The sequence below is a fragment of the Portunus trituberculatus genome, chromosome 48 (genome assembly GCF_017591435.1).
Source record: "Portunus trituberculatus isolate SZX2019 chromosome 48, ASM1759143v1, whole genome shotgun sequence".
NCBI lineage: Eukaryota > Metazoa > Arthropoda > Malacostraca > Decapoda > Portunidae > Portunus > Portunus trituberculatus.
Window position 1 is genome coordinate 27094919 of NC_059302.1, and position 137500 is coordinate 27232418.

The window sequence follows — 137500 nt, forward strand, 5'->3', positions numbered from 1 at the left end:
TTTATTTTAGTTTGTTAATTACATCACTACTTATGTATGTTTTTATTTCATTCTTACCCTTGTTCACTTTTTTTTCTCAACTCATTCATTTAATTTGTAAGTTATTGAATAAGATCCATATTTCACTCATTGTTCTTGTTCGTTTGTTTTGTTTGTCTCACCAGCAACAATGATCAAATGTTCCTTGTTCTTCTTTGTTCTTGTTATTGTTTCCTTTGTTTCTGTTCTTATGTGTTTCTTCTTGTTCTTATTTCCGTTTTACTCGTTCTTGTTCTTTTTATCGTTTTATTTTGTTTGTGCTGCTTCTTTGTCCTTGTTCTTATTGTTTTCTTAAGTTGTTGTTCTTCGTTTGTTCTTGTTCTTTGCTCCTGTCCTTATTTTCGTTTTGCTGGTCTTTGTCCTTATTGTCGTTTTGTTTGTTCTTGTACTTATTCTTCTTTTAGTTCTTGTTTTTCGTTTTTCTCTTGTTTTTTATTTGCTTTTGTGCTTATTGTTTTTTTTTTCTTGTTTATCTTTGTTCTTCTTGTTGTTATTGTCGTTTATGCCTTCATTCCTGTTATTACATCACTTGCCTTCGCACATTTCTATTCTCAACTTTATCATCTTAAATATTCAGTTCATTCATTCCTTTATTTCGTTGACTGTTTAATTATTTGGCTCTTTCCTGATTTATCTTTGTTTTTATCCCAGTTCGTTAAATATATCACTGAGCTTTATTAACTTTCTCCTACCACCTTTTATTTCTTCCTTTAGTTCATTCATTATTGTCTGCTCTTATCTACTTCATTTACTTTTTTTTTTTTGGTTCCTGGTTCTTTTTTTTATTAATTCACTTATTATTCCTTTATTTGTATTTACGTACTTTTTTTTTTTTTGTCTTATTTGTTTATACCTATCTACTTCATCTTCCGCTTACTGCTTTCCTTTTTCTTTCTTTTTTTCACTTTTTTCCGTATTTTCTATCGTTTCTTATCATTCTACGTATCACTTACCCACCACTAATCAGCCCCTACATCTGTACCTACCTACCTACATGATCTTCCGCATGTTTTCCTAAATTTTCCTCTTTTTTCCCTTATCAATCACCTACTTATCGGTCAACCTTCACCCTTCAGCCCGTCCACATTTGTCTCCACTCACGTGTCTACCCTTCTATGGTGAGACGGAGAGAGCAGCGTGGCGGGGGCATGGGAAGAGAACAGGTGCTAGTTGGTGATATGAAGATCCTCGAGTGTAGTGTTTTCAAGTCAAGGCGCCGCTGCTACTCGTTCGTACTGGTTAGGATCACGTTTCCCAGTTCTGTTTAAGTGTCAATGTGTATTCTACGTATTTATATTATTTTATCTTATATTATTTATTTTATTTTTATGTTTGACTTGGTTAGGTTGGGTTAGGATAGGTTTGGTGTGGTATATACTTCACTCTTCAGTTTAGGGTCACGTTTCCCTGTTCTGTTTAAGTCTCAGTGTGTATTTAACGTATTTTTTTAGTGTTTGACTAAATTAGGTTAGGTTTAGTTTGGTTGTGTTGGGTTGGGTTAGGTTGAATTTGGTATATATTTCACTCTTCAGGTTAGGATCACGTTTCCCAGTTCTGTTTAAGTCTCAATGTGTATAAATAGAAAGAGCTAAGACTCGCTGTGGAATGAGGACTAGAGGACAGTAAAGGGATTAAAAACTCACTAAGAGAATGGGAAAAGGCATCTAAGGGCAAGGAAAGGCCAACATTTAGTACTGGATCAGAAGCTACGTAGAACAGAATGGGAGGCAGAAAAAGGATTAAATTACCGCTAGCAGGATGAGGAAAGCAATTAGTGAGTTTGAAGGATCGGAAAGGGAATTGAAGACTGTCTAGAGAGATTACGGGTTAAAATCACGAGGGAGAGAAGAGTGAGGAGATACATGGGAAGATATTAAGTAGAAAGGATTTGACGGGGGAAAAATAGCACAAATTATTAGAAGATTAGGAGGAAGGTCATGAGAAGATATTTTGCCGAGAATGTTTTGGAGGATTTGAAAATTTACAAAGGGGATAAATTACAAGAAGGTTAGAAGGAGGAAGATCAGAAGATATTTTGCTTAGAACGTTTTGGAGGAGCTGAAAGTTTACAACGGCACGAATTACTAGAAGATTAGAAGGAAAATCGTTAGAAGGTATTTTGCTTAGAATGTTTTTTTTGAAAGTCTAGAAAGGATACAAATCACTAAAAAAGAAGAGGAAGAGAAGCAAGAGGAGGAGGAGGAGGAGGAAGAAGAAGGAGGAGGAGGAACCTATTGACCCCGTACGTCGAAGTTCATCCTACTCCCACCATTGACCAGAGAATAGACACGCTCGACATCATTGTCCGCCTCGTGTTCCCTTGCAGGTTATGAGGCTCTATTCTGAAACACTACTGCGTCCCACCACCGTTATTTTCAGAAGGATTTAATTGAGTTGACACTGGTTTTTAAGTGAGTTTTGATGGTTATAGTGACAGATTAACAAGACTTTTACATTGTTAATAGGAGAAACGCTTGAGAACCCGGCTGATCATCGCTGTAAGCTCTGAAAATATGTGTAGTGAAGGAGCAGAGAGTTGATGTGGTGGCGGGCGCTGTGGCTGTCCCCTCGAGATCGGAAGGCGCGTGAATGTACTCTGTGAAAGTTGACGGGAGAAGGAGAGACAGAGAGGGAAAGAAGCAGACATACAGACAGACAGATAGATAAGCAGATAGATTGATTGATAGGTAGAGGATGGATAGATGAATAGATAGATAAAAGAGCTAGTGTAGACAAGAAGCAAGAGGATAGGAAAAACAAGAAGAGCAAAAAATGTAAATCGTTAGAAAGATTATAGATTACGACACACACACACACACACACACACACACACACACACACACACACACACACACACACACACACACACACACACACACACACACACACACACACACACACACACACACACACACACACACACACACACACACACACACAGAGAGAGAGAGAGAAGGTTTAATAGTTGATGTAATATTATTCGTTTTTCGATAATCGACTTTCGGGGAAGAGAGAGAGAGAGAGAGAGAGAGAGAGAGAGAGAGAGAGAGAGACTAAACTAAATAAAAGACAAAAAACAGTCAGACATCGAATCAAGCAGACAAACAAGATGAATAGTTAATTAAAGAAGCAGTTTCGTCAAAGTTAGCCAGCTTGATTCCTGAGACCGTCTTGCCACTCGTCCTTTGCAGCAGTTCACGTCATAGGAAGGAAATAAAAACTTGAAGCTGGAATAAAAACAGACACGAAATTCCCTCTCCAGCATTTTTTTCTTTACTAACTAAATCCTCTTCGTTTTTCCGTTTTTTTTTTTTTCTTTTCTGTATATAATTCTAGATCGAGACCTGTTTTTTTGTGCGTCAAGAAAGTCTGGAGCTGCCTGACGCCCTCTTGAGTATGGAAACGTTGGTAGGTATTCTTTATTTCGTGTTTTGTTTTTCTTTCATGTGTTGTTTGTCACGTTAACCTTCTGACAACCCAACTTTCATTTCACGTAAAGTTCAACCCCATTTCATCATTACTTTCATCTCTATCCTAATTTCATGCATACTGTCTATCCCCATCCTTATTTTCTTTTTCTATTTTCTATTTACATATGTATATTTTTCTTTCGATATTGTTTGTCACGTTGTTTTTTATACCATGTGGGCTTTTCACGGGAATTTATGGGCTAAAGGGGATACTTTTTGGGGTACCTCCTATCTCAAAGCCCACCCGCTAGGAAACCGTTGCCCTGAGTGAGGAAGCCCAACCTACACTCGGACCGTGGACAGGATTCGAACCCGTGCGCTTGGAGACCCCTCGGACCCCAAAGCATGCATGGTTCCACTGTATCTGACAACCAAACTTTCATTTCAGCCAAACTTGTCTCCCTCCCCTCCTCATTACTTTCATCCCTCTCCTAATTCCACTCACACTGTATCTACCCTGCCTTGTATATTTTGTAACTTAACCGTAGCTCTTTTGACAGATATCCTTTAAAATAGTGTTTAATCATCTAAACTTTATCCTCTATCCTCCTCATTACACCCATCCCTTCCTAATTTCACTCCTACTGTATATTTCCAGCCTTATTTGTATTTATTGTAACTTTTTTTGTAACTTTTGACAGATATCCTTTAAGATAGTATAGTATAAATCACCCAAACTTTATTTTCTACCCTCCTGATTACACCTATCCCTTCGTAATTTCACTCATACTGTATGTTTCCAGCGTTTTTTGTGTTTCTTGTAACTTTTTTGTAATTCTTTTGACATGTCCTTTTACATAAGCGTAGTATAATCCTTTAGTCATTTATGCTAACTCCTTAACGCCCTCGTCCTTCATGTATTTCTAATCGTAATCGTATTTTTGTGTCAAGATAACCCAACCTAACCAAAATACCGCGTTTCAAACATATCTTTAGTGCAATCTAACGTTATTTTTTTGCTAGCTTCCTATTGTTCTTTTCTTTGTTTGTTTGTCTGTTTATATTCCCATTCATCCTATATAACTTAACCTCTTCAATACTAGGACACATTTTTACCTTGAGATTTATATACAATTCGACCAGTTTATTGACATTAAGAAGGGTGTATGGAGGGCAGAAGATTAAAGGCCACAGTCTTCATTGTTTTAATCCCCCACCTAAGTTTCTGAAGCTGTATAAGTATCACCAATTAGAGAGCAGAATGAATATGGAAGCACGTCATGATACTGAAGGGGCCAGTAGAACCTAACTTAACCTCCTAACAGTATTCTTCGATAGTTTCCTCTTGTTTTGTTTTCATATATATTTGTTTGCTTGCGTATTTGTTTTAGATTCACTTACGCTCATCTTTTGTGTCTAGATAACTGTACCTGGCTGGACCATCGCCATTCAGACACTCTTAATATTCCTCGTTGAGTTTGTATCGTTTTCTTTTCTGGGTATTTTTAGAACCTTATACATGTCCTTTGTGAGGGATTAGCTAACCCACCCGCCGCTATGCTTAGAGAAGGGAATAACGGAGAAAACCAAGAAAAATATAAGAAAAATTACTGAAAGAAAAAGGAAAGAAAGAATCTAAAGGCAGAATTGTAAGTGTGTTTTATATTTTCTTGTCATTTCTTTTATCGCTTGAGTATTTTAAATCTTCAAGGTCTTTTCTTATTTTTCTGTAATTCTCTCTCTCTCTCTCTCTCTCTCTCTCTCTCTCTCTCTCTCTCTCTCTCTCTCTCTCTCTCTCTCTCTTCTCTCTTCTCTCTCCCTCTCCCCCCTTCCTCTTCCCCTCTCTCTCCTTCCTCTCGCTCTTCAGACAAACGCCCTTTCAAGTCCATACTCTTCGCAGAACTCTAAGTATATACCGCTGTTGTATTTTTTCTCATCTATTTTAACTCCAATGCAACCTAACCTACCCCAACCATAACCCTACGTACAGACAGATACTTGAGCTCCCCTTCAGTCCCAGTGGCATTCATCGATATCGTATAAGTCTCTCACACTCCCGTCTCTTTCTTTTTAGCTCCAGACGTGGGTTTTGTATCATGCTAAGCCGCTCAGTCCCTCCCGTCCCGGAGATGAAAGCAAATACAGGGTGTTTGTGTTTTTATTTTCCGTTCTTTTGCTCGTATTTTCAAACACTTGTGTCCTTTACCTCCACTATTTCAAAAGGCTTTATTTAAATTTACACGAGTTTTTATTTTTAGGTGTTTTTTTATGGATATTACGTAAAGGCAGAGTGACATGATTTCTACATTATAAACCCGAGAAACACTCTTGAAAACCTCGCTAATCATCTCTGTGGCCCTTGAAAATAGTCATGGTGAAAGAGCGAGGCTTTTCTAAATACGGGCCTTTGTCTATACGGTTTAAGTCTCAGGGCATTGTTCAGTGAAGTGGTGTTGTGTTGTGTTGTGTTGTGTTGTTTGTTGTTGTGTAAATGATGTGAGGTTTCCTGTAAATTGCCGCTTTAGTCTGATGCTTCTATTCGTAAACAATTTCCTTATCAGCAGCACTGTTTTCAGAGGCGATCGGTGGTAAGGCGTGTTTTCATACGGTTTTTCCTCGACTGAATGATAACGCGAAATTCTTGTAAAATCATCATGAAAATCATATAAAAAAAACATCCTTAATAAACTCACCAGACACATGAAAACTAAAGACACATTAAAAACACCCTTAACCCCTTCAGTACCGGGACACATTTTTACCTTAAGATTTGTGTACGACTAGACCATTTTATTGACATTAGGAAGGTTGTATGGAGGTTAGAAGATTAATGGCAACAGTCTTCACTATTTTAATCCCCGACATAAGTTTCTGAAGCTGTATAAAACCATTAAAAAATAGTAAGCAGATTGAATATGGAAACGCGTCACGGTATACTCAAAGGGTTAAAACATTTCTATCACCTTGAAATGTAGTCCTAAACGCTTCATTATCCCACACTTCGCTGCTTTTTTTTTTTTTTCAAATGGTCAAGGATGTTATAAATCTTGATCTTATGAATAATTTCCCCTGTTGACACTGCAGACTCCTTGTCAAACTACCACCAGAACCATCAAGAAAAACCACTGGAATATAGATAACTCCCGCTAGAGAATGTTAAACTCAAGATAAGACAAAGAAAGGTTTAGAAATAAGATCGTGAATAGTATTGACTCTCTCTCTCTCTCTCTCTCTCTCTCTCTCTCTCTCTCTCTCTCTCTCTCTCGTGGTTGACTCTGTGGTGTAGAAGCGCTTAAAAAATAGCAGCTCGTGTTTGAAGGTTAAAAATGCATTCCTAGCTGGTCTGACTCTCCCTATCTGTTCTACTCGTATCTGCACACACACACACACACACACACACACACACACACACACTTTCACCACCACAACAGGTATCTACATACTATTAATTCATGTATTTTTGTAGACACAGAGCAATGTATGTATTTTGTTTTATTCATATCCCAGGTAGCGCACACACACACACACACACACACACACACACACACACACACACACACACACACACACACACACACACACACACACACACTGGATGCTGTAGCTAGGGCAAGGGACCGCAGTAATCAATATACGTACGTAGTGTTGTAGGAAGTGGCGGTGGTGGTGGTGGCGGTGGTGGTGGTGGCGGTGGTGATAGTAGTAATGGTCTAATATTCATCACTATCACTACCACTGACATCACCTGCATTACTCTCATTACTACAGTCATTACAAAAACAGTTTATTTCCACCAAACTTTCTCTCTCTCTCTCTCTCTCTCTCTCTCTCTCTCTCTCTCTCTCTCTCTCTCTCTCTCTCTCTCTCTTTGTATGAGTGATTGGTGATAGAGAGACGATGTTTCCACCTTTTACTGTGATTGGTGATTGATTGATTGATAGACTGATTGTGCTGCTGCCCCCCAAAAAAACATCAATCAGTCAGTCAGTCAGTCAGTTAGTCAGTCAGTCAGTCATTTAGTTAGTTAATTCGCTACACTAATTGGCTGTGAATGTTTTATCTATAAATTTACGAAAGGAGAAAAGTAAAACCTCGTCTAAGTTTGTGTTTATTGGGATATTAATAGTATTGGTGCTCTCTCTCTCTCTCTCTCTCTCTCTCTCTCTCTCTCTCTCTCTCTCTCTCTCTCTCTCTCTCTCTTCTAGTCTTCCCAATATATATGGGGTTTGGTTTGTTGTTGTTGTTGTTGTTGTTGTTGTTGTTGTTGTTGTTGTTGTTCTTCTTCTTCTTTTCTACTTCTTCTTTTACTCCTTCTTCTTCACCTCCTCCTCCTCCTCCTCCTCCTCCTCCTCCTCCTCCTCCTCCTCCTCCTCCTCCTCCTCCTCCTCCTCCTCGTGCTTTTAACCTGCTAAAGGACACTGGACAGTAACAACACACGCAGTAAGAGGCGAAGGCACTTTAATTAAGCCACCGACTAGTCCAGCTTGACGGTTCTCGGTGGCTGTTTACTGTTCCACCTCCACCACTCATTGTCCCTATCTGGCTGACTGACGTGCCTTCGTTATAATAGTGATGTTGGTTAGTTTTCCTTCTCTCTTTTACTGTATTTCCCCGCCCCCCTCAGGGTATAGTTTAGTGTTCTTCAACCTTTTTCTAAGTCCGTCCACCTTTTTGAGCGTCAAGGAAGATTATAAAAGAGATGCATGAATATTTATAAATTTTCCCTACTTTAAGACTGAAAACCTATAAAAAACAGTATTGGATCTCTATTTGAAACTGTAGCTATTCGATCCTAAACAGTCGTTGTATAGTACGAAACGTATTATAACAAAATGCCACATCTCAAACACTATCAGGCCCGTGTTCCATCGGAATGTAATATATTATTATTATGTATAAGTCGTAATGCTTTGATTAATGACAATAGAAGAGGACCCAAAGCGTCAAGTTTTCAGCGTTCGCCTGCTGGTTTGATTCAGAATGTGGTCAGCATCGTCTCGCGGTACAGAGCAGTCGTCTCTAAACACTGTATTGCGATTTATCTATTGATTCACCATGCTTTTGCTCCTTCATTATTTTTCTCTTCTTATTCTAGCATGATTTTCTTTGTAGTTGCTTGAGTTTATGCGACTAACATCAATATATAGACTAAAATATAGTCGCCTGGTGTACCAAGCTCTTTAATTTCTAGAGACTTTAATACAGCACAAAACCTTAACACACATTTCACCTTGTCTCTGCAGAGGTTAATGATTCATAAGGAAAGTGTACAGAAATATGTGCTCGGTTTTTTTCATGAGAAAATAGAAAAATTTGCGGCAGAAACCGAAATAGCTTGAGGGTGCTGCAGTGCTTTCATCACCGTATTCCTAAATTGTGTCTCGCCATAGCCTAAAGATGGTATGTATGCCTTTACTTTGCTTACCTTGCTGGGTTCTGACAAATTCTATCTCTGAGTTTCCGTCGCAGATTAGTATACTTGGAAATATTTATGTTACTTTGTGTCATAAAACAATTACTCTTAGTCCTAGGACACCATTGTTGTTCCGAGTTGTTTCGAATCTCAGGTGTTCTAGAAAGTGGTTGTTCGAGCGTGATTCTGGAACCTGAACTGGAAGTGCGCGTGCGCGGTTAGTTCTTCATAGCCAATGAAAAATTAAGGGGAAAATATCAGCCAATCAAATGGCTTTCTATCTGTAAGTGAAGGTTGACTGTCCGCCATGACGCAGCTCTCGATCACACTTCCTCCATGTCCGGGCTGTGAAGGTGTTCACTCACTTATTTGAAGGTATACTGGCATTTGACGGAGTATCAACAGCCTTTTAAATCGCACAATGTTATTACAAGTGCTGTGAAGTGTCTCAAGTGTCAGTCGGAGTGCAGTTTTCGTGAAGAACAAGATGTTTGGCTGTACATGGAAAATTTCTGGGTTGGACACGCAAAGCAGCAGCGATACTGCTCTAACAGGGTAAGCCAATCGAAGTTCAAGTTAAGCTAGACTAGGCTGGGTTAGAGAGAGAGAGAGAGAGAGAGAGAGAGAGAGAGAGAGAGAGAGAGAATTGAGGAGGAGACTTTTCAATGGGAATTTTTCCATTTTACGTAAAAAATACGCATTTCCGACGCATTTCATGTATCCCACTCAAAACCCCCATTCCCACCTGTACCCAAGCTTGTGGAGGGGGGAGTATGGGCAGAAACTAGAATTTTACCCCCAACCCATCCCAGCTAAGTCTCTCCACCTCATTCACCACCTCACACTTTATGGCGCCACTACATCTCCTGAGCCTTAGTGCCTGCATACTGTCCACCTCCACGTAATGCATCGAGCAGTCCCACCACCCCCCACACGCCGCTGGCACCGTACAAAGAACACTATATATATCCTTTCGACTCGTAAAACACCCACACCACTTCACCGCGAGTCCCCAGGTTGGCAGTACAATATTAAGAGTCTTTCCCTGCACTTCTTGAGATCCGATGAAAACTGGATGGGGAAATTTTTCAGTAAAACGCTCCCGCTGCTTTACTGAGCCTCTCCAAGTTGACGGGTATAAAATTACAGTCCTTTGCAGTCCTTCCCGGGGTCTGATGAAAATTGCAAGAAAATTTCACTTTATTCTAAGTTCCTGAGTGTGTGTGTGTGTGTGTGTGTGTGTGTGTGTGTGTGTGTGTGTGTATGCTGTAGGAGGAGCTGGAAAAACGACGAGGTGGGAGTGTGGCACAGTGAAGGGAAGGAAGGAAGGACGGAGGGATGTACTCAGTGGTTTCTTTACAGGACATGTGAACTGTTAGTGTGCCAGGCTGTAGTAATCTTTCAACGGTGACGGAGGGCTGCAAATAATTCCAAGCTACGTGAAAGGGGAAGGAACAAAGATAGAGTACAGTACTTACTTAGGAGGACAAAGTAAAGTGAAGAAAGCAAGGAGACAAGAATGAATTAAAAGGCGTCTCAGGAATGTTAGAGAGAGAGAGAGAGAGAGAGATTGGGGAAGGAGAGAGAAAGACGGTGTTTGTGGAGGAGTTAAGTGGACATCTTAAAACTCCCTTGAGAAGCTGAAATATATCGTTGCCTGGAGGACGGCTCTCTCTCTCTCTCTCTCTCTCTCTCTCTCTCTCTCTCTCTCTCTCTCTCTCTCTCTCTCTCTCTCTCTCTCTCTCTCGCTCGCGCGCGCGTGCGTTTGCCTTGGAGCTAAGCCAGGCAGGCAGACCAGTGGACCCAGCCAAAGAAATAAGCCAGTATACTAGACCAAAGAACTGGGCTATTGTACATCAGGAAACTAAGCCACCATACAAAAGCAGGGAAGTAAGCCAGAGTGCCAGACCAAACAAAGCCAGTCGGTGAACTAAGGAAGTGTACCTAGCAAGAGAATAAAACTAGATAAGCCACAAAGATAAGCCAGGATTCAAAACCGGGCAATTGAACACCAAAAAAATAAATAAATAAGTTAGAGACAAAACAACAACAAACTAGACTGTGAAAAAGAAGAATAAGCGAAGAGATCAAATTAGTGAAATCAAGCCCCTAAAAGTAAGCCAGGAAGCAAAAGCCAGTTAAGCCATTAAATACGCCAGAAAACTGAGGAAAAAAGTAAGTCAGGATAACTCAAGCCAACCAAGATAAGACAACGACTTAAACTAATGTCTGTCTGTCTGTCTCTGTGTCTGCGTCTCTATCTCTGCCTTCGTCTGTTTGTCTCGATCTGTCTTTTGTCTCTATCTGTCTTTATCTTTGTTTTCGTCTGTCTCTATCTCTGTCTTTATCTCTGTCTCTACCTCTGTCCCTGTTTTTGTTTCTTTTCGTCTCTGTCTCTCTATCTTTCTATCTCTGTCTGTCACTGTCACTGTCTCTCTCTCTGTCTTTGTCTCTGTCTCTGTCTCCGTCTGTCTGTCACTGTCTCTGTCTATCTGTCTCCGTTTCTGTAAGTCTATCTCTATCTGTCTCTGTCTCCATCTCTATCTCTGCTTTTCTCTGCCTCTGTCTATCTTTGTCTGTATCTCTATAATCTTCCCTCTCTCGCTCTGTCTCTGCCTGTCTCCATCTTTCTTCGTCTTTTCTCTACTTACGTCTGTCTCTCTCTCTCTCTCTCTGTCTCTGTCTCTATTTCTGTCTCCGTCTGTGTTACTACTGGCGGTGAAGTGACAGTGTGCAGGTAACGCAATGAAGGTGGCGTGCGGAGCGTGGGTACAGTGGTGGGAGACGTGCAGTGGTGTTAAGGAGTGGCAGTGTTTGGGCGACAGGTGGCCCCTCAGGAAATGGAGTGTTGAATTGTGGGGTAAATGGACTGTGTTGAATTCTCGAGTGGAGTAGGAGCAGTAGAAGGTGTTTGTTATTATGGTGGTGGTGGTGGTGGTGGTGGTGGTGGTGGTACTGTTGTTGTTGTTGTTGTTGAATATTACTTTGCGTTTGTGTGTGTATGTATGTTTGTTTTATGTTTTTTTGTTTTTTTGTTAGATATTTGTTCATGTTTTATTTCTCGCTATGTACGTAAAAGTGTCTCGTTGCTTTTTAGAATGCACGGCTGTTCTTAATTGTTCTTGTTGCTGAATGTTGCTTCCCTCCTTTTTTCCTTTTTTTTTTTTTTTTGTAATTTCCTTTTCTTTTTCTCATTTTTGTATATTAAATTTTCATGTGTAAGTTATTCCTTATTCTTATTATTGTGTTGTGTTGAATTGCCTCAGTGTTAAATTTCAGACGTGATGAACAACTGTAGTGGTGGTGGAGTAGACGGAAGAGGGAAGAAGAGAAAGACACGAATGCAGAGAGAGAGAGAGAGAGAGAGAGAGAGAGAGAGAGAGAGAGAGACAGACAGACAGACAGACAGACAGACAGAGAGAGACAGACAGAATGAGAGAGACAGACACAGACACAAACAGAGAGAGAAAGAGAACAGGGTCATTGAGCGAGACGGGAGGAGAAGGGCAGGGAGGAAGGAGAGGAGTGGCGTGAAGAGAAGGCGACATTGTGACTAGTAAGGAAGACGGAGGGTGGCGGGAGGACTGGAGAAGCTGCTGCAAGGGTGGATGAAAGCCTTGTATGTGAGTGGGAGTGGGGGTGTTGCGGGAGGGAGGCGTGTGTGGCGTGGCGTGGGCGGCAAGGCGGGGGCGGAGCATCAGGAAGTGGGACAAGAGTAGCGAGCCAGCCTCTGTTGGGGGGAACGGTATGGGGAGGTGGGGATATTGGGGGTTTAAGGGGAGTGGGAGGGGAGGAAACTTGAAGGGGAGCAACCATGGAGTCACCGCCGCCACTTCTAGTCTTCCTCCTCCTCCTCCTCCTCCTCCTCCTCCTCCTCCTCCTCCTCCTCCTCTTGGTTCATGGTGCCTCTGGTCTAGTCGGCACTGGTTTCTGAGTCACTTCCTGAATCATTCGCTCGTCTGATAATGTATTATCTCTCTCTCTCTCTCTCTCTCTCTCTCTCTCTCTCTCTCTCTCTCTCTCTCTCTGACTAATTCACTCACAATCGAGAGGACCGGGTTCGAGTCCCGGTAAGCGGCGAGGCAAATGGGCAAGCCTCTTAATGTGTGGCCCCTGTTCACCTAGCAGTAAATAGGTACTGGATGTAACTCGAGGGGTTGTGGCCTCGCTTTCCCGGTGTGTTGTGTGTGATGTGGTCTCAGTCCTACCCGAAGATCGGTCTATGAGCTCTGAGCTCGCTCCGTAATAGGGACTGGCTGGGTGACCAGCAGACGACCGAGGTGAATTCTCCTTCTCGTTGTTGTTGTTGTTGTTGTTGCTGTTATCGTTGTCGTCGTTTGGTCCTCTTCCTCCTCCTCTTCTCTTTCCTCCTCCTCCTCCTCCTCCTCCTCCTTTTTATCTCCATCCTCCTCCTCCTCCTCCTCCTCCTCCTCCTCCTCTGTTCATAAACAGTTATTGACCATTGCCAAAATATCACTACAGAAATCCGATCTCTCTCTCTCTCTCTCTCTCTCTCTCTCTCTCTCTCTCTCTCTCTCTCTCTCTCTCTCTCTCTCTCTCTCTCTCTCTCTCTCTCTCTCTCTCTCTCTCTCTCTCAGCTTTACACTCCCACTGTGACCGTCATTTGAAGCGACTTTTTTTTCTTTCTTTTTTTTTTTTTACCACCAGCTAGAAGTGATCAGAAGAAAACGGGAGGAAATCGAAAAGAGTGGAGGGGAAAATGAGAAAGAGAGAGAGAGAGAGAGAGAGATATCAGGAAAGACTTTTAAAGGAAGGGTAAGGAGTAAGAAATAGAGGAAAGGAATCGAGTGACGTAGAGAAGCGTTCAAAGTAAGATTAAATTCAGTAAGATTAATTCAGTCCCTCCTTGTGTATCGGTTACCAGAGCGTAGACAGTCTCAGGAAAAAAATAAATAAAAGAAAAGAAAAAAAAAGTAATGCTCTTAACCTCGACCTGAACGAAAGAAGAGGTAAATAAAAAAAAGATAGATAGACGTAAAAAAGATAAAATAAAAAAAAAGATGAGTGTTCTTCATCTCAACCTGAACGAAAGAAGGTGAAAAAAAGATAAACAAGAGACGTAAAATAAGATAAATAAAATGAAAAATAAAGAAAAATAGTGCTTTTCATCTCAACCTGAACGAAAGAAGAGGAGGGGTGGAAAAAAAAAAGTTATAAATAAAGAGACGTAATCGAAATGCAAAACCAATTAATTTCTCGAAGCTCCGTGAATGAAAGGGATCGAACGGCCAAAGAAAACGGAGATGGGGAAAGTTAGAGGGTTGAGTTGAGAAAGAAGAAGAAGAAAGAGGTGATGAAATACTGTGTTGTGATGGGAGTGTTCGTGAGCGAGGGATTCACGTTCTTTGCTCAAAATTTCCTTGCGTTGCTACAAGTAAAGATGTGTAGAGGAAATAATAATGATGCGATAAAGAGCATGACGATTCTCTCTCTCTCTCTCTCTCTCTCTCTCTCTCTCTCTCTCTCTCTCTCTCTCTCTCTCTCTCTCTCTCTCTCTCTCTCTCTCTCTCTCTCTCTCTCTCTCTCTCTCTCATCTTGAAACCTCGCCGACTTTCGTTTATTTATTTATTTTTTTTTTCATCTGCCTAACACACTGACGTATTCCTGTTAGTAAGAGATAATACGTAACATTTAGTAATAAAGTCTCCTTAACCTCTTCAGTACCATGACATGTTCCCACACTTATTCTGCTCACTACATGACGATTTTTATACACTCTCAGAAACCTTTTGCGGGGGCGGGGAATCAAAAACAGTGAAGATTATGGTTATTAATGTTCTGATCACCGTAGACCCTAAATAAAACTGTCTAATCACACCCAAAGCTCGTGGTAAAAATGTGTCCCAGTATTGAAGGGGTTAATGTTCATGTTCTTAAACACTTTGCTCTCATCAGGGTTATTCTTCAAGGACCATTGACATCACTAGTCGTTCATCATAAGTGTTTCTTCCCACAGACCGTGTTGAATCACTAGAGCCGCAGAAACATACACATGCAGGATCTCCCCTCACTTCCCCCAGTCCTCAGTTATTTCTGCTACAGCTTGTTAAAAGGAAACATAATGGCACTAGAGAGAGAGAGAGAGAGAGAGAGAGAGAGAGAGAGAGAGAGATTAGTTTTGGTTAGGTTTTAAGATAGGATGTACTCATAATACACCTTTAACCTGTACAATGACCAAGATTGAACGTAATTAATGCACAAATGAGAGAGAGAGAGAGAGAGAGAGAGAGAGAAGATAGTAGCCGAGATGGGAGTTATTTCTATACTACAACTGGTTGGAAGGAAACATTTTGGCACTGGAGTGAAAAGAAAAGAGAGAGAGAGAGAGAGAGAGAGAGAGAAAGGTATAGAGAAAATGGGAGATTGTAGTCGAGATGGGACACAGAAAACGACTGAGCCTCCTATACGTTCTTTGTCACACGGTCGAACTCATTAGGTAAAGTACCTGTACATACTATGCTTACCTTCTGCCTCCCCACCCCACCACCACGCCCTCCCATTAGCCCCCTGCCTCCTTCCCCTACTACCCATCTCCCCATCCCAGCCCTCACCCTCACTACTCCATCCCGCCTCCCAGCCCAGCCCGCCTCACCTCTTCTCTTTACTCAGGTGCTGCGTGTGGCTTGGGAAGAGGGAACATTGTGGTGGAGTGAAGAGTGTGTTGGTTGTCATGCTTCAAATTTCTATTTTTGTTCGGGCTACTTGCGTCGTTTTAGTGTAGTTTTCTCTCTCTCTCTCTCTCTCTCTCTCTCTCTCTCTCTCTCTCTCTCTCTCTCTCTCTCTCTCTCTCTCTCTCTCTCTCTCTCTCTCTCTCTCTCTCTCTCTCTCTCTCTCTCTCTCTCTCTCTCTCTCTCTCTCTCTCTCTCTCTCTCTCTCTCTCTCTCTCTCTCTCTCTCTCTCTCTCTCTCTCTCTCTCTCTCTCTCTCTTTATTTAAACTTTACAGCGTCACGAAGTATACATAAAAAGTCACAATGCCACGCAGTACATAGAAATGGTTGGTATGTTCGTGTATTGTCTATGCATACTTGCGCTTGGCTTAAAGAACCACTTTTTCTCGTGGCTCTATTTAAAAGCCTGCTTTGCGACAGTTTACACCAGCAGTGGCGTAGGAGTGTCCTCTCCACTTGTGAGCCGCCACTTTAACACGCTGTGTTGACATCTCACGCACTGAGGGCACTGTCGCGGTGAATATGTTCCAAAGGCGCGAGACTCTCGACACAAAGGTTCTCTGGTGTTGGCTGGCGCGTGACCTGGGCACCTTGACCTGCTCGAGGCTGGAGAACACCGTTCTCGTGTCTCTCACAGCATCTCGAGGGGGGAGCCTCAGCCTTGCCAGGTGCTCCAGGGGGTCCAGCGGCGCTGCCTGTGTGGGTGGCTGGAGGTTGTCGTCTTGTAACAGCCGCAGAACACGCCGCTCCACCCTCTCAAGTCTCTGCAGGTGTGTGGCTGCGCTGGACATCCAAGTCAGTGCCCTGTACTCCATGTAAGGCCTGACCTGTGCCTTGTAGAGTAGCTGTATCCCACGCTTGTCTAGGTGTCAAGCTACTCTACGCAGGGCAGAGACATGTAGGGAGGCTTGGTGGGCGACGTGTTTCAGGTGGCGGCTAAAGCATAGCCCTCGGTCCAAGTCTACTCCAAGAACTCGTATGTGTTCCTGGAGCGGGAGGGTGACAGTACCAAACGTTACTCTTCCTTCAACAACCTGTGAGGCTACCAGGGACCGAGAGACCACCATTGATTGAGTCTTCTCAGGGGCAAATCGTACCTGCCAGCGCTCCCCCCACTCTTGTATCACGCGCAGCTTCTGATTGACTTCAGCAACTGCTCGCTGGCTGTCTTGGCGGCGATAGGAGCAGGAGTGCAGTCATCGGCGTACGCTGTGATTGCTGGCAGGCTCCTGAGAAGATCATCGATGTAGAGGTTCTGAAGAACCGGTCCCAGTACGGAGCCCTGAGGAACTGAGGCCTCCACCGGGGAGTCTCTGGACTGCTGCCCGTTTATGACGACATAGAGGGTACGACCTTGGAGGTAATCGCCCAACAACATCAGAAGAGTTCCCTGGATGCCTTTGGCACGGAGCTTTTCCAGCAAGCCCCCGTGCCACACCCGGTCAAAGGCACCCGCGATGTCTAGGGCGACGACAAGAGTGTCCAGGCCATTGTCCAGGGAGTCCTGCCAGTCCCTGGAGATGAGCATAAGTAGGTCTGACGCAGAGCGGCCAGACCTAAATCCAAATTGCTGGTTGGAGAGAAGGGCGTTTTCTTCGAGGTGGTGATTGATGTCCTCCACCACTATTCTCTCGAAGATCTTACCCACAGCTGACAGGAGAGAGATTGGTCTGTAGTTGGCAGGATCTGACCTGGAGCTCTCTTTGTGGACAGGTACTACGCAAGCTTCCTTCCATATGGAGGGCCAGGTGTTTTCCCTGATACAGGCCATGAATACTTGTGAGAGTGATCCCGCCAGCTCAGAAGCACAGTGGCGAAGAACTTGTGGGCTCACGTCATCAGGTCCAGTGGCCTTCCTGACGTCCACAGCCCTCAGAAGGTGTTCCACCCTCTCCTGTGTCACCTCCACTGTCGTGACGGTTTGGGCACATTCCTGTGCCAGGAGTGGTGGAGGTCTGGTAGGGTCAGCAACAGTCATTTTTGCAAAGAAAAGATTGGCCATCATCTCAGCCTTTTCCTTGGTGCTGGTCGCTGTGGTGCCGTCCTGTTTTGTGAGGGGTGGGATGGTCTCCTGGTGGCTTATGCCTTGTCTCTCCTTTACAAGGGCTCACCTGGTCTTGCTACCCACCCCGGGCCCACACAGTTTGGAGCAGGAGGTGGCCTCATCCCGCGCCACGCCCACGTCAGCTCGGGTCAGGATGGTGTGGTGGTCGGAGCTGCCCACCTGATCCAGCTGACAGCACGAGACTGTACACTCGCCCAAATCAGTGATGACGGGGTCGAGAGTTCCTCCTCTCTCATGGGTGGGGAAGGTGACGTGGTCTGTCAGTCCCTGCACCGTGAGGAGGTTTTCATAGGCGGCTCCTTCCACTTAATGATTTAAGTCGCCCACGATCAGGACGTGTCTGCAGTTGTGTCGTGTCAGCAGGTCGTCCAGGTGCTCCGTCAGGAAGTCGAGAAGGGCGGAACCTTGCCTTGGGGGGCGGTACGTGGCACATAGGAAGATTGCAGAGCTGTCTGCCAGCACAACTCTCAGAAACAGTGCCTCCGTTGCGGGCGGTGTCACTATGTCAAGTGTCTGGGCCTGCACTCCTCCTTTAAACATACTGCCACTCCTCCTCCTTGTCTTCCTTGGCGGTCCCTCCTGATCCAGTGGGTGTATCCGGCAATCTTGCCAAAGGTTGGCTCTACCTCACTGTTTAACCAGGTTTCCGTTGCCACTGCGATGTTCACGCGATGCCTCAGGACAAAGCTGTGGGTCAGGTCACCTATGTTGGTGCGGAGACCACGCACGTTGGCAGATAGAACTGTCAACTGGTGACGAGACCTCGGCGTCTCAGTCATTCTAGCTGAGTTGTTGGTTGCAGAGGCTTCCCTGGTGGGCGAGATTGGGCGACCACTGCCACCCGGCGACGGTTGTTGCTGCTGCTACTGTTGTCTCTCTCCTGGTTGCTGGTTGGGGCTGTGGGTTCGCTGTCGTTAGAGGTAGAGATGGTGTTGACAGTGGGGGTGGCTCTGTCGTTGTCAACGTCGTTACTGTCACTGCTGCTTGTGCCTTCTTCACGGGCTGAATCGGTGGCTCGGCCGTTGCTCACGCCATTACCGTCACTGCTGCTTATACCTTCTTCAGGGGGTGAAGAAGGAGTGCAAGCAACAAGTTTGTTAAGCTTGAGTGGCTTCCCTGATGACCACCAGTTTCGCCAAGAGGGGGAGTGAAAGCTCACTTTTTCCCAGTCTGTCTATTTTACTGGGCAGTGCGCTCGTCGCCCGGTTGCTGGTCTGTGGGTTTTCCTCTCGTTCGTCTGCCGTCTCAAGCGTTTCTATCAGGCTCAAGGTTTCTACTAGAGCTATTTTTGATGCAGTAGCAGCTTCGTGTTCTCTCTGTATCTTTATAGCTCAGTTTTACAGCTTGAGCTTCTCTCCGGAGCTGCACACTTTGCCTGGCAAGCTCCTCTTTGCTGGAGGAATGGATGAGGTACTGAATTTTTTCTTCTTCAATCTCTTGCGTCCCTTCCTCCTGCACGTCATTCTGCGTGTCAGTCTCGTCCTCAACTCCGGGCTCCTCTATGGCCTCACTACTGGGCAGCTGGACGTCTGCGTCAGTAGACGTGATAGCCGCGTAGGTGACAGGCCGAGAGAAACCTCGTGCTCGCCTTAATTCCGCTGTGTTGAGGCAGCAGAACACGGCGTCTGAGAAGCACGACACACCGTGTTGGGACAGTCCTCCCCAGTGCAGGGCGTTACAGGTTTTTCCCGCATGGAGTAGCTGCATATACAACAGTATCTGGCACTAGGATGGCCGGCGTGCCCTGCCCAAGCAATTTTACTGTGTGTGGGGATGGAGGTTACCATGTGCTTGTGAGGGAAGAGATATAGTCAGGCCAGAGCAGGGGGTTTTAGCGCCAAAAAGTTTAGTCCTATGAGAGCGAGAGTTGGGTCGGTGGGTGGCTGGTGGGGAGCGGGAGCCCTCTTGCCTCAAGTTGCCTGAAAGGTAGATGGTTTACCCGCCGCACCGTTGCTATGGAGACCGTGACGTCAGAGATACATAGTGCGCATGCGCAAAAAATGGTCAGAGATTCGAAGCGGGTGTTTGGAACTGATCAAATAGCTTCTTAAGTCTTAAGTCCAAAATAATAATCTACCCCTAGCCACTGATGTCACAATGTTCACAATGTACACGGTACATTCACCCACTTGTGTGTCACAGAAGAGCGTTGAAAGATTCCTTGATGTCCAGAAATCCCGTAAAGTTAGCGGAGCTTAGCTTTATTCTCTCTCTCTCTCTCTCTCTCTCTCTCTCTCTCTCTCTCTCTCTCTCTCTCTCTCTCACATGTAGTGGAGAAGTAAGACTGCGCTGGATATATAAAGATCAAGTCGAATATAAAGTTGAATAAATAAGTAAATAAAACAAACACGTCAACAATGACAAGGTAAAGATTCATAGCTTCGCATATATTTCCTTCTTGTTTGAGTTCCTTGCGGCATTTTAGTATTTTTTTTTATTATGTAGTAGAGAAGTAAGATTGAGCTGGATATATAAAGGCAGACGGAATGAAGATAAAGTTGAATATAAAGTAAAATAAATCAAAAGAAAACTGTGGCACGGTGAAAAAAAAAATCATGTTTTTTTTGTATATTTTTTTTCTCTTCATATGGACAGAGAATGAAAATAGAGTGAAAGATAAAGTAAAGTTAGATCAGATTAAATAAAGCACATTCGTAACCATTTATCCACAGAAAAGTATACGTCTTCCTTTTCTTTTCGTTTTCTTCTTCGTCTCTGTATCCGTTTTCTTCTTCCTCTTCTTTTTTTCATTTTTTTTTCATTTTCGTCTTCTTCTTCTTCTTGTTCTTGTTCTTCTTCTTCTTCTTCTTCTTCTTGTTCTTCTTCTTCTTCTGTTTCGTCACCGTCTTCTTCGTCCCCGTCTCCTCCTTTTTTCCTCTTCTTCTTTTTCGTCTTTTTCATCATCTTTTTCTTCTTTTTCGTCTTTTTCATCATCTTTTTCTTCTTTTTCGTCTTTTTCATCATCTTCTCCTTCTCCTTCTCCTCCTCCTCCTCCTCCTCCTCCTCCTCCTCCTCCTCCTCCTCCTCCTCCTCCTCCTCCTCCTCCTCCTCCTCACGCAGCAGTATAGGGTGGGTGAGTAAGACGGCCTGCTGAGTGACCTGGGTGGGGCGTGAGAGACTGATAAAGCTGGTGCAGGCTGAGCTGGTGGCAGGTGGAGGGTCCTTGTCTCCGTTCCCGCCTGCTGCTGCCGCGCCTCACCCTTTCTCATGTGATTGTCAACATTTTTCCTTCTTTGCCAGTCTATTTAAAGGTCCCACTTTCTTGTTATCGTGTTTGTTGAGACTATTTTCCCATGCAGATTTTGTAAGTTTTTTTTTTTTCCACATGTACTGATTTTCCCTTTTCTCTCTTTCTCTCTCTTTTCGTTTCGTTCTCTTTTTTTTTTTTTCTTGTACCAGCGTGTTTAGCCCATAAATTCCCGTGTAAAGCCCACATGATAAAAAAAAATAATAAAACTAGATCTGCCAACGCTGTTATACTGAAGATCGAGAGGGGACACAGAAACATTCAAGGTCCTGGATGGCGACTACGACAATGACTGCACTCAGGGGATATTCCAGATGATGGACACTGACACCAGGAGCATCCATCTCCAAGATCTTAAGAAACATTCCAGGCTGGACATCAAGAAGTACAGTTTTAACTTTAGGGTGGTGAATAACTGGAAGTCGTCCTGATTGGGTGGTGAATGCCAACGATGTTATAGAATTCGGAAAGAAACTTGATAAATTGTGGAAAAAACAAAGGCCATAAGTTTTGTTATAAAACACAAATCGTATCTACCACCACCACCACCACCACCACCCATGGCCACAGTTCACGAAAAATCACGTGGCCTTACAACTGGAGTCAGAGAATATCGTTTATGAGTATCTGTGAGAAATCACATCTTCCTTTTTGCCATCCATCTTACTTTCTTTCCACATTTTTTCCATTCCTTTCTTTATTTTTTTTCGTCTTTCCTTCGTTTTTCCTCTCTCCTTCCTCTCTTTCTTCTTTCTTTCCTACATTATTTCCTTCCTTTATTAATTTGTCTTTGTATCTCGAGAAATCAGACTTCCTAGCTTTCTCCTATTTCAAACCCGCAGGAGCTTTCTTTTATTTATTTATTTGTTTTACTTTTTTTTCGAAGGAGAAAACTTGGAGCAACTCAAGAGGTAAAATGTTCTCGTATAGGTTTTATAATGGTCTTTTTTTTGTGCGTGTGTGTGTGCGTGCGTGTGCTTGTGCGTGTGTATTGATAACATTTTCGATGATGTGGTTCTATCCTCGTATGACATTGTAGGAATATATGTTTAGGAATACCGTGGGTAATGATTCCATGCTGTATCTTGTTACCTGTAGGCGTAGGATATAGTTCACTGAGACGTATTCCTGTTCCCCACGCTACTGTATCCTGTTCCCCACGTTACCTTAAAAAAGACAAAAGAACATAATATAGATTGAGAGAAGCCATCAGATCTACAGTACACTCCTCTCACCCTTATTCTGTCCAACTCTCTAATACAAGAATTAACCAGTACTCTCTGCCTGCTTCTGTATTTCCATCTTCCTGCGTCTTGACTTCTCCATAAATTTACCTGTCCGGAGTGTTGGGTGTGGCTGAGTGGCCTTGCAAGTGGTGGAATGTAAGTAGCTAAGCATGTTACTGTTGTGTAGGTCATGCCAACTTTACTTTTCTACTCGTGCTGTGTTTACGCATACCATTCAACTGAGTGTTTCCATGCATCCGTTTTACAGTGCTGCGTTTTGTTGTATAAATGTAATATCGGTGCTGTGAGTTTTTTGTATCATGTGTGTTGTTTCATCCAGTGTGTGTTGCATTTCATTACGTATAGCATGTAGGGATCGATTGATTGATTGAAGAGAGACAGGATGTGTTTGAATTGATGGATTGAAGAGAGACAGGATGTGCAGGAATAAGACCAAGTAGTGCCAAGGACAGAGATGAAACACTTAAAAGTTGGTTGGACTGGAAATTTGTAACAGTGATGCATATTATTATTATATATTGTTATTATTAGTAGTAGTAGTATTATCATTATTATTATTATTATTATTATTATTATTATTATTATCATCATTATTATCATTATTATTATAATTATTATTATTATCATCATTATTATCATTATTATTATTATAATTATTATTATTATTAATGTTAATATTATTATTAGTAGTAGTATTATCTTTATCATTTATTATTAGTAGTAGTAGTAGTAGTAGTAGTAGAAGTAGCAGTATAGTAGTAGTAGTAAAAGTATCGTCATTATTGTTATTACTACTGCTGCTATTGCTGCTGCTGTACTACTACTACTGGTGGTGGTGGTGGTGGTGGTTATATTCGGAGATCTTAAGGTTGAATCATATTCTGCACGGAACTATTCCCTCTTACAAGTATTTTTTGTTTTTTCTCCCGGCAAAGTTCTAAACTTTAGGTAATGGTGTGATTAACCCTCCCACTGCGAATAACAGCATGAAAACTGTAAGTTCATTTAAATAAGCCATAACTTTATCTTGCAAAAATTAACTCTAGGTTCTGAATAGTCTGAATCACTCAATCAGATTGTTACGCGTCACCCTCGAAATTTTACTTTCAGACCATTACATAAGAGAAGGGAATCCATAGGAGTTGATTATTAATACAGGTCTAGGTTGTAACTTTAAGCCTATCGACGACGCAGATCCTGTGAACTGCATGGCCGTTGGGACGTGGGAAACATTCAAGTGTTATGTTGGAGCAAATGGCGTATTAGCATTGGGAGGTTACCGATAAGGCCTGTTACCAGACTGCGATAAGCCCTTTTTCCATACCAGGAAGCTGTTGGCGAGGGATATATAAGTGTCTCCACAATAATATACTCGTCAATAAACTCTCCGTAAGACCATCTCGCGTCCTCGCCAGCACTCCTCAGGGATGGCGCTGTCCTTCTTGCCGTGGATGGTGCTGGGCTGCCTCGCCATCACCCACCCCTGCTCAGCCTTCCTCCCCACCAGCCTCAATTTTACTGACCCCGATCTGACGTCCCTCTTCTGTCCTGATCAGATGGTCGGACAAACCACGGACCACAAGGTATTATGGCCTGAAGTGTGCTGGTAACCTCGGTCCGTATGCTTGAACCTGAACACTTCGGGCTCTCAGAGGGAATGTTTTCAAAGGCCACAGACATTATTCGGGTTCTCATGAGGTTTTTTTTTTTATTTAATGTGTTTTTTTTCATATTTATGGTACGGAATATTTATTGGACTATCGATAGAAGTATGAAAATGCTCTTGAAATCCCTACAAAACAAGACAAGAGACTGTTAAAGTAATTGAAATAAATGCGCCACTAACACCATGACACTCAAAGCAGTCGTCACTCCTCACTCGGAAGCAGAAGCAAAGAAACAGGCATAGCCGTCTACTTTTCCACGTAGCACCTACATCAAAAAATAATAATGATAAAATAAATATAAGGCTGAACCATAATATAACCAGTAAAGAAGGCTGAACCATGATATAACCAATGAACTGACGCTTGAGGAAAGGAGCTGCTCTGTTCGTTCCATAAATTCATAAAGAAAATTTTTGTCAACAGTGAAACATTAATACAGATCCCGAGGCGCAGCGGGACCAAAGAAAACGAGGAAGAATGAAACAGCCCCAGGGTTGCCACTAATGACACGAGCCTAGCTGATATTTTAAAGACCCTCGCTACTCAAGAATTGTTAAAAGAAATGCGGGTTTGTTTGAAGGGGCTTTATAATATTGGGGGGTTTATACATTTATTTATACTTACTTCAATGAAGATTTTTTTGTTTGCGAACGATTCGAAGTTTAGAATAGACCTTTAAGCGTATTTTCATTAGACTTTTTGTTAATGTTAAGTCGAGTTACTATCGAACAAAAATATCTTAAGTCACTAAATATTCGTTGGTGTCAGTCATGCACTTGAGTAGAAATAAGTTGTGTGTGTGTGTGTGTGTGTGTGTGTGTGTGTGTGTGTGTGAGATTAATTAATACGTATTACTGGCTATCTTTTTCTTTCACGTTCTCTTTTGTTTTCTCCTATCTATGACTTGCCTTTTTTTCTGGGATAGTATTTATGGATAGGACTGACGGGGAAACGGGACGGGGCGGGACGAGGGAGATATGACGGTGGGACGTGACGGGACTATATTTATTTACATATAGATCCTTTCCTTATCACCTTTCCCTCCCTCACCACCACCACCACCCCCAGGCCATCACCCGGGAGGCGCTGCGGCGGGAGGTTCGTCGTTTCTTCCTGGACGTCACTCCTGCCAATGCTTCTCTCACCATCCCCGAAGACGCCTCCCTCTCAGAGATGTTTCGTACAGTCTACGGCTCCTCCGCGTCACCAGCTCGCTTCATCAAGGTATTCGGGGAGGCGAGAGACGATTATTAACATCTGAAGTCTGATAGTAGTATTTATTGATAAGAAATGGGGAATGTGTTAATCATGCAGGAAAAACGTGAAGAAAAGGTTTGTTTTCACTAGTTTTATTTTCACATGTATATAACGTTGATTCTCTCTCTCTCTCTCTCTCTCTCTCTCTCTCTCTCTCTCTCTCTCTCTCTTCAAGGCTGTGAATGACATCGCGTGGAGTAACGCCATGACGGAGGCGGGGAGTCAGACAAAGTTCCAGGCTGCGTACCACATGGACGGGGAGCGCCTGGTGGAGGGCCACACGCTCCTGCAGGGCCGCTACCAGCAGCTCATCAGGACCATCACTGTGGACAGGACCTACGACTTCTCCAGGGAATTGCTTGGCACATCCCTCAATGGCATCCAGGTGAGAAGGGGAAAGTGGATGAATACATGGCTCATAAAATTTGTGTATGTAAGAATAGTAGGTACTGCATGTTTTGGGGTTTTATAGTATTTAGAAAATTAATGTTTATAGCCTACCTAACAGAATCCTTTTCTTTTCATAGTCTAGACTTCGTGACGTATATCATAACTAACGAATAGTATGATAATGAATATTTTGTATATATAAATGTAGGGGTCATTAGTTTAACATAATGCACCATTGGGGTAACTTGCTCCCGTTGAAGATCGCGGCGCATAGCGTGCTTCTTTTGTATAGGTAGGCGGACCATAACTGCAAGTGACTGTGCGACCATAGTGCTACCATACTATCTCGAGCACTCTACGCTACCAATATGAACGCACAGCATCCATACCAGTAGCAGTCACGTGGTATCGCTTCTATCCGCGCTACCCTTACCAGACCCCTTCTATACAGCTAAGTTCATACTAAGGGTTAGGGAAGGCATGCGATAAATACCTATATCTTCAACCAGCTCGCGGCGGCAGTCACGACTCGCTAGCCATCGAAAGTGTTTTGAACGGTAGCACCCTTCTTTTTTTTCTGTCATGCCAATTTATTTATTTATTTATTTATTATTATTATTATTATTATTATTATTATTATTATTATTATTATTATTATTATTATTATTATTATTATTATTATTATTATTATTATTTTTACGCTGCGAAGGGGGAGCCGGGAATCAAGACAAGCGGGCGGGACGGATTCTTTAAGAGAGTGCCAAATCGAATAATAATACCATATATTATTTTTCGTTCCCCATGATACTTATTATTGGCTTTGGCATAACCGGGTGTGTATTTTTTTTTTTTAAATCTCTCCATCTGAGCTTTCCCCTGCATCGATATCTTGTATGGAGATTCGATTACATTTCGGAACGTTGGTGTGAGCTAATGAATCGTTGTATGCAGCAGCACAAAGTGGGAGTGGAAACCTTACATGCAGATAGATGCTAGTTCTCCTTCACCATCGTCACTTTTACATCTATTGCCTATTTCGCAGGACTTTTATTCCCAGTCGACGTGGATTGAACTAGGACGAAATTCCATACTGGAGGGTTTGGGGTTGCCTGGAGCTGACATCGGGGAGGTGGCTGGGCCCGGCGACGCCACTTGCACCGACTGTGCCTCCGCCTCGGTGAGCCCCGCTACCGCTGCCACTGCCTGCTGTGTGAATGGTGCCCACCTTGCTGTGGAATTAGTTGACTGAAGGAATCTAGACCTATACAAGCCTAGCCCTCAGATAGAAGCTCTAATATTATCACTTATCTCGAGAAACTGAAATTTAAAAATCATTTTCTTCCTTTAGTGTTTGTTTATTGGAAGAACTAGTGGCAATTATCAAAATAACATTAAACCACAAATTCCAAATATTTTATTTCGTGTTAAAACTTTTTTTTTCTACTCACTATACTCACTATAAAAGTCAGAAGTGTAATAATTATTAACCCAAACCTAACATACTAGCCCTGAGGTAGCATAGGTAGCATAGTCCAAGTATGTTTTGTCATTGAATGAAGTGCTTTGCAGGAGAGGCACTACTGTACTTCACTATAATATTTCAGAGAGTTAAGGATGTTTATTTCCCATTATCTGAGTCTGTGAAAAGGTTACTGAATAAATTTTCATCAATATTTATTCATAATTAGATCATTTTAAAGACAAATTTCTGTGGACACCTCAGCCTGGCACCAAGTGTTGTCTGTATTTGAGCAAAGAGGTTGTAACTTTTACTTGAACTATATTGTGAAAGCCTTCCCTATTATGTAGTTAAGACTGAAGTACAGCTGATGCTTTGACTTGCATGGCCATTCCTGCACACTTGTTTTAACCTCAACATTGTTTTGTTCTCTTTGAAGGGTGCATGCACTGGCAATGTCATTCCGACGGGCCGGCTGAGCAGCGGCTACTATGAGTACACTGCTGTGGGAGCTGATGACTTCATTGTGCCAAAACCTGATGGTGCTGGTGAGTACCTTCAGCTTGGCTCTGCTTCATTCCTACTTAACACAAGAATTCAGTTAACTAGCCATTCTATTTCCAAACTAAACAGTCTTATATACTTGTAATCTTAGCTTGTAAAGAAAATTTTCATAAGAAATCACTAAATTTACAAAGTGATTATTAGGTTACATGTTTGAAGTTCCATCTACAAGTTACGAGTGGCATGGAGTTGGATTATATTTTGCATATTTAAAGGTGCAATTATTAAATTGCTCAAAAATAGTACCATATCAGTATTTACGGCAACATGGTACATATTACACAGGAAATGAGAATGTCTAGGAATGTAGTGTGTGTGAAGAAATTTTTATGCCATTCTATGATTTTTTTCAAGGAAAATGTAGTCACGGCGGACCACAAGATGCATCAGCAGCAAAGGCAGCTGTAGGGGGGATAAACAAGGAGTCCACCTCCCCATGCTTCTCACCCCACCACCACCTCCACCAGCAGGCTGTGGACCTCGCAATTTCAGTGAGTTCCCCAGAAACCTTCGCTGATTAACACTTGTGATTTGAAGGGATCAGCTTGATGAGTAAAGACTTTGGTCATTGACTTGGTGTTGTTTCTAGCTCATAGAATATTATGTAAAAATATTTTACTCTACAACAAAAGATATGCAAGTCATTTGATTGCATTTTGAGTGGAGTGATGGTTATGGAGGAATAACTACTGTGATGGAGTGCCTTGTGTTCCCTCCCTAGGCCAGTGAGCACTATATTGGAGTGTTGCGAGATGCCATCGGGACTGACCACTTCACCAATTTGTTGAACCTATACCAAGGCTCAGCCCTTTCCATTGTGATCGACACAACAGGATCCATGCAAGATGAAATAGACACAGTGAAAGAGGAAGCAAAGCTCATAGTACAAAAATCTCATCCAGAACTTTATATTTTTGTACCATATGGGGATCCAGGTAAGCAATAAAAGTGGTTAAAGAGGGATAGCTTTGAAAAGATGCATCTTTGACCAGGCAAAGCAGATGTGGAATAATGTACTGTACATGTTGATCTATTATGGATTTGTACTGAAATCTTGTGCAATCTCCATTTTCCATGCAATAATTGTGACGGCATATCCTCCATTGTAGAATATGGGCCAGTCACAAAAACCTCTGATGCCGAGGAGTTCCTTGCTGTGCTGGACACTGTTAAAGCCAGTGGTGGATGCTGCTGCATGCAGGAGAAGTTCTGGCATGGTCTTCAGCTGTCACTCATCAACACTCCTGACTACTCTACCATCTTCTGCTTCACTGATGCAGGAGCTAATGATGCCGAGCTGATGGATGGTGTGTTGGCTCTTGTGACAGCTAAGCACTGCAAGGTGAGCAAGATTACAATTGTCATTCCTTTATTTCCTGATTATAAGAGTTAAGTGAGATTTTAATCTAAAAATTAATGATTTTCATTCCATGGCTAACTTCAGAAGTTTTGGTGTATGCACAGTTGTCATTGAAGTATTCCAGTCACTTCCATCTATATCAAACTTTAAATTGAGACTCATGCAATGAAAGTGATTTATCTGAACCATCAATCACAAAGAAGAGCAGTTATATGGATATGATTTGAAATTGCTAGTAATGTTCAGGTTAGCTTCAGCTTAATGTTATTTTTCTTTCAGGTGAATATAATCTACAGTTACAACAACAGACAAGACAGCTGCCCTGACTATGTTACCTCCGGCACAGAAGAGCTCAAGTATCTTGCTACCATCTCTGGTGGTCTCTTTATCGAACTTGAAGAGTTTGATGCTGGTGACATTGATGGAATTATGCAGGAGGGTGTGGATGAAAATAAGGTATATTGAGATAATTGTGACTTTTTTCAACTAGTTTTCTTTAGGAACTCTGTGTCAGAGAAAAGATTTAATAAAAGAAGTCATGTGGACAATAAAAAAAGCACTCATTATAGTAGTAAATTGGTTTACTGCACTCGGAATGGACTAGAAATTACAAACGTGAAAAGAACTTCTATAGTAAAAGGTTATTAATGCTGGAATTCTTGTGGTAATGAAATTGATTTTGTGACAGCCTTAATAATCTTTTCTATCTAACATTTGATCAACTTTGACAGGCAGGGCTTGTCAAAAGAGATAATGTGAAGGCACACCATGAATTCAGCTTCCCTGTTGATGACTCCATCAGTGATTTTGACTTTGTCATATTTGGTGCCATCACAAAAGCCAGTGTTACTGATTCTGTAGGTAAGTATGATGATGCATATTTGTTAAGTTACATCAGTTGCCATGAATAGATAAAAATATACATATATGCAGGCATGAAGTTACATTTGTAGAATATTAATACTTGAGAAGTTAAAATGCAAATCCATTTGCTCCCAGTATCAACTAATGGGAATGAAAAACCTGATTACTACCTGCTTCCTCTTTTCTAAGAATGATTTCATTAATAGAAATTGAATTGCAGGAACTTACATTGATCTTATGGATAAGGACACCCTGGCTGTCACTGATGGAGTGGAGATCATCTCGCACACATCAAAGCTCAAGGCAATCAAGTTTACAAAACCAATTCTTGGTGATTGGTTCTTTGAGGTGAGGAAATACTCCTAAGATGCATCTTTGTGTGGTGCATTGTTTTGTTTCCTTTCATTTCTTATCATATGGGACTTTAGATGAGCATGGCATTTTCCATGTGAAAAAATTCTTATTTAAAGCTAACTATGTTTGATAAAAAAGAAAAGCCAGTATTGAATACTTGTATTAGAAATAGTAATTTGAATTCATTACTGGCATTAACTTCTTTTATAATTCAGAAGTGTTACTCTCTATTAGTTTTAGTCATAGGGCTGCCATGGTACAGTGGAACCATGTGTGCTTTGGGTTCCAAGGGATCTCCAAGCGCACGGGTTCAAATCCTGTCCACGTTCCGAGTGTAGGTTGGGCTTCCTCACTCGGGGCAACGGTTTCCTAGCGGATAGGCTTTGAGATAGGAGGTACCCAAAAAAGTATCCCCTTTAGCCCATAAATTCCCGTGAAAACTCCCACATGGTATAAATAAAAAAAAATAAAAAAAATTTAAAGATGCTTCTAAGGTTGTTAGGCAAGAATTTACTATTTACAATTATAATGATGAGGGAAAGATCAATTAGCTGAGTAATAAGTCTTGGGAGTCCTGCTTAAGGAATTACTGGATGGAAATGAGGACTCGGAAACAGTAGATTATGAAGCTATTTCAGTATTAATCAGCACATTTATTCTGGTGGTGTCACAGGCAGACGGGCCTGAGTACAGTGTATCAGTGAGTGCGTCCTCCACACTTGGCCTCCTGTCTGAGTTTGCTGAGCTGGACCTCACTCCTCCAAGACCCGGCTATGTGGTGGTGCGTGGCCAGCCCTTGTCAAGTGAGTCGTGTGAAGTTATAAAGATTGCAAGATTGTGGCAGTGACAATGTATACTACTTTATTTGGTCATTTATACAGTAAAAGTAAAGAAGCTTGGTTTAGATTGGACTTGGAGTGTATATTAATAAAAACTAGTTACAAGTTGTATTTACTTATTTCCACATAGTAAGGCCAACATATCAAAAGTAAAGAAATCAATAATTGCAGTGTACCATATTGTTGTATCACACTTTGGCTATTGTTCTATTAATAGCACATATTTTGTCACATCTTAATGTGTTATATTTTTAGTTAATTTAATCAATTTATTAATTATTTATTGATTATTCTCTATTTATTTTTTTTTTTTTTTTTTTCTTTTGTCAGTAAATAGTTTTTTATCAATTTTGTTGCATTTAGGGCATCTTGGTGAAAATTTGGGCATGATTTTATTGAGGATGGTAAAATGCTATTGTTGTTTTAGATATGAAGTATTATGTGGAAGTGACTCTCTTTGGCTACCTGGAAAGTCATGTTAACAGCGTAACATCAATGAAGTTTATCGACACAGTAAGTAATATTGTCCCATATTTAGTCTCTGTTTGAATACTTGTTGGATAGTAAAGAAGATCAAGTATGTTCTGTACAAAGCATGTATTTGTCTTGATTATTCAAAATTGTTATAAAAGTTGTTTTGTATCTCTCTCTCTCTCTCTCTCTCTCTCTCTCTCTCTCTCTCTCTCTCTCTCTCTCTCTCTCTCTCTCTCTCTCTCTCTCTCTCTCTCTCTCTCTCTCTCTCTCTCTGCATGTGTGTTGGTTGTTTTGGGATTATTATGTGTATTTTTCCTTAGGCTGGTAATGAGCTTTCCAGTGTTCCCTATAATGGAATAGTGGATGAGCATTTCTTCATCTTGTCTGAGGATCTTCCTGTTGGTTCCTTCTACATCCAGATTGAAGGCTTCCTTGAATCAGGTGATTAAACTATCTCGTTGTGGGAGACCTCTTTATTCATATCTTATGAGTACACTTTATATAGTTTTTATTCAATTTTAGTTTCTTTTATTTTGCACCTACTTTAATTTTTTCTTCTATTTACCAGTGTACTTCAAATTGATTATACATTTTTTTTAGAATCCTTTTTTTATTGCTCGGTTGTAATGCAAGCATATGTTACCTTTATCCATCCTTTTTCATATGTTCCTGCTTAGTTAAAATACAGTCCATTCTGTAGCCCCACAGATGACAGTCTTACTTTCTTTTACCATAAACAAATCTAGGCATCTCTGCAAGCCATATACTCAACAAGTCGTCCTCTCGCATCTTTTGAAATGCCTTTGTTAAGTATTATATGAAATCTATTTCTCAGGAAGTCCCTTCATTCGCCTGTATTCCACCATGGCACAGCCAGTGGAGTGCCTCATTGAGCTTGTAGTGGCAGACTCTGTGCTGTCCACCACTCCAGGCCATTCTACAAAGGCCACTTTTAGAGTACACAATTATGGACCTAAAGCAGAATTCCAGTATGCTGCCATTGATGAAGAAAAGTTCATTCATGACTGGAGCCCTCACAAGTAAGTTCATAAAGCTGGTTATAGTATTTGAGGATAACATTTGTTGCCAAAGTACATAAAAATTATAAGATTTCCATGCATTTGATATCAGAAACACTGAAATCTTTGTGTTAACATTTTCTCATCAGATCAACTATTTCCTCCATGGGTTTTGTTGATGTGGAAGTAGAGTTCAAGGTGCCATCATCAGCCTCACCAGGCACCACCAGCACCATCACCTTCACAGCTAGCTCCCTCCTCACTGAGCACAACATCAATACCTACATCACATACTACATTGTTCTTGATGAGGTACTGACACTTAAGTTTATTTTATGAAGAAAAGGTGATACAAGGTTATGTACTCGTATGTAATTAATCTGGGCAGCTTCCTACTAAACTAAAAAAGGATGATGTCTGAGGTCATTCTTTGCATTTGTGTCATTGAAGAACAGGTATTTCATGTAGATAATTCACTTCAACCTATCATTCATAAGATGGTTGTATCACTGAAGTCCAACTGCATCAGGTAGTTTTGAGGTAGGCTAGGATAGGTTGCCTAGTCTAACTAGGATTAACATGCCTTATCCTAATCCAGCCTGTTTTTGATCAAATACAGAATAACCTTACCAATTCCAGAAGTAGCTGATGTTCTTTATCTTCATGTGATCCAGCTTACTTTTTAAAATACTTCCTATGTACATGAAAAATAAAATTAACCTGAACCTCACTTCCCAGCATGAGGATGATGTGCCTCCAACCTGTGTGAGCACTGATGTTCCTGATTGTGCTGGCTATGACTCTGAAGATCTGTGCTCTGCGAAGTCTTGGCTTGTGGAGGCAACATTGCAAGATGATGATTCTGGTGTGTAATTTTTGCATACATATGATTCTTGTAAAGCACTATTGTGAAACTGTAGCTTCCAACCAAAGTCACCCTATGAGTAGATCCATAGCTTACAAGATTAGCATTGGTCGTGTATTCACCTAGTTGTAATTTTACAGGGCCTGGGTATCATACTCGTGTGGCCCCATCTCCATATCTACACACATCCAACTTTCCTTTAAAACTATGCACACTCCTCGCTGACACCACCTCCTCACTCAAACTATTCCACACCTCCACACATCTCTGTGGGAAACTATATTTCTTCACATCCTTCAAGCATATTCCCTTGGCTATCTTTTTACTATGCGATCTCGTAGTTCTATTTAAATTTTCCTCTCAACATCATTTGTTCATTATCCACTTCATCCAATCCATTCAACAGTTTATAAACATGTATTAAATCTCCTCTTTCTCTTCTTTGTTCCAAGGTAAGCAAATTAATTTCTTTTAATCTCTCCTCATAGGTCATTTCTGCCAATTCCGGTACCATTTTTGTTGCCATTCTCTGCAATCTCTCCAACTTCCTTATATGCTTCTTTTTATAAGGGGACCAAACCACTCCAGCATATTCCAATCTTGGTCTAATTACCATACTAATTAATTTCTTCATCATAATAATGAAAGGCTAATCCAATATTTTTATCAAATTATATGTTTCTCCAAACATCTTATCAATATGAGCCTCAAACTGCCCATGGTCTTGTATTATCACTCCCAAATCCTTTTCCTTTTCCACCTTTTTCAACACTACTTCTTCACCCATCTTATATGACCCTCTTGGCCGTCTTCCACTCTTCCCCATCTCCATCACATGACTTTTGCTCAGATTAAATTCCATTTGCCACCTCTTGCTCCACTCCCAAATCTTATCCAGATCTGCCTGTAAAATTTCACAATCTTCTTCACTCTTCACACACCTACACAACTTTGCATCATCCGCAAACAAATTAATATAACTGTTTACTCCTCTGGCATATCATTAATATAGACAAGGAAAAGTATTGGTGCCAGCACTGAACCTTGTGGGACTCCACTCTCCACCACCAACCAGTCCGACTTTGCATCCCTTATTACCGTTCTCATCTCCCTCCATCTCAAGTAGTTTTCCATCCACTTTAACACTTTTCCTTTCAGTCCTCCATAAATCTCTAATTTCCATAGCAGTCTCATGTGAGTACCTTGTCAAAAGCTTTTTTAAATCCAAATATACACAGTCCATCCATCCCTCTCTCTTGTATTTTGTCAACCACTCTTGAATAAAAGCTCAGTAGATTTGTTACACATGACCTCCCTTTCCTAAAGCCAAATTGATGATCCGATAATAACTTATGATCCTCCAGGAACCGTATCCAATATTTCTTTATCACCCTCTCACAAATCTTACCGACCACACTTGTTAGAGACACAGGTCTATAGTTAAGAGGCTCTTCCTTACTGCCTCCCTTATAAATGGGCACCACTTCAGCTCTTTTCCACTCTACTGGTACTTCCCTGTTTCTAATGAGCACCTTATAATATCATATAATGGATCAATCAATTCTTCTCTACATTCCTTCAATAATTTTCCTGAAACTTCATCTGGTCCCATCGCTTTATCATCTTTAAGTTCCTCCAACATTTTATATAACTCCTTTTTAGGTATCTTAATGTCATCCATGTGCACATTTCCTTGTACATTCTGAGGCTTTACAAACATTGTTTCTTTAGTAAATACTTGTTGAAACCTATTATTTAGCAATTCCGCTATATTCTTAGGGTCATCTACTATCCCTTGCTCTCCTTTTAATCTTTCAATGGACTCTCTCTTTTTAAGTTTACCATTTATGAACCTGTAAAACAATTTTGGATGTTCCTTACTCTTGTCTACAATATCTTTTTCAAATTTTCTTTCTTCCTCCTCCTTACCCTCACATACTCATTTCTTGCCACTCTATAATTCTCCTTATTTAGTATATTCCTGCTCTTTTCCATCTTTTCCAAGCCACATCTCTCTTTTCCTTAGCCTTAACACAAGTTGCATTAAACCAATCCTTTCTTCCTTCCTCTCTCGGTTTATACTTTGGTACAAATTTCATAACTCCTTCTTTATAATATTTCATAAAAATCTCATATTTTTTTGCACTTCTCTGATTTGTAACATCTCCTCCCAATCTAATTTTCTGAAATAATTTTTCAAACTTTCTGTGTCCATCTTTCTATAATTCAATCTACCACTCCTGTATGTCTCATCTCTCCTTCGCTGTGTTGTTGCTATCTGCATTTCCATAACCACATGATCACTCTTTCCCAAAGGACATATTATATATCTCCACATAGGTACACTTCTCTTGTTAACACCAAATCCAGTCTAGCCGGTTCATCATCTCCTCTATATCTAGTATTTTCCTTCACCCTCTGTTCCATCATATTTTCCATCATTAGATTAAGAAATCTCTCTCCCATGCTTCCTCTCCAACACCACTTACTAGATTTTCCCAATCCACCTCCTTACAATTAAAATCTCCTACTAGTATCACCTTTCTTTTTCCAGATAATACACTTTCCAAACTCTGTAAAGTATCCTTGATCATATTGTCGTATTCCTTAATGTCCAAGAATTTGTTTTAGGAGGTACATAGGTCACCATGATTATTAATTCTTTTCCATCACTTTTTATCCTTATGCTTATCACTTCTGCGTTGTTCTTCCCATACCAAACCTTATCCACATTTATCTTTCTTCGTCATAATCATAACTCCTCCTCCACCTTTACTCTCTATCCTTTCTCCATATATTATATTTATTATCCAAATTTACCTTTGTTTTTTCATTTAATTTTGTCTCAGTCAAACACACTATATCAGGCTTCTCCACCATCATATAGTCTTGCAATTCCAATCTACTTGACAGTATCCCATCTATATTAGTATACATTACGGTCCACCCACTGCTCCCTCTAGGGGCAGTGGGTGGACCACCGTGTGTGTGTGTGTGTGTGTGTAATTCACCTTGGTCGTCTGCTGGTCACCCAGCCAGTCTTCCCCATTACGGTGTGTGTGTGGGGGGGGCTCACCTACACTTGTCTGTTGGTCAGCCAGGTAATCATTCCCCAAAAGAAAAAGCTCAGAGCTCATACTGACCAGTCTTCAGGTAAAAATTAGACAAGCAACACATCACACACTGAGACAGTAAGGCCACAATTCCTTGGGTTACATCCCATAACCTACTTGCAGTTAGGTCAACAGGGTTACACATTAAGAGGCTCACCTATTTGCCTTGCCACACCTGGGACTCACACCTGAGCCTTCTTGGTTGTGAGCCAAATGTGCTAACCACACCCCCATGCATGCGTGTACTATTCACCAAGGCATGATCATAAGCAGACCTACAACCACCAGCCATTACCTTCTCAGTGTAAGCTCAGAGCTCATTATTATTGATCTTCAGGTAAGACTGTGACCTCACACTCCATACACCCCATTCCTCTGGTCAGGGGAGACAATAACTTCCCTGCTTATTGGTCGAAAAATCCTATAGGTGACCAGCCTCTAGTGCAATTCTAATCTATCACAGCCAACACAGACTCTGCCTCTTTACCACTGACCCACGAGGCAGTGTCATGTGTGTGTTTGTGAGAGAGAGAGAGAGAGAGAATACAGATTTTTAATGCCTTGCAAGTAACATTCTTCAACTCCTGCAGGACTTCTCCAGATATACTCTCAGCCTGATGGGGATCTGACTTTGGATGGGTTCTCAACGGGTACCACACATCCAGTGACGGCCACCTTCAATGGCAGCTGCTGCCTCCGAGCCATGAATATTGTGGGCGTTGATGTGAGAGGAAATCTTGGCTACTGTCGCTATGATCTTGGACCCCTAAAAGGTACAGCTTCTGATTCAAGGAGTTGGTGTAGACTAAATAGTGTTGTTTTTCATTATTTTTTTAATGTTTTATAAAGATGTTATAAGTAAAACAAACCATATTCTCATCAGCATGTTGGAAGCAAAAGTCATCATGTCATTACCTGAATGCTCACATTTCATTGTTATTATCAGTTTTGGGCACCAATAACCCAAGAGGTGTGGTCATTTGAATGGTCCAGTAACAATGAAAGTATTTCCTATAATTTTCCTCTGTAAAAAACTACCTGCAAAAGTATCATTACTTTAATATGAACATTTTTTTTTACCACTTTAATTTTATTGGTGTCTTCTTTTGTATAAACAAAACATTGCATCCCTCTATTACTGAACTTCTTGAGTAGGTTCAGTAGTGGAGATTGTGGCGGAGGCTGTAGGAGAGAGCTGGGTGTACCTCAGGTGGAACATCAGTGATGTTCGGGATGACCTAGACAGATATTCCATCCTGATTGATGAAGATTATTCTGACACTGTAAGTATATGACTCCTGTTTGAGACTTATTTGTCTATTTATTTTCATTGCTTAACATTTGGTTTTAATGTCGTAAATTTTGAAATATTTGGTTCAGGTAATGTAACTCGCATTATAGTTAATACTGTATTGTGGTGCCCTCACCTGGAATGTTGAATGCTACAGCCTGATTTAAACTCCAATCTTGCATATTAAAGGTTTAAGTAAACAATCTTGTTGAAAAAAGCATTTAACATTCCAACAGATAACTTTTCATCTGTGAATTATTTATTTTTTCAGTCTCGCTGTCCAAATCTTGTATGCTACAAGAATGTGACATACCTGGAGTCTTGTATGCTGCACACTTTCACCCTCACAGCTCACTACAAGAGTGTTGATGGTGTGGTGACAACTGGAGCCCCAAAGAAGACAGATGCCACTACATCAGGCCCAGGTAAGGCAGTAATTCATTGTTGGACACTGTTTCTGAATGTCTTCACACTGCTAACCAATTAGATTCTGGTGAAAATTACAAATATGAGCTACATTTTCATTGTAATGGTCCCAAAGGGTAAGAGGAATTGAAGTACACATTTTAGTTACAAGCAGAAGCTGAAGACCTAATTAATGTTTTATACTTACAATGTATTATACATTTTGTTTAGCTCCTCTACCACCCACCAATCCCTCCATTGACTACACTAGTGACACCACAACCAGCCTCTCTTGGACACCTCCAAGTAATCGTGCTTGCCTCGACCACTACCAGGTGAGTGCTACTTCTCTCTTTCTTAATTGTTGTAATTTTATGCTTATTATTGTTGACATAGTTTTTATTGTTATTATTATTATTATTATTATTATTATTATTATTATTATTGTTATTATTATTATTATTATTATTATTATTGTTATTATTATTACTATTACTAATTAGATGTCACCCACTATCCTTCTATGCAGGTATGCTTCAAGATGTATGGGACAACATTGAATATGTGTAAGAGTAGTAGTAATAGCAGCATAGTTCTGGATGGACTGGAGCCATGTGCCATCTACCACATTAACATCACTTCTGTCTCTGTTTCTGGTCAACTCAGTGAGGATTCCCTTCTCTTTGACACCAACACAGATGATGCAGGTACCTTTTCTCTTCCTTTGTGTTCATGAATGTATATCCAAGATGTCATGATAGCATAGATTCAGGAATACTGGATGTAGTTCTTATTATTAAAGTCTGGTGTTGTTCCTGCAGCACCTGGTGCACCCAGAAACCTGAGAGTGAACAATCAAACAGAGTACATGGTTTCCTTGGCTTGGGATAACCCGCGTGACCGAGCCAGCTGTGTGGACAAGTGAGTGCTTCAAAATTTGTTGGAATAATTAGATGGAATATTGTTATAACTAACGACTTCCAGACCACTATCTTCATCAGAGCATTTCACACATTATCCTTCATTTTACAGATGGAGAATTTCATACCTTAAACACGAAGTCAAATACCAGGAGGTGAAGCTTGTGGCTGACAATTTTGCAACAGTCTCTGATCTTGAGGCCTGCTCTGAGTACACCTTCTTTGTATCTGCTGTTTCTCCAGGAGGATTTCAAGGTGGTACAAAGACTACAAAAGCTATGATGGAGGAAATAGGTGAGTGTAAACTTCATCTGGCTATGACTCTATTGACACAATATTTGTTTTAAATTATTGTAAATTCTATTCAGGAGACTTACATAAATCCTGGACCTGACAGAGCCAACAGCAGTGACATCGGTGAAGGCCACAGCACTGAATGCCAGCAGTGTGGAGGTGGTTTGGGTTCCTGCAATCAAGGAGGAATGTGTCCACCACTACCTTGTTTGTGTCACTCACCTCACCAGCTTAGTGCAGGAGTGTCACAATGATACAGATCTCCAACGGACCTTCACAGTAAGTCTTAATGAGTTACGCGAGACTGTAGGTAGATGATATGTTGTTGTGTGATACTGAAATCTTTTTCTTCCAGTGGCAGTATGTTCTCTTTATTTCTTATTGATGGTTCTGAAGGGTAGCTTTGTTTCCATCTTGGTACTGTGTGTCACTTGCAGGGCCTAGAGGCATGTGTGGATTATGAAGTGACAGTGACTCCAGTGTCTCCCTCGAGTGTTCTTGGCAGCCTTACCTATGATATCGCCAGAACTGTTGACTTTCGTGAGTTTTCTCAACAGTATTTAAGTTAGAATGGCACTAAATATACTGAGCATAGCTTTGTATGTTGGGCACAGTTATTGCAATTATATCTGATTGATATCCTCAGGTCCCAGTCCCCCCACCAGTCTTCAGGTGACAGACATCACTTCCAGTACAGCACATATTACATTTAGTCCACCATTAGAACATCCACTTTGTGTTGTAGAGTATGACTTTGAGGTGCAGGAAATGAAAAGTATAAAATCCATTAAGGTGAGTTGATTATAATCTTGTTATTTTTCTAAATTACTATTTCTTTAGATGTGTTCTTATTTGGGATTGATTTAGTTTTAACATTCTAATGATTACATCAGCTATGCTTTTTTTTTTTTTTTTTTTTTTTTTTCCTTTTTTTTTTTTAGAAAAGTAGAAAGCCATACTGTTCCATAACATTTTAATTACCTTTTAAGTATCTTTTGTCTGGTGATAAGCTATTGTGTATCAATATTGTCTAGTCCATGTCTCCCTTCATTATTTTGCTCTTGATATTATCTTGTCTACTTCAGCTCTTTCTCATTTGTGTTACATGACATCCATGTACAGTAAGTTCTGCCCCATCATTTCTTTGAGCAATCATAGTATACTATGTACTGATGGTACTTGTGTTTCTTTGCAGGTTATTTCTCCCAGTGTTTATCTGCAGGAGACATTGTCAGGTTTGAATGCCTGCACTGACCACGAAGTTCGGATCTCTGCTGTTACTCCCTCTGGACTTGAAAGCGAAAAGGCAAATGTTAACTTCACAACAAGTGAGGACACTCCTTCAGCTCCTCGAGCCCTCACCCACATCACAGTCACTGTGGACCAGATTGAGCTGCATTGGTTTGCACCTCTGGTAATTGTCATTTATTTAGCTTCACCAAAAGGTACTCAGTGTCATCATGAAGATACAAACAGCAGTTTGCTACTTTCCTTTTTACAAGTACTGCCTGTCTTGCCCTGCAGACCAATCGCCTGTGTGTTGATATGTACAAAGTGTCTTGGACCAGCGGCAGTGACAGTGGCAACACAGACTACACCCCTTCAGGTTACCCACCAGAGGTGAAGGTAGGTCCTTGAGAAGTGCTATTCACTTTGTCTTTTGAAGTTTTATTGATTGTTCTATAGATAAAGCACTTTTCCCCTTTGTCACATATTTTTCCCCCTGCAGATGACAGTGAGTGGACTGGAAACCTGCACATCATACACATTCACTGTTGTACCAGTGACACCTTTGGGAGATGAGGGATCCTCTGTCACATACACTGTCTCTACCAGCTGTTAGGAGTTGGGAAAATTGGACTCTGACTGACCCAGGAACTAAAGTCTAAGTTGAACTGCCTTTTTTATTTTGTTTTCTGTTGACATTATAAAAAATCTAATTCCAACTAAAAATTTTATTTTAGTTGCAGTTTAAAATGATACCAAGCAGAAGTTGATCACGGTTTATAGTGATTTTGTGAAAAATTTTGAAGTGTAAAAAAACACTTCAAGATATTCACTCCTAAAGATTTTTCATAATTTCATCTTTGTTTTGCTATTTGTATTCATCTGATTGACATGAAATTTTCACACATGAATGTGTATACAATAGTGACTTCCTGGACCATGATAAGATGATAGCGCATCAGATTCCTGCTTCTCTAGATAATGTTATTGACTCATACATGAGAGTTGGGAAGGCGCCATCAGTAGTGTCATGGTAATCTGTTGTTTTACTACTGAACTGGACACTCTGAGTCATTATTAGTGTGTTGAAGTGAGATGGTGATAAGTGAAATATTTATTACTCATCTAGTCCAGTTTTATACCTCTGTCTCAACATATCTTTCGTGATAATGTTATTGTGAGAGTTATGTGATGTGTAGTTGTGATGATGAAGGTTGTGAGAAAAATTGTTTGAAAAGATAGTAGTAGTCTTATGATACAGAGCAGTGTTATTTACTAATTTTTGCAAGGGAGCCACTTCGGTAAAACAAATTCATTGAGAGGGCTGCAGTCTCGAATATCTGTTGCCTATTTTCAAACATACAATAGCAAATCTCCAAGAGTAACGAAAGCTTGAACTCAACTGATTCAGCAAGACCACCGACACCGAGGGCTAGACGTCTCATCAGTTTCCCGCAGTGGACATGTACAATTTCTGTACGATTAGGATAGGGATGTTAGAATATTATCTCTTACTGTGACTTCGTCTTCCATCTCACCTCATGAAAATATGTATCTTACTTGAAAAATTATTATTTTACTATTTATTTTTGTTTTTTATTCATTTATTCATTTTTCGAGAGCCACAAATTGAGTCATCACGAGCCACCAGGGGCTTGCAAGCTGCACAATGAATACCGCTGATATAGAGAGATGGTTTAGAAGTGTGCAGTGAGGCATGGAGTGAAGGGAGTGTCTTGGAGGGGGAGATAACACAGGTGATGGAGGGGAGAGGGGAGGCAAGGATTCAAGGTCCAGCAGTTTCCCAATGATATCTTTGTTTGTTTGTTTCTTTTGCCTTCTTTTCTTGAAGTTTCTGATTTTAATCCACGTCAATTTATGCTTGTAAGGACGTTATTTCTGATGCCTAGCCACATACTGTGTAGGGCATGAGTCAGGCTATGACACAAATGCACAAGACATTTAAAAATGGGTTCCTGGTGGGAAGGGTATTTAATTATAAAAAAATAATGTTTCAGAGAGACAAATGTAATCTCAATTTTAAATCCCCCCCAAAAGTAGATAAATAAATCCTGCACCAAGTTGGAATTTTTTTTTCAGTCTTGGTGGGGCGGGGGGAATTCATGTAAGTCGGACATTCACATTTGTCGGATGTACCTTTCCCCCTAGGAGTCCGAGTTAGCGAGGGTCAAGAGTATTAACAATTTTTTTTGTATTTAGGATGAAATTGCATGTATGAAACTAATGACATATATGCATTGAGCTGTACTGTCTGTAACAAATGCATGCTTGATAATTAAGAAAAATCTTGTTGATCCCAATAAGACAAAGAATTGTTTTTTTACATTTTACTTTGGAAAGTTTTCCTGGCAAAAGATAAATGACTTTTTTTTAACCCGTACAGCATTTTGGTATTTTGTCATTTTCTTCCCACCCCAGCTTTGTAAGATTTAAAGATTTCTTTTTTGCATAAATCTGCCTAAAACAATGAAAATTAAGAAAAGTAATGTCAGTGCTTTGGGATTTCTATTGAGTTGGAAAGTAAAATGGTCTTGATCTTCTCTTGTCATATTTAGCACAAATTTATGTATGTTTCTAGAGAGTAAATCATTTTGAGCTTTTTGATAGTTCATCTCAATGTACTGTTCAGTTGCCCACATGAGTGTTCGTTCACACAATTAGTTTATAAATGGTTTATAATTGTTGACTTCATGATATGTTTTTCGCATTATTACAAACAATATATGATGCTTTTGTTTCACATTGTCGTCATGAATCTATTATTTACAAATAATATTTGTTTTTTACCTGTACCTGAAGATTATTTTTTTCCCACATGATTATAAGTGCTTCACCCAGAAGGATGGCTGGGGAAGCTTGTCAGTTATGGCAGTAAGTTAAATATGTTGAGTGGTCAGTATTTTTAAAGGATCAGTATACTAGAACACCACCACACAAATCACCCTTGACACACTCGAGTGACAGGAAAATTATACATTAAATACGTACAACATACGTATCTGATGCTGTACTGGTTGAAGAAAAGAAGTCAAACAAATAATGCTGAAAAAAACCTTATTATACAGTGTAATACAAAAGTATGTTTTCTATAGTAGGTTAAGTATATGTCAGTATCAACACTAATATGTATGGGCTGCCAGAACACCGTTTAATATGCATTCATCGTTATTCATCAATAGAAACTTCGCCATAAGCTAATACAATACGTACATGCCACATAAATGTTTTCATAGACAGTGCAGGCATTCATTATTCGTCATTCATCTATGTGAAGAAGTTCAAGCCACTGCTGTATTTCCAGTACTTATCCATTACAATATGTCTTCACTTTTTGTAAAAAGTAATATTGATACTGAGTGGCTCAGGTCACTTTCATGACAGATAGATGGTACACTATTGCTTACAGGATCACACAAGTATTAGTGACGTTGGGGCAGGGTTTGTTCATAGTAGCTACAGTATTTCTCTAAATGATATGAGAGCAGCTGAGATAGACCAGCAGAAAACTCATGGAGTTGGATAATTATAGTTGCTTTTGAAGAGAAATTTTGATTGCTGTCTCCATATATGTAATTATTAATAACCTTATCACAGAACATATTTTTATATATGTCAGTGTCCCATCTCAAATATTATATAAAAGTTAAAACACAAAACTTTTAAGATCTTTGAAAAAAGTTTTGTTTCCAGACATAAACTGTAGTTTCATTGAGCTGTTACTCAGCTTGAAAAGAAATAATTTGCATGCTTGGAAATTCCTTCCAATAGAAAAGGGCTTGAAAGAAATCATAATAATGTGATTTTAGTGCCCCTTTCACATGAAGACACTGGAGACCAGCACCTATGTCAGAATGTCCCCAGTGTGAAAGGATCAGGCAGCTTCAGGCAGTTAGTGACCAATGCCGATTCATGGTATCCCTTCTCTTTCTTGTCAGACAAAAGAATTAAATCAAATGAGGAGCTTCTCTTATTTTTTACTGGAGAGGTAAAAGAGGAAATTGAAAATAGCACAAATTACATAGCTTACTATAGTAGAAAAAACAACTGTACACACACTCAACTAGCATTACTTTCTAGCTTTGTCAGCTTGCTAGCTTTATTACAACTTTGGACATTTGGTGATTTAGGCCAAACTAAATATGTTTTGGACAGTTGCTTGAAAATAAGTCAAAACTGAAATATTTCACCTAAAAAGACCTACCTGGGAACTTTAATCCACTCATGAAATCTCCCATTTGAAACAGTGCCCAACAATGAGTGACAGTAAGAGCCAGTGTTGGACACATGTTGTGAGAGGACACAGCAACTGTAGTGGCATCACATGAAAGGTTCTATTGAAAGTTACTGAAGGTAACTGGTGCCAGTCACCAATGTCTTCATGTGAAGCAGTCCTTAGTTTTGTGATAAAGGAATGACAGGTTGAGTTACGGACTATTGGACAAGTACAGTACTATATGATAATGAGAAAAAATATTTTGTTTATAGATGACAAATACTACATCATAGATAAATGGGGAAGTAGAAAATATGCATCACTCAGCTTGACAGGTTATGCAAGAAAAGAATGTCCATTATGTAATGTATTTTGAAATAATGAGAAGTGGATCTAAAGAATAGCCATGCACAAGTCTCTACCAACCAAGAGTGATAAGGTGTAGTGTGGACAGTGATGCAAGGTGTACCATGATAGTGCTGAGTTATGAAATGCTGCAACAGGTGCTTGAATTTCACCAGTTTAGCCCCTTCAGTATCATGACACATTTTCTTATTCTACATAGTATCTGGCAATTTTATACAGCCTCAAAAACTTATGTAGGGATGAGAATAGTCAAGACTGTGGCCATTAATCTTCTGACTGCCATAGATCCTCCCTAATGTAAATAAAATGGTCTAATTGCACACAAATCTCAAGGTATAAATATATCCTAGTATTGAAGGGGTTAAGTGCACATATTTATATCCATGAAGATGGCACCATATCAGAGAGAGAGAGTGCAAAATATTTAAGAAACAATAATAATGTTTTTTAAAGATTTTGTCTATGATGATGTTATTAAGAGATTTTAGTGTTGTCCTCTTAAACCATAGGCACTTAATAGATAAATGATAAAGAGGACGAATACTCCAGAATTTAAATATCTAGAATATAATGTACAAATGTGAAGTGGTTTGGCTGTTTTCTTTTTTTCTGGGCAAGGGTAACAAATATGACACAAAAAGATCCATTTAAGATGTCAATCCAAGAGAGAATTGTTCAATAAGAATTATTCAAAATTACAAAGTATCTTGAAACTTTCCCCTTGAAAGAATTTAGTTCATAGGCAGGAGGAAGTATAGAATCGGTTTCAGAGTTTACAAGCTAACAGGATGAAGGATTAAGAATACTGGTGGACTCTTCCATTAGGGAGATTGATAGAATAGAGCTGAGAGAGAATAGAAAGTCTTGTGCAGTGAGTGTGCAAGAGGAGGCTTGCATAGATTGGTAGGAAAGTAGATTACAGATCATAGAAGGGATGGAAGGAGGTTTTAAAGTACTGGATCACAAAGCCTAAGAATACTACATAGGCATGAAGGCATGCATGAGAGGGAATGAAGTAGAACTTTGTTAAAGATGATTGTCAAGATATGATTACATCAATGCTGAATTAAGCGCTGTAGTTATCTGATTGGAATAAAAAACTCAAAATAGTGTCACTAAGCAATAAGTGTCACAGTTGTTGTTGTTGTTGTAAGGGATGAAATATATTATAAAAAAAAACTATTGTAAACTGTTGCATTCCCAAAGCAAAAACATCAAGAAGTTGGTATCACTAATAACTTTGATTATATGCATGGTGGCACGTGCCACTGAAACATTATCAGTGCGCTGTAGCATTTTTTGACAAGACAGATAAGAACTACACCTGACACATGTCAAGTCCAGGTAATATTTCCCAGCCTCTGCAGCTGTTCCCTCTAAGGGACTGTGAGTTACAAGTTCAGGTCACAAGCAGTGCTATATACATATTCAGAATTGGCATTAGCCAGACTGAATCAACCTCATTGTACTAAAAACCACTGACTTGAGTCTATCAAGGTATGTGTGCTTTAAACTTTTAAAGTCTGGAAATCTTCAGAAAATCTTAATTGATTGTACAGAATTTTCTCATAGGATCCATGTTGACTTGATTTATTCTGCTTATTGTATTTGAAGTCATTGCATATTCTTAAAATAAATTAGTTCCTGCAATTTTTATGTTCCTTATCAGTAAAAATTAACTATTGTGTGACTGTCATTATTGCTCAGAGATATTCATCAATATAGTGTAAAGAATTATGTTTGTGTATCAAATGAGTTTCTTTAAGAAAACAGTTATTTCAACAGACAACAGTAATTCCAGATACTTTAATTTTGAAAGAACAAAAGTGTTAGTTGTAAAATAGGTAAAGCAGGATATAAAAAACTTATTACTTTTGTAAGTGGAGAGAATTAATTGGCAGAAAATAAATGCACAAGAATTTCTTCAAGGAAGAATTTTAATTTTTGTGAAGTATTGATTTCTGTGAAGTGTTCCTGGAAAGAACAGCATATCAGAGATATAGGAAATGATAAAGATACATACATAAGACAGTTGGCCTCATTCACATCTTATAAAACCAAGATGAAGTGTTGCACCAAGCCTAGATCAGCAGCAGTCTACCGTCAGGCATTTGGTATGTACATTTGTATTGCCTTCTGTTTTTCCTTTTGTCTGCTGTTTTGTTTCATGTACTCTGCTTGAAGCAAAGACTACAAATGAAAGGCTTGCTCTTTCCCCCCCCCCCCTCTCTCTCTCTCTCTCTCTCTCTCTCTCTCTCTCTCTCTCTCTCTCTCTCTCTCTCTCTCTCTCTCTCTCTCTCTCTCTCTCTTATGATGTTAAACTCCTTTATACTTTACACACTTCTCTAGGAGGATTTAAAAAGCATCACTTTACTGCCACCCACTAACTGGCTTTATTTTCCTTGTTTTTGTACTAAGAAAAACATCCGTCACTTAATGCAATAACTCTGTCAGTAGCACTGTCATCCATGAATCAGGTTGCCATCATGGTGCATTGCACTTATCATACATCTGTACATTTATATACTCATTGAGGAACCATTGTTATCAAATATCCTTGTCTCACTCCCTACAGTAATCACAAAATGTTTCTGTTCACTGGAAGAGATTTACTGGCATCCTCATAGATCAACCTGATTCCCTTCAATAATCTATTCTCTAAATCCAGATCCATCCCACAGCATCATCTTGTTGATCCCCATAATATGCCATAAGAGCAGTAAACACACTTGTTTTCTAGATGCTTATCAATAACTGTTTTCACAGTGAAAGTATGATCTACACATTCTTTACTCTTTATTATATTCAAACTTTCATTCTGAAGTCTCCTATGTATCTTATTAGCACACTGAATATGTTAGATTTTTTTTTTACTGACAAAATTATGTGTCTACATTTCATCTATTTTTTGTGTAAGGATCTGTATAGAGGAGAAAAGTTTATGAAAATTATGGAACATCTTAAAAGATTGTCAGATATTGCATAATATTCTATCACAAATCAGGAACACTTTCTGATACCATTATTGAAATGTCCTTTTTGAACTGTCTGCGTATTAAGCAAATTTGAATGTAATTTGTTATTTTTGTTTATTTAGTTTATGTATTTTTATTTTTGTTTTATTATTTTTTTTTTTTCACTTTTGGTTTTATTTTCCGGCTTACTGAGTATAAATATTATTTAACTTTTCTTTCACTATTCATCCTAGTTATCATTTTGCAGGGAAAATGAGTCTGTCATTGGTGGCTGTGTTTGTGCTAGCAGCAATATTGCAGCCAACCAGTGCATTCCTTCCAACCAGTCTTAACTACTCTGATCCAAAGTTGGAAGCCCTTTTCTGCCCAGAGCAGATGACTGGAATTACTTGGGACCATAAGGTGAGAAGACTTTGTACCAGTTCATGAAATCTTTGATAAGATCATAATTTTGCATTTATTTTGTTTTTACTACCACATCGTGTACAAATTATAGACTGGAGTGAAGCTTGGCTCTTTTTTTTTTCCTGCTTCAGGCCATCACGAGGGAGGCACTGAGACGGGAAGTCCGCCGCTTTCTCCTGGAGACTGTCTCAACCACCAATCAAACATTAACAATTCCTGAGGATGCCTCTCTTGTTGAGATCTTCAGTGCATATTATGGTCCCAATGCATCGCCTGTCCGCTTCATCAAGGTATTTGCTGAGCTTTTCTTACAGAGTTTATCATCATAGTGATCCTGCTCCTTCAACCATGTGGGATGAATAATTTTAGAGATATAGTTATCATCCCTAAAGTACAGCTAGAAGTTAGAATTGATTTGACTACAGCTTGCCAGACTTATAATGATGATGTATGTCAAGGAACAGGATGTTGTAGGTCAGCAACAATCATTTATGCCACCTACTGTGTCTCATAGTCTATTTGTATTATATCAGGGATTCTTGCATTCAAATCTGATGTTATTTGAACTAGCAGTTTTAACATGGATATACATTAGGATAGCTTCCTAATATGAACTGTGTTTAAATGTATCTATCTGTAATTAGATAATTGATTGATGTAACAATTGTTCTTGAAAATTCCCTTTAGAGATAGTTCTCAAGAGATTTCTCATTTGTTTTTGTCTTTCCATTACATTGTTATTGTCTTCTTATTTCTCCACATTTTTTTCACTATACTTGCTCTCTCTTTTAACTGCATCTGACATGCCCATTATATGCCTTCATTGTTATCAACTTTGTACTTTTCATTGGTGTGTGTGTGTGTGTGTGTGTGTGTGTGTGTGTGTGTGTGTGTGTGTGTGTTGTGTGTGTGTATTTACCTAATTGTATTTACCTAATTGTAACATACGGGAAAAGAGCTATGCTCGTACTGTTCCGTCTCCATATCTACTAATGTCCAGCTTTTTCTTAAAATCATGAATATTCCTTGCGTTGACCACTTCCACGTCTAAACTATTCCATGCTTCCACCCTTCTATGAGGAAAGCTATATTTTTCACATCTCTCCTATAAGTGGCCATTTTAGTTTTTTCCCATGCCCTCTCGACATTCTTTCATTCCACATACACAGATCTTCCCTATCCATTTTTCCATGCCAATCATCACTCTGTATATTGCTATCAGGTCTCCCTTTCTCTTCTGTTTTCCAGGGTCGGAAGTTGCATTCTGTTCAGTCTGTCTTCATAAGTCAAATCTCTTAAGTCAGGCACCATTTTTGTTGCAGCCCTCTGTACTTTCTCTAGTTTCCTTATGTGTTTCTTTAAGTTCGAGCCCACTGTATTGTTGCATATTCAAGCCTCGGTCTTATCATTGCAGTAATTATTTTCTTCATCATTTCTTCATCTAAATATACGAACGCCACTCTTATGTTCCTCAATAAGTTCAATACTTCTCCAATTATTTTGTTTATATGTCTCTCTGGCGATAGGTCATTGGTAATTGTCACCCCAAGGTCTTTTTCTTCATGACTGGTTTTATGTCTTCATTTCCTATCTTGTACATACTCCTGATTCTTCTTTCACTCTTGCCAAACTCTAATTTCTTGCATTTTGTCGTGTTGAACTCCATTTGCCATGTACAGCTCCATTTCCATATTCTGTCCAAGTCTTCCTGGAGTAGTTCGCAATCTTTGTCACATCTCACTTTTCTTAACAATTTTGCATCGCCTGCAAATAGGCTCACATAACTGGACACCCCATCCACCATGTCATTTATGTAGACCGCAAACATTACTGGTGCCAACACTGATCCCTGTGGAACTCCACTCTCCACCAAGCCCCATTCTGATGGTCTGTCCTTAATTATTGTTCTCATTTCTCTTCCTACCAAAAGTCTTCCATCCATTTTAGTAAACTGCCATGCACTCCTCCTACCATTTCAAGTTTCCAGATCAGTCTCCGGTGTGGTACCTTATCAAAGGCCTTTTTTAAATCCAGATATATTCCATCAGCCCAACCATCTCTTTCCTGTATTACATCTATCACCCTCGAATAGTAACATATCAGGTTTGTCGTGCATGAACGCCCTTTTCTAAAACCAAATTGACACTCACAAAGTATGTCATTTTTCTCCAAGAAGTCTGTCCATCTATTCTTCACCACCCTCTCACACATCTTAGCTACCACACTTGTAAGTGACACTGGTCTATAGTTCAATGGGTCTCTCTTGTTACCTGATTTATAAATTGGGACAATGTTAGCTCTTTTCCAGTCTTGGGGCACTACACCTTCCCTTAATGAGGCATCAATTACTTCACAAACTTTTTCTGCCAGTTGCTCCCTGCATTCTCTTAAAATCCATCCTGATACCCCATCAGGTCCCACAGCTTTTCTCACTTCTAAACTCCCCATCATATTCTTGATCTCCTCCACAGTTACTTGAAACTCCTTCATAATCCCTTTCTGTTCCATTACCAGTGGTTTGTCAAAAGCAGTCTCCTTTGTGAATACCTTCCGAAAGCATCCATTCATAGCCTCTGCCATTTCCTGGGATCCTCACTGCATACTCCATTTACTTCTAAACTTTCAATACTTTCTCTATTTTTGATGTTGTTGTTCACATGTCTGTAAAAAAGCCTTGGTTGGTCTTTACATTTATCAATTATATCCTTTTCTTGTTTCTTTCTTTCTTCTCTTCTAATCAACACATATTCATTTCTTGCTCTTTTGTAACTTTCCCACTGCTTAATCCGTCTTTTCCTTCTCCACCTCTTCCATGCATCCTCTTTTCTTGTTCTAGCCTTTTCACATCATGTGTGTGTGTGTGTGTGTGTGTGTATTTACCTAATTTACCTAATTGTAACATACGGGAAAAGAGTGTGTGTGTGTGTGTGTGTGTGTGTGTGTGTGTGTGTGTGTGTGTGTGTGTGTGTGTGTGTGTGTGTGTGTGTGTGTTATCCTTCCAACCATTCTGTTCTACATCTATAACCTTTACTTGATGCACCAGATCTATTATGCACACTTCAATTACACAGGCTGTGAACAGTATAACTTGGAGTAATGCCATGACTGAAGCTGCAGGACACTTAAGATTCCAAACAGCTTACCACATGGATGGGGAGAGTCTGTTGGAGGGCCACATGCTCCTTCAGGGACGTTACCATGAGCTTGTGAGCACCATTAGTGTGGATGAAGCCTACACCTTTGCTAGGCAACTCTTGGGCACATCTCTAAATAGCATTCAGGTGAGAATGTGGTCTGAAAATGTGCTAAATACTAATGTAATGATTCTCTCTGTCCATTTCATGGATATTGATAACATAATGGAATATTGGGCATTTGTTTGATGTTTTCCTGCATTTTTTCACTCACTTTTCTCTTACATGAGGCTCATCTTTCCTTCTTATGTACAACAGGACTTTTATTCTCAAACAACTTGGGTGGAACTGGGACGGGATGGAGTCCTGGAGGGGTTGGGGTTGCCAGGGTCTGACCTGGGGGAGGTAGCAGGCCCAAGTGACCCCACATGTACAGACTGTGCCTCTACAACAGTAAGATGTGCTCCTACATTTTAAGAATCACATGGTTCATTATACACTTAGAAATGACACAGATGTATGTTTTCTTGAGATTATTTGTAAAGTTATAAAAGAATTTACCAATTTAAGAAATTAAAACTAGATGCATGTTTTTAATGTGGAATTGCCTGCTCTAATAGGGAGAATGCAGGGACAATGTGATTCCAGGAAGTCTGCTGTCAAGTGGCTACTATGAATATGATACATTTGGTGCTGCAGAATTTATTGTTCGCAAGCCAAAAGATGCTGGTAAGGAACATCAGTTTTGGATATTTTTACTGAATCTTTTTAAGAAAAGCTTTAGCTAACAGCAACAAAAATAACGAAGAGAACTTCATTAAAGGTACCAAAACCTGAGATAGACAGTAAAGCCAGGCCCAAAATGACTTGGAAACCTCTTGAAAGAGCTCAAGTCATAAGCAGGAAGAAATATAGAAGCAGGTAAAAGGTTTCATTGTTTACCACATTGAAAGACTGAGTATACTTGTGGGTTCTTGCTTAAGGGAGGTGGAGAGAATAGGAATGTGTACTATGCTGCACTGGACTCATGAAGACGTCAGGTATAAAGTCATATTTTCCTGGTCTGACCATCAAACATTTCCTGTTTCCAAGTTCTTAGGAATATTTGCCACTTTTAAGAGGATTTGTTTACACACAAATAGTAGCTAATTGTCATTTTATCTCTGAAATTGGATTACATATTACTATTATTAATTAATATAATAAAAAAAAATTCTTGTTAAATATGGTACCAGTTAGTCATGGATAAAATATTAAAGAATACTTATCTTTATATTGATAATGATATGGTAACTGAAGGCATTAAATATTTCACCAGGCAAATGTAGCCATGGAAGTGTAATGGACTCCTCTGTGACCAAGGCAGCTACAGGAGGCATCAACAAAGAAACTTCCTCACCCTGTTTTTCTCCCCACCATCACCTCCACCAGCAGGCTGTGGAAGCTGCTATTTCAGTGAGCTCCTTATACAATGTCAGGACTTGTCATTATAGCATAATGATGAAATTAAAGTTATAACTCCATGTATCTTATTGGCTAGATCTGTTAGTTGCACCAATTTCCTAAAAAAAAATATCTTATGATTCTTTGTACTCCTATTGGCTGACACTTAATACACCAAGGTATTTATAGATTTATTTAAGAATGACTTTTTTTAGATTTCTAGTATGAATATATAAAGAGAAACAAATTTATCATACTAGTAATTAATCTTGAAACTGATTTATGGGTATAATAATAAAAAGCCTTTTTGTTGTTGGATATGTAATTTGTACTTCTGAGTTTTTTTCAAAATGTATGGAGAAAATTGTTGGAGGTTCTAGTACAAAAAGATATACCTTGTTACTTTTTCAGGCCAGTGAGTTGTATCTGGCTCATCTACGAGACTCTGTTGGTGATGAACACTTCCGGAATCTGTTGGACCTCTACCCGGGATCAGCGCTTTCCATCATCATTGACACCACAGGCTCCATGACGTATGAGATCGCAGCAGTGAAGGAACAGTCGCGGCTCATTGTGGAAAAAACTCATCCTGAGCTTTACATCTTGGTGCCTTATGCTGACCCAAGTAAGGAATGCTGGTATCTCAAACTGATAAACTTTATTTAATCATATAAGGAAGTGTTCTACCTGAGTAGGACTACTGTCACTATTGTTTTCATGTGCAGTACTGTTTACAATTAAGAAAAGACTAGTGAAGGTGGATCTTTTCTATCACAAGGTGTGTTCTTCGTTTTCCAGGTTATGGGCCAGTCACAGAAACCTCAAACTCTGAAGAGTTTCTAGAGGAGCTAGACAAGCTTGAGGCATTTGGAGGATGCTGTTGTTTGGAGGAAAAGTTTTGGCATGGGCTTCAGTTGGCTCTTGCTTACACTCCAGATTACTCCAATATATACTGCTTCACAGATGCAGGGGCCAATGATGCTGAACTGATGGAGAGTGTCCTTGCTGTGGCAATATCAAAGCATTGTAAAGTAAGTAGCTTTTTTTCCATAGATAGCAATATAATGCAATATTTTTATAGGGAATGAAAGAAAGACTCCAAATTGGAGATGATGTGTGTTGAATAGTGTAGTGCAAAGGTGGAGTTCATTGATGCATCTTAAAGAGAAGTGTAATAAAAGTTCTTTTTAAATAGGTAGATGACTGAATTTATATTAAATATGCAGAGAAGTAAGTATTTGAATTCTAGTAATAGATGAAACAAAACTGATGTTTTGACTTTGATGTTACTCTTTTTCTTGATTTTCAGGTGACAATAATCCATAGCAACAATGAGAGAAGCAAAGCCAGTGATTGTGTTGGATATGAAGTTTCAGGAGTGGAGGAGTACAAGCAGCTGGCAATTCTTACAGGAGGAACTTTTGTTGAAATTGACAAGTTTGATGTGGATGATGTTTTGGGCATCATGAATGAAGGAGTTCAGGAAAATGAAGTAAGAAAAAACAAAGTATGGGTGTGTTCAAGTAAAGGGAGTTATAGTAGTGCAAGGTATTTTAAGAAAGGATTGCAATTTTTGTAACTTGTTTTCCTTAGCACTCTTTCCTATATGACTGTTTTTTTTATGCTATACTCAAGATTAAAATTCATGTATTTCATGATATGTAAATGCAGACTTATTTTGTGTTGTGGACACCAGGTAACGCTTCGTGTGCTGGACAAAGTAGTGGGAAGACATAACCTCAGTTTTCCCGTGGATGACTCCATCAGTTTGTTTGGAGTGGTCCTTAGTGGAAATCTTCAGCATGCCGTCCTCAGCCATTCTGCAGGTCTGTATTTTTTATGGAAAACACATACATACAGCTGCACACACATACTCATTTAACATCATATCCATTCATTTATTTAAAAAAAACATTTTAAAGTCAAGATGATGAAGTAAAAATTCTTGGTAGGAATGAATTGTTAAAGGTTTATAAGGTTAAGCAAATCTTTGAAATTTTATTAGATACAGTTATAACTTGATATTCACTGAACACTGAAATCACACTACTTCTTGGTCAGATGCCATTTGTAGCATCTCTCTAATGTGAAAGGCTGTAGCTTTGCCATGAGTCATGTTCATGTTTGGAACTATGGCAATGGATTAGTGTTTGAATCATCATGTAACTCATTCTTTGAAAGATCCCACTCCAACATAGTACTGTATTCAAGCATGTACTTCTAAAGTGGAAAATTGGAATTTATAAAAATTATGAAAGTTCGCTGTAGGTTTGCTATTCCTCAATTTCAACTTTCCGTATTTCATCTCATAATTCTGGAAAATTATGTTTGATAAATTAATTGCATCTTTACATTACTTTATGTAGAGGCATACCAGTGCAGTTGTGACTACCAAATTTTTGCTGCTTTATATAATGTTATGTTCTTGATCTGCAGGTGTTGCATATGACCTAATGGACCACGAGATGCTGGAGGGAAGTGAGCGGGTGGAGGTGGTTTCTTTCACAACTTCCTTTAAGTCAATCAGATTCATCAACCAGTCTGTAGGTGAATGGACTCTTAAGGTAAGACATGTTTGCTTTGTTACTTTTTTTTTCTTTGCTAATGATCTCACTCTCTTTCTCATGGTTTGAACACTTTGAAATATTTATTAATTTTCAGGAGAATATGTACACTGTATTTTGTTATATCAATCAGTATCAATCTTCACATTCCTATATTTACTGTTGTATTTTTCAACTTTATATCACTCCTACACAAATACTACTGGATACATTCTCTCTCTCTCTCTCTCTCTCTCTCTCTCTCTCTCTCTCTCTCTCTCTCTCTCTCTCTCTCTCTCTCTCTCTCTCCCACCATATATATATATATATATATATATATATATATATATATATATCCATTAATAAAAGGATGATGGGAAACTCACATTAGGTAAAACAAAAAGTTTAGCACTGACTGTGAATCCTGTATTTCCACAGCTAGATGGAGGGTCGTCAGAGTTCACAGTTGCTATCACTGCCATCTCCAGTCTTTCCTTTCTGGCTGAGTTCTGTGAATTAGAGTTATCTCCTCCTCGGCCAGGGTATAGAGTTGTTCTGGGCTATCCCATCTCGGGTAAGTACTTTTCACCCTTTTCTGTACCTATGAGTTTTCATGAACTTGATGTATTCATTTCATCACTTCAGCATTAAATTAATTTGTTTTTATTGTGCCTCAATGTTCATTAGAATATATTGATATAGGAATTTTGTCTCATGGATGAGCCTCTTATGCTTCTCAATTTGAGTCATCATTATTTATCACTGCTTGTCCCTCTATCTTGTTTTTAAGTGTTTCTACAACAATATATGTACTGTATTGTGTCCTCCTGAATCCAAGTAATCTTTCTGTTCAGCATTGCAGTATTACATAGAGGTGACACTCATTGGATATGTGGAGACACAAGTACAGTCAGTCAGTGGACTCACCTTTATCACAGAGGTTAGTTTTATATATATATATATATATATATATATATATATATATATATATATATATATATATATATATATATATATATATATATATATATATATATATAGCTATCTATCTCTTTATCTATCTATCTATCTATCTATCTACATATATATATATATATATATATATATATATATATATATATATATATATATATATATATATATATATACATATATATATATATACACACACACAGTGAAGACTCAATACTCAAACTTAATTCATTTCAAATGGCTATTCGAGTATCAAAAAGTTCAACTATTGATACCTACAAATCAGGTAATTCGTTCTAATCTCAACAAAACCTCAAGTTTATAAAAATTTCAATGTAATTTTTTTTTATAATTTTGATTTGTACATACCATAAGTGAAGACTGGTGATGGATAACTTAGAAGAGGAGAGGAGAAGGGTGAGGAGGAGGAGGGAAGTTGTCGGAGGACCAGTCACTATCCATGAAAATATCTTTGTAACTTTTCTGGTGTGAATCCTGTGAACCCACTAGTGGAGGGCTATCGCACATTAACATTTGCACTTTCACTAGATTCCTTATTTTCACCATTAATAAGCCTCTTTGGTGCCATTATAAGTTTATAAATGAAAAAACTATCGACAAAACGCAGAAGAATGTTATTTCAAGACTGCGGCAGGACTAAGGATGCACACTGGTATCTGGTATACAGGATTACCGGTATTGCCGGTAAAACAGTTTCAGAATGGGACAATGGTGGTGGTGGGATGGGAGAAGACAGTGCTTTGTTTACAACCATGTGTGCAACCATTCGATTACCAGATATTTTCTCATCCAGCAAGCCTTTGGTGTTAATATAAGTTTATAAGTTAAAAACTACAGACAGAATGCATGAGAAAGTTATTCTGAAGACTGCGGCAGCACAACTGGCGGAAGAGGGAAGGAGAAGTCAGGGAGCCTTTGTTTTACAATCTTGTGTGTGGACGTTTGACTATCAGGTATTCTTCTAAGTTTTAAATTGAATCTTTGCGTTCGAATAATGAAAAGTTTGACTATTAAGATGTGCGACTATTGAGTCTCCACTGTGTGTGTATGTATATATATATATATATATATATATAGAGAGAGAGAGAGAGAGAGAGAGAGAGAGAGAGAGAGAGAGAGAGAATTCTAAAACTATTCCTGTGATTTGTATGTAGACAAACTGAGAGGATTCAAATTTGAAGAAAATTGCAACATGAAGTTTATATTTTGTGTGAACCAACTGCTTTCATTGTTCTTATTGTTCCTTTCTGTCCAGGAAGGTGAAATTAAGTCTCAAACAAAATACCACGGCCCTGTGGATGATCACTTCTATGTCTTGTCTGAGCCTTTCCCATCTGACCCATTTTACATACAGGTGGATGGAGTTCTCCACTCAGGTATGTACATCAGTCAATACAGTGCCTGGAGTAAATCTGAATTATGAAGATTTTTTTATTTATATATAAATGTTTGGACATACTTTTGATCTTTCAAAAATTAGCATCCAAAAGTAATGTGATTATTTTTTCTCATTAAATGATTTTGCCACTGACTACATTTTTTCTATGTCCTGAAGAAGATTCAATAATGACTGAGGTTTTACCACAGGTCAGGCTTTTAGTCGTATCTTCCCAACAATGGTGACATCAGTTCAATGTTCAGTGGAGTTGGTGGTGGACAAATCTGTAATGGCAGCACAAGCAGGACACGAAGCCACAGCCTACTTCATAGTGGAGAATTTTGGTCCAGATGCAACTTTTGATCTCTTTGCTACAGATGAGGAAAAATTTGTTTCACATTGGATTCCCAAGAAGTAAGTAAAGTTTTGCCCAATGTTATTTGTGTCCAGACACATACCTTGTCAACTGAAGTTAAGATGGCTTGTCATTTAAATTTTTATGTTATACTGAAGTAAATATAAATATACCAATGTAACTAGCTAATTTTGATACACTTATTTAATATAGTACTTCATATCTAGTATAAACTTTTACTTAGATATCTACAAGTATCAAGAAGTAGGCATTCTATCAGTGAGGAGGAAAGGTGGGAATGTACAGGGTAAAGGAAAGATGTTACGATTCATAAAGAAAGGACTACAGAAAGTAACTTTTAAAATCATCACTCAAAAAAGATTTAAATTAAAAATCCAGGCATGTCAAATGAAACAAGAATGATCAAAGAGGAAGAATAAAGAAGCACAAGACAAATTAGCATCTCTCTCTCTCTCTCTCTCTCTCTCTCTCTCTCTCTCTCTCTCTCTCTCTCTCTCTCTCTCTCTCTCTCTCTCTCTCTCTCTCTCTCTCTCTCTCTCTCTCTCTCTCTCTCTCTCTCTCTCTCTCTGTAGCATGCATGCTTTTAAAGTGTGTAGTTACAGTGACATTAACCACTAGTTCTGATGGTTTGTATTCTTTGCAGGTCATCCATTCCTCACATGGGTTCCATCAATGTCACTGTGGTGTACAGGGTGCCAGAAACTGCAGTGCCTGGCCACGTGAGCACCGCAACATTGACAGCCAAATCAAGACTCCACGAGTACAACGTGAACTCAGCCATCTCTCACTTTTATGTTCTTCCTGATGTAGGTTTTTCAGACACTTCCATTTATTAGATATAAATTTACCTAGGTTAATATGACATGCATAACGTTTAATGTTGAGTTACATATATTGGAATATGAATATCTTGGTTGGTAAGATAGTAAAATTAATTTCAAAGTAGACCTAACTGAAGTAGAATTGCCAGATGTACTCATACATGTCTCTTACTCATTATGATTTCTTGAGTAATTAAATGATGAATACTTGGTTGTGCTGCAACCACTGATACTCTGTTATGAGAAGATCATATCTGTGTAGTTCTTCACAGAAAGACAATTAATTTTAAATACTTTGAATGAAAAGTTGGGTTAGGCTAAGACTCCCAGTTATCCTGTTATTTTGATTTTGTTTATTGTTCTTTTTAGAATAGACACCTATTGTCTTCAGTTTCCCTTCATATGTTCTATGGAAATATAATCACTCACAAATGATTATTGGTACTCTAGGTAATAGATGAAAATCCACCAACGTGCATCAGCAATGATGTGACAAACTGTGAAGGCTACAATACAGCAGAGTCTTGTGCTGGAGGTTGGTGGTCAGCCAAGGCCACTCTTCAGGACAATGAACTGGGTGTGTAAGAATTCTCTCATATCAAGTGATATGATCATTATCTTGCTGGGGATGTTATCAAGACTAACTTTTTTCTTGAATTTATATATTAGTGAATTATATGTTTCCCATTTTTTGTCAGTAATAATATCCAGTAAATATTCCTTAGAGACATCACTAAAATTGTTACCCATAATTGTCCACAAAAAGCTGATAGGATTAAAAATTTCTTCAACACAGGTATGGATAAAATCTACTCCCGTCCAGCAGACAACCTTACTGTGGATAGTTTTTCTGAGGGCTCAACATATCCTATTAATGCCACATTTACCACTTCTTGTTGTGTGCGGAAAGCGGAGGTGATTGGTCGTGACAGGCTGGGCAATACTGGGAAGTGTGAATGGGATCTCGGTAGTTTCACTGGTAAGGAATGCCATTATTATCCGTTTTAATCTTTTTATTTATTTATTTATTTTTTTTTTTTTTTTATTCAATTTTTATTTTATTCATTTATTCTGTTATTTTCACTTCCATTTTTTTTTTTTTTTTTTTTTTTTTTTTTTTTTTTCCATATGGGCTTTTCACAGGAATTTACAGGTTAAAGGAGGCATCCTTTCTGAAAGCCTACCTGTTAGGGAACCGTTACTTTGATTAAGGAAGCGCTACCTTGGAGACCCTTCGGCCCCCTAAGCACGCATGATTCCACTGTACCACAGTGGCCTAATTAGTGATTTTATGTTTTCCAAGTGCCATATTCAAAATATTTTACACTCGACCCTCGTTTATCTGGACAATATCCAGAAGATGATTTAATAATTTGAATCTGGACAGCCAACAAATGAATTCAAATAATGCACATCTTACGCACTTCCAGAAACGGCCAGTAGATGGCAACACTACTGCAGCAGGTGGTTATTAACAAGTCCGGCTGATGTTAGTGAACACTGCATATTGTCACTTGTAGTATCAGTGAACAAGTTTGTGCATTTTCAGTATCTTAGAACTCTTAATTATGTCTCCCAAGGGTGTTAAGCATAAGTGAGTGGCCCTAGCTATGACTTAAAAGCTGGAATTAATAAGAAAATTAAAGAAAGGAGTTGCGAGTGTCTGTGAGGAGTATGGTGTGGCCAAGTAAACAACATCGGACATTGTAAATCAAAAGATAAGCTGGTAGAATATTCTGCCAAATACTTTGTGGATGCATCATCAAGTAAAAGCAGTAAAGGTGCACCAAAGGAAAATGTAAGGAGTAGAAAAGATGCTGCATTAGATGCTGCCATTATGAAGCGGTATGTACAGTAGCTAGAAAGCTGACACAGAAATTTATGTTGAGGATTCCAGGAGGACCAATGTGTGGCCGTAGCAATTCTGCAATCTACACAGACTTTTAATGCTACTATGCTGAGGACTTTTTCATTATTTTGACCAGTGCCTGCATCATTTAGTTCAGAAAAACAAGTGTCAAGTAATTAATTCTCTTTCATCCTTTCTCAATAACTTTGAGCAGGTCTACTGCTGGAGTTTGTGGTGGAGTCCGTGGGAGAGAGCTGGGTGTACCTGAGGTGGAATGTTAGTGAAGTTCGAGATGACTTTGATAGATACTCTATTCTGATTGATGAAGATTACACAGACAGTGTAAGTCTATGTTTTAATGTTTGTAAGCATGTACGTGTACATTTTGTCTTTCTTCAGTCAAACAATGTTTTGAGGGCTCAGGAATATTCTTAAAGGGAACACTAATTTCCCATGGATATTCCATATCTACAGATGTGTCTGTTACCTAAACCGTATTATCCATGGGATTTCGGTAACAAATAACCTGTGCTTAAGGAAAATCCATGGGAAATTATTGCCCTGCTTTAAGAGCACTCCTGGCCCCTCAAACACTGTTTGCCTGAAAAAAAAAACTTACGTACATGCTTACAAACACTGATGGGTTGCCTTTCATCATTCTCTTTGTTACTTGAATGATTTTGTGGTTGGTAATAATCCATGTTAAAGTGAAATGAAAATAAACACCGTGGTTAACAAGCAATGACTGTATATTCAATGTTTCAGTCACGCTGCTCCAGCCTTGTGTGCTACAGAAATGTGACGTATGTGGAGCCATGTACTTTGCACACCTTCACCCTCACACCTCACTACAAGAGTAGCGATGGAGCAGAAACGCAAGGTTCCCCGCAGTACACTGATGCCGTCACACTGGGTCCTGGTGAGCTAGCATGTTTTTGGTTAAATGATCAAACACAAGTTATTCTTAAATTGCTACATATTTAACAGTGCTAGATCTTTAGGTGGCAGGAAAAATTTAAGTGTTCATTTTGCTATTATATGAAGGCTGAGCCTTATCAGATTAATGTTTTATGCTTATAATGTATTATGCATTTTGTTTAGCTCCTCTACCACCCACCAATCCCTGCATTGACTACACTAGCGACACCACAACCAGCCTCTCTTGGACACCCCCCAGTAATCGTGCTTGCCTCGACCACTACCAAGTGAGTGCTGCCTTGGCAATATGCATTGGAGATAGTCCCACTAATCTATTAACTACCTTATTAACTGATCAGCATTTTTGCTCACTTTGTAAGATATTAATAGATTAAATATCTTCCAGTAAATATAACTAGCCTTCTACTAATTTGAAGTTCTTTGATATAATTCATTAAGGTTTTTTTCTTATTTGTTGTATGTGCATATCCAACAATCAGGTAGGTACACAATTGGCTGCATGATTGTCACATGTACATCTTCTCGCATGCCATAAAGTTTTAGAAAGCTTGGTGTCAAGGCTACAGTATCATAAAATTTCAGCCATGCTACCAAACCAAAGGCAAGTTCATGTTATTGAAGTTGGTTATTAATATCAGCTTCTATTAGACACCATCTGATAGCCAGTATGGCTTTTGTCAAGACCATTCTACTGGTGATCTGGCTTTCCTTACTGAGTCTTGGTCATCGTCTTTTAGAGATTTCACTTAAATTTTTGCTGTCCCATTAGACATATCAAAAGCTTTTGATAGAGTCTGGCTCAAAGCTTTGATCTCAAAACTGCTCTCCTACAGTTTCTATCCTTCGCTCTGCAACTTTATCTCATATTTCCTTTCCGACCATTCTGTTGTAGCTGAGGTAGACAGCCACTGTTCTCCTAAATCTATAAACAGTGGTGTCCCTCAGGGTTTTGTCCTGTCACCCACTCTTTCTATTATTCATGAATGATCTTAACTAAACTTCTTGCCCTATCCACTCACTCCTACGTTGATGATACCACTCTACATGTTTCCACATCTTTTCAGAGGCGACCAACACTTCAAGAAGTCAATAGATCATGCAGGAATGCCACAGAGTGCCTGACTTCTGATCTTTCTAAGATTTCTGATTGGGGCAAAGGAAAATTAGTAGTGTTCAATGTCTCAAAAACTCAATTCCGCCATATATCAACTCAACAAACTTCCGGACAACTATCTCCTCTTCTTCAGTGACACTCAGCTTTCCCCATTTTCTACATTGAATATCCTCGGTCTGTCCTTTACTCATAATCTAAACTGGAAACTTCACATCTCATCTTGCTAAAACAGCTTCTATGAAGCTAGGCGTTCTGAGGCGTCTCCACCAAGTTTTCTCGCCGCTCCACCTACTAACTCTGTACAAGGGCCTTATCCATCCTTGTATAGAGTACTCTCCATATGTTTGGGGGAGGGGAGGGATTCCACTCAGTTTTATTAGATGGGATGGAATCAAAATCTTTTCGTCTCATCAACTCCACTCCTCTAACTGACTCTCTTCAGCCTCTTTCTCACCACCAGAATGTTGCATCTCTTGCTATCTTTTATAACTATTTTCATGCTAACTTCTCTACTGATTTCGTTAACTGTATGCCTCCCCTCCTTTTGCAGCCTCGCTGCACAAGGCTTTCTTCCTCCTCTCAACCCTATTCAGTCCAACTCTCTAATACAAGAGTTAACCAGTACTCTCATCATCCATAACTTTCTCTGATAAACTCTGGAACTCTTTGCCTGTTTCTGTATTTCCATTTTCCTATGACTTGACTTTTTAAGAGGGAGGTTTCAAGATGTTTGTCCCTCACTTCTGGATAACTCTTATGATCTTTAAGGGAACTGGCAACCCAGTGGGCCTTTTTTTTCCCTATTTTTTGTTGCCCTTGGCCAGTTTCCTCTCCTGCATAAAAAATAAAATAAAATAAAACTTTTCAGTTAGTGATATCCACCTTTGGTAATAATTGACCTTTAACTGTGATCTATATTATTAATGTTATATCATCATCTTATTTTGCAGGTGTGCTTCAAGAGGTTTGCTTCAGCAGAGAAGTGGTGTGAGAGTAGTACTAATAACAGCATTGCTCTAAAGAGGCTGCAGCCGTGCACTCTTTACCATATAAACATCACTTCGGTCTCCATTTCTAGCCAGCTTAGTGAAGATGCCCTTCTCTTTGACACAAACACTGATGATGCAGGTATGGTCTCTTTTTCTGTATGTGTATCACCTATTGCCAAGACATCAGGTAAGAAATCGAGAATACAAGCTCAAGTGACTGGTAATAAATTTATTTGGTATTTCAGTGTGATTTTTATTTATTTATTTTTTTATAGGTAATGGAATTCAGATCAAACATAGAAAGAAAATTGATAGGATTATACAGATTTAATAAAAAAAGGAATATATTCCTATATTTCATGCCAATCTGTGAAAAATTGCACTGAACATGCTATACCTTAAATGAAGTGGTTGATATGCCAAAACTAGTGCTTTATACAGTACATGCTTCACAGACAAAATGGAAATGTTTGAGATCAATTATGCTTAAATGAAATAGTCAAACCAGTCAACAGAAGGAATCATATCTTGGTATATAATCTCAATGTTATTAACATTTCAGGATAACTGGTAGTTGAGCATAATGCCTTCCCATCCAATGTGCAAAACTTGTCCAATTAGAATATATAATATGAAATGTTTTAGATTTTTCATCATCTTAATTGCATTGTACATTACATAATTTCACTGCCCTTCTACTATGATTCAAAATACATTTGTATGTGTATGTATGGTTTAGATATCTGCAGTTATGATTAGCATTTAGATTTTGGACATTACGAGTATAGTTGCGTGCAGTGACTAGAGATGTGGAGGCTAATGTCAAGTATTGCTCCCACAGCTCCTGGTGCACCACAGAACCTGAAGATAAATAATCAGACAGAACATTGGGTGTCATTGTCTTGGGATAATCCACTTGAGAGGGCCACCTGTGTGGACAGGCAAGTTGTTAACTTTTCATACAAGTGAATCACACTGGTAACAAGTGGCATTCCTCAGCAACTATCATCATAGTCACATTGTTAAATGAAGAATTATACCAAGGATAGGCAAGTTTCAAAATTTAATAAAACATGAAAAAGTATCTTCAAATTTGTGTGACTAAAAAGAGGGATTTCAGTGGTTTCAGATACAAAGACAGTGGATATAATGCGTGATTATAGAAAAAATATTACGTTAACGTTGTTGAACTCATTAATGTTAAGCAGACAATAAAAAGAAAAAAATATATATAGCACATACTAATGGCCACAATCATGCAAAGTCGACCCAGCATCAACAAGAATGGCAAGATTGTAACCACGAAATACAAGTAGTCAGCTTGGCTCGAAGCATTCATTTGAAGGCAAGGAAAGGTAAGGAAGAGGGATGTGTGGAAGATAAGAGGGGCTTCCCCTTCTTACCCTCCTATCAATGAGTGCTTCAAGCAAGGCTCACTACTTCATGATTAGTCTCACCAGGCTTGACAACAATTAGTGGACCTTGCAGGAATGTGGCCAGCTGTACATGAACACTGTTGGTCAGTAATATTGCAAAACTGCAAATATCAGTGAAATAGGTTCTATTATTTATGTGAATCCACTCTAAAGAGTCATAGTACCAGGATTGGATTCTTTAATCTTCTATGGCATGTGAGGTCAAGTCTAGTCCTCTTTGTTTGAGATTACAATATGAATCATCTGATACATAGTTGGTAATTGCAAAGTAATATTAGATAATGTTAACATATGAATGTCAAAACAATGATAATAATGATTCTAGCTTCTTGTTACAGATGGATGATTTCCATTCATGATAATGAAATAAAATACCAGGAGATTGAGATTCTGGCTGACAATTATGCAACAGTTTCTGATCTCAAGGCCTGCAAAAGCTACACCTTCCTTGTATCTGCTGTTTCTCCTGAAGAGGCTCAGGGCAGCACAGAGACAGTCAAAACCGTGATGGAAGAAACAGGTGAGAGTACAGGCCCAACCACTGGTGATTATATTGACATTGTCTTTGTTGTATGTATGACTGAAAATTCCATTCATAATGAAAAACTTAAGTGAATCCTGGACCTGACAGAGCCAACAACAGTGACATCAGTGAAGGCCACAGCACTGAATGCCAGCAGTGTGGAAGTGGTTTGGGTTCCTGCAATCATTGAGGAGTGTGTCCACCACTACCTTGTTTGTATCACTCACCTCACCAGCTTAGTGCAGGAGTGTCACAATGATACAGATCTCCAACAGACCTTCACAGTAAGTCCTAGTGAGTTATGCAAGATTATAGGTAAGATTTTATTGCATATTTATGCCATCTTCTAGTAAAAGTATGTTCTTCTGACAGTTGACAAATAATTTTCCAAGGCTAACTGTATTTTCATCTTGTCACTGTGTTCATTCCTAGGGCTTGGAAGCTTGTGTGGACTATGAAGTCACAGTCACTCCAGTTTCTCCTTCAGGCAACCTTGGCAGCTTCACCTATGATCTGTCCAGAACTACAGATCTTCGTGAGTTTTCAAATAGTACAGTATAGTGTCAGAATTGGCTTTTATCTTAATTTAGTAGAAGTGGTCTTAACTCCATCATTTCAGTCTGAAACAATCATAGCATCACTAATTATGTACAACTTACTAGTATGCTGGACCACAAGAGTGCCCCTTTCTAATGGGTACTAACTGGGCAAATTACATAAATTATGTGTGGAGCTATCTCTAAGCCACCCCATGTGAGATTGCCAGGCTTGTTATATGGATACACAGAAGATGGGCTGAGGTCTAAGGCATTAAAAAGCTATAAAAAAAATTGGTCCAGTTGAGATGCCAGCCCAAGTCAAGTACAGTCAAAAGGAATTATCCAAATATGAGGAGTGTCCTAAAGCATTTAGTTATAAATAAAGGAAATACAGAAGCAGGCAGCAAGTTCTGAAGTTTGCCAGTAAAAGGAATGAAATATTGAAAAATGTTTGTGATGGAGAGAACATGGTTGAAAGAATATATATCTTTCTGCAGCAAGGCCATGGGAGGGATGGAGATCAGAAGAGCATTTACCTTTAAAGATACAATAGAAGATAACAAAAGATGTAACGTTAAATCAGAGAGAGAACATAAAGACAAGTAAGAGGAGAGTTAATGAGATGAAATGCATTGTGTGTTGTGTAGCACATACTTCACTCCATACATGACAGATGAGACACTTGTAAAGTAAAGAGTTAGCTGTTGGAGTATAAGAAAAATGGATAAAAATTACTCAAAATGCCTGCCTAACTTAATACAGAAGCATTTTTTAGTAAGAAATGAAATATGAAGTTTTCAGTTTAGATTATAAGTGAAGGTCAGACCAAGGATGTTCAGTGTCAAAGAGGGAGACAGCTAAGTGGCATTAGAATGAGGACTGTTATCTCTAAGATGCATGTAGTGTTGCATGAAGTAATAGTTTTGGGACATGGGAAGTGTTCAGGGAGGTCACAGCTAGATCAAACATAAGTTCACAGAAACTACCTTGGCCAGTGCTTGTGAGACCTTCCTGGGAGAAATTACTACCATTTGGCATTTGCTGTAGGTAAAAAGTTATATCCCATACTTCAATTATTATGGAGATTAGTTATGGAGCCATTATCAAAATTTTACACTGTTGAATATGACCATGTCAAGATCAAGAAAACTAAAGTGAGAATATATCATTGTGTTCGGTAATTACCAGCTGATGTGCATACATATTTGTCTTGAACTACTAAGCTGTGTGAGTTTGTGAATGTTTGTCTTCTAACATTCTGATGTGTTTTACAAACTAAACTGAGGAAACGTTTCCATAATTCTTTAAAATTCTAGAAGTATTTGATTATTGAACACACGAGGCAAAGTAAAAATGTCATTTCCTTCCAGCAAGTAGACAGGTCAGAGCAACACTTAGAACTTGTCTGTTAGCAAGACATCTATTATATTGATTGGGAAAAATAACATTTATATTAAGCTAATTACATAATGAAGTTGGAATTTCACCAAGATACAGTATGAAGTGAAGCATTTTATTGAACATTTGTAAGGAAAATCTTAAAAAATATACATCCTTTATGGGGATGTAATGTTTTGTGCCAAAAAGTTTCTAATAAAATTTAGTCTGGACATACCTTTGCTAGAGTTGAATTTTATAGCAACAATTAGACCCAAATTACTCCAATATATGAAATGTAAGTCTTATTATGTTTTAGGTAGAATGTCAAATACGGCTTTGCTTAAAAGAGTAGTTATGACTGGTGACTCCTTAATTCTTTCATCAGGCCCTGGTCCTCCCACCAATCTCAAAGTGACAGACACTAATGCTCACTCTGCACTTGTCACATTTGGACCACCACTGGAACATCCACTTTGTGTCATACAGTATGACATTGAGGTAGAGGAAATGGGAAGTGTGAAGTCCATCAAGGTGAGTGAATTACCCATAAGCTTCTGTGTATGTTCTCCAGACTAACCATGTGTATTTACTAAGAGAATACACTTGTTACAGACACACTCTGCTAGTGTGCTTCTGCAACAGTTGCTGTCAGGTTTGAATGCATGCAGTGACCACGAAGTTCGGATCTCTGCTGTTACTCCCTCTGGACTTGAAAGCGAAAAGGCAAATGTTAACTTCACAACAAGTGAGGACACGCCTTCAGCTCCTCGAGCCCTCACCCACATCACAGTCACTGTGGACCAAGTTGAGCTGCATTGGTTTGCACCTCTGGTAATTGTCATTTATTTAGCTTCACCAAAAGGTACTTAGTGTCATCATGAAGATACAAACAGCAGTTTGCTACTTTCCTTTTTACAAGTACTGCCTGTCTTGCCCTGCAGACCAATCGCCTGTGTGTTGATATGTACAAAGTGTCTTGGACCAGCGGCAGTGACAGTGGCAACACAGACTACACCCCTTCAGGTTACCCACCAGAGGTGAAGGTAGGTCCTTGAGAAGTGCTATTCACTTTGTCTTTTGAAGTTTTATTGATTGTTTATAAGTAAAAGCATTTTATCAAACCTTGTATACATTTCTTTCCCTTGCAGATGGCAGTGAGTGGACTGGAAAGCTGCTCATCATACACATTTACTGTAGTAGCAGTGACACATTCAGGAGATGAGGGATCTCCCACTACACACACTGTCTCTACCACCTGTTAGAAAACTTGGAAGCTCACGATAAAAAGGATGCAATATCTTTTCAATATTACATAAGGCTAGTTCTCTTTCTGTTAGACATTTCCTTAACTTTCTTTATCTTTCTCCTCTATTTTTTTTGGGGGGGATAAAATATCATTGACATTAACTACTCATTTTAAAAGTTACCAATATCATGAGTGCATCTTTGATAGTATTTAAAAGTACCAACTTGCTATCACTTTCACTTCAAAACATTGTGCCTTAGCTAAACACTTCAACTCATCCCAAACATTATATTATTCACACATTAATGGAATTATAAATAACTTACAAAACTAATCTTACAACTGCATGAAAAATTTATGCCTTTTTGCAAAACTGACTTGCACATGAATGTGTACCTTTGCCTTATGTTAAGGGATAAATAATACTGCATGTAACTTAGAATAATTTGTCATTTCTTCATAGTATTATACAACTACACAAACACACTGTATAGAGCACTTAGTATAAATAATCTTTCATAATAAAGAGCACCACTACAGTCAATAGAACAACCTTTAGTTTCATGCATATATAATTTCATCCAAATTCCTTATTTCATTCATTATTACCTGTTTGTTGAGACCTCCCCTATTTGCATAGCTGTACATGTTTACTGAGGTTCCCTATAGCCCCTACATTCCCTTGTTTCTCAAAACTTAAGAGTGTGCTTATAAGATGTATCAGCTTATACTTCAGATCCCAGCATCTTTTGTATCAAAACTATATATATATATCTATACATAATGCATGCACCTGATATTGTTTACATCTCCTGTAAAAATTTGTGGTGTTAGAATTTCCAGCACTAACTTGCATGTTTGACACTGTTTTACCTTTCCTTCACTACCACTCCTTCTCCATAAGTTGTAACAAAATATTGCTTGAATTTTAACCCCTTCACTACTGGGACACATTTTTGCCTTAAGATTTGTGTACAATTAGACCATTTTATTGACATTATAAGATCTATGGAGGTCAGAAGATTGATGGGCTCAGTCTTCACTATTTTAAGCCCCCACATGAGTTTCTGAATCTGTATAAAATCACCATAGTAAGCAGAATGAATATGGAAATGCATCATGGTACTCAAGGGGTTCAAGAAACTGGGCACATTTTAAAAAGCAATCCTAGCAAGTCGTCTTTACAAATGTCGTGATCCATGAGATGCTAAGAGTGGGCCTATCCTGTTCTAGCAACTTATGGCAAACACAGCCAATATGATGGTCCCACATTTCCAGCTCATTAATTATTTACCCAGATAGGACATACTGAATGAACTTAGTGATCTGAAAGTCATCAGAAGATATTGTTTAGACTGTAGGTATTCTCTTTGCTATTTGATTTATGTAGTGAGAGATGCCTAACAGTGACATAGAAGGAAAAAATCCTCAACCCCCTAAATTAAGGTGTTCATAACACTTAGATACCTTGCTGCTGAGAAAATGCAATTGTGTAGTAGTGTGCCTTGAGGATTACTAAGAGAGCCATCCTTGTCACCAAATCATTTGAATACTATTATGTTTAAGGTCTTCCTATGGGATCACATTTACCGCATTTCAAGGTTTGAATTGCTATCTTATATACATATTGTATCTCCTCTTAAAAATAAAGGGAATATTTTTATAAGCTATAAAATTTTAATAAAGGCAGTTTTTGCTTCATTTTCTTAATTTTTAAATGAAATCAGCAGCACACATAGCAGACAGCTATGATAGATAGGTCCGCTAGTCAGAAATTATGATAAATGACATGAATAAGCTATGATAAGAATCTGTCATAGCTATGACAAATGCCATATATTAATTAAATATGTTTTCTGAGGTATAAAATTTTTAATGCAGTAGAATATTAATTATGTGAAGTAGTATTACAAGTTGCCAGCCACTGTAATACAGTGAGATTGCATGTTCTTTGGGGACCAAGGATCCTCAGGCACACAGGGAAACAAAAAACTTTTTTTTTTTTTTTATAATATAGCCTAAAGAGCCTGTAGGTCTGGTTGGGAAGCACTGTTCAGCTTCTACCCGTTAGTGGTGCTGGCAATTTCATTAATAGTGGTACCCATATCACCACCCAAGTGCATCTTTGGTGTAAGGCAATTACACCTCCATCTAGAACCTGAATAACATGTGTGACATGTAGGTAACTTTAAACCACTCAACAAATGATGGAAGTTTCAAGACAGCGTGTGGTGGGATTCGAACCTATGCATAAACGTCTGCCTGATCCCATGCTCACCACCTTATTCACTATGCCATTGCCTCCCTGGACATGAGTGATGTAGTTTTAGTTAGAATTATGTTTCAGTGATTCTTAAATATTTTTGCCATTGTCTGATAAAGAATACATTCATTAGACACGCAAACCAAGATAAATTCAGAAAATTCTTACCAACAAAATCAATTCTGAGGAGCTATTATACAACTTTGTTATTTTCATGGGAGAACAAAATCTAGTTGCATATTCCTGGTTGAATAAGAGGAATTTTGTCTTCATATTCCTTGTGTATCATAAAGGGTAGTGAAAACACTTCTATACATTTATTCCTACAGTGACAGTGTAACATTTTGTTTCATCTACATACACATCTTTTAAGGGGATCTAAGCCTGATATTAAAGTATGAGAAGGTTAGACGCCAGTCATGCTTCTCATCTTTTGAATTAGTAAACAGGCAAGGCATCCTGGAAATATGTAGTAGACAAATCTACATGCACAAAGACTTTACAACAAACTCTGTCATTCTTTATGATAATAATATCCAAGTTACTGATGATCTCAAGGTTATGCATTACCAAATCTGGTTATTGTGTATCAAAGCAATATGTTACACACACAAATGATAGATAACCCTTCTTACATTTATGTGAATCCAGTCAGGAGTGGCTTGATGCATGTCAGCTAGTCATATGTTTGGGAGTTTGCAGTTATCTTGAGATTTTATTTAGGTGCTAAGGGTTATTTTGGAGGATATGCCTCATTAACAAAGAAAAAAAATTGTATTAAAAGTTGTTATACATTACCAGTTTTTCTTATTAAATAATTGTATTCACCTTGGAATTCATTATATATATATATATATATATATATATATATATATATATATATATATATATATATATATATATATATATATATATATATATATAGTTGAGGATAGATTTGCCGAAGCATAAAACAGAGTGTGAAGAAAAGTAACAGTAAAATCACCCTGTCTATTCAACCTGTAACATTTTGGGACAAACACAATCCCATCTTCACACAAAACTGAGGAAGAGGACACTGGATGAGTGTGGAATGTCCTTCCCACAAGAGATCCTGGGCTCATGATAACCACCTACATTTCCTAGTCATGACACAGTCATGTATCAAACCTACCTAATCCACAAAATCTTTGATTAGGAAATAAAAATTTACACTCTTTAATGTTTTGTGGATTAGGTAGATTTGATACAGGACTAGCAAATATAGTTAGTTATCATATATATCAAATACACACACACACACACACACCTATTATAGCAGCACAGTCGTGAAACTAAACACAATTTTCTTTGATAAAATTCATATCGTAATTTTGCACTTGAGGTAAAATGATTGACACAATAAACTTAAAGCTCAGCATGGGGGCAGTGATTATTATTATCTTTTGAACACTCTCTTGTATACATTTTCTTCCTGTCTCCACAATCATTCACTGGCACAGTAATTTAGGAACCAATATGAAATTGAATGAACTTATATATACTTATTTTGATAGTTTTCTTTTGTGAAAGCACTGATTTCTAAATACCTAAAATTTTTTAGTCGATTAAATATTTAACTGGATAATGCCAACTCTTATCATGCAATTTCAAAATATAAAATGAACTTCTCTTAAAGTATGATTGTATTCAAGTCACTATGCGGTGCGAGCATCAGCTACACCTTCAGGAACCTTGACCGTAATGCCATTCAGTTTCTTGTTCAAACATACTTGACATCCCAAACGTGACCTGAGAAAAAAGAAAGACAAAGGGATGGATCGGCATCAGAATAAGTCAAGCTGTGTATCAATACATGTGTAATTGCAATCACAATACTATATTGTAAATACAATTTTTTTTACAGCATATATCAGGCTGAGATCTCCCTTAAATGGAAGTGACCCTGATAAGATGTTACATTTTCTCTCACTGTAAGAATCAAAATAAGGAGGAAGGAGTTTCCAGTCCCCTTGCTCTGCCTGTCTTAGTCACTCTTACAATGGACAGGGAATAATGTGGTAGTATTCCTTGTTGCCCTAAGTGTGCGACAAGACCTTTTAATCACAGAGGAAACCATTTCCTTGCAATTTTTTATGCATTTGCAATGGTAATAATGCCTGGAGATATCATGACATGTAACCAGTTATGAATTTTTATTTTGTCTCATTTAGTTTTCATTATATATGGTATAGAAAATAATAGTACTAAAAGCATATCTTCACTGAGTAAAAAGAGATACTGTACAAGAAATCCCCATATTGAGTCCTGTTACTCATGTTAAAACAGCCAGTTCTTGCTGCATTTACCAAGACAGTGTGACTGTTCTGGCAGTCTATAAATCTGATTCAAGGAAAGTTGAAAATATACATTTATGACTAAAATAAACATAGGAGAAAAGAATTGCAGTTATTGTACTGAACAGTATACTACATAGTTACGTATATGAAGAGTACACATATACAATATCCATCAAAGAGAATGAAAACATTCATGAACTGTACATGTATGCAATATCCATCACAGAGAAAAGGATGAGAAAACACAATGAAAATATTCACAAACTGAGAGATTTAAATTTGTCCACATCTTACTTTCTATATGGTGAACAACATTATGGACATTTGGCAGCAGTGACTAGGTGTGATATCTCCAACTGCTAGTACACTAGCAATCACCATCACCATCACTTACCTCACTGTTACTGAGTGTTTCATGTACAGTTATCTTTCTACATTCATTACTCACAAATACAGTTGTCCAATAACTAATTGCAATAAAAATACTGCATTACATGGTAATGTTCCCCTGCCTTCCAGTCAACATGCCTGAAAATGTAGTGCCAGCAGATCGGCTCAGCTAGCTCCCACACATCATCACATTAGTATACGCCTTGTGACGCATGGCACTGCCTCCACCAAAGCCTGGTTTGCCTCTGTAGTAGTGTCCCTGTAGTGCCTGGAAGCTGCCCTGGCCAGTTCTCCTGCTACTGCAAGCCTTGGATACTGTTTCTACTATGTGTGCTTCAAGAGAGAGGAGCAGAATCCTTCATAGGAAATGGGCAGTGCCCTTCTAATGTCCCTTCTGATGATGTGTCTCCCTCTGAAATGTCTGGTTTTAGCCCGACCACACAGGCCAGAGTGTCTCCCTATCTCCTGAATAACCATGTCCCACCCCTGTTGCCTGCCTATGTACATTTGTGCCCCATCTCTACTGCTAGACCCTCACCTGCCTGCAGGAGGCTGTGACCAATTCCTGCAGCTGGCCTCTTGCTGACCAACTGCCAACCTCTCACCAACACACATACAGCTATGCCTCGTATCAGGTGCCAGTCCCCTGCTGGTTCATTATTATTGAAGCTACTAACACAAGACAAGTGTGAGCATGCTTCACATTTTTTTGGGGCGGATGGTGGAAAACGGGAGAAGATAAATATGGCAGACCCCAGTGAAATTTGTGGTAATATAGAGTGATGGTGCACACAGTGATTGTGACAATTATTTAGTGTTGTGTGAGTAAAATATAGTGCCTGCCTGCTGCTGGGTGCCACTACTATTGACCTCTCTTCATCTTATCACTGGTAGGTGTCAAGTGTCACACTCAACCCTACACCCAGGTTGCTTAAGGCCACACTGGAAATGCTAAGCATAGCTGACAGGCTGACCCAAGAAAGGATGCCGGGTGACCTGCTGCAGCTTACCATCACAAACAGCATGCTGTGGTACATAGCAAACATGAGGCACAGGGTCCCCCAAGGATGACCTGGTAGAGATGGTGTTTGGCCATTATAACCATGACACCATCGTGGCTGCCAGAGACCTCTACTATAGAGTTGTACCACCTATTGAAGAATGAAAAGTTATAAGACAGGCATGCAGGGACGAGTAGGCCAGCGTAGCAACCATTCTCAACCTTATGCACGAAACTCCAGTGATGCCCATTACCGATTCGTGCATTTGGACATCAATGACATCCCACTTCCCCCAACTGTCAGCACCATTGACTACATGGGGCCAACACCAGCTGTGGTGGGGATGGAGATATGTATCTGTTAGTGCTGTGGGGGTAATTACCAAAGCAAAGTGGATAGGATAGAGCTGCCTGGCACCCCTGCAATGCCCTCTGACACTCCTGCTGTTACCCCCGCAATGGCAGGAGGTGGGGCTCCTGCCAGTAACCCAGCTGTGCTTCCTGCTACTACTGTGGTGAGAAGCAGGGCTCTGATAGGCAGCTCTGCTGTGCCTCCTGTTACTGTTACTGTTCCTGCTGTTCCCACTGTGATAGGGAGTGGGGCTCTAGCAGGCAGCCATGCTGTGCCTCTTGCTGCTGTTGCTGTTCCTGCTGTGGCAGGGAGCAGGGCTCCTGCCAGGGGGGTCTACTGCACCTCCTCCTGCTGTTGCTGTTCCTGCTGTGGCAAGGAGATGGGCTCCTGCTGGGGGGCTTGTTGTGCCTCCTGCTGTGGCAAGAAGTGGGATTCCTGCCAAAGGCCCTGATGTGCCTCCTACTGGTGCTCTTCTTTCTGGGGTGGGGAGCATTGCTCCTGCCAGGGCCCTGCTGTGCCTCCTGCTGCTGCTGCTATTCTTGCTGGGGTGAGGAGCAAGTCTCTTGACAAAAGCCCTGGTGTGTTTCCTGTTGGGGGGTCCTGCTCTGCCTCCTACTGTTACTGCTAATGTTCCTACTGGGACAGAAAGCAGGGCTACTACTGTTCCTGTTGTGGCAAGGAGAAAGGCTCCAGCAGGAGTTTCACTCTCCACCACAGCAGAAATAACAGCAGCAATAGTAGGCACAGCAGGAGGCCTATTTCCTGCTACTGCAAGAACAGCAACAGTAGGCACAAGGCCTCCAGCAGGAGACTTATTCCCCACCACAACAGGAACAACAACAGCAACAGTAGGCACAGCAGGGCTCCTAGCAGGAGTCCCACTCCCCACCACAACAGGAATAACAACAGCAATAGAAGCCACAGCAGGAACAGCAGGGGCCCTGGCAGGACCCCTGCTCCTTGCCACAGCAGGTACAGCATCCACAGGAGGCACCATAGGGCCACCAGTAAAGGCACCACTACCTGTCACAGCCAGGACAGCATAGCAGAAGTCCCACTCCCTGCCACAGCAGGAACAGTAGTAGCAGGAAGATGTTCCTGCTGGGGTGGGGAGTAGGGTTCCTGTTAGGGGGCCTGCTGTGCTTCTTGTTACTGGTCCCACTGTGGTGGGGAGCAGGGTTCCTGTAGGCAACCCTACTGTGCCTTCTGCTGCTGGTGCTGCTGTTCTTGCTGGGGTTATTCCCATTGTGGCAGGTAGTGGGTCTCCTACTGGTGGCCCCAATGTGCCTTGTGCAGATGCTGTTTTTGCTGTGGTGGGAAGTGGGGCTTTTGCTGGTGGCACTGCTGCTGCTGCTGCTGTTCCCACTGTGGTGGGAAGTGGGACTCCTGCCAGTGGTGTTGCTGCCCCTGCTACTGATGCTGTTCTTGCTGGTTTTTTTAAGTCAGGCTCCTGCTGGAGGTGCTGGTGCCATTCTGACCGGCAGGCAGTGGGCAAGAGCTACATTGACATGGTGATGCTGCTGCCACCATAATGCCCGGCCATAATGGAGCATGCTTCCTCTGCGTCCATGATTTGGAGTGATGCTGGTGGTACAGAGGAGTTACACCACCAGAAGAGAAGTTACAGCAAGCCTAGACTATGAGAAGTGGGGACAGGCACACCTGTGAGACTGGCACTTGAGTTTCTGCCAGCCTACAGGTGGGGCAAGTGGTATATGTTGAGTGGTCGCTTGGGTGCACCCACACCATGCCAGGTGCTGGTGAGGTAGTATCTCTGTCAGGAGTTTCCAGCAGATGAGCAGTTGGAATATGTGAAGAATCTTCTCCAAAATGGGAATAGTGTGCATGTTGGGATCACAGAGTCCTCAGCACCATGACACACACCTTCACAGGTACCTGATACCCCTTGAACTGAATTTTCATTCCAAGTTCCACGACAATTTTTCTTCAAAATTGACCTCCTTAGGGTGTTCCACCAGTTTCCTGTGGCTGAGAATGACATATCAAAGACTGCCACGACTTAAGACATCCATCAAGTTGTTTGAATACCCCTTCATGAAGTGGTTCAGTCCTTCCAGCAGGTTATAAGAGGATTAGACTTCATTGTGACGTACATGACGACATCCTCCTCGCCTCCTCTCCTTAGTAGCACATGGAATAACTCGATCATTAAGTGCTTTCCCACCTCCAAGACTGCATCATCAGTATCCACTCGACAAGTGCATATTTGGCATTCCTTCCATGGACTTCCTGGACCATAGGGTGAATGCAGTGGCCTAGAGGCTCTCCTGCAAAAAGTGTTCGCCACTGAGGGCTTTCAACACTCCACAACCATGAGAAAGCTGAGAGAATTCTTACTAGGGATGATTAACTATTATCACTGGTTCATTCCCCAGACTGATATCCTCCTCCTTGCACCCCTCAGCAACCTCCTTAAGAGTGCCCAGAACTTGCCCAAACCTCAGGAGTGGGGACAAGAAGCAGAGAAAGCATTCACTGCCATCAATTGCTGGCTCATCTCATGTACCCAGTTCCCCACACATCAAAAGTTTTCTCCACTGTGTGGCCACATGTCCATCCCCCTTGGACTACATTGCAGTAGTGGTGGTGGTGCAGGATGATCACCAGGAACTGTAGGCACTACTGGCTGGCTCCATATCCTTTTCAGCTTTTCCAGCATTGCATCCCTGAATCCCCTTTACAGCTATGGTCTGAAACTTCTTGTCACTCAGCATGCCCATACATTCCATGGCAGATCTTCATCCACTACTTATTCCTCAATGTGACAATAAACAGGAAATTACATCCACTGTAAATTCACTAAACTTGTACTGATACTTTGTGTACCACTGTACACATGTTGCTTATCTAACAAGTAAGTGCACCTGTCATATGTCCAAGGTGGTGCAAAGAAAGTTACTTAATAATTAATAAGCGTACAAAGATCAAATCCCAACCAAGACTACAGTAATTTACTTTTTTTGGAAACATCTGGAAGACTTTGTATAATATTTTGACAAATATATCATTGAACAATATCTAAAATACTTCAACAACATTCATATGGGGTTTGTAAAACACTTTCTACAATGTTCACAATTATCTCTACTTTAAATTCACCAACTTGCAGAACAAAGATGAAGTATAGAAAAAAAGTAAGAGAAAATCAAATACATTATGAAATAAAATTCATGCAAAGAATTTTTCATTCCTGCTCTATCCTTGGTCATTGTACAATGTTTTAAAAATAGATTTTAATTTTCATTATATGCACTTTTAAAACCTACTTAATGCCAAACATTTACATGATATACTTTTATACACCATTCATGTATGAATTTGGTTCTTAATTCATTGTACATATACAACACTGTATTACAAATAGCACATCAGCACACAAGTGTAACTAAGATTTTTTTTTCTTGATAAAGTTAAATGCATCACTATATCCTGCATGATGTAAGTTTTCCAAGCCTTCAGCAGTGGGTGGAAGCAAAGCTCTCACAAATCTAGACATGTTGGTTACTGTCAAAGCAACATCTTCATTTGCTACTTTCACATACCAAGGTTTACTTTTTACACTCTTTGGACATATATCTACAATACCTTCAAAGGGGCTTATAGTTATTGAAGGCTCTTGCACAATAGGAAGGTTATTGGTAAATCCTCCATCAATGTACTTCTCTCCCCTAAATACAGGAAATATTACTCCAGAGAAAATGGGCAGGAAGCAAGAACATAACAGACACTGTACTAATTCCTCTCTTGAATCCCAGTGTGACACAATCTCATTCTTTAGATCTTTCACTCTTGTGACAGATATAAACAGCCTTCCATTTGCTCGCAAATGTGCATCATGAGGCAAAGCTTCTAAGCCTAATTTTAAGTAATCTTCAACCTTGAAATTTGGATTAAATGGACCCATTGCCCAATGCTGAGCAGCTAATGCAGTCTCAATAAAGCTAAACTTAACAATTCCTAGTGGAACACCACAAACTACACAGGCTGCAAGAAGAGCCCCTGCAGAAGCTCCTGCTACACTGGCATTCTGAACAAGTTTGGGTGTATGATGATGTAGACATTCTAGAGCCCCTAGCTGGTAAACTCCCAGGAAGCCAGAGCCAGACAAAGAGAGAGACACATCCCTAGAATATGCAGGTAAGTCTTAGCCAAATTATCAAGTTAGCTTGAAATTAATATACATGGAGATTAATTTGTAGACAATACTTGTGCATATGTTGCTATGACTCACTTTTCTATAATTGTAATCAAATATTCATTAATTAAATGACTTTCAAACAAGTGTGGTTGGTGTGAATAAACTTTTTTTTTTTATGTACTAGGAACCAAATGCATTTTTATTTTTAATCTGTATGTGTGTGTGTGTGTGTGTGCGTGCCTGGACTAGCCATAGGGAGAACTGGGAGTATTCCCTATACACCAGCCTAGGATTGGCCTGCTGGTCTCTCTCTCTCTCTCTCTCTCTCTCTCTCTCTCTCTCTCTCTCTCTCTCTCTCTCTCTCTCTCTCTCTCTCTCTCTTTCTCTCTCTCTCTCTCTCTTTGTCTCTCTCTCTCTCTCTCTTTGTCTCTCTCTCTCTCTCTCTGTCTCTCTCTCTCTCTCTCTCTTTGTCTCTCTCTCTCTCTCTCTCTCTCTTGTCTCTCTCTCTCTCTCTCTCTCTCTCTTGTCTCTCTCTCTCTCTCTCTCTCTTTGTCTCTCTCTCTCTCTCTCTCTCTCTCTCTCTCTCTCTCTCTCTCTCTCTCTCTCTCTCTCTCTCTCTCTCTCTCTCTCTCTCTCTCTCTCTTTGTCTCTCTCTCTCTCTCTCTCTCTCTCTCTCTCTCTCTCTCTCTCTTTGTCTCTCTCTCTCTCTCTCTCTTTGTCTCTCTCTCTCTCTCTCTCTCTCTCTCTCTCTCTCTCTCTCTCTCTCTCTCTCTCTCTCTCTCTCTCTCTCTCTCTCTCTCTCTCTCTCTCTCTCTCTCTCTCTCTCTCTCTCTCTCTCTCTCTCTCTCTCTCTCTCTCTCTCTCTCTCTCTCTCTCTCTCTCTCTCTCTTGTCTCTCTCTCTCTCTCTCTCTCTCTCTCTCTCTCTCTCTTGTCTCTCTCTCTCTCTCTCTCTCTCTCTCTCTCTCTCTCTCTCTCTCTCTCTCTCTCTCTCTCTCTCTCTGTCTCTCTCTCTCTCTCTCTCTCTCTCTCTCTCTCTCTCTCTCTCTCTCTCTCTCTCTCTCTCTCTCTCTCTCTCTCTCTCTCTCTCTCTCTCTCTCTCTCTCTCTCTCTCTCTCTCTCTCTCTCTCTCTCTCTCTCTCTCTCTCTCTCTCTCTGTCTCTCTCTCTCTCTCTCTCTTTGTCTCTCTCTCTCTCTCTCTTTGTCTCTCTCTCTCTCTCTCTCTGTCTCTCTCTCTCTCTCTCTCTCTCTCTCTCTCTCTCTCTCTCTCTCTCTCTCTCTCTCTCTCTCTCTCTCTCTCTCTCTCTCTCTCTCTCTCTCTCTCTCTCTCTCTCTCTCTTTGTCTCTCTGTCTCTCTCTCTCTCTCTCTCTCTCTCTCTCTCTCTCTCTCTCTCTCTCTCTCTCTCTCTCTCTCTCTCTCTCTCTCTCTCTCTCTCTCTCTCTCTCTCTCTCTCTCTCTCACAGCTGCCAGTGTGCTCTGACTTTTTTTTTAAGTCAGAGAGGCAGGCCAAACCAATCAGAGGCCACTCAGGCCAGTAGCATGTGAAGAGGAGGAGATGATTGGCTTGTTTCAATTAACACCCATCTCAACAGTCCCTATTAATCACAGAGCGTGTGGAGAGAGGGATGTGTGACATGTGCTACTGTATCATATTTGTGTATTTTATGTGTGTGGCGACTAGCGAGCAGACAGAGAGAGAGGAAAAAGGTACAAGGCCAGGGTGGCTTGGTTACATGAACAACTCTTGGCCTTAAAAAAATCTCCCAGTCCGGCGCTGTAACAGTGCGAGAGAATCATGAAATACCAAGAAAGAAATTATATCTATAAACAGCCAAACAACCACATATATAAGAACTGTTATCTATAAACAGCCATACAACCACACATTTCTATGATGCTCACCATCATTAATGCAATGAGCATGTGCTATTTATGAGAAATATATAAAAATTATCTGACTAGTTTGTGATGATAAAAAAGTATCAACTTCTATTCTTGAAAATATTTATACCACTAACTAACAATCCTACTAAGTCTCAATAGTGTCTTCTAAACTAAACAAATATCAATAAACATACACATGTACATGTTGCATAGTAAGGCAACCCTGGTATCCACATATTCACAAATAATTCATAAGAGGGCACATGATTTTCAATATGCTGGAAAAGAGAAAATAAGAAATATGAGCAATTCACTGGTTTCTAAATGTGTTGCCTTCCTGTAGAGATTTGTCTACTTTCAAATATCTACTTGCACTCAGGGTGAAATATAAACAACACATATTCTCTCTCTCTCTCTCTCTCTCTCTCTCTCTCTCTCTCTCTCTCTCTCTCTCTCTCTCTCTCTCTATATATATATATATATATATATATATATATATATATATATATATATATATATATATATATATATATATTGCCCACAATTGCACAAATCAGGAACAGGCCACCTATTAATGTAATGGTGCAGATCAGTTCAACCCCCCCTCCCCCAAACACTGGCCAGGCTGAGCTAAAGTCCATAACATGTCTGGCAATTGAAAGGAGACAGAGAATGAAGTGTAGGGGAGGAATACCCACCAGTTACCCTCCAGCCAAATTAGTGGGAGGGTTTGTGAGTTTTTTGCTTCCTGCAGCCCCTCTCCCTCTGCACCCAGTTGCCTTTGTATTTTGTGGCCTAGTGGCAATATGGGCAAGAGAAGAGACTTGAGCAAAGGGGAAATTTCATCCATAATAAGACTGTACAAAGCAGAGAAACCTACAAAGGATACAGAATTAATTGTTTATGCAAGTGAAAGAACTGTGCGGTGATGGACCAAACAATTTTGCGATTGCGGAGAAGCAACAACACCACAGCACCAAAGCTGTCTTGGCAATACATTAAAAATCTCTCCCCACACTTTAAATAAAAGTTATAAGGTAGCAAATGGATGCTTACCTGCTGCCTTATAACATTCATAACATCTCCAACAGAAGAAAAGAAGTTTTATAAGTCATCACCATATAAAAACATTACAGTAGAATTTGTAACCACACAGTCATTACAATGCAGTATACAACCAGCATAACACACTAAAATCTTAATAAAATTTGAATTAGAATAAAATAACACTTGCAAAACTAACTCGCCAGCTGTGCAAATCACTATTCACATCTGCCATCACTGCTGCTTTCCACGAACTAACAAAAAACATTCAGTCCACCACCACCACCTCCACCTCCACCACTAGCAGCCAAACGAGCTCATCTGCACATGATTTACTATCATGATGATATTTTTTCATTCTTTTTTTTTTTTTTTCATGTAAGAAAGAGACTGGCCAAGGGAGGAGGAAAAAAAAAGGACCATTTAGTTGCCAGTCCCCTTACAGTACCGAGAGTTAACCAAAAGATAGGGATTAATGTCTTGAAACCTCCCTTAACAAAAATGTATTCCACTGTTATGATGTATAACAAAACTTTTACCCATTTGGTGATTTCTTACATCTCAGAAAATGTAAGGCATCCTGATATCCACAGTGATAATATTTATTCAAAATGTGTGGAGGGGGAGGCATCAAGCTTCTATAAAGACGCTCAAAATTATCATAAGTAACATGCATTCTCATATCAGCCCATTTGACATCATACCCATTCTTCTGCTTTTCCCTAGGAGAAATACTGGCACAGCCACTGTAAGGACTTATGGAGATGGTCTGTGGACAATTATTATGTGGAAGACGGTTTGTATATCCACCATCTATGTGCCATTCATTATTAAGCAAGGGAGGCTGCATGCCAGTAAAACCTATAATATAGCAAGAACTACGCAGAGTTTGAATTAAGTCTTCTCTGGAATCCCATTCAGAAATCATTACATTGGACATGTCACGCATACGAGTCACTGACACATGAAGTCGACCATTAGTTCTGAGGTGTGCATCAGGGGGTAATCTTTCAAATCCAACATTAAGATGATCTCCAAAATTGAACCCAGGAGTAAATGCACCCATTGCCCATTTCCTCGTCTCTGATGCAGTTTGAAGAAAGCCCGCCCTCACAAAATTTAAAGGTACATCACATAGAATACATGCACCAAGTAATGCTCCAGCAGATACTCCATAAAAATTAGCTTTGTGTAATAAACTCGGAGAAGAGGATTTCAAACAGTCAAGAGCTCCAATGACGTAAATTCCCAAGAATCCACATCCAGCGAGAGAGATGTCCACCTTCCTAAAACAACAGAGATTACTTATTACAACCAAGACTGATATATATATATATATATATATATATATATATATATATATATATATATATATATATATATATATATATATATATGCAACCTACCTATAATGCTCTTTAAATACATCCAGAACTACAGCTTAACACAACAGAGTTGGGTTTTTGTTTCCTGGAAAATTGCATGAACAATGTTACTTGCAATGATAAAAAGGTGACGGTCCTTTATCATGAATTCTGAAATTAAAAGACCTCAAAGATCCATGTGTTTTTCAGAGCTAATATAAATATTCCCTGATATACAATTCACCATTACAGAATACTTAATTTTCACGATATCCAAAGCACGCACGCATGCACTCACTCTACACGCAAGCACAGTCATTCTCCAGTTTTTCACAGTTTATTTCTCAACCTAACCTAACCTAACCTAACCAACCATTCAATATTACATGATTTTTCATTAGAACCTTAACTATTTCTATAATGTGGGAAATCCCACTATTGTGAAAAATCAGCTACTGTACTATACAGGCAATCCCCGCTTAACAAACGAGTTACATTCCTAAAAAAACGTTAGTTGTGTGAATTTTCGTTAAGCGAACCAATTATAACAAGTTTGATCCATGACTTGAACTTCCATTGAGAGTAAACAAAGCAAGAGTGCATCATAGTACAGTAAAAAGTTTAATGAAAGTAAAAATTATGAAGTTAAACATTTAAGCAGTTTAATTTACGACTAAGTCATTATAATGTACACTAATGTAAGTATGTAAGTAACTTTATAATGTTGATGATCTTAAATTTATGAAGGGAGGGAGAGTGGAGCGGAAAAGATGCTAGCCGGCAACCTGTGGAATGTAAAGAAAAGGTGCATCATTGTACTGCATACAAAACTTATGTACCACATTTCCACAAGGCTTTCGGGTGGTTCTTTTAGCTTGCAAAGATGCAGGTAACTCTCAATTTACACGTGTTTGATTTACGTGTTTTTGTTATAACACAACCGAAAAAAATATTATAATCAATTTAATTTACGTGATTGGTTTGTTTATAAGCGATTTGGCCCAACCGCATTTTCAAACTGAGTGCCAGACGCAATTTCAAAATGTGCGCCAGAGAGTTTTGCAGCTTGCCGATAGGTGGGAGCTCCGGGGCTGGATCCAAGAAGCAATTTGTTGTGTATGTTGGTACAGACAACCTCCATAGCAACCTTCTGCTCATATACCAACCTTTGTAAAATAGCATCCACAAAGATTCGTTGCTGTTGGCAGGTGGAGGTTGGTAGCCCGCCTAAAAGTGCTCATTGGCTGCCAGGAACTGGATCCAAGAAACTTTAACAATGTCAGAGCAACCTCCTGCGCGAAATGGCATCCATGAATGCTTGGAGGAACGGTACAAGGTTGCTATCAGGCTGCTCTCAGGTTGCTGGGAACACCACCTCTCGAGGTTGTGTTACTGTCTTATATATGCATTTATGTTCACAAAACAACATTTCTATTAGTTTTTTACAAACCTTGCCCCCAAGAAAGGATTGTTTTGTAATGCATAAAGTGAAATCTTACATGGAATACCAAAAAATAAAGCAGAGATGAAATCGGCCATAGACGAGGCGGAGACTCGCGGCGACTCAGCCGCTTCTTCTTCTTGTGGCCCTTTAGCCTGTGTGTTGCTTTCACCACGATATTTATGTTTCCACTCCTCTATTGGCTACTATAATAGATATCATATCATAGTATTCATATACGCTCATGCCATGAGGATAACCTGGGCTCCATGGCAGTGAGTGATAGTGAATTATTAATGAAATACTGTGGTATTTCATTAGTAATTCACTATCACTCAGTGCCACGGAGTCCAGGTTATCCTCATGGCATGAGCGTATATGAATACTATGATATGATATCTATTATAGCAGGCAATAGAGGAGTGGAAACATAAACATCATGATGAAAGCAACACGCAAGCTAAAAGGGTCACAAGAAGAAGAAGAAGCAGCTGAGTCGCCAGAGTCTCCGCTTCTTGTGTGGCCGATCTCATCTCTGCTTTATTTTTTGGAATTCTATGTAAAATTTCACTTTATGCATTACAAAACAATCCTTTCTTGGGGGCAAGGTTTGTAAAAAGCTAATGGAAATGTTGTTTTGTAAACATAAATGCATATACAGGCAACCCCCACTAAACGAAGGTTCACACAACGAAATTTCGCTACAACGAAGGTTTCCTTTTACTATCATCTGCTTGTTTAACGAACACCAAACTCGCTTTAACAAAGTTTTATCCAGATCATTTTTTCCAAGTTTGAAAGCCCCGCCGTATCATGCAAGCCGACAGGCTTTTGAATACACCAACTCCTCTCGTGGACAACACGCGCACCACTCACAGCCCCTGTTCAAAACAATAACAGCGTCAGAAGCAGCTCGTCTTCCCTTGCTCAACTTACCACCAAAATGCCCTGCAATGTCGCCTAGCATTGCTAAGAAGACCAGGAAGTCTCTTACTCTCAAAGTGAAGCTGGATATTATTCACACTCGAAGTGAAGCTGGATATTAGTCACAGATACGAGAGAGGCGAGAAAACTAATAGCATTGCTTGCCACCATCTTGACTCCATCTACTGTCTCTACTATTTTCAAGTCAGCAGACTCTATTAACCCTTAAAGTACAGTGATCGTATATGTACGATTGTAGCATCGCTTGCGGAGAGGTCGGGATTGTACCCGTAATCATGATTTTTCCGTGCTACACGTTTGAATCTCTCCCCTTCACTATTGGTCCTGGGGCAAGTGGAGGTATCTGGCATCTTTTCTCGCTTGTCTGCTTGAGCCTTGAAACATATGTTCACTCACAATAGATCATCTTTTCCCATTTCGAGGCGACATCTGGCAATCCCCGTCACCCGGAGGGAGGAAATGGTACTCCGAGTGATGTTATGTCAGTGTTACTCGGTAATGACATTGAGGAGTGATGAAAATGAAGACCGATTTTTTTACTGAGACAGAAGAAAGTGAAGACTCCAGTAATGATTCTGATAGTGATCTGGGAGACAGAGACCAACCCTCACAGCGACGTTCATCAACCTCCTCACGTAGCCTATTCCCCTCCAGCAATGCGCTGGTGAATGTCACCCTGGTTGCCTCTACAGGACTGTGCTTGTCGGCCAAGTCACGTGAATCCCATTGCTAATAAGAGTTGCCAGATTCCAATTAATATAGAAATCCACAATACTTGTAACATGTGGTTTCTTTTTCTTTTCCTGTTTTACATATCATTTCATATAACGAGTTACCATTTCCTTGACATGAAAGTGCAAAAGTTCCTACTTTTACATCAAATTCAAATGCCCAAAAGGAGAGAGAGAGAGAGAGAGAGAGAGAGAGAGAGAGAGAGAGAGAGAGAGAGAGAGAGAGAGAGAGAGAGAGAGAGAGAGAGAGAGAGAGAGAGAGAGAGAGAGAGAGAGAGACAGACAGAGAGAGCGTGCAGTGTTATCTGAGCTTGGGGGGTATTTCTTAGCGGTGGGTTCTGCCATGAATTTTTCTATATGCAATAACTTTGCTCTCAGAGGTCATAACATGTTAAAAATTACATCATTGTACTCAGAATAACAAAAAGAAATGTTTTTTATAAGGAAAAAATATTTTTAGTATTTTTGACGTGTGATTTTTCCCCGTTGTAACAGACAGAAAGTATATCAACCCCCCATACTTTAAGGGTTAAGAAGGCTGGTGAGACCGTATCTTCTTTGCAAGCTAAAAGAACCACCTGAACTCGTCACTCTACAATGGATAAAATGGAAAGCCTTGTGGAAATGTGGTACACAAGTTTTGTATACGATACAATGATGCGCCCTTTGTTTACATTCCACAGGTTGCCAGTTAGTGTCTTTCCCGTTTCACTCTCCCTCCCTTCATAAATTTAAGATCCTCAACATTATAAAGTTACGTACATACATACATTAGTGTACATTATAAGGACTTAAATTAAACTGCCTAATTGTTTAACTTCATAATTTTTACTTTCATTAAACCTTTCACTGTACTATGATGCACTCTTGCTTTGTCTACTCTCAATGGAAGTTCAAGTCAGGGGTTAAACTTGTTATAATCGGTTCGCTTAACAAAGTTTTGCTTAACGAAGTTTTTTTTAGGAACGTAACCCCTTTGTTAAGCTGGGGTTGCCTGTATATAAGACAGTAAAGTCCCCAGCAACCTGGGAGCAACCTGATAGTAACCTCTTTACCATCCCTCCAAGCGTTCATGGATGCCACTTCACGGCAGAAGGTTGCTCTAACATTGTTAAAGTTTCTTGGATCCAGCTCCCACTCTTCTCGTGCCTCATTTGCAGTCTGCCAGCACTGAGTACAGACGGAATCTCTTCAATCTGCCTATAATTCACTAAGATGGCCCCAAACGTCCTTCATCTTCTTCTGCATATGGGGTTATTTTTGATAAGTGGATTTTTGATAAAGTGGTAAAGCTCAGAGGAAGATGGTGACTGACTGTGGTGTGAGTGGTGAAGGCAGTAACACAGCAAGTGTTTTGTTTGCGTATTCTTTGTTTTATTGTTTTCTCTTATTATTTTATGCTTTCTCTTATTATTTCTTGCCTTTCCCTTTACTTTAAATACAATTCCAGTACAGTAATACTCTGCTTAACAAACAGGATAGGGGTTGTCAAAGCTGTTCGTAGATCAAAAATTCATTAAGCGGATGTAATTTTCCCATAGGAAATAATGAAAATAGGGGGGATGCGTTCTGGGCTGGTTCCCAACATACCACATGGGTTTAAAAAAAAAAAAAAAATTATATATACGTTTGGCAGCATATTGGGCCACCGGTTTACCACTACTTTTATGATGTTACATGAGTCAATGGAAGTTAGAGGAGCTACGTACAAATTCTCTCACATTCTTGCATTTATGTTCACAAAACAACATTTCTATTAGCTTTTTACAAACCTTGACACCAAGAAGGGATTGTTTTGTAATGCATAAAGTGAAATCTTACATGGAATACTAAAAAATAAAGCAGAGATGAGATGAGTCTCAGAGGAAGCGGGAGACTCGCGGCGACTCGGCTGCTTCTTCTTCTTCTTCTTGTGACCCTTTTAGCCTGCGCGTTGTCATCTTTCTCCATGATATTTGTTTCCACTCCTCTATTGCCTGCTATAATGGATATCATATCTTAGTATTCATATACGCTCATGCCACGAGGATAACCTCGACTCCGTGGCACTGAGTGACAGTGAATTATTAATGAAATACCACAGTATTTCATTAGTAATTCACTATCACTCAGTGCCACGGAGTCGAGGTTATCCTCGTGGCATAGTGTATATGAATACTAAGATATGATATCCATTATAGCAGGCAATAGAGGAGTGAAAACATAAACATCATGATGAAAGTAACACGCAAGCAATAGGGTCACAAGAAGAAGAAGAAGCGGCCGAGTGGCTGTGAGTCTCCCGCTTCGTCTGTGGCTCATCTTATCTCTGCTTTATTTTTTGGTATTCCATGTAAGATTTCACTTTATGCATTACAAAACAATCCTTTCTAGACGGAAAGGTTTGTTAAAAGCTAATAGAAATGTTGTTTTGTGAACATAAATGCATATATAAGACAGTAACACCACCTCCAGAGGTGATGTTCCCAGCAACCTCAGAGCAACCTGAAAGCAACCTTGTCACCGTCCCTCCAAGCATTCATGGATGCCATTTCGCTGCAAGAGGTTGCTCTGACGTTTTTAAAGAATCTTGGATCCAGCTCCAGGAGCGCTAGAGACAGAGGCGGGGAGCCAGCCAATCACAGCGAAACTACCGCGTTCGGTCCCTCACCTGGCAAATTCAAATCCAGATGTGGTTGTACGTTATGCGGATTTTCGGTCTAACTTTATATAGTACGTTAAACCGGAAATTCGTTAAACGAACGTTCGTTAAGCGGAGTATTACTGTATTTAGAATGGTAAATAATAAAAACATGTTAATTTTTGCTAATTTAGCAAAAATAAATAGAGTATTTGGTACAAATATTTTCGGACCACATCCTGCATCCCCCCTATTATCTACTGTTTCTTATGAGAATTACAAGTTTGTTTTACATGAATTTTGATATAAGCAATGCCTTTTGGAATGCATCTATCGCGTAAATCAAGAGTTACCTGTATGGTCTCACCCTCCTTCTTAATAGAATTTGCTGCCTTGAAAATAGTAGAGACAGTAGATGGAGTCAAGCCATGGTGGCGAGCAATGGTAATAGGTTTCTTGCCTCTCTCATGTCTCTGAATAATATCCAGCTTCACTTCGAGAGTAAGAGACTTACTTCCTGGTCTTCTTAGCAACACTAGGCGACATTGCAGGGCATTTTGGTGGCATGATGAGTGAGGGAAAATGAGCTGCTACTGACGCTGTTATTGTTTTGAACTAAAAGCAGGAAAGGGTAGGGGAGTGAGTGGTGCACGTTTTGTCCACAAGAGGCGCTGGTGTATTCAAAAGCCTGTTGGCCTGCATGATATGACGGGGCTTTCAAACTTGGAAAAAATTACCTGGATAAAATTTCGTTAAAGCAAGTTTGACGTTCCTTAAACAAGCAGATGGTAGTAAAAGGAAACATTTGTTGTAGTGAAATTTCATTGTGTGAATGTTTGTTAATTGGGGGTTGCCTGTATTTGATAAAATGTAACCTAATCATGAATTGGATTGATGATGTATTTGTAGGTGGCCCACAATTGGTTGGAGCCTTACCAGTAGACAACCAAAATTTTTTTATACATCCCTTAGAACACTCATTTTATTTTATGAAACTTCAAAAATTGTGACATTTCAGAAATATTGAATGCTTTACTTTCCACTACATATATATATATATATATATATATATATATATATATATATATATATATATATATATATATATATATATATATATATATTTATTTATTTTTTTTTTTTTTTTTTTTTCCATTATATATATGTAGCTCTATACCAAAAATATTTTCATTTAGTATGTGATTCACCATTACATGATGTTTTATTTTTATGATATTTTTGTTTACTACCTTGGATCTGCCACATGATTAGTTGTTCATTTCTACAATATCCTGAGAACATGCCCATTTGCTCTGCACACAAGTAGAGGGATTTCTCAATTTATGCCTGCTTAGAATATACAATTTTAGATTAACATGAAGTAAAAAAAACCTAGTAATTTTTTTCATATTACACAGATGTGGCCACCAGGTGGTGGGGTGCTTCAAACTCATTATTGGTGTGGAACACTAGAAAAAAAAAAAAATTCTCCGAGATGTTTGTTTGGGCTGCCATAATATCATCACAGCTGATCACAACACAGAGGTGCTTCACATTCAAGACAGTTAGTGATGCATGAAAAATGTCATCAGGAAGATCAGTGTATGCCATCTTGCTGTCAGACACCATTAATATAGCAATGATCCTTTGTTTATTCCAGATGAGAGCTGCACAAAAGCATTTGATATAGGATACATGCTGCAGGGATTGTGCGGCATGTGCTGCGTCATTCTCCCAAACAAATCCCTGGGATCCATGAACAAACTAATTAATCTTATAAAGATAACTACCGGGAAGATAGATTTGGTTCAAAAACATTTCAGTTAATGAACAACCTTCCAAAACTAAGTTTGTAAATCGAGGTTCCATTGTATTTCTTACTACACCGTGACATCTGAAAGTAATTCTCTCTCTCTCTCTCTCTCTCTCTCTCTCTCTCACACATACATAAAGATGACTACACAGAAAAAGCATACCTAATACAATCATTTCTCAGGTTACAAATTTAATTAGTTCCATAACATAACTTGTATCCTGAAAACTCCCATCTCGAAACCAATTTTCACACTTCAAATAAAGGAAATCCAATAAACCCACTCTATACCCAAAAAATATCAAAATAAAAATCAACTAACAAGGTATTTTTAGCAAAATCAAAGTAATTTTCGAACAAGTAACAATGATAGGTAATATACAGTGGTTCTTTGCTTCATCTCTAACAAAGAAACATTTACACTGTGGAAAACAAAGCTAAGGTGGCATGGAGTGTGTGTGCATATTTTATCATAGTGACCTATCTCTATATCTAATTTTATTCAACTTTTCCTAATATATGCGCATTCTCTTTTGTTATCTCTTCGCTCAAGTTGTTCTATACATCCACCATTCTATGTGGAAAACTAAACTTTTTAACATTCTTCAAATGTTAAAAATCTTATTGGAGTGTCCTCTCATCTACCTCTATCTTCTGTCAGTAATACCAGGACTTGTCTGTCTATCTTCTCTATAAGGTTTACTAAGGTTTATTATCTTGTACATCATTTTTAGTTGGTGGTCCCATTTCCTTCAGTCTTTCTTTATAGGTAAGGTCCTTCATCTCTAGCACCTCTTTGTAGCTGTTCTTTGAATTCCTTCTCATTTCCTGATATCCTTTTGCATATGTGGACATCACAGATTGTGAAACACAATCCAAGCATATTCACGCATCATAATATTATATATGATGAATCTTAAGAGGCAACAAAAGATAAAGGAAACTCCTCTCTCCATTGTCCCAGATAAGATGAGAGGGAGATAAAAAAAAAAAATAGAGGATGTGTTAGCTGACATCAGTCAAAATAATAAAAGATAGAAACAGATAAAATGAAGATAATAAGATATGAATAAAAATAGAATACCTCCATCCAAGCTAGCCAACCAGAGAATGATCTTGAGGATGGCTGGTGATGCAATGCGCTTTCTCTCTCTCTCTCTCTTTTTCCATAAGTATTCATTATATTGAGCTGTACAATTATTTCATCAACTTCATTCCTCTCATCCACCATCGGTGAATACCCTTACAGTATGGGAATCAGACAATCACTGTTCTTGTCTTAAATATATTAACAATGGTTTTCCTCAGTGCCATGCCCTGTCACCCACTCTCTTCTTACTATTCATCATTGAACTTCTAAACTAAATTTCTTATCCCATTCACTCCTTTGCTGATGACATCACCCTACACATTTCCAAGTCTTTTCATTTTTTTTTTTTTTTTTTTTTTACATAGGGAAGAGGGCCAGCCAAGGGCAAAAAAAAGAGTTAGAAAAAAGCCCACTTGAGCGCTGGCCCTCCAAAGAGTAAAAAAAGTGCCAAAACCGTCAGCCAGAATTAGGGGAGCAAATGCCTCGATACCTCCCTCTTAAAAGAAGACAAGTTGTCTGGAAGGTTGTGTCGAGTTGATAGACAAACAACCTTTCAAGAAGTAAACAGATCATGCAGGGAAGCCACAGAATGCCTGACTTCTGATCTGTCTAAAATTTCTGAGTGGGGTAGAACAGTGCCTCAAAACTCATTTCCTCCATCTATCAACTTCATATAAACTATCACCCAACTATTCCCATTTCTTCAATGACATTAAACTGTCCCTCCTTATCTACACTGAACATCCTCAGTCTGTCCTTTACTTATAATCTTAACTGAAAACTTAACATCTCTCCTTTTGCTAAAACAGCTTCTATGAAGTTAGGTGTTCTGAGGCTTCTCCACCAGTTTTTTCTCACCCCTAAACTGCCAACTCTGTACAAGGGACTTATCCACCCATGCATGGAGTACTCTACATGTGTGTGGGGTTTCCAATCACACTGTTTTATTACATGAGTGGAATCTAAAACTTTTTGTGTCATCAATTCCTCTTCTCTGATTGACTGTCTTCAGCCTCTTTCGTATTGCAGCAATGTTACAATTTTTGCTATCTTCTATGGCATTTTTGTGCCAGTTTCTCTCCTTATCTTGCTAACTGCATGCCTCCCCACCTCCTGGGGCCACACTGCACAAGACTTTCTTCATTCTCTCATTCACTATTCAGTCCATTCATCCCCTTCTCTGGTAAACTCAGGAACTCCCTCCTGATTCTGTATGGCTGCTTTCCTATGGTTTCAAGAGAGAGGTTTCAAGACACTTATCCTCTGATTTTGATTAATACTTTTGACTATATACAGGGTGGGGTGCAGATACTTCCCAATTTGAGAATGAAATGAAAACCTGTTCACACTTCACAATTCTTTATTTTTCTTTTATGCCTTTCACACAACATGGGAGAGTTACTTTTACACTGTTTTAAAGACAATATCTTTTAAATGTCCACCTCCATTGTCAATACACTGATTCAGATGATTTCGGAAGCTTTGGTCTACTCTCTCCAGCATGTTGAGTGGTATATTGGCTATTTCAGTTCGGATGGTGTTCTGTAGGTCTTCCAGGGTCTGTGGACGGTCGTTATAAACCAATCCCTACAGGAAATAATCACAGGGGGCTAAATCAGGTGAGCGCGCAGGCCAGTTTAAGTCTCATCTCAGGGAAATCAGTCGGTCGGGAAAAGTTTCTCTCAGGAATCCCATTGAAATGCGTGCAGTGTGGGCACACACTGATTTTGCCCCCTGTGATTATTTCCTGTGATGATATCTCAAATCCCTGGTTTATAACGACCATCCACAAACCCTGGAAGACCTACAGAACACCATCCGAACTTAAATAGCCAATATACCGCTCAACATGCTGGAGAGAGTAGACCAAAGCTTCCAAAATCATCTGAATCAGTGTATTGACAATGGAGGTGGACATTTAAAAGATATTGTCTTTAAAACAGTGTAAAAGTAAATCTCCCATGTTGTGTGAAAGGCATAAAAGAAAAATAAAGAATTGTGAAGTGTGAACAGGTTTTCATTTCATTCTCAAATCGGAAAGTATCTGCACCCCACCCTGTATTTCTCTGACATGCTACCAGATAACTATTTTTCCAAAAATAAATTGAAAATATGGTATTCAAAGAGACCATCATTACTATTCCTAAACACAGCTAATGCCAAATGTCACATGCCAATCACACAACATGATTCCTTCTGAATTCTATATACTCAGGGATACTCACAGGTGTTTTAAGATAACCAAAAGTGGACAAAATCATGATTCTCTCTCTCTCTCTCTCTCTCTCTCTCTCTCTCTCTCTCTCTCTCTCTCCCCACCAGAAAAAGAAGCATAAGAGCTTCCACATCCACATACCTGCACACTTTCAGTGGTAACATTTGTACTACTTGCCCATGCAGGTATCTCCAATTCTTTAGCCAATACTTTCAAGCCCTTAGATATTATTTAATATTACTCTCTGAGCTCTTCCAATACTTCTACCTCATATGTGACAATTAATACTAGATCATGCGCATAAAACACCTCCCCAAGAAATTTAGTTTGAGAAGCCAATGAAGTGTATGGGTTCATTCATGTGGTTTTCAAATCATTCCTCGATACATATTCCAATAGTCAGAGCCAGATTATAATTATAAATACTTACTCATCTGTTAGACCATAGGCCAAGTCCAGCATGTCTAATTCTTCATCTGTACATATTTCTTCTATGTTGTCGAAGTCTTCCTTCTTGAAGACCAAATGACATGTGGAACATGCCAGGGTACCTTCGCATGCACCTGTAAAGTATAAACATGTAGTATACAAAACAATAGTTTAAGAATGGAACAAGTTGTATACATTCACAAGTTAATAGTAACAAATTTTTTGGTGTAGAAAGAATGTCATTAAAACCTTATATACAAGGTCTTGAGTAAAGGTCTATTTTCAATGCCTTTGTTTCAGTGGGAGTGCCATTTCCAAGACATCCTTGCTATGCCTTTGTTTCAGTGGAAGTGCCATTTCCAAGACATCCTTGCTAAGAATATAAATTAATGTAATGATCTAGTTAATAGGTTTCCTTTATCAGGCAACATGAGATTTCAGGTAAAAATTAACTTATTAGACAGAACTTTCCTCACAATAGTTCCAACTACCATAAATTACCCAACTATCTATCTACCAAGCCATAAACCTTGCAAGATTCCCTTAAATGGGATTATTGAGGCAGTGTTATACTATAGTATTTCATTGTAAGAAAAGAAATATAGAAATTCTAAAAACAAATTGAGTGTCCAGTAACCCAACAACAGATCCCTAGAAGTCCAACAATATCATGCAGGTAAAAGAGTGGAGGAGAAGTCTTCAACTCCAGTTAGCCTGTGTGCTCTTACAACAATATAAACCTCTCCTAAATCAGCTAAAAACTATAGCATTAATAATAAAATTCAATTTCACAAATCAGATATTCCTTTTACTCAGTTTAGTCTATACATTAATTATGAAGCTCCTCTGATTGTCAATGTCGATACCATTCTTATACAGTCAACTACGTAGAGTCAACAAGGCCACATACTTTTTTTTTTTTTCATCTCCATTGACAAAACAATAAAAAATAAAGACTGCAGTCCTGATAACTTCTAGAATATTGGATGCTGTATGTGGAAGCAGTGAGGAGGTCATGACAATCCACATGTGAGTTATATGTAAGGTTGCAATACACCAGAGGGCATCAAGATCTTAAATACTTTAAAATATACAACAGGAAACATCACTATTTTTAGTAATTACAGGAAACATCACTATTTTTAGTAATTACAGGAAACATCACTATTTTTAGTAATTACACAGGAGTTAAAACTACTAAAGCACTGCATCAATCCAAAATTTAAATATTATTTACATCATAAATATTATTCAGATCATCATTGAGAAAATTTTACAGAAAAATCATAAGCAAATCTCTGAATAATGAAATACTTACCAAAGCCATCAAGGTCAAGGTCATTATTAATTGCAACATCAAGGAGATTGTCCCCCTCCTTGCCTTGAACAGTGTATGTGGTTCCATCAGCCTTCTCATATGTCACTTCAATCCTGAGAAAAGAAAAAAAAATAGCACTGTAAGGCATGTCAGAGATGGAAAGATGGCAGAAAATATCAATATTGTAATCCATTATCAAAAGCTCTTCACACAATAAAATGCAGATATGAAAGTGTCAGTCCCTGAAAAGGAAAGAAATGTGTCCAAAACTCATCCTTGAAAGAGTCAAAAGCAAAGACAGGCAGAAATACAAAAGCACACAAAGAATTCCAGAGTTTACTTTCTTGATAAAAGCATCTAAACACACACACACACACACACACACACACACACACACACACACACACACACACACACACACACACACACACACACAAGGGAGGCAATAGAAAAGGTAAAAAACGGGGAAGAAGTATATGAAGATGCTGGAGATATAGCTGAAATTTTGAATGACAACTTTTGCAAAGTGTTTACAAAGGAGGAGCATTTTATGGGAGGAAGGCCTACAGAAATAAAGCAAATGCAGGACATCATGGTTACTAAGGAAGATGTAAGGAAAATTATAAGCAATCTGGATATTAATAAATCAATGGGGCCTGATGGCATATCTGGGAGGTTGCTAAATGAATGTAAGGATCAATTGTTGAACCCCGTATTTGATATTGTGGAAACCTCCATACGAACAGGATTAGTCCCAAAAGAGTGGAAAAGAGCTGACATTGTGCCTATATATAAGAATGGTAGTAGAATGGAACCGCTAAATTATAGACCAGTATCGTTGACTAGTATATTGTGCAAGGTATGTGAAGAAGTAATTAAAGCTAAGTGGAGTGAGTATCTAGAAAGTGAAAACATTCTGAGTGAAAGACAGTTTGGTTTCAGAAAAGGAAGATCGTGCATATCCAATTTATTATGTTTTTATTCAAGAGTGACTGACATACTACAACATAGAGAGGGATGGGTGGATGCTATCTACCTGGACTTGAGAAAGGCCTTTGATAAAGTACCACACAATAGACTGATGTGGAAACTAAAGAAGATTGGAGGAGTAAATGATAAACTAGCAAAATGGATGGAAAATTACTTAATGGGAAGAGAAATGAGAACAGTGGTGAGAGGAAGGAAGTCCGAGTGGAAGAAGGTAACCAGTGGAGTTCCACAAGGGTCAGTGCTGGGTCCCATCATGTTTTTGATTTATGTTAATGATATGCCAGTAGGAATTGACAGTTACATGAACATGTTTGCGGACGATACTAAAATTATGAGGAGAGTAAGGAATGTGGAAGATTGTAACAAGTTACAGGAAGATCTTGATAAAATATATGAGTGGAGTAAATAGTGGCAGATGGAATTTAATATAGACAAGACTCATGTTATGAAAATGGGAAGAAGTAGATACAGACCAAACTGGGATTACAGGCTGGGTGATGAGAAAATTAAAGAGATCAATGAGGAGAAAGACTTAGGAGTAACCATGCAAAACACTTTGTCACCGGAGAAACACATTAACAAGATTTTTTGGAAAACATATAACATGCTTCAAAATATTGGCCTTGCGTTCCACTACCTAGATGAAGGAATGATGAAGAAGATATTATGTACCTTAATAAGACCCCAGTTAGAATATGCAGCTTGTGTCTGGTCACCGCATATGAAGAAAAATGTGAAGAAGGTAGAAAGGGTACAGAGGCTGGCAACAAGGATGGTACCAGGACTCAGGAGTTAGACTATGAGGAAAGACTGAGGAAGCTGGGGCTGACCACATTAGAAGAGAGAAGAACAAGAGGAGACATGATAACTATGTATAAATTGGTGAACAAGATTGACATACTGGACAGAGAGTTGATAAAGGTGACCACAAGTAATCAGCTCCGAGGACATGGAAAAAAGCTAATAAAAGACATCTGTCTAAATGACGTGAGAAAATACAGTTTCTCGCATCGTAGCATTGATAAGTGGAATAAACTGAGCAGTGATGTCGTTGATGCGGTGTGTGTCAATCAGATGAAAGAGAGATATGACAGGAATGGACAAGGAGACAGGACACAGAGAGCTTAGCTCGGGCCCTGTAATACACAAATAGGTAAATACACACACACACATATCACTCAAAATTAAAAATGGCAACTCCTATATCTCTCAACTCTTTTTCACTAACTTCTGCAACATTCATGATCTTAAATCCAATTTCCAATCCACCTCTCCTCTACTAAACCTCATCTTTTCCTCACTGAAACACAGGTGTCTGAGGCAACTCACAATAGCTCCTTTACTGTCTTCTCTTACTTTATCCTCATTTTTGTTCCAAAGCTGGATACTGTGCCTATGTACACAACTTGCTCCCATACACATGTTCTTCAATCTTCTAAGTTTTCCACCATCTGGAGGGAAGGTGGTGGCATAGTGGACAAGATGAAGAGCATGGGATTGGGCAGACATCCACACGTAGGTTCGAATCCTACCACATACCACTTTGAAGTTATGCCATTTGCCGAGTGGTTTAAAGTTACCTACATGTCACCATGATAATCAGGTTCTAGGTGGTTACACCACTTGGGTGGTGATATGGGCCATAATATGGGTACCACTATAAATAAAATTGCCTGCACTACTAATGGGACAAAGCTTAACAGCGCACGTACTCTTCAAGCATGCCTACAGGCGATATAGGCCATAACATGAAAAAAAAAATAATAATAATAGAAAAATACATAAAATCCAGTCACTCTCAAACTAAATTCCTCTCACTTAACTCCTCTGACTATAAGAAATTTTTTGACTACTTAACTTCCAAAGTGGAGCACATTTTGACTTTTATGTTTTAGTGGAGATCTGTTGGAAGCACTAATTGCAAGCAACCCATGCTGACAAGTTACCCAAAATGACAGAGAACCTGGAGAACAATGAGACAGAAAGAGAGAGAGAAATGATATGTCACACTCCCATAGCTACTGATGATAATGAAGGCCCAGAGCAACAAAATGTAAAGGTTTAGTAAGGCAATGAGGAAAATAACAGCAGGATATAGCCCCTAACACTCCCATAGAATAAGGAGAAGCCCAGCACATCCTTAGAACAGATCCTGAGCCCACAGACAATGGACTTCCAAGACCAGATGCTTGCTTAGCCCTCTGACAGCCGTGTCCACACATCTCTCCATAGGTTTACAACTCTGCCAAAAAAACAGAAGTACCAAGAGAAAATAAGACTACTGATCACAAGGAAAGACAAAAAAATAGAACATAAAAGTAATAACAAGAAACTAAAGATACAAGAACCAAGAAAGAAGATGGAAGAAAAGAAGAGAGAAGAGGGGAACAAAGCCATTGCAAGAGAAGAGACAAAGGGTCGAGATGTTATGCAACACTCTGTTGGTCATGAGTAGAGTAAGGCAAGGGGATTGGTCTACCCAAGTACAGTTAACTCTCGATTAACGCCAGTTTGAATGATGTGATTTCAATTTAACACGACTTGATATCTAAGGAGATACGACTAAGTAACACAATTTACTCAAATCAACACAGGTTAAATCAATCTGATGATGTCACATGCACCCAAGCTGCTTCTGAAGGGAACTGCACAGAGACACTCTTGACTTACATGTATGTTTTGTATGGGTATCATTCTATTTCTTGACCTAACTAATGGAGCAGGTTTTATTTCTTTGCTTTACATTGCTGAGAAAAGAAAAGGTTAACTTAGGGTGGGTTAGAATTAAATTGGGTTGGTATTGGCAATGTTGAAAACCCATCCAGTTATGTAACAATAGTTTGCTCTGGTGTACATATAGTCAGTAATTAAGCAAAATCTGGCTATGAGTGAGAACTTAATGCCTCACTGAGTCCTCTGCCAGATGAAGTTCCAAAAAGAGTACTTCATGCAACGGGAAGCAGTACGTATTTCAATAGTAGTTCACTATCACTCTGTGCCACAGAGTCAAGGTGAATATAAAGATATGATATCCATTATAGTAGGCAATAGAGGGGTGGAAACACAAATATTATGTTGGAAGCAACACACAAGCTAAAGCGATCACAAGAAAAGGAAGCAGCTGCTGCCAATCAGTGTGAGCCAATGAAAAGCATTTCTTTCTGACAATTGCCAGGTAGCTGACAAAATAATGCCTCATCTGCTTTGCTTTTTTTGCTGTTCCATGCAAGATTTAACTTTATGCATCACTAAAAATCTAATAAATAAAGTTATTTAATTTATCTCCTTAAATATCAAGTCGCGTAAAATTTTAATTGTGTTATTCAAACTCACGTTAATTAAGAGTTCGTATATATTGTTACATCTGCTCACCGGGGAGTATGACGCTCTACAGGGTCCCCAACACTATATTTCACAGCAGCCGCAATACTCAGGTTCTTTCTGCTGAAAGTGTGCAAACTCATACCAGACAACCATCCCCCACGGCGTCACAGTAGCCCAGCGAGGCGACGAGGCACTCCGCTCTCACTCATAGCCTAATAAGGATTTGGTAATGACGCCAGCATGTACCAATCACTTCCCTGAGCCTTGCACACTCAGCCCCTAGTAGTAGACAAATAATACTACAGAAATAGAGGTCGCCAGCAGTGTATAACTTTCACACTGCTAGGGAATCTCCTTAGCAACTCCTTCTCCTCCTGACAGCAAACCAAGTAGAAATCATAGATAGTGTATAAGTTATGTGTTAAGGGCGAAGTCTTAATACTCTGCAGAGAAACCGCCAACAAGGACAATTCTACCCACTTCTCTACGGGAGTATTAATGCCTCTCCACACGTCTTGTACCCAGGCTGTAAGTGCCCACAGACTGTGGGACAAAACGCGTGGTGTAAATTACTATATTATTTAATGCAACAGATGCTCGCCAGCACCTGTCAAGACTGACTCCACGTGCCTACAGCTTACTACAAGACACGATGCGTATTCCACATCCGGTGGAATACACAAGCCCATCTACCAACTCCAGATGGCAACTAGCCACACAGGGAGTCAAGATACGCGTAGCTAACAAGTCGTGCAGACGATGACTACACACCAACTGGGGGACAGCACAAAGCTTCCCACCAGACAACCAGTGTGTGTGGCTAAGGCCACTATAATCAATATACTACAAGAAACTACATAAAACGATGGTGGTGGCACACAGCCGCCCACCAAACCACACTGGTGACCATAGCCACCCAAATGCAACAATCGGGACGAGACAGCGTACAGCGTCCCTCCGCGTCGTCACTCAACAGGGGGGACGAACACAAAAGCGGGAAAATGCAGCCAAATCAGCTAAACTTTCCCCTGGAACAACAAACTCGTTGCTCCACGCCGTCACGGCCAAACCACCAGCAAACCAGCTACCCCAAAAGAAGGGCACAACTCCCAGGCCGAGACTGTTGAGCACCCAGAACAGCCTAGCCACACGTCTCAACACTGTGCCAGGACCTAAGAGCGCGCATGTCTACCTCTGCTAAAGACTGGCTAGGTACTGATGCTGCCTGCCAGGCCCAGTGAGATGGCGGGAACAGAGAGGGGGAGGATGGCCGCGCTGCAGAATAGCCAGAAGCTCGTAGCTGGAGTCGCCCCACAACACATATTAGTAAGAAATTAAAGGAGGGAATAGGGCGGTCCCCCTCACAATATATATATATATATATATATATATATATATATATATATATATATATATATAAAATGGTCATTTTCCTTTAAATGATTACTGCTTCCGTGATAAAGACCCATCTCTGTGTGCTGAGCACACAATAGAGGTGATAGTGTCCTATATGGCATGGAGGAATACATTTCTCACTCTTTCTCTCTACCTAAATTTTATGAACCTTGGTTTAACACCTGTTTGTTTACATGCTACACATGATTGAGATACTTGAGCCTTCCAGCACCTGAATCTCATGTACTTTATATTTCTACCTGAAATCATACCAAGTTTGTTCTCAAACTAACCAAAATTCCCTTATTATTACAAAGTATCTTTCGAGATCAAACTCCCCTTGAGACATCACACCAAAAACATCTTAAATTACTTTTTTTCATCTTTTCCTCCTTATTTCATCCCAATGGCATCACTGCCATCTCATCTATTTCTAAAGCTGAACTCTTCTCAAACTTTTAATGACAACTCTATCTTGAGATTGAAGGTTTGTTCCTCCTGTCCCCTCAGACAACTTCATACTACCTATCAAAATCCTTCACAATGATGTTTTCCATATTTTTACTGGTACGAATCCTTAAAAAACTCCTGAACCTGATAGGGTCCCTCTGTTCTAGTGTCAACCTGTGATCCTTAACTGCCTCAGCCACATTTGATGGGTCTTAATTACTAGTTGTGCATTTTCATAGAAGACTTCTGGAAGAGGCCAACTAAGCCTGTGACTCCAGCTCTGACTCACTAAAAGCTATGTTCTATGGTCAGTGGTCATTATGAGTGAGGTAGTTCTTCTTGCAGTTACATGTTGCAAAGTCACAAGATGCTCTTTTTGCTAGCATCCTATCTTAACTGAACATACTCCAACTAAACCTAACTAAGCCAGTAAATGAGATGAATGACAATATATTTGAAAAAATTGCTGACAACTTTATATTATTAATTTGTGATGCATCTATTAGCTTTACTTCAGTTCATTTACTGGTTTAGGTAGATTGTTTGGTTAGATAATTTAGTCAAGCTATATATTGTTAGATTATGATGCTAATGCTGGCCAGGGCCAAAGCAGCCTGGGACCACAGGCCAGGCACAGTAACTCATGACTTCGGGGAGTCATTAACTCTAAACCCACAGCACTTTTACACATTCAGACATAGGTAATGAAGTTTCAAACAAGCAGTTATAACCACTATCACTCTGTTAACCATCCCCAAGTTGTGGAAGGAATAAGTGATTAATAACGTGACCAATTATCGTTGTCTTAAGAATTCCCATGATGAGAGTTGCCCTACAAAACACCCACAGCAACCCGAATGGCACGTGAACGCAAAGGAGTACATAAAAGGCTGATATATAGCCATAATTACCATTCCTTCTGAGCCCTTGCGGCGGTGGAGGCACAGAAAGACACTCTGGACGGTGCCACAGCAGACAGCCGGGGAAGTGTCAGCCTGCAGAGACCCCTCAGCAGCATTCCTGAGGACACCAGAGACGAGAGAGCCATTGCTTTAAGTTCGTACAGATCACAGTGACGATGCACAATGCGCCTGCCGCCTGGCTTTCTGGGAGTTCGCCTCGACCTCTACTCTCCTACGTCAGTCCGTCTACCTAGGCATTGTGGCGCAACTGCACACTGTCGTTATATAAAGCAGATTTCTGTACTAAGTACAGTCATATAAAATCTAAACGTAATTTTCACTGTGGCAGTTTATTAATGTAAATAAGTATTTTTTTCATAAATATACTATTTCAAAAGTGAATTCATTTGTGCCCGTTTTCCCTTGCACGCGCATCAGCTGATGCTTATCTTATCATCATTTGATGATAAGATAAGATCACTCAATATGATAAAAATTTGAACATTATACTGGTATTGCACTTTCTGTGGATAATATGGTACAGGTTAATGTTGTGTTTACGCTTTTAAGGTAGACTGGTGTAGAGCTTGAGTCATGGAGAACTATCCACATATAAGGCGTTTTCAGAAGCAAGTTCTCATTACATTAATCCTTTGCAAGTTTGTCTCAACACATTCTTTTAAAACTCAACCTTAACGATAGGGTGCATAATGACATAGCTCTTATAATATATATTATCTAGCATCTCTCTGTACACTTCTCTAGAAAAACGAAGTATAATTTACTACTATACCTTCTTTTGATGATTTTATTCGCTTTGAAATGTTATCTTCACCTGTCCACACGGAAACCATGCATGTATGTGAAGCTTACTGATAGCTATCATCCCTTTAACAAACCCCCTTACAACCTTCTTCACGCCAGAGCACTGCTAGACCTACTTAATACTTATCTCACATTTTATGTTCATGTTTCAAGACAGCCTACCCTTAAAAAAAAATAATAATAAAAAATGGCATGCCATGCCACGACTGGATATAGAATGCCGGTATGTAGATATAGTTACCTATTTGGGCATATAAAGGAGTAATAGACTGTATACCAGCTGGTGAAAGATAGCCTGAAGGTAGATTCTTTTGGTATACTATCACTTAACCCACATCGATCTCTGCTGCAATAATTATATACATATGCATATTGCTTATTGATTTTATATGAAATATCTCTCTCTCTCTCTCTCTCTCTCTCTCTCTCTCTCTCTCTCTCTGTGGGTTTGGTGATTATTTGGTGATTTGACCTGAATATATATATATATATATATATATATATATATATATATATATATATATATATATATATATATATATATATATATATATATATATATATATATATATATATATAAATAATAACCACTAATGAGAGCCATTACATTATAGGTTAGGGTTATTATTATTATTATGAATTACAATAATAATAATAATAATAATAATAATAATAATAATAATAATAATAATAATAATAATAATAATAATAATAACAATGATAACAATAATAATGATAATAATAAAAATAATAATAATACTAATATTAATAATAATAATAATAATAATAATAATAATAATAATAATAATAATAATAACTGATAACAACAACAATAATAGCAATAATAATAACAATAATAATAATAATAATAGTAATAATAAAAATAATAAAAATAATAATAATAATAATAAAAATAATAATAATAATAATATTAATAATAATATGTCATTAATAATAACAATAATAATAATAATAATAATAATAATAATAATAATAATAATAATACATGGTTTATTAACATTGCAGTATATGTACACTGAAAATATATAATGGTTTTGGGAAGACTCAATATTTTACTTAACACTACTTTTCAACAGCTTACACCATGATGTAGATGTGTAAAACAAAGTTTCTATGGTAGTTTTCTCAATGAGAATGACTGAAAAATAAAGTCTATGAAATAAAAAAACAACACATTTTGTTTGATTCTTTGCAAAGCTTCACCCAAATTACATGAAATTCACAAATCCTCATATAAAAACAGTTAAGCACCACCAACAACAAACTAAGATATCAATATTAGACCTGATATGGGATAATCACAACAGAATATAGAATTTTTTTATGTTTTACTCAATTTAAGATCAAGTGTAGCAGTAAATAATCTTATAATCTAATATATACAGTACCCAGGACACTGCTAAGAACCTTTAAGTCTTTGCCTTCGTCTCAGCCGTGTCCTTTGCTCTCTGCGAACCAGGTCATACCTTCCCATTTCCCACATCCTGCAAACACATCAAGCTGTTACTGATGGCCTTCTCTCATTTTCACAAATCTAGTCTAATTCATAGTTTTAATTCTCTCTCTCTCTCTCTCTCTCTCTCTCTCTCTCTCAAAATAAATTATGTAATAAAATCAAATCATAATCAAACTAAACTCAAATGCACAGTTACCTTCCCATGTTCTTCTCCCACCTTCTTCATTCTCTTTTTCCATCTCCCTTCTTTCTGTGTGTGTGTGTGTGTGTGTGTGTGTGTGTGTGTGTGTGTGTGTGTGTGTGTGTGTGTGTGTGTGTGTGTGTTTACCTAGTTGCATGTTACAGGGTTCGTGTGGAATTCATAGTGACCTGTCTCCATATCTATATTTATCCCAATTTTCCTTGAATTTGTGCACACTTACTCCTGTTACAATCTCTTCATTTAATTCATTCCAGATATCCACCATCTTATGTGGAAAACTAAACTTCTTAATTTTCCTCAGACACTGACTTCTCATGATCTTAGAATGTCCTTGTGTTCGCCTATATCCACCCTCCATCAGTGTGTGTGTGTGTGTGTGTGTGTGTGTGTGTGTGTGTGTGTGTGTGTGTGTGTGTGTGTGTGTGTGTGTGTGTGTGTGTGTGTGTGTGTGTGTGTGTGGGTGTGTAATTCACTGTTTGATCTGCTGCAATCTCTGACGAGACAGCCAGACATTACCCTACGGAACGAGCTCAGAGCTCATTGTTTCCAATCTTCGGATAGGCCTGAGACCAGGCACAAACCACACACCGGGACAACAAGGTCACAACTCCTCGATTTACATCCTGTACCTACTCACTGCTAGGTGAACAGGGGCTACATGTGAAAGGAGACACACCCAAATATCTCCACCCAGCCGGGGAATCGAACCCCGGTCATCTGGCTTGTGAAGCCAGCGCTCTAACCACTGAGCTACCGGGCCGTGTGTGTGTGTGTGTGTGTGTGTGTGTGTGTGTGTGTGTGTGTGTGTGTGTGTGTGTGTGTGTGTGTGTGTGTGTGTGTGTGTGTGTGTATTTACCTAGTTGTAGTTTCACAGGGCTTGGGCTTTATGTTCGTGTGGCCCCGTCTCCATATCTGCACTTATCCAATTTTTCTTTAAAACTATGCACACTCATTGCTGACAGCACTTCCTCACTCAAACTGTTCCAAGTCTCAACACATCTTTGTGGGAAACTATATTTTTTAACATCTCTCAGACATCTTGTGCTTCTAGTGTCATATTCTTCTCTCATGATCAGTTTCTCATTATCCACTTGATCCATTCCGTTAAACAATTTATAAACTTGTATCAGATCCTCTCTCTCTCTCTTCTCTGTTCCAGGGTTGGTAGATCCATAGCTTTTAGTTTCTCCTCATATATCATCCCTTTAAATCCTGAAACCATTCTTGTAGCCATTTTTTGTAGTCTCTCCAATTTCCTTATGTGTTTCTTTTTATGGGGGGTCCACACAACTCCTGCATATTCCAATCTAGGTCTTATTTTAGTACTTATCAATTTCTTCATCATTTCTTTGTCCATATAGTGAAATGCTAATCCAATATTCCTTAGCAAATTATATGTCTCTGAAAATTCTATCAATATGGCTTACCGGTTGATTGTTTTCTTCCATTGTCACTCCCAAGTCCTTTTCCTTTTTTACTTTTTCTAGTTCTACTCCATCTCCCATCTTATAGATTCCCACTGGTCATCTTTCACTTTTTCCCATTTCCATGACATGGCTTTTGTCCACATTGAATTCCATCTCCCATTTTTTACTCCATTTCCAGATCTTGTTTAAGTCTTCCTGCAGTATTTCACAATCCTCTTTTTGTTTTATGACTCTGCACAGTTTCGCATCGTCCGCAAACAGATTTATGTAGCTGTTCACTCCCTCTGGCATTTCGTTTATATATATAAGAAAAGTATTGACACCAATACTGATCCCTGTGGCACTCCACTGTCTACTGCTCTCCACTTGGACTTCATATCTTTAACTACTATCCTTATTTCTCTCCCCATCAAGTAATTTTCCATCCATTTCAATGTGCTTCTTTTAAGCCACCCTTCTCCTCTAACTTCCATAGTAATCTTTCTCGTGGCACTTTATCAAATGCCTTTTTTAAATCTAAATAAATACAGTCAATCCATCCCTCTCTTGTATTTTATCAACTATTCTAGAGTAGAAACTTAATAAATTTGTTACACACGACCGACCTTTTTCTAAAACCAAATTGGCTATTTGATAATAATTTGTTGTCTTCAAGAAACTCGATCCATTGTTTCTTTAGTATTCTTTCACACATTTTGCATATTACACTAGTTAGTGATACCGGTCTGTAATTTAAAGGTTCTTCCTTCCTTCCGCTCTTATATATGGGAACCACCTCAGCTCTTTTCCATTCTACTGGCACTGTTCCATTTTCTATTGAGCATTTTATGATGTTGTATATAGGACTTGCTAGTTCTTCCCTACATTCTTTCAGTATTCTGCCTGAGACTTCATCCGGTCCCATTGCCTTCTCCTCATCTAGTTCCGTCACCAACTCTTTTATTTCAAGCTTGGTTACTTTAATCTCTTTCATATAGACAGTCTCTCTATTACCCTGTGGTCTTTCAAATTTGGATTCCTTAGTAAAGACCTCCTGAAATTTACTATTTAACAGTTCTGCCATACTTTTTGGGTCTTCCACCATCCCATTCTCTCCTTTTAACCTTTCTATTGTTTCTTTTTGTCTTATTTTTCCATTTATGAATCTGTAGAACAATTTTGGTTGTTCCTTACATTTTTCGACAATGTCCTTTTCATAGTTCCTTTCTTCTTCCTTTCTCACCTTAGCATATCCATTTCTTGCTGTTTTGAAGTTTTCCTTATTTTCTGGATTTCTGTTTCTTCTCCATCTCTTTTCTCCTTTGCCTTAGCACACCTTGCATTAAACCAATCTTTCTTTCCTTCTTCTTTAGGTCTATATTTTGGGACATATTCCCTGACTCCTGTTTTGTATATTTCCAAAAATAAGTTATATTTCTCTTGCACTGTCTCTGAGTTTTTCATCTCCTCCCAATTTACGTTTTTAAAATAGCTCTTGAGATTCTCAATATCAGCCTTTCTATAATTTAATCGGTCTCCTTTGTATGATTCGTCTCTATCTACCTTTCCCTCTTCTAAATCCATTTCTAATATTACATGGTCACTCTTTCCCAATGGGCACTTATATCTTACATCATCGTTCATTTGTATATCCCTTGTAAAAACTAGGTTCAATCTTGCTGGCTCATCGTTTCCTCTGAATCTTGTGTTTTCCTTTACTCTTTTGACCATCATATTATCAATCATTATGTTCAGGAATCTATCTCCTCCTCAGGCTTCTTCCCCAATACCACTTTCAAAATTTTCCCAGTCCACCTCCTTACAGTTGAAATCTCCTACTAATATCACTTTTCTCCTTTCTTTAATGATTCTCGTAAGACTCCTTATTGTGTAATTTATCATGTCTTTATATTCTTGATTGGTCCATGAATTTGTTTTTTGGTGGCACATATGTTCCAATGATTGTTAACTCCTTTTTATTAATATGTATCTTAATATACAGTATTTCTGATTTTCCTTCCCAAACTCCACTTGATTTACCACTATCTCTTTCCTTAACATCATCATGACTCCTCCTCTTTTACCCACTCTGTCTCTCCTCCATATATTATATCTTTTATCTATGTCTATTCTTATTGCCTCATTTAACTTTGTTTCCATCAGGCATACAATATCTGGTTCTTCTTTCTTTATGTAATCTCTTAATTCTAATTTACTTGATAAAACCCTGTCTATGTTCGAATACATCATTTTTAATCTCTTGTTCTTATCATTTTTAGTTAAACTTGCTCCATTTTTTTCTCTCTTCCTTCTCTTTTATATACCATTTCCTTATCCTGTCTCCTATAATTCTCCAAAAAAATGCCTTTTTCTCCTCCTCTGACCTTTCATTATTTTTTTCCCTTGCTTCTGCCACCAGTTCGTTGTGTCTCTACCTTTTCTCATTTCTAATTTTCTTTATATATATATATATATATATATATATATATATATATATATATATATATATATATATATATATATATATATATTTGCAACCTTCTGTTTCTCTGAGTTTTGTTGTTCTATATAGAATTTCTTCTGTTGCTGCTTGTGATTTTAGTAGAGTTTAGTAGAGACCCAAAGACCTAAGCAGCTAATTTTGTCATAAGTAAACTAGTAAAGTAAAGACGCTTGTTGTTTAAGTGAAAATAAGACTAGTTATTGATATATATTTTCTGTTATGTGCACAAGGTTTCAGATATTCCTGCTGCTTCTGCTGTTTGCTTTCTCACTTGTAGGTATAAGTAGTCCTTGACTTCCCTTCTCTTCAAAAGCGTTTATTAATTCTGTAGACAAACTCTTTGGTCTGACTGTACAAGACAGTGTGGGGCAAAGAAGTGTCTGGTGTCCTTCCATCAAGGTGATCAGATGGGAAAGGAATCGATTTGCATGTGAATCTTGCCTCACGTCAACTGGCAATGTCACTTGACCTGATGTGCTACACCATCATATGTGTACATCAAATAACTTTATATCTTTTCACATACTTGTATAATGCTTATGTATATCACTTCCCATTTAATGAGAGTCACGATGCACTTGGAACATTGTTTGTTGATAATACCATAATTAGAGGATCTTGAATAGCATAAGGTGAATGTTTTCATCGGAGATCTGGTAGCATGGCAGTCAATATGCTTTGTGTCAAGTACAAAATGGTTTCAGTGTGGAGTCATCAATACTGAATATGACCGACTAGATCAGGGGTCCTCAACCTGAGGTTTGCAAACCCCGAGGGGTTCACAAGGAGATTTCCAGGGGTACTTACTTAGATGCCCGATCTAATATCCTTTGCAGTAAACCATTGCATACTGACTGTGTCAGTCACTAAATTAATATTCTGTTCAATATTAGATTACTGGGTGTTCAGGTAGATGGTCTTATAACTCAGGGGGTTCTTAACGAGAAAAAGATAGAGAACCCCTGACCTAGTTGAACCAGTTAGGTTAGACACAGTGTGTCTGTGCTTTTTAAAGATCTATCCTTTACAGGCACTTTTTAAGAGTTAATGCAAGTAATCATTGGTTTAATTCAATGTCATCCTATCCTGATACATCACGCTTAATCACCTCTGCATACCTTATCTATATTCCTTTAAGAAGAATTTACAAAACATATTTTTGACCTGTCACTTTATTATGAACTAATTACTTATTGTTGGCCAAGATAGAAGTAATGACAGTTATGAAAACTGGCTGGTTAAACAAATTGATAATATAAACTATGATCAACCTGGCATTCAGAAAAAAAAAAAAAAAAAATTAGGGAGAGCCTTCATTCTGAAACAATCATAGCAACTAATGTCATGCTAATGAGACTTATGAACAAAATAATAGGCAAAATTTGTTACTTCAGGTGTCTGTCATATAGAAAAATGGACTGTGAAAAGTAATGAAAAGTGTGGTAGATATGGTATTCCAATAAGATGAAATAAAAAGAAGAGTGTTTGCATAGATTCAGCGCAGCACTCCTAGATGGGCTAAAAATATAATAAGAATGACAAAGTGAGCAGAGTAAGAGAATATCTGAGTATTGCAAATGCAGTGGATGCACCCCTGTTGAAATGGGAGGGCAGAATGCAAGAGAATATCACACAAGAGGGAAAGAGGAAAGGAGGATCAGAGTATGCAATAAAAGAATGCCTATCACTGTCTCTTATTGTACATATCATGAACATGTCACATATAGATAAACAGATTGACACCTACCACGATATGCCTATACTTACCTAATATCAGTGGCTTGTCAACCTCTTAGATTAAGACTTACTTGGTTTCCCAAACTAGAAGTGCAGCTTGGTACTGCTCTTGAAGTACTCTGGCTTTTTGACGGAAAATTTCTTTTTCTTCTTCTGGCAACTCTTTCCACATTATTGATCCTTCATGAAAGTTCTGAAATTGTGGAGAAAACTGTTTGTTACCATCTTGTGCTTATACAAATAGTCAGGCATAAAATAAACAGACTAAAATTATAAAAAAATATTATAACATACCTTAAACTTAATTCCATCTTGATTTAATGAATTTAGGTAAACTGTGAAGGAATTTTTTGGAATTTTAGGTTTCCCCAAGCTATCACAATCCTCTTTTTTTGCAATGTTCTCTGTCTCTTTGATGAGCTTTTTCTTCATAACACTATAGACTTCCTCAGGTTTTAGTTTCAGTTTGCCTTTTCTCTTTCCTCTGCTATCAGATGTTTGGTTTACTGTTAGGGCATCTAATTTCTCTGCAAACTCCTTATACCTGCAAGAAAACATCACACTGACATAAACTGTTGAAATCATTCTCTAATAGAAAAAAATAATCATCAGTTAGCCCCTGGAAATTTCATTTTCATTGCTCTCTTCACGATCATCTTAATAATCGCACATACCTATTATCTTCACTGTTATTTCCATCATCTCAACATATGAATATTTGGTTTTCACTTAAAAAGTAGGAAAAAATTATGAATAGCAGTTGTATTCTGCTGTAAAAGCAAATCTAGTGTTGTAACATACCAATAAGAAACTATTTTGTGCCTGAGAATGAAAGGAAACACATAACCAAATATTTTCCATTCTGAATTTAAATTTCACTCAAAGATTTTATGTACACTCACTTTTCCCATAACTAATTTAGGAAGATTATTTTATTAACTTACAAGTAGTCTTTCAAGTTTTAAGGAGATTCTGTATACATCATTCAATCATCCATCATTCCAAATCATTAAATAATGTTTAAAAGCAAATCTACTGAACAAGTAAATAAAGAGTTGTTTATCTATCTTATTTGAATTACCTGCATAAGATTCAAAGTAAAACTGAAATACTTACTGTGTAGCATATTCTGTCTTTTTTTTCTCATACTCTAGAGAGTGAAGGTTCTTCTCTTCAAAGCTGAGACCCTGCCACATTTCCAGCACTTTATTTTCTACCTCTAAAAAAAAAAAGAATTAAAAAATTGTAGTTTTTTTTTGTGCAACAAAAGATTAAATAAATGAAAGATGAGTAAATCTAACAATAAATGAGAATAAGAAACTCTCTCTCTCTCTCTCTCTCTCTCTCTCTCTCTCTCTCTCTCTCTCTCTCTCTCTCTAGACGAACAACACTATAGGAAAGATTCATGTAGTGATGAATGTATTGGTATAACCAAAAATATACAAAAGTACTTTCCATCCAAAAAATTGCAATATTAGTATACTTCTGATCAACCACACAAACAAATATTCACATACTGATTACAATAATGAAGACAGAAATAACAATAACAGAAATAGTAATATTGATGATGATGACAATAATAATAACAATAATAATAATAATAATAATAATAATAATAATAATAATAATAATAATAATAATAATAATAGCTAACAATAATAATAATAATAATAATAATAATAATAATAATGTGGGAACATTGAGTTGAGTTATGGAAAGTGGTGAAGAAAACCTAAGGTTTACCTACCAAACCATGTTTCCTTCACCATTTTCCACAATAATAACAGTAATAATAATAATAATAATAATAATAATAATAATAATAATAATAATAATAATGATAATAATAATAATAATAATGATAATAATAATAATAATATTAATAATAATAATAATAATAATAATAATAATAATAATAATAATAACAATAATAATACCAATAATAATAATAATAATAATAATAATAATAATAATAATAATAATAATAATACATACTAATACTAATAATAATAACAATAATAATAATAAAGAAAACTTGCTGTATACAATGTGTAATTTTCCAGTTAGATTTACCTTTAGCAGTCAAGTATGGATTGTTTCTTTGAATATCATCCAGATTTTTCACACGGAATTGTATATAAGGTGACAAAGGCTTCTTGGGCATCTTAGGAAGCTCAGGCTCTTGCTGCAAGGTTTTCTTCCCAGCTGAGCACACGAGACTGGTACAAAAGAATGATCCAAATGTTACAGTGTAACTACAATGGGCATAAATAAAAAGCAATTACTAAAATACCAACTATTACAGATAAAATGCAAAACCTTGAAAAGTGGTACATTTTTGCAATAGCAGTGAACTGCATTTGAGGATCAAATTGATATTCATTATTCTTTATTTATATAATTTTTTTTATTTATTTATTTATTTTTTTTTTTATTTATTTATTTATTTATTTATTTTATTTTATTTTTTTTTTTTTTGGCAGGGGGTGTTGTTACCGATAACTTTGATCATAAAGCACACTGGGATAAAATACATTTTGCACATTCTCTCCTCATTCCCTTATGATTTGGGGTCTCATCAGAAAGTTGTGTTTATGAGTGGGAAACAAAAAATGGTCATTTTAAGGTACTCTTGAATGGAGATGATGGATAAAAAAAGAAGACAATGCTAATTAACCTGACAAAGCCTAACCAAACTGACCTGACCTAACCTGTCCTATGCACATCACCAGACAAAAATGTCCTATATCACAATAATTATATAAATTTGCTACAAATATTTCAATAATTTAAGTTTCTCCGTATCCGTAAAGATGATAAAAACCAATGCTCCTAGATGTGAAAAGCATTATGGTCCAGCTATAAAATAATATATAACAAAAAGACCCCATGGAGACAATCTCACTCCTCTAAAGTGATAGCCAGATCCCAAACTAGGGGGACACCCCCTGTCAGTGGGCACCACGAAGAGGATATAAGGGGGGGAGTGAAACTGTCAGCTCAAATCAGCTAAAAAAATAATCATCTAATAAGAATAATGAAATTATTCCCAGGACAAGTAACTACCCTTACACAGAGTATCAGTCACCTCACCCCATTTTATACTACCTTAGCTCTCCTCGCATGCTTTGGACACGTCACCAATACCAATCACACTGACACTACTGAAAAATTTGTCACAAACTCACAACAATCCCTGACCTGCCAATCCAAGCACATCTTTATCTTATCCCTGGTAGGAATTTATTTCAGATGCTTAAATTCTGAACCACATTTCTCAATGTTTTTTTTTTTTTATATATACTTTAAATGAAATAAACTGTTCACACCATAGAATTTATGAAGCCAGTTTTTCATTTCAGTATCATTATTCAGTATATATATAATTTAGTTTCTGAAACAGTGCATATCTTGATTTCAGTTATCTACTGGAGTAGGTTTCTTTGTATTTCACAGCTGAGAATTCAAATTATTGAGTCATGTCATTATATTTCATATTTAGTTTACAAAATCATGACTCGCTTCATTTCAGTCTTTTTACTGGTGCAAGTGTCTATATTTCAGTATTATGAGAACACAATATATTGTGTATAGACAACCTTCAAACCTCATAATCAAGTAAGTACTGTACGGTATGTATTTCCAAATATTATATGCCATGTTATTAAATTACTTAGTTATTTGAACTACAAGTAATTTTTGCCATTATGTTAGTGTTTAAACTTTTTCTAACTCTTTGAATCAAATGCTTAGTTACTCATTGAAATGCATTCTGCCTGTATTATTTGCTTCATTCATTGTAATAAAAGCAGAAATCTGTTTTCCTAAAGAGTGTTATGATCTGGATACAAGAAAAACATATATTTCATATAAATAAGAAAGAGGAGGTGGAGATGCAGGTCTACTGGAAGCAAAAAGGGGGCATCAGGTAAGAGGTATTACTAGAGTTTCCTGCCAGTCTCACCGCCACAAAAAAGGAATACACCACTGGAAAGTTGACATCTTTCTAAGACACTTTTCTTCTATACACTTTCCCTTGCAAATCACTCATTTAGTATTAATGCTAATGAATAAGTTTTGTGTCAAACACAGAAATACATACATTGTTAGGTTAAGTTTTGTTAAAAGTTAGGCTTAGTTAGTTTCTAATTTGATTATTCAGTCTTCTATACTCCCTCTAAGTTTCCAAGTACTCATTTCTGTCAATTATACTCTGATTTCTCAAGGACTTCATTCTTGACCATAATCTCTGCTTTCTTTACCTTTGACGATAGTTTTTTGTTTATAGCAGATTTTCATTTGTCCTCTTCATGTAATGATTTAAATTTCTTATCTTTCTTTTGGGCACACTCTTGTCTGTTACAGCATTAAGTTTTCATTTGAATTTGTTCCACATTTCTTCAATATTAGTAATATTTGATAGATAGATCACCCAGTCAATATCCAGTTCCTTCCTCAGTAAATCATGACCACCTTTTTCATAAAGGTGGACTATTTTACCTTCCTGGTCCAGTCTCCAGGATGGAACAGGTCATTTGTATCATAGCATGATCACTTTTCTCCAGGGAATATTTAATTGATATCTCTTCCACAACTGACTCATCATTACTGAAAAATAAATCTAGTATACTGCTCACATTTTCCCCTCTTATTTTGGTAACTTCATGCACATATTTGGTCAGAAAACAATCATGCACATTTTCAACAAATCTAGTCCAATACTCATTTATTCCAGTCCAGGTAGAATATTTTTCTCAGTTTATTTATGATAAATCTAAATCTCCCATTATGAACTTGTAAGTTGCCTTCACGCCACTTATCTTATGCATGAAATCCAACAACAGTCAGCTCCCTCCATGAAAAGTTAAACAGCAATACTCAATAAAAACATGACAGCTCCACCTTATTATACTTAATACCATTTTTCACATACAATAGTAGACCTCTGCCTGCAACACCAAATAAATTACTTTCCTCAGTCACACATCCCTCTATATTATGTTCATCTAGATTTCTTTCATATCTAAAGTGTTTTGGTTTATCTTCAGATAATGCAATTATACTTGGTTTGACATTCGTGGTATCCAGTAACAACCTTAATTCCAAAATGTTATCATAACTGAATACATCCACATTTGAGAACATAACAATAAACTTACTATTTACATTATTTACATCACCAGCAATTGATATACCAGAAACTTGTTTTAGTCTTGTTGTGGTCTTTGTTCCTCCACCCTGACAACTCTTCTGTTCCAAGACTCTGACTACATGCTTCCCCTTTCCCATGTCTGTCATGTTTTTGCCTTCTTTGACAGTTCCAGATCCAGTTCTCTCTCTCCTAGTTAAATCAAATGCTACTCTAAAGCTCTTTAAAGTTTCGTCCTTACTTAACTCTTTGATGTTTCTAAATATTTTGTTCCTCATTCCTGAATCAGTCAATGTAGCTAGTACGTACTGGGCAGTCTCAGCCTTCTATCTTTTTTTCCACACCTTATCACTCTAACCATCTTATCCTCATGAATCAGGCATGAAATTAGAGTTTTCTTCAAATCAGTCTATCATGCTTAATCCTTTCGTGAAATATATTTGAATAACTTTCTGGAACATTATATACCACCATACTGTTTTCCCTCTTTTTCTTAACATCTATCTCTTCCAAAACTGTGTAAATGTTCATTATTTCCAGTTTTTCCTGAGATACCTGTTGTTCGCCAGCTGCTGCCCATGCTTCCCTAACTTCAACTCTATCCATTCGTGAACTTAAGTCTTGTAAACTTTTCTTGTCCCTTTTCCTATGTTCACTTGCATCCATTTCTTTAGCTTCCAACAGTGTTACCCTGTTCATGATAATTTTCAAGTCTTCCTTATCTATTTTTACTGCTTCTTGAATCTCACTTAATTCTATCTGTAATACATCTTGTTTTTCAGTCAATTCTGCTTATATCTTTTCTAGTCTCTCTATGTATAGCTTTAATTTTGCACATTCTTTCTTGCAGGAAACACAATGCCATGTAAACTGTGTGCTGCCTCTTCCTCCACCATGAACTTATAAACATCATCTGGTATTCCTTCACATCTAACATGATACCAAGTCTTTCAGATATCACATAAAAGTGCCATATCAATTTCTGTTCCCATCATAATGCATCTTCCACAAACATCACTTGTATATTTCTTCCTCTTCTGTGAAGACTTATCTGTTGTTTTTGTCCTAACTCCATGTTTGGATATTGCCCCACTATCCATCTGTCTTCCCATCATATTTCTACTTAAAGCCATCACTCCAGTGGCAAAATGGTCTTTACAGTGATCAAGTATAACTCCTATAGTAAAACTAAATTGTACTGACTCATAAGGTGTTGTTTGCCATTCTGCCAGATTTCCAACCAAAACATTCAGCCTATACTACTCATGGTTCTTTAATCACAGTATTAAATAGCAGGTGATACAAATAAGTGTTATATACCAAATAAAATGAAGGTATTTCATGAACATGTATGACGATGTGGCATGTCTTGACGGGCGACGTTGCCAGTCGATCCGAGGTGGGATTTCCCCTGGGGAAAGGGGGAGGAGTCAGGTCACCACGCAGGTGCAAATCGACTGACTTCTCATTTGGTCGCCACTATGGAAGGTTACACTGACACATCCTTGCCTGTGTGTTGTACAGCCAAACCAAGAATTAATAAATAAAGCTTGCAAGGACCACTTTTACCAATAAATCAAGCGAGGAAGAGGACAGCAGATGCAGCTGGTATATCTGAAGGCAGTGAAGAGGATTTGTCCCAGTGCAAACAAGATAAACACCACACAGCATCACAACCTTATCAGCATTTCTTTTCCCCACTCATTATATTACAATGGGTATCTCGAGAGGTCATAACAGTAAATAATTGGTAAATTATCAGCCTGATTTTCACTTTTATAACCAGCACCTTAACTACATTTAATTTATCTATGGCATCTTCATGTCTTGTCCATCACTTATATATTTTTTTAGCAAAGTCATGCATTAGAATAAATAAAGAACAGTTATAGTGTTTTCCTTGAAGTAATGAGAGATATGGCAGCATCGGGTCAGTACAATTTAGTTTTACTATAGTCAACTCTTGTTTACAATAAGAAATGACAATTTTGTCAGCAAACACAGGCAAGGGCATTTAAATTAGACAGCAGACAGCACGACTACCACACGCCACCATGATTGATCTTGATGCCTAAAACACAAAATGACCAGTCCTGACCATCAGAAAAATTCCCTAGATTTTGAAAAAAAATCTCAAGATTTTGAAAAATCCCAATTTAGGATTTTTTTTTTGCTAAATGCAGAAATTTTTGTGTTTTACACATATACAGCCATTGGTATATTCTAAAAACCTAACTTAACTTAATGTAGGAACTTTTTTTCTGCACAAAAATGATCTATTACCATTAACACTAAATGAGAAATTTGAGAGGGAAAGTGTATAGAAGTGTCTTAGAAAATGTCTTACTTCCAGTAGTGCACTCCTTTTTTTGTATCAGTGAGACTGACAGCTCTCTCCTGTAATACCCAAAATGCAATTTTTGATCCATTTCTTATTACTTAATGTCAGAAGATGCCTTTCTATATATTTGCCAGGTAAGATAGTTTGGAAACCACTGTGCTAGACTAAGAACACTACTTTCAATGAATTTTCACGAAAGGACAGGAAAGTTTGGTTTAAGTAACAAACTTACAAATTTTGAGAGCTCAAGTTGATAAGAAAAATGTTTAAGCAGTGAAGCTAAAACAGACACTGATGATTTACTGCCTTCAGTAATGGTAACACAGACACAAACTGTACAAATAGTCAAGCTATACACTATTTTCAATCGAGAAGTCCTAATATCAACAACAGTGTTATACAAATGTTTGTCTTCATCACAGTCCCATGATTGGAGGGTGACCCGCGCAGCTGAGAGCTAGGTGATGGGATAGCTTTTCCGCGGTAGAGCCCAATTCACTGCCTGAAAGACAAGACAATACCAACAGCACTCTTTATATTCGCAGGTGTTTCAGCTTACCATGCTAGAGGCCATAATCTTACTGAAGAACCTTTGTAAACCATACATGGTCGGGAAACATTAGCCAACAGGGACAAGACCATCGCGCTATTTTCATCCCTGTAAAGTTGTAAACACTTCAGTGACCAACACCTTCACAGCTGATAGGGGGCAACATATCACCGTTATCACGGCCCTACGGTAGTACACACTTCTAGCACCAAGATCATCACAAATTTGACAGAATAGAAACGGGTATAAGATTGGTATAATGTAACCTGTGAATTTTTACTTAGCAACAATAGCATACCAAAAATGAGAATAACTATACAGAAATAGCACTAGTTTGACAATGTTTAAAAACAGATTAGATAAGCACTTAAATTTATTAGATTTATAATTATGTATAGCGCTGCATGATAGTTTTTATAAGAAATTTACTATAGTTAAACAAGACATGATCCCCATGTATGGGGACCACAAATTGTAGAGGATTTCGCTGCAGGACTTACCCCTGTTAATGGGCCAAATATTTAGAATTAGTATATAATGTATTGTGTACTTGTAAGTGTATCTTTAAGTACTGATGACGAGGTCGTTGTGCGACTGATACAGGATAACCTAGATGGGCCCTGGTGGCTCTTTGTTATCCTATTATTTATGTTATGTTAAATATTGGAAGCTATGAATATGAAATAGATAAAAAAAAAAAAACTTTCGTCTCTAACTATCCTCATCTAAATACTGCCTGACTTCACACACACGTTTGGTAAAATATTAGGAATACAAAATCAAATATACTCATAAGCTGCCATCTGTCTTGGACGAGATTCTAGAGGTACTCTTAATTATTACTTGCATGTGCGCATTCATACTGTGGTTACACCTCGGTCGTCTGCTGGTCACCCAGCCCACTATTTAGATACAGACAGTGTCTGTACCTAAATCGTGACCCAACCAGTCTTTCCGATTACGGAGCGAGCTCAGTCATAGACCAATCTTCGGGTAGGGTGAGACCACAACACACTCCACACACCGGGAAAGCGAGGCCACAACCCCTCGAGTTACATACCGTACATATTTACTGCTAGGTGAACAGAGGCTACACATTAAGAGGCTTGCCCATTTGCCTCGCCGCTTTCTGGTACTCGAACCCGGACCCTCTCGATTGTGAGTCGAGCGTGCTAACCACTACACTACGCGGTGTAATTCACCTCGGTTGCCTGCTGGTCACCCAGCCAGTCTTCCCCATTACGGAGCGAGCTCAGAGCTCATAGGCCGATCTTCGGGTAGGATTGAGACCATATCAACACACTCCACACACCGGGAAAGCGAGGCCACAACCCCTCGAGTTACATCCCGTACCTATTTACTGCTAGGTGAACAGGGGCCACAAATTAAGAAGCTTGCCCATTTGCCTCGCCGCACCGGGACTCGAACCCACTGCTCTCGATTGTGAGTCGAGCGTGCTACTACACTACGCGGTGTGTGTATTTACCCCAGGTAGGTAATCCTATACCTACTTTGTATTTACCTAGTTGTAGTTTTACAGGGCCTGGGCTTTATGCTCGTGTGGCCCCGTCTCCATATCTACACTAATCCAATCTTACTTTCAAAGTATGTACACTCGTTGCAGACACTACTTCATTTAAAATGTTCCACGTCTCAATACATCTTTGCGGGAAACTATATTTTTTAACATCTCTCAGACATCATCCATTTCTCAGCTTTGTACTATGCGATCTTGTGCTTCGAATGTCATATTCTTCTCTCAGGATCAGTTTCTTATTATCCACTTGGTCCATTCCGTTGATCAATTTATAAACTTGTATCAGATCTCCTCTCTCCCTTCTTTGTTCCAGGGTTGGTAGATCCATAGCCTTTAGTCTCTCCTCATATGTCATCCCTTCAAATTCTGGAAACATTCTTGTAGCCATTTTTTGTAGTCTCTCCAACTTCCTTATTTGTTTCTTTTTATGAGGGGTCCACACTACTCCTGCATATTCCAATCTGGGTCTTATTATAGTACTTATCAATTTCTTCATCATTTCTTTGTCCATGTAGTGAAATGCTACTCCAATATTCCTTAGCAAATTATGTCTCTAAAAATTCTATCAATATGGCTTACCGGTTGATTGTTTTCTTCCATCGTCACTCCTAAGTCCTTTTCCTTTTTTACTTTCTCCAGTTCTACTCCATCTCCCATCATATAGATTCCCACAGGTCATCTTTCACTCTTTCCCATTTCCATGACATGGCTTTTGTCCACATTGAATTCCATCTCCCATTTTTTACTCCATTTCCAGATCTTGTTTAAGTCTTCCTGTAGTATTTTACAATCCTCTTTTTGTTTAATGACTCTGCACAATTTCGCATCGTCTGCAAACAGATTTATGTAGCTGTTTATTAAATCTAAATAAATACAGTCAATCCATCCCTCTCTCTCTTGTACTTTATCAACTATTCTAGAGTAGAAACTCAATAAATTTGTTACACCTTGTGTGTGTGTGTGTGTGTGTGTGTGTGTGTGTGTGTGTGTGTGTGTTTGATCTGCTGCAATCTCAGACAGCAGACTTACCCTCAACGAGCTCAGAGCTCATTATTTCCGATCTTCGGATAGGCCTGAGACCAGGCACACACCACACACCGGGACACAACTTCTCGATTTACATCCCGTACCTACTCACTGCTAGGTGAACACTACACGTGAAAGGAGACACACCCAAATATCTCCACCCGGCCAGGGAATCAAACCCAGGTCCTCTGGCTTGTGAAGCCAGCGCTCCAACCACTGAGCTACCAGGCATGTGTGTGTATTTACCTAGTTGTAGTTTTACAGGGCCTGGGCTTTATGCTCGTGTGGTCCCGTCTCCATATCTACACTTATCCAATTTTTCTTTAAAACTATGTACACTCTTTGCTGACACCACTTCCTCACTCAAACTGTTCCAAGTCTCAACACATCTTTATGGGAAACTAAATTTTTTAACATCTCTCAGACATCGTCCCTTCCTTAGTTTCTTACTATGCGATCTTGTATAGTGTGTGTGTGTGTGTGTGTGTGTGTGTGTGTGTGTGTGTGTGTGTGTGTGTGTGTGTGTGTATTTACCTAATTGTATTTACCTAATTGTAACATACGGGAAAGGAGCTATGCTCGTACTGTCCCGTCTCCATATCTACTAATGTCCAGCTTTTTCTTAAAATCATGAATATTCCTTGCGTTGACCACTTCCACGTCTAAACTATTCCATGCTTCCACCCTTCTATGAGGGAAGCTATATTTTTCACATCTCTCCTATAAGTGGCCATTTTAGTTTTTTCCCATGCCCTCTCGACATTCTTTCATTCCACATACACAGATCTTCCCTATCCATTTTTCCATGCCAATCATCACTCTGTATATTGCTATCAGGTCTCCCTTTCTCTCTGTTTTCCAGGGTCGGAAGTTGCATTCTGTTCAGTCTGTCTTCATAAGTCAAATCTCTTAAGTCAGGCACCATTTTTGTTGCAGCCCTCTGTACTTTCTCTAGTTTCCTTATGTGTTTCTTTAAGTTCGGAGCCCACTGTATTGTTGCATATTCAAGCCTTGGTCTTATCATTGCAGTAATTATTTTCTTCATCATTTCTTCATCTAAATATACGAACGCCACTCTTATGTTCCTCAATAAGTTCAATACTTCTCCAATTATTTTGTTTATATGTCTCTCTGGCGATAGGTCATTGGTAATTGTCACCCCAAGGTCTTTTTCTTCATGACTGGTTTTATGTCTTCATTTCCTATCTTGTACATACTCCTGATTCTTCTTTCACTCTTGCCAAACTCTAATTTCTTGCATTTTGTCGTGTTGAACTCCATTTGCCATGTACAGCTCCATTTCCATATTCTGTCCAAGTCTTCCTGGAGTAGTTCGCAATCTTTGTCACATCTCACTTTTCTTAACAATTTTGCATCGCCTGCAAATAGGCTCACATAACTGGACACCCCATCCACCATGTCATTTATGTAGACCGCAAACATTACTGGTGCCAACACTGATCCCTGTGGAACTCCACTCTCCACCAAGCCCCATTCTGATGGTCTGTCCTTAATTATTGTTCTCATTTCTCTTCCTACCAAAAAGTCTTCCATCCATTTTAGTAAACTGCCATGCACTCCTCCTACCATTTCAAGTTTCCAGATCAGTCTCCGTGTGGTACCTTATCAAAGGCCTTTTTTAAATCCAGATATATTCCATCAGCCCAACCATCTCTTTCCTGTATTACATCTATCACCCTCGAATAGTAACATATCAGGTTTGTCGTGCATGAACGCCCTTTTCTAAAACCAAATTGACACTCACAAAGTATGTCATTTTTCTCCAAGAAGTCTGTCCATCTATTCTTCACCACCCTCTCACACATCTTAGCTACCACACTTGTAAGTGACACTGGTCTATAGTTCAATGGGTCTCTCTTGTTACCTGATTTATAGATTGGGACAATGTTAGCTCTTTTCCAGTCTTGGGGCACTACACCTTCCCTTAATGAGGCATCAATTACTTCACAAACTTTTTCTGCCAGTTGCTCCTGCATTCTCTTAAAATCCATCCTGATACCCCATCAGGTCCCACAGCTTTTCTCACTTCTAAACTCCCCATCATATTCTTGATCTCCTCCACAGTTACTTGAAACTCCTTCATAATCCCTTTCTGTTCCATTACCAGTGGTTTGTCAAAAGCAGTCTCCTTTGTGAATACCTTCCAAAGCATCCATTCATAGCCTCTGCCATTTCCTGGGATCCTCACTGCATACTCCATTTACTTCTAAACTTTCAATACTTTCTCTATTTTTGATGTTGTTGTTCACATGTCTGTAAAAAGCCTTGGTTGGTCTTTACATTTATCAATTATATCCTTTTCTTGTTTCTTTCTTTCTTCTCTTCTAATCAACACATATTCATTTCTTGCTCTTTTGTAACTTTCCCACTGCTTAATCCGTCTTTTCCTTCTCCACCTCTTCCATGCATCCTCTTTTCTTGTTCTAGCCTTTTCACATCTATCGTTAAACCAGTCCTGCTTTCCAACTTCTCTATGTTGTCTTATTGGTACAAATTTTTCTCACCTTCTTTGTATATTTTTATAAATTCCTTCCACTTTTCATTTGCTCCTTAGCACTCTTGAATTTCATCCAATTTGTCTCTTGAAAGAATTTCTTTAGGTTTCCAAAATCTGTCTTGGCATAATTCCATCTTCCCACTTTATATTCTTCATTTCTTCTAGATTTCTCTTCATCTATCACCTTGAACTCCAAAACTGCATGATCACTCTTTGCTAAAGGGCACTCCACCCTCATCTCCTCAATGACCATTGGCTCTGTACTAAAGACCAAGTCCAGTCTTGACGATGCTCCCTCTCCTCCAAACCTAGTATCTTCTTTGACCCACTGAGTTAACACATTTTCCATTGCCAGTGTCAATAGTGTATTTCCCATGTTGTCTCTGATCCTTCCATTGACCAGTCCTCCCAACACACCTCTTTACAATTAAAATCTCCCATCATTATAGTTCGTTCACAGCCACCCAACATTTCTTCCAGACATGTTCCTGTATCACTTATCATTTCTTCATATTCCTGTACTGACCATGCATTTGTCTTAGGTGGTACGTACACCACTATGTAGTGCCTCTTTTTCCTTCATTAGTTTCTGCTCTGATCTTTAGCACTTCTGCCTTTCCCATACCTTCTTTCACTTGATCCACCTTTATATCTTTTTTAACCAGCAACATCACTCCTCCTCCCATCTTACCTACTCTATTTCTTTTCCAAACATTATATTTCCCTTCTCCAACCATCATCAGGTCTTCTCCCTCTCTCAGTTTTGTTTCAGTAAGACCCACAATATCTGGGTTCTTGTCCCTCAAGTAATCGTTGAGTTCTAAAATCCCCGATATCACTCCATTTATGTTGGAATACATTACATTCCGCTCATACGTAAGTTTCTTTAGTCCTTTCTTACTGTACTGTACTGTGTGTGTGTGTGTGTGTGTGTGTGTGTGTGTGTGTGTGTGTGTGTGTGTGTGTGTGTGTGTGTGTGTACACCTGCATGCGCATATATGTATAACTAGTATTTATTAAGACATCAAAATTTTATTTCCGTAGTTTTTGAATGGCTTTAGGGTGAATGACAAAACACAAATTGAATGCGTTAGACATCAAAGATCATATAGTGCCATGGAAAAGATAAAAAGAGATAAGGCAAAAGAAAAAGATATGACAAGAAGATAACCAAGTGTGTTGAAACAGGGTATAGGAGGTAAACACATGAACAGAATGCAATAACACTGTCAATAATGAAACTGTGGCTATTCTGAAAGGGTATCCTGGAAAAAGGAGTGGTCAAGACAGGGAGGATATGTGTGAAAAGCAACACAATTAACTACCATAAAACAAAAGGTTGAACTGTGGAAAGAAAGAGTGGAATGTGACATAAGGTACAAGTGTGTTAGGTATGGCTTCTACGGAGGTGGACGAGGATAATCCTGACCAGGGAGATACATATGTCATCCCCAATCAGAGCTTGTTGGATATCCGAGTAGGTTGAATAACCTTATCTTTATTGCATGCATGTCTAAAAGTGGAAAAAAACTGCAATTTGACATTTAGGTTAAGGAAGCATCCTCCTTTTGATTAACAAATATGTAGTATATCTATCATATGGCAAACTATCTGGAGGAGATAGGCTAGTAAATGCCACATTTTCACAAAACATTGAAAACTCACCCCATCCTTACATCCTTAATGTTCCTCTTATAATGGATGACAAAACCATAGTTATGCTCATTGTTTATTCCAGTGGCATGGACTAATCAATTTGGCACATTAAATAAACAGGCAATATTTCCTGGAGAGAGAAAAGCCTCTAAGTTAAGGCGGAATGTCAGAACAAAATTTTTGTGTAATTTTATAATGTGCTGCTGGCTGTGATGGCTCATCCTTGGATGACAACCTCAGGAGCCACACTTTACTACAACCTTCGTGTTACCTTCCCTCTAATAAAGGCACTGAGTTTGCTTTCGGTGAGGGCATTAATTTATTAAATGAAATTGAGCAACTAATTAGACTAGATAAAAATCCAATCCAACATAAAAAAATGAGATTCCCTGTATTTCAAAACACTGCACTATATGAGAAGAACAATGACAGCAAAGACTGACAACACAAGCTCAAAGCATTACAAGAAAAGCTGGTGAGGTAACTGGCTAAACTAATTGTCATGTTAATATCAGCCTAGTTCCCACTTTTATTAGAATATGGAAACATTTCAACATGGCCACATCCGCACCCCACAAGGATGCTCATTCTCTTTCACACTGATCATTCATTCACTGAAAGCACAACATGTAGGATCCTTTCAAAAATCCTCCAGTAGCACATATCCTTGAACAAGACCTTCACAATTTTGATTGCCAAACTGTCTTCCTTGCACTCTGTCACTTCTACAGTATTGTTGGAGTTCCAGCAGGCTGCCATCAGCCTCTTACTGCCCATTCTCCAGCTTGGAGTCGATGTAAGCCTTGATGTTTTCGAAGGAGTCGCGACCTAGGTAGTCTGGCTCCCCACGCTCCCACCTGGCCTTTCCTTCTTCTAAACTCTCTTCACGGACTGTCAAGTCGGACAACTGGTGTGCAACCTGCATGCAATTCCAAAAATTTAATTCTGAACATAGATGTACATACATCTGCAAATTACTTAATGTAATTGAAGGCTATTCTAAATTAGCCTCCCAAATTCCCACAAAGAATTTACAATTAATATTTTGCCTAACACTGAGAAAAAAATAGCAATATCATATTATCCACTCTACATGTGTATTGTGCACTTATGTCCTATGTAACTTAGAAAAAGAAGCTTTGTAAGTAACCATTATGCATGTGGGTGCATGTTTACAAATGCATGTTTTTTTTAATTGTGTGTGTAAGTATAGATTGCATCATATAATCCACCCTATTCATGTATATTGCACACTTATGTTCAGTGTAACTTTGGAAAGGAAGGTTTGTCAGTAACCATTGTGCAAATGGGTGCATGTTTCTGTGTAAGTAGTAGTATAGATTTCATTCAAAAGTAGTGTTGGAAATAGACTAGCATATATTCCTGACCATAGACGCCATCAGTAAATGTAGCCAAGACGCCGTTTTTTGTTAGGGGAGGCATTATTTTTGTCTGCATGCCAGGACAAATGGCCAAACTCGTCCACCTGCCAGCCCTCGGCACTCACCATCCAGCAGCACAAAGGGTCACGCCGAAGCCATGGAGGCAGCAAAGGCAGCTTAGAAAACATCGGTTTGTAATGATCCTTCTTAAGACCAGGAGATATAGATTACCTCTTTTTAACCTAGACTTTGAAGTGGTTCATGCACTCTTTCAGCTTGGCAAGTAAAGCAGAGAAGCTCCACCACCTTAGCAGAGCCACAGCCTGCCAGTGACTCCCACATATAATAATCCTCTGAGCAGTAACAGAAGCAATCAAATAAAGATTGTGGTAATACATAAGTTATTTACCTCCTGCAGTTCACTTTCAGCTGGTGTTGTCAACTCTGAGCCCCCACTCGCCATACTGGCATCCCTGTCTTTGCCCTCACTCTCCACTGTGTCATCCCTGCCATTATCTTTACCAACAGTAATTTCAAATGACACACACCAGTTAGACTCCACACTGTAGGGACCTTTGAAACTCTCACCATGTTCACCAACATCCAAACTGGGGGGGACTGGCAAACTCTCACATAGAGGTTCGTGAAATTCCATCACACTACGGGGAACTTTGTAACTCTCAGCAATGGGTTCATTCTCTACAGTCTCAAGGAAAACTTGACCAGTGTCACACCTTTCAGGGATATGAACACTGGGCTCAGCCTTTACCTCTTCAATAAACACTGGAATGGAGTCACACATTTCAATGTGCTCCTCTTTATCTACAGTTTGTAAACATTCCTTCACTTCCTGAATTGGCAGCATGTAAAGAATTAGACTATTAGTACATCATAAATACAGTTAGATTTCTAATGAGAACTATGTTGATATTATAAATGTCCTCTTGTAAGATACAATGTACATCTTCTCTTGTAAGGTTAGTTCCCTAAACTAATAGCAACTACACAAGATATTGATATTAATTATACGTGGAATTGATTAAATAAATTTTTAAACTAATAAGTATGATCACTAAAATGCAAGTAGTCCATTTCCTAAAAGCATTACTAACTGTACATAATATAGTAGCAGAGTTCTTAAATTTACCTGTACATCTGCAAGGGGAGACTTGCCATCTTGGACATTTTGTAGATCCTGTACAGAAGAATATTAGCAAGTGATTAATATTGCACACCTGCCAAACAGAAATGCAGCCTGGTAGTTTCGATACTTTGAGGAAATATTAATTCCCTTCAATGCAAAAAATAATTATGGGGGAAAACAAACCACTCATTTATGTATCAAACCACTCAATTTACATATTAGAGGGACATGCAAATTTTAGTGTTTCAGAAAAGGAAATTAGCATCCTACAAGAATTTCAGGACTGCAGCATTTCATAGAATTTTATATGCATTGCCAAACAAGCTTGTATACTGGAAAATGTTCAAATTCTGCAATATTTAAAAATTTTCACCAGGTATGTTTGTGCCCATTACATACTATAGGGTTCTCAGGTAAGAACCTGATCTAGAATTTCATTTTTTTTTTTTTTTCTTTGATCACAGAATATCATTATTAATCTGTACATTGCCAACTAAGCCAAGAAAGCAGCAACACCACAACAAACTCCAAAAGCAGCCCTGGCCAGCTGTGACCATGTAGAATTTTACAAAGATTTTTAACCCTCTCCACTTCTTTCTTTAGAGCAGCTATCCACAAGAGGTGCCAGAATACTATTTGGAAAGAGAAGCAGCTACAAAAACAATCCTCCTGTATAATATCACCTAACCTAAGCACAGCCCACCAAGTTTTGTGCCAAGGCATACTGACAGCCAATGCTTCATGGCTTCAGGGAAAATGCAATATCATGTTAAGCTCACATGGTATTACACATCAACGATCAGGGTGGATTGACATCAACATACTAATACACCATACATAAAGTGTAAATTTTCACCATGAAGGTCACCACATGTATGCAAGAGACGAAGAGCTAATCAAGAAATTACTGTGAAGAAACCTTACAAGCCAATTGTTCATAGTGGTCTCAAACATGTAAAAAAAAAAATAAATAAATAAAAATAAAAAATAATCAGCACCACTTTCTTTCTACAGGTAAAATATTTATTGGCCAAGAACTGAAAAAAATATTTGAAAGTGAAATTGCAAGTTAATTTCAACAATAGTGAGGTGGACGAAAAGAGGGTGAGACACAGTGGAATGTTAAATGCATTGATGTTGTCTGTGGTATCTTAACTTGCATTTAGTTTGTGTGTCTTAGTTGTGAAAATTCAATAAAGAAAAAGAGAAATGGAATGTTAGGTACAATCAGTTTGTGATTGCAACAAACCAAGACTTGTTTAAGGTGTACCAATTTTGTCTACTGCAACATAAAACACTGGTTAGATTGTACAAAATAAGTGTTACGCATGTCACAGATTCACATTTAACTACAGCTGACAGTAATAGTCTTACCATATCAGGAACTCCAGGCTGGACAAGTTTCATGTAGAGGGCCCACCAGGAGTTAAGGTAGGGGGCAAGGTGATGGTAGCCATGGGGAATGTCCACACTGCCACTGTTCCTGTCATACCTATGCTGCCAAGGCTTCATTGACCCCAAGAAGTGGACCAGCTTGGCATCCCCTCCATATCTGCAGAAGGAATACTCTGTCTAGTCCAATGTAAGCAAACTTCCAATTTCTTCTACTGAGAAATATTTTATCACTAGAGAGTGCACTCTCATACTTTTAACATAAGGTTTTCATTATGCTGTTAACTTTCCAATCTGTAAAAGTTGTTAACCACTCACTGCTTGTAGGCTGGTAGGTAGGTATATGTTGCAGAAGCGACCATGTTGAACACAAATGAGACACGCTGCCAGTTAGTGAAGAATGTGTTCAGAAGGCCTTGATCTCCACCATCAAAGCTCCCACTGGTCTCTGCATGTTGAAGGAGGCGTGTATAGGTGTCATGGGATGGCGTAAACACAAACATGCCAGAGTTAAAGCAATCTGGCCAGCCAATGTCACACACTGCAGTCAGCTCCGAGTGGGAGAAGAGCTCATCAGGATTTTGAACACACTGTAAAAGGATGACAGGCGATAAACACAAAGTATCTCCTCAAACATCTCTATAGTATCTAATAAGTAAAGAATGCTGGTCTACCACTACTACTCATTAGATTCAAAACTCATACAAAACAACTCTTAACTTAATATGTATATACTTTAATCAATACTTTATCTAATGCAATTTATAAGACCCACACTAAATAGCTCTTTAATAAAGTTCCAAGATCTAGAATGATGCATCTTTGTAGATCTATTAATGTATTCAGCCTCTTGCATTTAGTAGTCAATAATTTCAATACAGATCTCTTGCCAACAAGGGCAGGAATAACTAATCATCACCCAAGACTGCAACACTTCCTTACCAGCATATCAGCATCAAGAAACACACACTTGCTGTAATCAGTGAGTGTCCAGCAGTGCAGCTTAGTGAAGGTGACTCCAAGTTCTGGTCGCTTCATAAGGGACAGGTGGGCTGAGTCTCCGGAGTCCAGCACATCCACCACCACCACCTTGGAGAACACTCCTTCCAGCATTGACCTGCACACAAAACTCTCCATCAAAATCTGCTCACAAACCAAGATTGACAATTACCATGCCACTACTTTTCATGTCTGTGAAGAAAATCTTATAGGCAATGAAAATTATGAATCCAGATCACAAAAATTATCATTATAAATTGGCTAAAGAATTAGTTATCTAAATCTCATGGCACAAACTAAAAACACATATCCATCATAGATTCACAGTACCAACACTGCTGACAATGTAACCACACATTTTTTCCCTTTTTATTCCCTACCTGATGGCCACGCTGACAGACGGTGTAATCATGACACACAGGTCCTTGGTGGTGTTGTTGGAGCGCAGGGAGTGACCCAGCACCAGGGCACCGATAGCATAGCCATCGTTGGTGGCCAAGGTGACATATGCCTCACTCACTGAAAATGCATGTTTGATAATTAGTCACTGCATGAAAACAATGAAATAAAGCACTTCTTTCATTTGAATGCATGATAAATTAAACTAATGAAGCAAACTTCATTAACTGAAACTGGTAGGTGTAGTTCTTGATTTCTACTTGTCATTGGTAGCCTTTACAATCCTGTGTTATCCCACCACAATGTCTGCTTTTGTTTTATGAAGATTATTTTTTATTACTTTTTTTTACGTCAAACCATAGTATAGTAATCTTTACCAAATATTAGTTTCTCCATACATCAATACTTATTTGGTATCCATTTATTCATCTCTCAAGTACATATATTATTGACTATGCGTAGTGCCACGCCTACACTTCGACGTGTGTGTGTGTTGGGGGTGTTGATAAACAAGACATAAGAAGCAATCATCCTCCCCCGAAAAAGGTAATGCATGCAAACACGAGCCAAGAGATACAGTTCTTATGTCTTATGGCTAGTGTGCCGCGAGGACGAGGGACCACTGTCCATGTTCCAGAACGAACTTAACGAAGTGTGACGTATGCGCACACACACACACACACACTTTTATCATTTATCTCGCCAAGGTTGGGTTAGTGAACATCTTGTAAGCACTTCTTTATCTAATATCTATTGTTGTCAAAAACAATACTGAAAATATTTATAGACTATTAGATTATTATTAGTTTCCATTTGCCGTTGAAACAAAACATCAATGGTTAATATAATGGCCACAGTCAACTCTCATCCAGTACTTGGTATGTATACCCACGCCCTGCATGTCAACGATATGGTCAGCAAGAAGATTGTGGACGGGCAAACAAAATATTTGAGGATATAAAGTGTCTCTTAATGGTTTGGCTTCTCTGGTCGTCCACACTACGCAACTAAGTGTCGCGCAAAGTGACATCGCTAGTGTATGAAAATAAACTGATAAATGTCTTCGGCAACTCAGTCTCGCTTATGACCACGGCATCAAAATACGTCATGGTGCAGGGAGCAGGAAAGTGAACGCGCAAGGATTTAGTTCCGGCGACTTGCTTCCCCTTACACGAGCACACGCAGCCTCCCGGTTGATCTCCGATACCCGTCTAGCCACTTTCCTCACTGTTACGTAACTTATCTTCCCTCCCCACCAGTCGTGCAGGTAACAGGTCACACACCCCAGCCTTGAATACCATATCGCTCCATATTTAGCTCCGTTAGTGGAGGTGAAGTGGTGATGACTCCGATGGTTGTAGTAGTAGTAGTAGTAATAGTAGCAGTAGTAGTAGTAATAGTAGTAGTAGTAGCAGTAGCAGTAGCAGTAGTAGTAGTGGTGGTGGTGCAGCAAAAGGCTCAAAGTTTAATTTAAGATCTCGTAAAATTTTTGTGTCAAGGAAATTAGTTATATAGGTGACTAACAATAGAAGAGGTCGCTAATGGGCTTTCTTATACCAGGGCAGAATGGTATCTTACGTCATACTCTTCCCCATCATCACCGCCAGCACCGTTAGCGAGTCCACTAAACTTTCCCCTCGTCCTCAACTCCCAGCAGATCTGAGATAAATCCCTCCCTCGCCCAGCTTCACTAACAAGGAAAACACCCATTACGCAATTTAACAGAGGGGAATAATGTAGTGCTAACGTCAGTCCCTTACTCTTTTAGTTTCAAGACAATGAGTCAACCGCTCCTGCCTTTGGTTGATGACGCCATGCAAGTCACCATGCAGACCCGCCATCTGGACCCCGGCATGCTTCCACAAGCGCATGACTGGCACAGCTGCGCACCACGTGAACCTGGCTTCAACCTGCATCCACGTGTCCTCACTCTCTAGGTCACCTCGTCGGCTTAGGGCCAAGGCGAGGACCGCCCGACCGTGCCTGCCTGCCTGCCAACTTTATTGGAGTGATGACGGTCGGTTGCGCTCCGCGATGCAGCATACTTGAAATGTACGTTCACTTTCATTTGTGTCTCTTGTATGGGGAGAATGCCAAACTCAAACTAGGTTAATCACACGTAGTCAGTTTCACGATAATCAATTTCATGATTGACGTTGGTCATTATTCATCGTTACATGAACGTGTCACAACTACAATGTGCAAAGTACATGCGAGCCACTCGTGTCGCCCAGCCACACTCGCGTCACCGTAACATTGCTACACTATGATGCTTCAAAATGCTCTACTTCCATGTTCACTTTCACCAGATACACTATCATTTATCACCAACTACGGACAAGAATCCCGAGTGTGTTATGATGCTGAGACAACACTCAAGGACGTCATTCCCAGCTGCACCATTGCACCACCTGTTAGCCGCCACTCGCATGCCAAGTATGCATTACACGCCTGCCGCCCTAGCAGCCAACAACCACCGCGCGTCACTTGAAGCTTACAAGGTAAGCAGTCCATAGCACAATATAATCACTGATGAGGCTTTCGGAATTCTAAATCTTCCGATATATACAACTGATGTGGGAGACAATCGCAGTGACAGTGCCGTCACTAACTTGTTAACGTCAGGATTGCAAGGCCACCCAGTGTCATTCAAACACCGTACAAACCTGTTTGATACGTTGCGGATTTGCTTCTTCACAACATTTACTACTTAATCTTATTTGCTTCATTTACTGGCTGCCTGCAGAGCTGGTTGTTGCCGCCAGTAGGACACGCATTACTCCTGTGCACCATCAGGGACAGTGACCCATGCCGTTCCGCCTCTCCTCCCTCCAAGCTAGTCTGCATGGTTGCCCGTCAAGACAGCAAGGCCTGGGCGGCCCTGACTCACCAAGTAACAGGATCCACCATCCACACCCCCACAACCCGCCGGAACTAAGACACCAACATATGAGCACACGAGCACCTAAACGTGCGCACTCATGCACAGCAATACAACAAATATTAAAGTACGTATGAAAAAGTTTAATCTTGCTATCAAACATGGTATATTTTTGCGCCCGCTCCCCCACACACACACGTAATGCGCTCTCTTTACATGCACACCTCGCCTTCACACACCAATAACAGCAAGCGAAGGCTACAGTAGAAAGCATTCCCTTCTCCAATGCCAACAAAGAAAAAAAGTATTGCAAGTGTTAACATCAGTGAACTTAACTGTGCAGTCATAACAATGCGACATCAGCTCCCATGACAGTGACAGGTAGGAAAGAAGTGTCTGTATCACCTGTTAAGACATACAATTCGAATACAAGCAGCAGAAGCAGCAGAACGTTTCCAAGACATCAAGATACACTTCTCACACCTGTCAATGAGGGTCGTTGTATCTACTCGTACTGGCGTGCACCAGGAGGCGGCTCGTGGCACGCTGACAAGGTGGCCCGCCCCTGAACATCTTGAGGAAGCGGAAGAGGGTTACATTTCTCATTATCAATTTCATCATTGCCTTAAATACGTCCATTTATTAATCCTTTTGCAATTATTTTATGCACAGCAAACACGGTATCGCGTGCAGCACGTCAGTAACCATTTTATTAATGGTTTGTTTGTTTGATCTGCTGCAGTCTCTGACGAGACAGCCAGACGTTACCCTACGGAGCGAGTTCAGAGCTCATATTTCCGATCTTTGGATAAGCCTGAGAGCAGGCACACATCACACACCGGGACAACAAGGTCATAACTCCTCGATTTACATCCCGTACCTACTCACTGCTAGGTGAACAGAGGCTACACGTGAAAGGAGAGACACCCAAATATTTCCACCCGGCCGGGGAATCGAACCCCGGTCCTCTGGCTTGTGAAGCCAGCGCTCTAACCACTGAGCTACCGGGAATAATAATTGGGACCTGCAATGAACCATTGGCGGTCTGCAAACTGCCTGACAGCCCTGCAGCTCAGACACCACGCGCGTCCTCACCTCAAGACACCAATAAGGCATTCTTTCCCCATTAATAAAGTTATCCTTCCTGATTTATCACACTGCTACGTGGGCGCGCCTGTCGCCTTAAACATTTCCCTACACGCCAAACTAAACGGCACTCGGACCTGAATAGAATGAAAAGTGACAAACGTCTCCAGAGACTTCATGAAACTATATATATATATATATATATATATATATATATATATATATATATATATATATATATATATATATATATATATATATATATATATAAATCCCGTAGACTTGCACAGCGAAAATTCAAGGCTTAAATAAAAATAATTTAAGAAATATAGAATCGCATACATTTCCAGATTCACTTCAACATAAATTGTTCCTTAAACAAAGGATATATTCATAAATATTTTTACTGAAATACTAGCGAACAGACTGCAAGGAATTAACCAACCACCAAACATCCAACCAGCAGACATGGGTAAATAAATCATTACCTTGCGCTATGCTCCAGCACCTTCCATTAAATCGCACCACTGCATGGATCAAGTTTTGCGGAAGATAACTTTTAATATACTTGAATTTAACAGCCATGAATACAAGATTAAGCAGATAAATAAACAGTCTGTGCTGCCTTAGATCTGTAGCGAAGCTAGGACTGGTTAATAAAAAGCCCTCAAGGTTTGGCGTGTCTCCAGGCGAGTGAAGGATGAACGGAGGTGTTTCACGCGTCGCCCCTTATCTCATCGTGACACCATGGCAGGCGGGCACGGAAAGACCTCAGCACAAGCCGCCACGCTCCCGTTGCATCCTTTGCCCGACACCTGGCTACTCAACCAAGGACTTCCGCGCTAGAATTTATGCCAAACCTGATGGTGAAAATCAGGTGATGTGACTATAGCGAAAACTTGTAAGACTTTTGAAGCAAAACTCGGCAATCTGATATTACCGGAGCTGAAAGCGAAGCCGATCCACCTCAAGCAACTTGTCTGCCGTGTTAACAAGGCTTGTAAATAAATACTGTGGCACATCCCCTCCATCTCCATCTCCCTCCCCTTCCTCCCTCCCTCTCCCACTCATAGTGGAGGACGCGCCCGTCAAGGACACCCCTAAGTTGGCAGCGCCCGATAGTCGCTTTCCTTATTCTCGGCACGGCTATTATTAGAGTACCCTATTACCTCAGCACTCTACCTGCCGCCAACCCAGCTCTATTTGTCGATAATTTTCACAGGCTCACAACCTAAAACTGCCCATGAATATCAACAAAATCGTCAAACTAAACTGAATAAGAGTCCCAGAATCTGTTACCTATAAGCGATGTTTTTGATTGCATAGTATAAAGAAAACGGGGTTAGTGTGTATCTACCACTTCCTCGAGTGAGCGCCTCCCACACAGCCCCAGCGTGCTACCACGGGTCTTGCACAACTGTGCTGGCACACCTCAAACCTTGCCCTGCCCGAATAAAGACACAAGTACCTGTGAATTAACCCTTTAAAAGAATGAAAAAAAGACAGGAGACAGTTAAACAGCTGAAAGCGTATAACTCATTCTACGCTTCGCCTGAATACGTCGAAACTTTACGCATCTCGCCAAGCGACAGTTAGCGAGGAGGGAATCGCACAAAGGTTTGCTGTTCACCTGTATAGATAACTGAGGATTATCAGTGCCTTGAAATCAGCAGATGTGTCAGAAGGACAACCAAC

The 137500-nt window shown here is 39.0% G+C and overlaps 7 protein-coding genes across 14 annotated transcripts in view; 3 read left to right on the forward strand and 4 right to left on the reverse strand.

Annotated features, from left to right (window-relative positions):
* Nucleotides 1-9185: 9185 nt before the first annotated feature.
* Nucleotides 9186-43286, forward strand: LOC123498935 (von Willebrand factor A domain-containing protein 7-like). Of its 2 annotated transcripts, none has more exons than XM_045246503.1 (30): nucleotides 9186-9417; nucleotides 24847-25002; nucleotides 25211-25420; nucleotides 26468-26602; nucleotides 27324-27432; nucleotides 27803-27939; nucleotides 28170-28383; nucleotides 28558-28790; nucleotides 29088-29264; nucleotides 29540-29669; nucleotides 29893-30020; nucleotides 30700-30829; nucleotides 31293-31378; nucleotides 31660-31780; nucleotides 32175-32379; nucleotides 32508-32670; nucleotides 33097-33223; nucleotides 36927-37109; nucleotides 37492-37619; nucleotides 37899-38052; nucleotides 38264-38367; nucleotides 38562-38739; nucleotides 38854-38953; nucleotides 39065-39246; nucleotides 39350-39525; nucleotides 39684-39786; nucleotides 39893-40038; nucleotides 40442-40660; nucleotides 40771-40872; nucleotides 40976-43286. In XM_045246503.1, the coding sequence occupies exons 1-30, from the start codon at nucleotides 9364-9366 to the stop codon at nucleotides 41087-41089; spliced, it is 4404 nt and encodes a 1467-aa protein (XP_045102438.1). In that variant the 5' UTR covers nucleotides 9186-9363; the 3' UTR covers nucleotides 41090-43286. The 2 variants fall into 2 exon arrangements, with proteins under 2 accessions (XP_045102438.1, XP_045102437.1); XM_045246502.1 differs by lacking the exon at nucleotides 9186-9417 and adding an exon at nucleotides 23486-23694.
* Nucleotides 43287-46859: 3573 nt separating this feature from the next.
* LOC123498934 lies at nucleotides 46860-72216 on the forward strand. Its single transcript, XM_045246501.1, has 31 exons — nucleotides 46860-47187; nucleotides 48296-48450; nucleotides 48585-48743; nucleotides 51525-51734; nucleotides 51906-52040; nucleotides 52208-52316; nucleotides 52906-53042; nucleotides 53442-53655; nucleotides 53829-54061; nucleotides 54340-54522; nucleotides 54727-54856; nucleotides 55467-55594; nucleotides 56012-56147; nucleotides 56428-56513; nucleotides 57822-57942; nucleotides 58154-58358; nucleotides 58964-59126; nucleotides 59592-59718; nucleotides 59938-60120; nucleotides 61205-61332; nucleotides 61756-61909; nucleotides 62092-62195; nucleotides 63994-64171; nucleotides 64874-64973; nucleotides 65807-65988; nucleotides 66100-66275; nucleotides 66424-66526; nucleotides 68296-68441; nucleotides 68523-68741; nucleotides 68852-68953; nucleotides 69059-72216. The coding sequence occupies exons 1-31, from the start codon at nucleotides 47136-47138 to the stop codon at nucleotides 69170-69172; spliced, it is 4572 nt and encodes a 1523-aa protein (XP_045102436.1). The 5' UTR covers nucleotides 46860-47135; the 3' UTR covers nucleotides 69173-72216.
* Nucleotides 72217-75732: 3516 nt separating this feature from the next.
* On the reverse strand, nucleotides 75733-78229 carry LOC123498471 (calphotin-like). The gene is made up of 4 exons (XM_045245573.1): nucleotides 78105-78229; nucleotides 77613-77767; nucleotides 77142-77299; nucleotides 75733-76941 (listed from the first exon to the last, which is right to left on the reverse strand). Exons 1-4 carry the CDS (start codon nucleotides 78227-78229, stop codon nucleotides 75733-75735), a joined length of 1647 nt encoding a protein of 548 aa, XP_045101508.1.
* Nucleotides 78230-78569: 340 nt separating this feature from the next.
* On the reverse strand, nucleotides 78570-103924 carry LOC123498936 (patatin-like phospholipase domain-containing protein 2). Of its 2 annotated transcripts, none has more exons than XM_045246506.1 (4): nucleotides 103602-103919; nucleotides 96532-96644; nucleotides 95215-95347; nucleotides 78570-79624 (listed from the first exon to the last, which is right to left on the reverse strand). In XM_045246506.1, the coding sequence occupies exons 1-4, from the start codon at nucleotides 103736-103738 to the stop codon at nucleotides 78886-78888; spliced, it is 1122 nt and encodes a 373-aa protein (XP_045102441.1). In that variant the 5' UTR covers nucleotides 103739-103919; the 3' UTR covers nucleotides 78570-78885. The 2 variants fall into 2 exon arrangements, with proteins under 2 accessions (XP_045102441.1, XP_045102440.1); XM_045246505.1 differs by lacking the exon at nucleotides 78570-79624 and adding an exon at nucleotides 82042-83851 and having other exon boundaries at nucleotides 103602-103924.
* A 1825-nt stretch (nucleotides 103925-105749) lies between these two features.
* On the reverse strand, nucleotides 105750-120900 carry LOC123498726 (transcription factor A, mitochondrial-like). Of its 2 annotated transcripts, XM_045246124.1 has the most exons (7): nucleotides 120846-120900; nucleotides 119795-119893; nucleotides 113819-113964; nucleotides 112859-112961; nucleotides 112037-112286; nucleotides 111814-111935; nucleotides 105750-105922 (listed from the first exon to the last, which is right to left on the reverse strand). In XM_045246124.1, exons 1-7 carry the CDS (start codon nucleotides 120881-120883, stop codon nucleotides 105838-105840), a joined length of 843 nt encoding a protein of 280 aa, XP_045102059.1. In that variant the 5' UTR covers nucleotides 120884-120900; the 3' UTR covers nucleotides 105750-105837. The 2 variants fall into 2 exon arrangements, with proteins under 2 accessions (XP_045102059.1, XP_045102060.1); XM_045246125.1 differs by lacking the exon at nucleotides 119795-119893.
* A 5682-nt stretch (nucleotides 120901-126582) lies between these two features.
* LOC123498711 (glycogenin-1-like) overlaps nucleotides 126583-137500 on the reverse strand; it is a 37660-nt gene continuing 26742 nt past the window's right edge. For 3 of the 4 annotated variants that reach the window (XM_045246083.1, XM_045246081.1, XM_045246082.1), the window contains exons 2-8: nucleotides 131820-131958; nucleotides 131383-131557; nucleotides 130759-131030; nucleotides 130423-130600; nucleotides 129052-129099; nucleotides 128314-128754; nucleotides 126583-127441 (exon numbers count right to left, since the gene is read on the reverse strand). In XM_045246083.1, the coding sequence (XP_045102018.1) occupies nucleotides 127289-127441; nucleotides 128314-128754; nucleotides 129052-129099; nucleotides 130423-130600; nucleotides 130759-131030; nucleotides 131383-131557; nucleotides 131820-131958 (1406 nt within the window). In that variant the 3' untranslated portion in view covers nucleotides 126583-127288. The remainder of the gene's footprint in view (nucleotides 127442-128313; nucleotides 128755-129051; nucleotides 129100-130422; nucleotides 130601-130758; nucleotides 131031-131382; nucleotides 131558-131819; nucleotides 131959-137500) is intronic. The other variant, XM_045246084.1, reaches the window with a different exon arrangement.
* Nucleotides 133710-135283, forward strand: LOC123498712. 2 transcript variants are annotated; one of them, XR_006672778.1, is made up of 3 exons: nucleotides 133756-133890; nucleotides 134148-134339; nucleotides 134585-135283. XR_006672778.1 is itself a non-coding variant. In XM_045246086.1 (2 exons), exons 1-2 carry the CDS (start codon nucleotides 134118-134120, stop codon nucleotides 134774-134776), a joined length of 414 nt encoding a protein of 137 aa, XP_045102021.1. In that variant the 5' UTR covers nucleotides 133710-134117; the 3' UTR covers nucleotides 134777-135283. The 2 variants fall into 2 exon arrangements, 1 of the variants encoding a protein (XP_045102021.1); XM_045246086.1 differs by having other exon boundaries at nucleotides 133710-134339.

Coding starts and splice junctions, on each gene's coding strand:
- LOC123498471 (XM_045245573.1), bottom strand. CDS start 78,229: ATGGAATGTATGGGCATGCTGAGTGACAAGAAGTTTCAGACCATAGCT. Junction 77,300..77,612: donor TGTGCTACTAAGGAGAGGAG/GCGAGGAGGATG, acceptor ATTTTGGAGAAG/ATTCTTCACATATTCCAACT. Junction 76,942..77,141: donor CTCAAGTGCCAGTCTCACAG/GTGTGCCTGTCC, acceptor GAATGGCACCAG/CACCTCCAGCAGGAGCCTGA.
- LOC123498934 (XM_045246501.1), top strand. CDS start 47,136: ATGAAGTGTTGCACCAAGCCTAGATCAGCAGCAGTCTACCGTCAGGCA. Junction 48,744..51,524: donor CGCCTGTCCGCTTCATCAAG/GTATTTGCTGAG, acceptor TCAATTACACAG/GCTGTGAACAGTATAACTTG. Junction 59,719..59,937: donor TCTTCAGGACAATGAACTGG/GTGTGTAAGAAT, acceptor TCTTCAACACAG/GTATGGATAAAATCTACTCC.
- LOC123498935 (XM_045246502.1), top strand. CDS start 23,539: ATGGCGCTGTCCTTCTTGCCGTGGATGGTGCTGGGCTGCCTCGCCATC. Junction 28,384..28,557: donor TGTACCATATGGGGATCCAG/GTAAGCAATAAA, acceptor CCTCCATTGTAG/AATATGGGCCAGTCACAAAA. Junction 28,791..29,087: donor TGACAGCTAAGCACTGCAAG/GTGAGCAAGATT, acceptor TTTTTCTTTCAG/GTGAATATAATCTACAGTTA.
- LOC123498712 (XM_045246086.1), top strand. CDS start 134,118: ATGCTCTACTTCCATGTTCACTTTCACCAGATACACTATCATTTATCA. Junction 134,340..134,584: donor CGTCACTTGAAGCTTACAAG/GTAAGCAGTCCA, acceptor GGCTGCCTGCAG/AGCTGGTTGTTGCCGCCAGT.
- LOC123498726 (XM_045246124.1), bottom strand. CDS start 120,883: ATGTGTAGCCTCTGTTCACCTAGCAGTAAATATGTACG. Junction 112,287..112,858: donor AAGACAGAATATGCTACACA/GTAAGTATTTCA, acceptor GTTTTCTTGCAG/GTATAAGGAGTTTGCAGAGA. Junction 105,923..111,813: donor CTTCTAGTTTGGGAAACCAA/GTAAGTCTTAAT, acceptor ATGTGTTTGCAG/GATGTGGGAAATGGGAAGGT.
- LOC123498936 (XM_045246505.1), bottom strand. CDS start 103,738: ATGGCTCTCTCGTCTCTGGTGTCCTCAGGAATGCTGCTGAGGGGTCTC. Junction 95,348..96,531: donor CCTTGACCTTGATGGCTTTG/GTAAGTATTTCA, acceptor TATACTTTACAG/GTGCATGCGAAGGTACCCTG. Junction 83,852..95,214: donor GCCTATGGTCTAACAGATGA/GTAAGTATTTAT, acceptor CTGTTGTTTTAG/GAAGGTGGACATCTCTCTCG.